A 144,179-nucleotide genomic window follows, 5' to 3' on the forward strand; every position below is an offset into this window, starting at 1 on the left:
TAGTTTCACTTTCAAAGTAATGAAGGTTTTACGCTTGCTAGGAGAAACTGAAAGTAATGATATGTTCTCTAATTCTGCTGCAGAATTTTTCTTAACTTCTTAAACTTTTTTCGTCAAACAATTATTCGAGAAAATAAATTGAATACGAAAAGTACTTAGATCTTTATAAGCCAAGTGGTTTAAGAAAAAAACTTATTAAAAGGAGAAAAATTGTACTTATGAAATTTTTCAAAGTTAAATTGATGGAATACCAGTTCAAATTCATTCCGCGCTTATGCTTTCTAAATAGTTTTTAAAGCTATTATGTTGAAGTTTGGTTTTGCATATTTTCTGTATTAAAAATCTTTATTATTTAAAAAAAACAATAAGAGTTTGCTCTCAAAACAATAGAGGATTGTGCTTCTAAATGTACTGATTTTTTAATTTTTAATTTTCACGCCAGAAGAGATAATTCAAAGAATTTCCTTTTAGGAAAATACATCTGTTCATATTTTTGTGTGTAAATATTATCACCCATTTTAATTTTTCTTAAATAAGGAAAAGAGCCCAACGTATCTAGTAATCCGAGTAATAAAGTTTAAAGTGACATTAATTTGTATTAATTGAGCTTATAAATCGGACCGATCCGAGGAGCTGTGTGCAACAAAAATAACTTTTGTTCAAAACAGCGAACTTTTACGTGTTAGAATTCAATCTTTAATCTGATTAATTTTGCTCTGGTGATATCTCATGTTGAGAAATCCAGCACAAAAAGGTATTTTCTCTGAATAAACATAACTTATTTTCTGATAGAATTGAATTTTTGATCCTCAAAATCTAGCGAGTGGCCACAATCTGGGAAATATGATCCCAAAAATTTGGTATGGAGGGCTGAAGTTTGGATCACCTAATGTCGATTTTAAATTTTGCGTCTTTCGCCATACCTTGGTTAATTTTCAAGGGAATGGAAACATTTTTGCACACAATTTCAAAATTGGTTTATTCAAATATAATTATTATATTAACAAAATCATTTATTAATAACTAATTAGCATTTTTTTAAAAATAATCTAAAAAAAACTGAATTGTATCTTTATAAATTTTTTACATCATTTTGAAAAAAGTAGCAAAAATGTGGACAAAATCGGTAAAATAGTTTCTGAGAAATTGAACTTTAAAAATTCATTTACTTAAAATTCAATTTCTCAGAAATGTTTTGGCCAATTTTGATCAAATTTTGTGTTTCGTCATATAAAATTACATTCCTTAAAATGAAGTAAAAAACTATATACTTTACAATTTAAAATTTTTTGTTTATTTTGCTTATTACAACACTGTATTAGTATAGCAATAAAATTTGAAAAATAATTATTTTCTATTTGTTGTGAATATCTGTGTCAGAACACAATAGTTTTAAATTGTATAGTATACAGGTGTAATGTGTATACCTTACAAATTAAATTTTTTCGACTATTATATAATAAAATAATAAAAAATGAATATTTACTAAAATTTAGTTTTTGCGCGGAATTGTCCTTACGATAAACGAATTTTTTACTGCAAAAACTTTTCAATTCGCTTAAAAAATTCTGAGATATGCCAAAAATATGCAAAAAATAAAAATTATATTAAGAGATCCAAACTTTGGATCTCCAAACCAAACTATGAGGACCATATTTCCAAGTTTACTGCTACCCTCTATATTTTGAGAGTCATAAATTCGAATCTATCGAAAAAAAAGTATGTTTATTCAGAGAAAGTAGGTTTTCGTGTCTGATTTTTACTTAAAATATCGCCAACACTAATTAGTTAGTATATTTAAGGTCATCCTTTCGAATTATTAAGATATAATCCTTAAACGGAAAGTTCCGATCATTAGATCAAAAGTTATTCAGGGTGGTCTATTTTTCTAGACACACTGCACCATTTAAAAATTGAAGTGTTGTTACTATGGAACTATAGCACTTGAAACCCTAATTTATGTATAATTCCTTACGTCCCATTACGTACGAATGATGAGAGAATTCCAGAAAAGGAAATGAGAGAAATGGATCAAAAGCTGTTTCTAACAACTCTGTTAAACTCTCTTCTCTTTAAAAGCCAATTTAAGCATTTACCCTAATTGGACACACATTCGATTTTGAATCTTTCACTACTTTTTTATTAAAAAAAATAATAAATAAATAAAAAATAAACATCACGTTGACAGAGTTTGTGTCTAATGGGTTGCATGAAATAATTTTTCTGCCTGCAGTACTGTGGAGATTTTCGAAATGGAAACTAACTCATGAACTATATAATGTGCCATAGTTAGGATTTCGGAAATAATTTTTTAAGCAGACTGGTTCAGTTTACCGTATATCACAATAGAAATCATCTCCTGCACAAGACTTTTTGTTTAATGAATCCGTAACTTTGATTACCAGAGGAGACTGTTGCACGTTATTTCTGTCGTAGTCACAAAGTCCTCTAAATTCTCATAACAAATCAATAACTCTGAGGGTACGGGAACGGAGAATTATCGTTCTCTGACTCAGGTCGAAATTACTATCGGCTGTTGCATGGTGTATGAATATGCCCTCCCAGTATAACGGGATGTGACGTATGTATGTTGTCTCCAGACCATCTACAGGGATGTATTTCAGATCTTCAAAAATAGCCCATTGCGCAGCTCTAGACCGACTTAAATAAAAGTACAGCACTGTACCATTATCACAGCACGATTTTTTTTTCAATTGTGTTTACATGAAATATTTCTCTAAGATTGATTTTAGTTTTTTTAAAAAAATAGCACATTAACCGGGCATAATATTTAATATATTGCATAAAATATTTCTCTACAGACAATATTGTGGAGATTTCTTGATTTTGACATTAAAATAACGTTGACAGAATAAGTTGACAGAGCATTCTGCTTAATGAGCTGCACAAAATATTTCTCTACGATTGATTTTGAAGAAAAATAACTAGTTAACCAGGCATAATATTTTATATCTTGGATAAAATATTTCTCTATGGACAATATTGTGGAGATTTCTTGATTTCGACATTAAAACAGCTGGAACGTTGACAGAAAATTCTGTTTATTAAACTGCATGAAATATTTCTCCACGATTGATTTTTTTTAAATCGCTCGTTAACCGGGCAAATTATTTAATATATTGCGCATTGGTTGATGCTTAACCAATGAAAAAAAAATTTTTTTAAATGGCTCAACCAGACGAACTTATTGAAAATTTCGAACTAATTTTTTAAATCGAGGAGAAAATTTTTCGAGAAAATTTCGAACTAAATAATTAAAAACACAGCAAAATTTCTCCTTTCGGATGCTGTCTAAGATTTAAAATGATAACGAACTCTTAATTATAATATTGAAGATTGATGTAAGATTTTTAAATGCAATTTTTTTAACAAAACAAATGCTTGCCTTACATAAATTATCATTAAAAAATCAGTGCCTGGAATGATCTAGGAAAAAAAGCATTTTTTTCTTTTAAAAAGTTTAAAAAAGTTGACAACTATTTAATAGTTCAAATATTCTCTAACGAGAAATAATTTTTAATAAAAAAGTGTATACACAGTATAATAGATAAAAATCAAATTGATAAGCTATTTTTTATGCATATTTTTTTATACTTTTTTTCCCTAATACTAAAGATTACTTAATGGCAAAAATATTTTTTTTCTTCATTCTAATTTCTGCGGGAATATAATGCGACTTTGATAATGACAGCTGGATTAGCTTATAAAAATTACATTGTTGCAGCTAATTAATTTTGTGGGGACGTATATAAAAATAGTTTAATAAAAATCTTGCGGGGATTTTTTGTGACCGCTGATTATATTGTTTGTTGTATTGCTATAAGATTATCCGTAGATATCTTTTTAATTAATCTTCTCATAGTCATTAAAAAGAATAGATTTTTTTTATAAATAAATATAAAGACTTTTTTCTTTTTAATACTTTTTTAATTAATATTTTTACAATACTTTCGTAGGAGTTGCAAATTTCCCAAACTTAATTAAATCCCACCCACGATTTAAAATATCCTTTATAATTAGTATCTTTAAGTCAATTTAAATTATTGAAAACATGGTATTAAAATAGCTTATATTACATTTTATAACATTATTGTAAATATATTCCCAAAAAGGTTGTGTACTTATAATCTCCACAATACAGTTCAAACAATTAAAATTTAAAACATTAGTCTTAGCTTCATTTTAATTTGATTTTCGCATTTTTTAATAAAAAAAGAATACGTTTCAAAATTTAATTATTTAAAAAAAATTGTGTATTTAATACAAAGCACTTTGTTTATTATAAAATCAACTGAAATAATTAAATGTATTTCAAAATGATAAAATGAACACAAATAAAATATCTGACCTACATCAAGACAGCTGCAAGGTTTTTCAGAATTGTAAAGAACAACAAGGATACGTTTAAAAGTTGTAAACTATTAGTTTTTATTCTTTTAACTTTGATAACTTAGTAATTCTCAGTTTAAAAATATACAAAGTGCATTTTCTTAGAAATGAATAAATTTTTTAAAAAAAGCCTGAATTGATTTCGTGACACAATCTTATAAAATTTAAACATTTCTCCACTCCTTTTTCCACTTCTTACTTTGGTGAATTAAAGACATAACGAAGATTTTGGAGAGTTTAAACAGAGTTATACATGCAATGTAAAGATAGTTTAAGGCTTAACTATTAGAAACTTCTTCAAAGTAACATTTATTTTGAGGAAATTACGAAATTTAATTACGCTCATGTAATTGTCTTTGTCTTACCGTGAACTCATCGCCTAGTTTTATTGTCCAATTTTCGATATCGAATATTCCAATGTACCCCATATTCTAATATCGACAGTTATTGGGAATTTTCTAAAGTTCCATGTCTGTTACTCGTCGGTTCTGACACTCAGTGTCCTAGTTGAGAACGAATTACTCATGAATATTTATTTAAATAACAAAAAAAGGATAGTTTGTGCTTCTCCGTGAGAAATAACTTAACACATGACGAAACGTGTTAAGTACATATATGGATTGCATAGTTAAAACGAAACAGAATTACACTTTGAAATCCAATTTCTTCCTAGCTAACTATTACAAATTCAATAATATCTGTATCAGTCAAATAATTATCAATTCAATAATTCAATAATTGGACATCTTTCTTAAATTAACTTTTTTGTAATGTAGAGAGTGAATGAAATTATGTTTTTAATCACTAAGCATAAATTGAAATCAATCATGCCTGAATTTTTAAGAACTTTTAATATTGATCTTTACAATAATTTTTTAATGCTTAGTCCCTTTATACCTAGCAATATTTTCGTCATTTTGATTTTCTACGTCCTTTCATTGTATTTTATTATAATTTTCTATTATTGGCTACATAGTATGTAATTTAGGAATAAATTTTTTTATCATCAATTTAAAAAAAAAATAAATTACATTCGGTTTAGGAAAGTTGCTTAATTAATTCATGAGTTTGCGTAAAGTGAAAGCCTCAATATTATGGAATTATATGATTGAAAGTAACCACTTCATAAGAAATTCATTTAGATTATTTTCCTAGATTGAGGTGAGTTTTTGGAAGTTTTTTGTTTTTTTATTCGAGAGATGTTTGCTGCCAGTCTTTCTCACAGGAGCTTTAAAGTTTGTGAAAATAATACTCAACGTGGCTGCATATAGCTACGCGACACCAAATTAAAAATCTATTAATAAATCGCTTCGAAATTCCAATCAAAAGAGCTGAACTTGGTACAACTCGCAGAATATAAATTGACTGTTGGCTCTGAAAAACTTGTTACAAGCATACAATGAATTATCACGAAAATTACTACATGCTAAGTTATCTGGCAACTGTAAAAAACATCAATATATGCGTTAGAAGCTTTGCAATATTCAAAACTACTTTCGTGTTGATGGTGGCTAAGTGAAAAGTAAATAATTAATTACAGGGAAAATAACTATGTAGGTAGTTATATCGTGACTGCAGAAAACATCAGCCTATACTTTAGCAGCTTTGCAATACTCAAGACAACTTTTGTGTTGACGGTGGCTAAGAAGTAAACACGAAATTATTACGAAAATAAATATATAGGAAGTTATTTCGAGACATTAGAAAGCATCAGCCTATACTTTATCAGCTTTGCAATATTAAAAGCTACTTTTGCGTAGCTAAGCTGTAAAAATGATAAATCACAGGTAAGGAAATAGGAGCATAGGTGGAACCATTTCAGTTTTCGTAAAACCAGTTACACGCTAATACAAAGTAAACATGCAAACTAGTTTTGAGTGTATTTTCCTTTTTTACTGGAATAAATATTCACAATATTATTTTATTGACTTAGAACTAGTCACCTCAAGCGCATGAGATTTTAAAATAGAAAAAATACTTTTCCCATATGCTCAAACTGCAACATTCCAGCATCTCCGGAGCACAACCTTTATTGCTTCAACAATGCTGCAGATGATCTATTCTTATTAACATCAATGGTTACTTCAACGTTAGTGGAACAATTGCACAGTTTCAAGGATCTGGTTTAAGGCCCATCTAAGCTATAGATCCCTATAGCTTAGAAAGAAGGTTCACGGTGGTGGTAAGTGTGACTTATCACGGGGGTGGTAAGTCACACCACCACCGTAATTGCTGACTTTAAGGTATAACTAGTGCAAAGACATCATTTTCGAGAAAGTTTTCAAAATTGAATTTACTATAAATTTCGAATTCATGCAGACGTAGCTTTCTAAAAACACTTTACCTTTGTTTGTACTCCAATTATTTTAAAAAATATAGCAGTTTTTGTGCAAGATGATAATAGTGGATAGATTAGTTATTTTAAGTCTTTAAATGCATTTATCTCAAAAATCAGGTTTTTTCACATTTTACACCACCCAAAACACGATATCTCATATTGTTTTTAAAATAACTGCCTACAATTTTTCATGAGTGTTTATCTATATAGTACACATATTTACTACAAACTAAAAGAGAAAGTAGAATTTCATTTTCATGCATGTTTTATGTAAAAAATTGCCTTATATTTACCTTAAAATGGTAATTTAAAAAAATAAAAATTAAAAAAAAAATTTCTAGTTTATAACTTTTTGCATTTAATATAACATATAAACTAATTTTTTAAATTTTATATTAATATTTAAAAAAAAACTAGTCAAAACTAGTCTTGTTACCTTAAATCAAGCGCCAAATAATTGTTAACCAACTCCATTCTTATCTTAATATAACTATAATATCTATATAAACAGGTATATTCAAATTATCAAATTGCATAAAGCTTTTATAACTTATAAATTCTCATTTAAACTTAAAAGTTAAATCCCAAATACAAATTTATTTTGTCAGTTATTTGTGTTTAATAACATATTTTAACCAAAAATAGTTTAGATTTGATATTTTAAGGTATGATTGTCTTTCCTAAGCAGAAATGTTATTCCTAAACCATTTACTATTTTCTTATATTTTAAAGTCAAATAAAATATATCATACTTCGTGTATTGTTTTTGTTTTTTCTATCATATTACATTGCGAAGAGAAATATATCTTTTCTTACAAATATTGATTTTAAATAGCGATTGCAAATATATTTTTACGTATTGTTTTCCATGAAAAAAATTCAATTTTTATAAATGCATTTTTCATTTAATAAAGCTCCTTTAAAACTATGTAATAATGTATCCAGGTTTAAACAATGTTTAATCGTTTTTTTTTTTAAATATATTTGTCAAATGTTTAACATTTTTTTTCAAGTCACGTCAGTTTTTTATTAATTGAAGAACCCATATAATAAGTTTTAAGCATATCATATATTTTAAACTTAAGTTGAGCTACATGAAGTTGAGAAAAATCAGACTAAACATAAAAATGGAGTAAATCAATTTTGAGAAATTTAATTCAAATTAAACATTGGACAAATTTTCCTAATTAAAAATTAGTTTCAAAAGTTTTGTATAAAATGTTGTAAAATTTAAAAGTATCATGTATTACTTATACTATAAGTAGCGATGACTTTTTTTTTCCTTTCTAGCATTTACAACTTATAATTACAGATCAAAATTAATATTTACATTTAGAATAAATAATTCACTATTTTTGACATCAATGTTAATAATCCAAAAGTTATTTGTCAACGCAACTATAATTTTTAAATTAATTAAATATTATTTGACTCGCTGTAAACACAAAGAGATTTAGTTCTGCTAACAAGAAACCAAACCAATTTTCTCCCTTTCCTATAAGCACAAAAAATTTGACAGAAAATTATGTTAATATATACAGTTTCAATTTCATTAATATATATTTGTTTAACTTTTTTGTCTAGATAGGAAATCAGAAAAAAAATTTGTTTTATCTTCCTCTAACATATGTTAAGGCAACGGAAGTCCTTTCTATATAGAGTGATTCATTTACTGCTTTTTCATATTTTAAAATTTTAAAAAACTTAGAAATGTATTCTTAAATATAATTAAATAAGTGTATACAAGCAATACAGATAAAACATGAATTGTAATGATAAAATTGAAATAAAATCTTCCATTCGCTATTATCCACACTGTTAAAAATTCTGGATTAAATTACGGTATGGTGTACCGGCACATTGGAGGCATCATCTGAAAAATCCATTTTACCGTAAAATCTATTTTTACCGAAAAATATCATACAGTATTTTTTACAGTAATATTTTTTATAGTGGTTTAATGATTGCATGAAAGTTATTTCTGCAAAAATTAAGGTATATCAGATTTTTTTCTCAATATTGTCCGGTACGTACCAGCACTCTGAGTGTCGTTACTTTTTACAGTAATGTTACAGTGCCATGTAACATGTATAATATCTTTGTATGGAATTACAATTATTGTATTTGAAGAAGACTTATAATAATTTATACTTATGATACCTTAGTATTATTATAATTTGAAGTGAAGTAGTATAAGAAAATCAAATAAATTAATTTTGAAACTCGATTTATATTAAAAGTAAGCTATAAAATTCTTTTAAATATATTTCTTTGCTGATATTGTTGCCTTTTTAAGGCACTTATTGCTGTCTAAATTATTTTTCTAAGAACACTTAATAATTTACAATGTTGCCACCATAATATTTCATGGTAGCGTTTACTAAAAGTGTAAGTTTAACATCCAAAGTTATTTTGCTTAAAAGTCAAGTAAAAGTTAAAAGGCAACGCATTAATGAAAGTGGAATTTAACAAGCTCTAAGGCTACCAATTTAAACTCTTTTGCACTTTATACTTTCTTTTAGGATAAGATGTAACTTTCTAAATAAATTTCCTTCATTTAAAGTCTTTGTTAAAAGCTTAAAGTAAGCAACAAGTTTCCATGGCGCAAAAGTTTGAAAACGGAGTTATTTGACAAGGATTAAAATGAGTGGAGAAAGAAAGCAAAAGTCTCCTCAGTTTTAAATGAAGTTAAAATGAAGAGTAAAGCACGAGAGATTATTAAGACATAACTTCAAAGTGTATGCAAGAAAATACAAAGGTAGGATTATTGTATTCCAAATATTTTCGGATAATTGAATTTATATCAAGATTTGTATACTTTATGCAGTTTAGCATTATACGACAAACAGTTTAATTAACAAATGATTTTTCTGAAGTAAAATTTAGGCAATAAAGAAGTAAATGATGGCATATCAACTTTCTAAAATTAGAAAAATGCATTTTTAATTTAATAATTTAGTTTAAATTTAAACTAATTTGCATTAGAAATAATTAAACATGCTTAAAACATTTTAATATAAACATTTTGAGTGCTGTTATTGTTGATTCCAATGACACTAAGGCAATCCAAGCTCGTCAATCATAAGCCTTTTCGCAAATTAAGTCAGAAAGGGGCAACAGTTAAAGTACGTCTTAGCTCAGAACCTCACGGATAAATTGCAGCACCACTCATTCATGAGGTCACTTCCACAATTTTGACATAGCTCTGAAGGGGAAGGAAATTTCCCCTGATCCCAATACTCATGGTACTGTTCAGTGACCCACCACAAGAATTTCGATTCCACAGATTATGCGAGCACATATATCATATGTACTCAGTGGGTCTCAATAGAGTCGTGCATCGAACAACGAGCCTCCGGATCGTAGTCCGAATCCCTAACAGCGGGGCTACCAAGGAGCTCTTTATGAAAACTAAATATTACAAACTAATGAAACAAACTAAATAGCATATTGTACTGACAGGAGATTACGGCAAGCGATCATGATGAGCAAAGCGTTTTTCTGAATAACTATTTGCCGTGGAAGTAGATGCACCTTTTATATGTTATTTTCTGACATTCTAATTGCAGGCAAAAGTATATTTAGGTACTTTTTATTATAAAAAACATGCTAATAGTTACTAAAAAATTTGAAGGAAAGAAAATCATCTTAGTTCAAAATTTATCCATAACTGATTTTTTAAACTTAGGAAAATTTAATGATGAATAACTGTTTCTCTTAGATCTAAATAACCTGAAATAAGTTAAAATTTGAAAATTTATTGTTTTGAAGTTTGTCGTGTTATGAAAATGTTACTTTTAACGCAGAAAAAACACCCGTATTTCACTTTGTATTTCAAAACCATCAATTATCCAAATGCTTAATATAATATTTACAACTTAATTTTAACTTAAATTAAAACAAAATAAATAAAAGAGTATGAAAAATACGCTTGATAAAATTTCTGTGTCAAAGAGTTAAAAAAAAGTTCGAGTATTAGTTTTATCCATTTAAATGAAATTGCGCAGAATAATTTTTGTTTTTGGTGCAATGATTTAAATGATCAAAAACTCAATTTAATTTTTAAAAAATTCTTTATAAATCATATTTCTTTCCTTAAAGAAAAAGGAACTTGTTTACTTTATTACTAATTCTAAAAGACGCCAATAGATCTATAAAAAGAAAAAGGATAGGAATCTAATCTTGCTTTGATTCTTACAAAAACTTAAAAAACAACTCTCAGAGAAATTCTCTAAGAATTGTTTTCTTCAAACGACATTCGAAAAACTATTCGACGTCATTTTCACCCTCGACTGAATTTCTCACTTCAACAAAAACATTTTGTTGACTCTCTACAAAAACCACTCAAATTTCTTTGGTTTGAGAAAAGCCATGTTTTCATTCATCTTATAACTCTGCTAGTGATTGGTTTATACTGATCGGCCTTCTTGTTTGTTTCGACAATAGACTTTCAGAATTGATAGATATTTCTTCACAATTCCCAATCTCAGTTTCCGATAGATTTTAATAAGAGCTCTCTACTCCTCTTCAAAGAGAAAGAAAAACATTTGTTCCATAACTAGTTCACACTGTTTATCCGAAAAATAAATTAAATTGAGGATTTAACATAATTTTTAGTACTTAGTTTTAAATACGCGAAGAAGAAAAAGGTATAATCGAATCTATAAGAATATGCAAAAATGCACAGTGTTTCTGCTCTATAACAACACCAAAATTCTAGGTAATTCTAAGCGAAGTGCTTTGTCAATGATTTTGGTAATAAAATATGGTTTTGTAATATGTGATAAAATTTGATAATTTTATCATGTTATCTTACAGCATGGCATAGAAACCATTTATTCGATTAAATTTATTTTTCAGGTCTGTAATTTTTATTAAATAAGTGGTAATAAGAAATATAATTTTAAAAACCAGAAGTTCCGGTTACTCTTTACCATATGAATAGAAAAGTTGCGAAATAAATGGTATAAATACCATATATTTTGCTTATATTTTCCAGAATTATGCTTTTTACAGAACGGTAATTTTAACAGATTTTTTTTCGACTTGTACGTACATAAGTAAGTTGTATTTTTTTGCATGTATTGTCTGTTGTATTGTCTGCATGATTTTCAATCCCAGATTTTAATAAATACGAACTATTCTCTTTAAATGGAAAAAGGAAGAAACGTGAGGAAGAAACGCAAAGTGAGTTTCAATTTTTGGACCATTATTAAAATTCTTATATTATTTTTCTATATATTTTAATTCTCTTACTCTTTTGGAAATGGGTATTTTCAGAGAATGCTTTTTCCTGATCGTAAGAATAATATTCCTACAAGAGGAAAAACTGAGCTACTAATACGGGGTACAACGAGCAGAATAGAATATTAAAATTTGAATGAAATATTTTGTTAAAGAATCTAAGATTCTTTTAATTTTTTTTCTAACATGAAAGAAAAATGTTAGTTATAAAAAGCAAATTTATTTAATAATGTCTAATTCAATAAATTAATTTCTCTGAAAATGAAAATAATTTATAAATAGTGAAAAAATTCTATATGCTTTATTTGGAAACACTTCTCAGAGTTTCAAATTTACTGCTTAATTTCTCACAGTTCTCTATTTAATAAACTACGTTAAAAATAAAATTTTAGTTCTCATATTTCTTTTAAACTTCAAATAAATATAATTAAAATAGGATTTAAAATTTTGATCATAAATTTTTCAAAAGCTATTCTATCAATTACAAAGCAAACAATATAAATATTTAGTGTGTTAATATTTATATTATACCTTTTGGTTAAATTTGCATACATTTAAACCTTATGATAATAATTTATTTGAGGTTTTTTTACATAATTCAATACATCATCATAACATTTTCTTCACTAACTTTGAAATCTAAATTTCATATTCAAAAGAAAAACTTTTCTTTAAAATTGGACTTGTAGCATAACTATTCTCTAAAGTGAAATTCTCAAGGAAATTTTATTTCTTGGCAGAGTTTACTGATATACATTACGTACTATTTTGCTGATATTGGTTTTCAATGACGAATAACCCCAAATCCCTATTTGATATTTATATCAATAAAACCTGTGACAGGTTGAGATAAATTTTGAACATAAATATATATCGGAAGTTTTGTGATACACTATATCTACTAGATAATTATCGATTTTAACCCACTGTAATACATTTTCATTTGGTATTCTACGAAGATAACGTATAACGTGCATTGTTATACGGCTACTTCTGTTGCAGAAATGAAAATAAATGATTTTGTAGTTCAAAAGTTTACCTAAATTTCTTACAACTATAAGTGTGTGAGCGTGGATGCTTTTACAACTTTCAAAACGTTCATTTATCTTATTTCAAATAAATTTCAAATACTGGGCCGATGACATATTTCGGATCGTGGAAGACTTATGACGAACGCATAATGTTCATCCTTCTTTATCTCGCTTATGCTGAATCTGAAGAAGAAAAATAAGTAATATCTCCTATGCCGCTGGCAGAAATGTTTATTGAAATGTTTCGCTATCGTTAACAAAACGTTAAAACAATCTTGTGATTATAGTATATAAAAATTGAATTCATAATAATATTTAGCTAAGGATATTTTACTATGACTTTTTTTTATCAATGTCCCTGCTGATAAATGGGCAAACTAGCTAACAGTGCAATGGATATGGGATAAAAGCTAACACCCATTCCCATTTTACCTTCAATCAAACACAGAAGACAGGCAAACACGTAAATTAAAAACCATTTACCTTCTCAGCAATTAGTTTCAGATAAATGAACATTATATGCAATATGTATATATAAATATATATATATATATATATATATATATATATATATATATATATATATATATATATATATATATATATATATATATATATATATATATATATATATATATATATATATATATATATATATATATATATATATATATCTTACTTAATGTGCTCTATTTCACCTCACACTGTTGGATAAAATCGCATGAGCTGATGAGGAGATTATACATTTTTTACCTGCATTTTTATCTATATTTCTTTTTTTTTTAATGTTATTTTATTTTATTTTAATATTTTTTTCTTCTTTTCTTTTCAATATTCTGTAATTTTTTTCATATTTTCTCTAAATTTTAAGCTTATTTTATGAGTTCTATATACTTGCAGCTTATGTACAGTAAATAAAACTCATTAACTCTTTTTATCCTTTTTATATTTATTTATTGCCTAATATATGTATATATGAGGCTTTCCACGGGCCTTGTAAACTTAAAAAAAGGGTAACGAACATAAAACAAATGTCCATAATTTAATTTCTGTGTAATCACCATTAAAAATTGTTTTACAAAGAAAGTATATATGCATGAACATTCCAGATTCTAAACCACTTAACGACAAAATGTTATATTAAAATAAGAAATATCTTATAGCATTAACCTTAATTTACTACCAATGCTGAAATTTTTCAAGGACTGTGGGTAATATGTATGTGTGCGTATGTAAATTAGTACAAATTATCTGCCATTTATAAATTAACAACAGAAAAGCAGGAACTGTGGCTTGTAATTGTAAGTGTTTTATTTCCTTTATTTCTCAATTTTAAGTATTGTGATTCCACTTTGTATATTAAGAAATTCTGACCCCAATGGGCATAGATATTGGTCTGATCTCTCTTTAGAGGGGATATTGTGTAATGTTAAATGAATAATTTATTAAATCTAATCCATAAACGCTGCTTATTTCTTACACACAATGAGTTAAAACTGTTCCCACAAAAAATTAGGATATTGATTTAATTATCTAAGTGAATGTGATGATGCTATGTTCAGTGCCAAGAGAAATTGATCAGTCTCTCGTTACTAAGATCTATTAATATTTAAATATACTTTCAAGAATATATTGTTGGTTATCTTTGTATTATATCAAAACTACTTTAATCTATATGAGTTACTTTTTTCACATATTTATACAGTATTTTTCTATTTACGATCTAAATTTTAAAAATTTATATAATTGGTTCTGGATTCTGATTGGTATATATATCTTTTTCTATCTTTTACTGTATCTTCAGAAACTAACTTATTGTATTTCTTTATTCTTTTTGTGAATAATTACCAGTAATACCCTAATATATTTTTGTTCTTTGGTTATATTTGGGAGGAGAATTTGAAATTACTCAGTTATATATAAATAGACATTGTTATAACGATTGAAGTTATTAAATTTTCAATTTTCGTATATAATATTAAGTCTTTGCAAAAGTACCTAATATTATTTATTTGACTAATTAAAGCTCCACAGCGCTAAACTTATGTAATCTACGTGTTAGTTTAAATATATAAATAAAAAAATATTTATTAAATTAACAATGGAATAAACATTCAATTGATTTTACTGAAGCAACGCTGAAATTTTATTTTTTATGTATGCCGACTTTATTTTAATTGTAAATTTTTTAATTAGTTGAAATGGAAATTGCTATTTATTTTCCTTAGCATGGTGCAATTCTCTTTTTAATTTACGTAAATTGTTTTATTTCTGACAATATTTATTGCTTTAGAAATGGTAATGATTTTTTATACGTATTTGAGAAAGTTTATCCCTGTTTACACGTTTAAAAATTTGTGTAGTGTATTTATATATTACTTAAATTAAATCAAGAGCAATGTTATTAAAAATACAAGTTATTTCTCATTTTTCACTGGTTGCGCTCTTCTTACCTTGAAAATAAAAATTTAAACTTTTTTAACGTTATGGGGCATTGGAGGAACGCGCAGTTATTTATGGTTTGCACATTAATTGCTTCGATTATAATTTTTAATTATAGACAGAAAACACACATTCAAAGCACAATTTGGTGTATGATAATGTTGGGTTTTATACTGTAATGAATGAATATTGCTTTTATTACTACACTTAATAACTGGTTAGAGAAGGTTAAGTTAAGAAATTTTTCATTCATTTTATAAAATTATTAGTAATTAATTACTATGCTTCAATAAATTTAAACTATTTCACAATATATACTTAACTATTAACTAAAAAATATTAGCTCAATGATCTATGAAAATAAGAAATTAAAAGCAATTATATAGATTTGTGTTAATATCTTTAAATACAAAAACTTTAAATAATCTTAGAAATTTGCTGAAAATCAATTTTTTTGTAATTAGTAAAATAAAATCAACATAATATAACAATAGATGCAAAATGGACCTAAGAACGTTTTGTATTAAAAATCATTTGAAAGCCAGTTAATTTATGATTTACAATGGTTATCCTTTCATGTATACTAATTTCTAGTGATGCCTGATAATTTTTTACCAAAAAATAAACAACTCTTATCAAAGGAATGTGACTTGTAGATCTAGTTTATTATTTTTTCGAATTTTTGATAAGGTTATAAACAAAGCATCATTTATGTATTATTAAATGTTCGTAGTTAAATAATTCTGATAATTCTTTTTTTAGATTTTCAAGCCTTAAAAATTTTCAATTTCTTAGTGTAGAGGAATTTAGGACAAAGAACATGAAATTCATATCTTTAGTTTTTCTCATCAAGAAGAAGCAAAAATATTTGGATAAGAGATTAGCTTTCTACGAAATGACAGAAAATAGAATAGTTAAAAACAGAACAAACAATTCCTAATAGTCTGAGAACTGAAATGAGAATATGATACAAGATCCTTTACATCAGCTAATGAATCTATGAAATAAGAAACTGGTTGTTGCGTTACCATCCAACTTCGAAATGAACATTTATAAACAAGGATGAAAATATATTTTTCTGAATTCCTATTAGCTGTCCTATTAGCTGTTCCTATTGGCTGTAAACAATAATTATTTAAATTTTTCTGTAATTATGCAAAGTGATTTGAATTTGTGTGTTTTTATGAAGAAAATATATTGCTTCCTCTTCTACACTATAAATTTCCTATGTTAGTCTTTAGTATCAATGAGTTTTTTAATGCATTGTAATTTATTAAGATGAGCGCAACAGGAGAAAACCATGAACAAAAAGTTTAGAATGGCATAATTTTATTATTAAATTTTTAAGAAAAAACTCGGAGAGATTAAAAGGGAAAAAACAATGTTGTTTTCATGATCAAAAAATATTACCAATTACGTCTTGACCAATAAAATAAAGGTATGCTCCTAAAATTATTGTTATTCTCTACCATTGCTCCACTTTGTTTCTTCAGCTGCTCATAAGTTTGATTTAAACTCGGGAGAACTTATAATAACTCATACTTCAACAATCAGTAAAAATATAACTCAAATGACTTTTTCGTGTATGCAAAACAGCAAGTACAATCTTCAGAAATTTGTATACGTTTCAATGATATAGGGTGAATCCATATTCAAGAATGTTACGATTACAAGGGAGGGTTGGTCTTTATTTTACTTGTCAAAAATGACTACGGAAAATTACTTTTGAATATTTTTTGTCTTTATCATAGTACTTGTTTCAAATGTTAATAATAGCATTAATCATAAGTATGTTTCTTTGTTTGGTAAACGTTTGACAAATTTTGAATAATATAATCTGTGCAACTCACAAAGTCCTTTTAATATTATGTTGTTTATGTATAGTGGGCAAAATAAAAAAAAAGGACACCCTGATAACTTTTGATTGAATGATCCTATTTTCATGTTCTAGGACTCTCAATATTAAAGATTCGAAGGGGTGACCTCACATATGCTAATTTACTTGTCCAGACGATATTTCAAGTTCCAAAGTCAAACACAAAAATGTACTTTCTTTGAAAAAACATACCTTTTTTCGATGGATTCGGGTTTCTGACCCCCAAAACGTAGGGAGCAGCGCAATCTGAGAAATATGGTCCCAATAGTTTGGTCAGGAGAGTGGTCTTTTTACATTAATTTTACATTTTGCGCATTTCACTAAATCTCGAGAAGTGCTTAAGCGAATTAAAAGAAATTTGCATACAATTAAAAAATTCGCTTTTCCGAAACTAATTCTAAGAAAAATATATATTTTGGTAAATATTTATTTTTCATTTGAATAATAGTCGAAAGACTTCTGAATTTAAAGATATGCAATAAATTACGTAATTTTAAAGAATTATGTACGATGTTATTTCAGATGTATTTCAGATGTATGTTATCTCAGATGGCAAAATGAGGTCTACTATTTCCAGGGAAACTGAATTTCAAAAATGTGACTTTTTTAAAATTCAATTTCTCCGGAACTATTTGACCGATTTCGCTTGAATTTCATATTTGGCAATTTAAAATTCCATTCCTTAAAATGATGCAAAAAATCGTGTAGCTAAAAATTCCAACTTTTCTTCGAATATTATTAAAAAAAAAGTAATAATTATTTATTAAAAATTATGTTTTGCACGGAATTATCTGTGGAAAGCGAATTTTACAATGATATGCAAAAACAGTTTCAATTCACTTTAAAAGTTCGCAAGGTATGGCGCACTACACAAAAAGCAAAATTAACATTAAGGGGTCCAAACTTTGAACCACACTCTTGACCAAACCATAGGGACTATGCCTTTTAAATTGCTGCAATATTTTGAGAATCAAAAATCCAAATCAGTCATAAGAAAAGGTATACTTAGTTAGAGAAAGGGCATTTGTCTTTCTGATTTCGTAACTTAAAAAATTGCCTGCACTAATATATTAGCATATTTGAAATCACCCTTTTGAGCCTTAAAATTAAGATTAAGTTAATGAGAAGATACTATCATTCGAAGAAACGTTATTCAAGATGGTCCACTTATTTTTGTGTTCACGGTACAGTGCGCCAAAAAAAAATGAACCACCCTAAATTATTTTTGATCTAATGATCAGATCTTCATTTTCTAAGACTCATTCTTAAACTCAATTATGTAAATTAATTAGTGCAGATGGTATTCTAAGCTAGAAAATCAGACACAAAAGCGTACTTTATCAGAATAAGCATATTTGTTTTGTTCAACGGATTCAGATTTCAGAGCCCCGAAATATAAAACGTATCTACATTTGACCTTTTAATTTGCAAACACATTATATAGTGTTTATTTAAATCAACTTTCCTAAAATATATTTCAGAAACTGTGAAAATATCATTATCATTTATCAAGAAAAAAAACACATTTACAAATAAGAAAGAAAACTCGCTAATCGATACCTTACATGAGTCATGAAATATAATCTTTTTTCATCACCCCTTTTCAATCTCGAACAAAATTTAATCGATATCGAAAAATAGTTTTGAATGGGAAATATAGTTTGTAATAAATAATTGATTTTCTACGTATGCATATGTAAACGGAGTTAACGTTATGATAAAGCAATTATTATTATTTTAAAAATAATAATACAATTACTTAAATACATTTATTGCATTAATAACGAAAAATACATAAAAAGGAATTATGAATATCAATTATACATTGAAATCATATGTTTTGCGTTTAAATATTTATAAAAATTGCTTTTAATATTTGTAAAATATTTTTTATCAGAAAAGAGTAACTATACAGAAACTGAGTATCTTAAAAATAAAAGAACCAAACAAATCGGAATTGGACCTATTAATTTCCAAACACATTATGTTTGTCTGTTGTTGTTTTTTTTAAATCAGCGTTTCCTAAAATATATTTTTGAAAATTTGGAAATATCATTATTATTAATCAATAAAGAAAATTTATTTTTAATGTTTTAATAAAAAAGAAAACCTTTAAACTTGATATTTTTTTGATCTTCTCTATATAATTTTGAACAAAACAAATTCATACATACCGAACAATAGCCTTAAATTAGCAAGAGTTTAACGAACAATAGTTTAAATGTTTATTCTGCAACTAATACATTTATTCCTACATATAAATGTGCATGTAAAGTTAGCCTTATGATAATAAATGTATTATTATTATTTAATAAAAATGCTTTTGATAATGATGAAAAAAAATGCAATAAGTTTAATACATACATTGTGAAAAATAGGAATTATGAAAAAATAATCATTTATTTAAATTTCATAGTTTGCGTTTAAATATTTTCGAATTTTCAAAGTATATTTTGTACCAAAATACAAAAGAATAAACTTTATAAAAAGTGGAGCAACCTAAAAAATACGAAAAAAAAGATCAAATCTACATTTGAACTTGAAATTTTCAAACATACTATAATGCATTGTATACATAATGTACTATAATATACTACTGCATAATGTACTATAGTGCATTTATTCATATCAACATTTTATAAAATATATTTAAGGTAATTTGGAGATATCATTAACATTAATCGAAAAAAATTGTATTTTTACAACATCAATAAAAAGGAACCCTTTCGAATCGATACTCTATAAATGTTGAAATTGAAGTTATGGAATATGATCTCTTTTTGAGCTTTTCTATCCAGTTTCGAAGAAAATAATTTTATCAATATCGAACAATAGTTTTAAATGAGAAATGTACTTTGTAACAAATAAATAAGTTCCCATTCTCAAAATAGATTCTTTCTCGATTATCTTAAATCGTTAACTTGAGCCTAACGAATTTATTTTTCTCTTCTTGAGATGGATATTCTTTCTTTTTTCCTATTCCATGTCCTAGAATCCTAAATCTTAATGACTTGATCGGGTAGCATTGCCTGAAGAATGAGAAATGACCTTCCAAGTTCCGAATCAAATCCACAGATTATCTCAGATGTTTCAAGAAAATATTTCATAGTTAATGACTATCTGAAATGAGACTAACATTGTTATTTTTTTTTATAAGTCTTAATCTATATTTAGTGAATGCTTAACTGTTAACCGGAGAATTACTTTGGTTGTGCGAGTCTTACTAGTGCTTAGGCATTAAGGGAATAAGAAATTTTATAAAGAATTCTAAATAATAATACAGTTTAGATATAAATGTTGATGTATTGTAGTAGTTACATGAAGGTCTTATCTGAGTTTTTGGATTGTCTTTATTTTATTTTTTTTCGTTCTTAATTTGTTTCTTTGAGTCTTTTTGTACTTAAGCATTAAGTGAATACGATAGTTTATAAAGCACAACAAGCAAATATGTAAAAGAATAATATAATAATAATTATGTACAGTAATAGTAATAGAAAGGCTTTATATGAATAGTAAACCAACTCTTCAGTTATTCATTTTGAGATTCGGAGCCTTTAATTCGTATTAATGTTTTATTTTTTGTACTTTGTCTAACTACTGATGTTTTCTGCTTTACCTTAAAAATAAAGGAGAGACATAATAGTTTCAAAAGATAGAATTTACTTGAATAAACAAATAAGTGGGTCCAGTTTTATATATTCAGGAGTTAATTAGAAAAATATTTACTAAAACCAGTGAATAAAAATATTTAAATAACTTTTAATTTTTCTGGAATATTTATTTATCTTCGACATGTGTCTCTGATAAGAATAAATTTAATCCCAAATCTTAAAAGAAAGAAAATTTTTAATTAGTCCGTCCAGGAGGGATGTTTAAATAACGATTTTATTTTCAAAGTTTTAAAATTTGACTTTATAATAAACTACAGATAATACTGCTTCTTTTCCTTTTTAGTGAATACTTTTTGAAAAAAAATAAAGGCAGCCTATGGTCATTAAACGTTCTATAATTACTAATTATATTTTCAGTCGTTATGTCAGATAAGTTTAAGCATCATCTTTGATAACATTTAAGAAATACTAGGTCATGAAATAAGTATTTTAAAGTCATCTGGTATCATTTATTTATTTTGTTCATAAACTCTAGTCTTAAACGAATAAAGAAAAACTATTATTTCAAACTATAGGTAATTGAAAAAAAGTGAAATATCTGGCAAAATATATATTTCTTGTCGCTATTAGCAGCAAAATGATATTGAATGCAACTGAACTTTATTTTTCAAAAAACTTCATAGGCTTCAAAAACTTGCAGATGGAAATAAAAGTCGACATGTTTCAAGCTCTGGAAAATACTTAACGATTCTCAAGATTTGCCAGACCTTAATGAGAAAAAGGAAATGTGATTTGAAATCTAAAACTTAAAGTTTTTCTTTTCATTTTTGTTTCATTCGCGGCTACTGCAGTTTTTCGAAAATTGTACCTCACCATTATTTCCCATCTTTCGTTGATGGCAACTAAGTGTTTTATATTTTAAATCAGTCTCGTTTCTTTTTATCCACGTTTGACAAATCTTGAAAATGAACGCCTATATTTGTACGCTTAAAACATGTCGACTTTCATTTGACTAATTTTAAAGCCAATAATATTTTTTAAGTTATCTATCTTACCTCTTCAGTTTCTTGAAACTATTTTTTCAACATTTAAGATTTAATTTACTGAGCGTGAATTATAAAAACGTGTTCTCTATCAGGAAATACAACAAATAAAAATTAATTAAATAATTTAATTTATTTAAGTTTGATTTAATGTGCCTGCATATGACTTTCAGTTTTATACATGTTTTCATAGTGTTGAGTATAGCGATTTAGTGATTAATAACTTTGACATAGCTATTTATTGATACGAAGAACAGACAATGATATACATATATGTAACATCATTAACATATTAATAATATTATTATACCATGTCTTTTTAAAAATTTATTTTAAATTAAATGTTTAGCATATCTTAGTTTCCCTTCAAATTTTCCCTTTCAAGTAACTTTGCATCCACGATGAGAACCATTAAAAATTATTAATTTCTCCTGTATATCACTCGTTTTAACGTAATTAGGGAGTATCTTGAAACATCTTCCCTTGATAATTTCTACTATAAAAAGTGAACTGCTTTTTAATCCCTGCTATGCATTATGTAGCCTGCGTTTTCTCTCTGGGTCACGAAATATTGTTATTGTCAGATTGTAAAAATATAATTTTAAGTAAAGTATAGGGTATAGTTAAGTAAAGTTAAGCAAGTTTAAGTAAAGTTAAGTAAGTAAAGTGTAGGGTGTTCTTAATTAACATCCCCAATTCCAGTGACATATTTCACCAGTTTAATTTAGATAACAAATCATACATTAAATAAAAGATAAACAAACGCAAACCTATTTTTCTCTTACAATTTCTTATAAATGTGCCCCATATTAGTTAAACAGTACGCATCTAGCTTAAAAGTTAATTTTTTTATAGTTAAAATTAAGTTATGCGACAAGTATTAATCTGTTATTCACGCAAAATTGCAACTATTGATCGTATGGAATTTTATGTTCTGTAAATTGCCAAGAGTGAATCTGTAATTTCAGTTTAACGCTCATTTCATTTGAAACTCAATTATGTCCCTTTGTAGCGACTAAAACATCCGTCAATATTAATCGTCACTTCGAACTTAGTAACCAAAAGTATAAGACGAATTGAATATTAAGTAAAATGAAACCATGAAACTAATTGTTTTTTTTACGTTTGCAAGAGAAAGTAAGCTATTAAAACTTCAATATGAGGGATAATTTGCTATAAATAAACTAAATTAAACTGTTAATCTACCTCAATGAGAATTTAACATTCTTTTCCGAGCACTCTGCACTATAAACTAAAATGCAACAAAATAAGCATTTCTTTTGAAAATGAAAAAGGTAAAAAATTATAAGAAAAAGAGCTAGAAAGTTACAAAAAAGTACACTCAAAATTCAATTCAAACCAAATGATGGAAATAAACAGTTTAAAAGCTCATTCAAAAGGTAAATCAAGGTGACAAAATGACAAAAGTCACGCATTCTATCATCTAAAAAACTCCTAAGCTTGGCGAATTTTAGGTTAGAAGAGTAAGTGGGAGGGAAAGGAAGTGGAATACCAATTTTTCTCAGCAGGTGACGCCCGTAAAAAAAAACTGAATAAAAATTCGATCACGCTATCAAGTCTATCGTATTTGACAAAATATCTCAATTTCTAGTGTTGCCAACAGCGGGTAAAAGTAAGAGGTGAATTTAAGCAGATATTTAAAATGTTATAAAAATATAAAGTAGTGAAACTCCTCACAAGATGTTTCAAATATGTTTAAATTATTTTGCAGTTTATTTTATCTTAACTGTAAATAAGATAACTTCGTGTCCATTTTTAACGATTTTTTATCTTTCAGTCTTTATCTCACGAAATTTTTTACACGTGTTACAAAATATTTCCTTAATTTTGAATATATATATATATATATTTGGATTCCTTCTTAGAAATTGAATTGGGTATACTATAACCTACGCCACAGGTCGTGTTATTCCTACTAAATTTTAACTAGTAAACAGAATTTTCTGCTAGCCTGATTTCTAGCAACAAGTAAACATTAAACGAAGTGTGTTGTTATAAGTCGCTACTCGTCAGATTGGAAATGTATTAGTCTAGTTCCTTTTGAAATAATTTATTTTGTTGTTTTATCTAAGTTTATGAATTTAGTAAACATATTTAAAACTCAGCTTATCAATTAAGCTAAAAGGTAAGTATTATTCCTAGTAAAATTTTCGGCGTGGAAGTAGTTGTGTTTTTTTCATATTATACCCAATTAAATAAAAGTTAAGGTCACCAGTTTTATTTTAAAGAGCCGCCTAAGGCGGCCAGCTGTCCGCCACGCTATTAATTTTTTATGGTATCAATTTCTATTTCTATAAAAAATTTTATGGTATCAATTTCTATTTCTATATCGCTACAAAAATTATCGTCTTCGCTTAAAAAAAATAGAGCGTGGAAAGAAGAAGAAAAACTTATTATTACAATTATGAACAGCGACAAATATATCAAAGTGAAGCGTTCTATTTACGTATCGAATATGTTGCCACATTTTTAATACAAAAGTTAAACTTTTCTCCACTTTGATAAATGTAAACTAATGCGAACCTTACAATTAAATTATTAATTCCTTCGTATATTATTGGTTTAAGTTGTCGAAAATTAAAATTTCAATTGAAAGGTTCGCATTAGCATGCATTTATAAGAGTGGAGAAAAGTATATGCATTTTTTAATAGTTTTTTGAATATGGCTCTTTGAAGACGAAAAAGCATAGATTTTCTTACAAAATGATTGATAACTAAAAAACTAATCCAAATTTTTGAAAAAGAAAAAAAAATACTTCTTCATTATGTCAAACACAATTATGTGCGAGGCTTCTGGGGCGATATATTGCGATTACAGACAGACAAACAAACAGACACACACACACACAGCCGCCTTTATTATTATGTATAGATGAAAATGAATCAAAAATTTAAAAACCTTCAGTAAATAAAATTTAAAAACCCTTGATAAAATCGACACTGAAAACATCAGAGCCCATTTGATTTTTGAAAGAAACATTGAGGAAATGAAAGGTAATTGTTAGAAAAACCAAGATTCAGCAAGATGAGGCACGACTGCATGTTACCCGTACTGTTATTATTTCTCTTGATATGAAATTTGTGAAACAGTCAACATGACTACAAACACACCCTCCCCAAATCTTTTAACAACTGAAAATGTGTAGTCATTACCTCCACTCACCAATTAATGTTATCAATAAACTGTATAATAGTTCTGAAGCTGTACTGACTGAAATTCCGGTAAAGGCCATACAATTTCCGTTTGACTCCTTGTATAAGCAGATTAAAACTATGATTCTTGCCTGAGGTGGTGACTTTTAATACTGAACTTTTGGTACTAAAAATTTAATCACTTGATATTTTCCCCACTATAATGCCCAATAAGTACGACTTTGATATTTGCATTCCTTTCAGTCGTATCAATTTCAATCACCAACAATGTATAAAAGGACGTCTTTACGGAGCATCCAAGGCAAAAAAATATTATGATACATTTTACTAAAGCAGAAGGGATGAAAGCAAATCAACAACATATGAGTATGTACAGATTATTTGGTATGTCAAAATATACTATGAAATTTAGAATAAACAAGGATTAAAGATCTCAAATGCTTCTTTTTGATAAAGAGCATAAAATTGGTTATTTTATTGAAGTTCCATCTAGCTCCGCCTGATTGAAGGAATTCATGGTGCCTTCAATCAAGAAAGTTGTTCTAGAAACTTTTCTTGATTTGAAATCAGGGTGACAATTATTGAACTACAATAAAAAATTTATGATAACTTATAAACTATTAGCGAGAATCGGATAAAAATTACCGGTTAAATGCAATTCATTTTGCTATCATTTTCTTGTTATTATGTAGAAGCATGATTATTTTTTTTATTTTATTTTTAATAATAAACAATGACAAAATACAGCATTTCTGAGTGCATCATTTACTTTATCAGGTACCCAGGGGCCACTGGAGTAAAAATAACTTGGCTATTATGATCATTTGATATTAAACCTTGTTGTGTTATAGGACAATCTATAGGATAAATTTCACGCAAATAACATAAAGTTCAAAATTGTCTCTCAAGAGAACTGAAGAATCTTAGAAACTTTAGATAATAAGCATTGATGATAAGCAAATAGAACATGTTGTAAGCTGAAATCGAATATTTGCAGTTTATGTTAAAATTTGAATTAATTTTTCAATTTTAAAATAAAATGCAATATTTTATAACAAAATATTCATTGTAGACCCAGCATATTTAATTAAATTTGCATACTTTTTTCTAATTAAGCAAATATAAAATTTAACCAAAATACTTTTCTCTAGAAAAGGGAGAAAATGAGCGAATGCTTTATAAAATTCTGAAATTGATTTATTAAATAAATCTTCCAGTATAAAAACGTCATAGAAAAATCCTATGATTGTTAAAAAGCACTTTTTAAAAATGTATATTCATATACTATCTTAGTAAATTGTTACCTTTTACTAATCTAATTAAAATAATTGGTAAAAAAATTTATTCAAACATTTGCTATACATTACAGTGTTTGATAAATTAAGAAGAATCGGATTAAAGTTGATATTTTTGACTTTTCTTGTGCCCTTATGTCAAAAGTAACATAATTATTCAAAATCCAATCAATTGAATAATTTCTGTATTTATCTTCTTTGTTTATTATAATAGTTATGAATATAAATTTATTTTTATTCTGAGAAAGAAAAACATTTTTCCCAAATGAGTAAACTTTAATTAGAGAAATTTGATTTTACGGTTGAGTAAAAACCAATTATGTCTCTTTAATTGCACAGTGTCACGTGTTACAATTTCATAAAACAAGTTTCAAAATAAAAATAAATTTGTTTTTTTTTTATCATTGTAAATTTTTAATCAGAATTTTTTTCATATTTTATAGCTTCTTTCCTCGAAGACTTGGTTAATAATTAAATCAGACCATGACCTATTAAAAAATTGCTTAATAAAGCTACTAAACTTTCTTGTTATTAATGAAATAAGGCTTATTTGTTGTTGAAACTTTTTTCAAATAAAGCAGTACAGAATAAGTAATTTTTCATACACTAAGCATTTTTATATTATTCTTTATCTGTGTTATTTAATTCAAGCTCAAAATATAAGACTTTTAGAAATCTTAAAACAAATGTATTAGAAAAATAAACTGATTAGTGGCCTCAAATTGATATTTAAGCCACGACGAATCGAAAACTCAATTGAAAAAGGTGGGATGCGAAACATGAAAAGCAGTTTGATTGCCCGATGAAATTGTAAGGTGTTTCGCCTTTTCGCCATTTTACTTTATTAATACTAATCAGGAAAAGTGAAAGGTGTTTTGATTTATTTACACGCTTTTAATTGAATAATAAAGCTCCACTTTGAGGTAAAGCGTATTTGAGGTTAATCTCTCAAATCTTCAAGATTGAGTTCTGGAACATGAAGATCAGATCATTATATCAAAAGTTATTCAAGGTGATCCGATTTTAATTTTGCGTACTGTATATTTTCTCAATTAATATTCTTTTTTAACGAATAGCTCTTATTTTATTTCATTTAGTATATATTTCCCAAATTAATCAAGAATTATTGACGTCAATAGTAGTTTGCTGACTTTTTACGCTCTTTTAGATGAATTAATGCTACTTTTCCTTGAAGTTTGTCTTTTAGTACTTAGCTTATTATTTTGCTTCAGTTAACAAAGATTACCAAAATTAATATTCATTAGCATCAATTTATATATTTGCGTTTTTTAGTTTTCTTTGTTTATCCTCAGTGAATTACTACGATTTCTCCATTAATTTTAAGCATACCTATAAGCAAAATAAGCACGTAGTTTCAGATAATCTAAGAAATACTAATTTTGTTAATATATCAATTTAAAAAAATGGCTTCCGCTAAACAAATAACAAAATTCCATTTTTTCTATGTCTCTCAATTAAAAATTTAATTAAAAGTCAAAAATTTTGGCTTCGTACTTTGTTTACAATTGCACTCATTTAGCTTCCTTTTGAATATCACAATTTTTGAGCCTACGATGTACCCCGCAATTCGGTATTCCTTGTTCGACCACAAACACGCAAATTCTTTATTTTGCTTTATATAATCTTCCATTTATAAGAAATTACATGTACCTGGTTACAGACAGCCCCCATATAATTTAAAGATCAATTCATTATAAGCATTTTATTTGTCAATGCTAATGCTTTGGACATTTCTGTGAGAGACGTTTCGATTTCTCCAACGATTCTACCTTTTAATTACACCGTTTGTAATTTAATTTTAAAAATACAATACTGCGCTTTAAAACTTATTTTTTTAAAAGTCTGAAATAAATAGTAGAAAATTCTTTCAATTCGAGCATTATAAAAAACTATAAACGTTTTAATCGTTTTATGCAATGAAAAATGAAATATCAATTATCATTAGTGTATATCTTCGATATTACTCAATATTATATAAGTTGCATAATACACTTATATTAAAGCTGATGTTCAATATGATCACTTATTAACAGGCACGATACATATTTTCTTAATTGATGTTGTCATGGAATAGTTATTTCCGAACTCGGAGTTCTATTTCGGAAATATAATTCTTCATTTCCATTAATTATTACCCCCTTTGCATAAAGTAGTTGATGGGATCGCATATCAACTAATCTATCAATGTACTAATATATATATATATATATATATATATATATATATATATATATATATATATATATATATATATATATATATATATATATATATATATATATATATATATATATATATATATATATATATATATATATATATATATATATATATATTCTCGTTTGCGACACTATAAACATGGGCTTTTCTCAATCTTTTGACAACACTATGGTTATTAATTATTCGTTAAGTATTTACTTAGAATAATTATGTATTTTTATAGAAATTAAAAAATAGTCTAAAATAATTTTATTTAGCTTTTATTTAATCTTTCTAAAATGGTTTAAGGAATATTCAACATAAACGGTGCTATGGTGCCCCATATACTGTCATACCAATTATTGGTGTCGGAGGCTGACGAATATCATATATATTATACGATACTCGAGTTATGGTTCGAGAGGTGACTGAGGAAGTATAGCAGCGAATAATGAAGCAGTAGGATATACATATATTCTTATATTATCTAATGGAAATAATTTTAACACTTCTGCTACCTAATATACTAAAATGTCCCGAACTTACATCTACTGTGGTTTGTGTGGTTTAATGGCTGCCGGACGGAATTTTAAATATTTTTAAAATTCAATACACAGAGGACTTTGACAATATCGCCGGTATCTTTTGAAATTCATACGTTGTACAAGATAATTTTGAAAGGCTACTTTGCTGGTCGTTAATATTCCTGAGTGAGCATGTGATTAATATACATTAAATTATATTTTTTATGTATCAGACATAAAATAATATGAATTAAATTATCCATACAAATAAAGTAGAATGCTTATAGGCATGAACAGATGTGTATGTACTTTATACATATCCACAATTCTATGCCTTCAGAGACACCAAAGAATATAACTTGTCTACTAACTCCTCTCCATCGCTGGTTTGAGCTCTACATCTCAATGTAAGAATTTTACTTATATATATATATATATATTTTTAATTTATTCCAAAACTGCTCATGCTCCCCAAACAATAGACAGATACAAGTGGGCAAAGTACAAATGTAAATTAAAAGGAAACAGAAGAAAACAAAAGATTTAGTTGTAAATAAAATAACGTAAAATAGTTATGTTTTCAGTTAATTTATCTAACAAAGACACAACAGAAAAACTGAAAAAACCAAGAAATAACTGTGTCTCAATTCTTTTTTTTAAGGTTCTTCTTGGACTTGAATATAAATTGAAATATGAAGTAATGTGTTCTACGTCCTGACCTCAGGAAGAAAACTTACAATTCCCTAAAGTATTTCCATACAAGTAGCTCTTAAAATTTTCCTGTCCTTTAAGAATCGGAGTTACTTTAAAGTCAGTAAAAAATTCCCGACACTTTAACCGCTGAAAAATAACTAGAAAAAATCTTTTAACCCACAAATCTTTTGGTGAATCAAAGAATTCAGTATTCCAGTCTAAAACAGTTATTTTTTCACTTGCTCCATGTTTCCAATGTGACAACGAGACAGACATCCTAAGATCAATATCAAGGAAAGTCGCATCTTTGGCCAAACTGTTAGCTCCATCACTGCCCAGATCACCTTGATTTGATATACATTTTATAATATGAGTGATTTGTTAGTTTCCAACTCTAACCAATCAGAAATTAACTTTTTCGCTCATTCTTATAAATTATTTATCTTAGGTTCCCTATGTTAGGTTATCACAGGAAAAATCAACGTTAATTTCACAACTTATGGGAATGACATCAAACGAACTCGTATTTTAGATGGTATTAGAAAAGCACGTGTTTCTTATACTGTTACTTACGCTTGCAAAGCATGTTTCGATAAATTTAATTAGTGGGAACTAAATAAGAGCTTATGAAATAAAATTGATGTTATCTATTTAAGCATGGAAAAATTTTGGTAAATTCTGAATATCACATTTTAAGTGATACTATATATATAGATCTTTCTTTTAGTGAGTTGAAATTATAACTCAGATTATGGTAAATCTACACTTTCAGAAATAAAGTTATCATATTTGATGATTTTGTAATCCTTGAGCTGTATTTCTTTTAATTTTGAGAATCATTTCATCACGAAATCAAGTCATTTGTGACGAAGCGCGAGCTCTCAAATGTATGACAAAAATGTTTCCTTGATTACTGAACTTCATCGTTATGAAATGTTGGAGATTATTAACTAGAACGACGGAACTGAAATGTGGAATAAGCGATCTGAAATAAAGTGGCAATAAAGCCTTCAGGTAGTATGGTGGACAAGATGTTGTGCTCGTACCGGGAAGATCCCGGGTTCAAATCCAACTTCGGTAATGAGTGTGAAATTTCTCTGCTCTATCAGTCTTTCTTGTCTTGGTTGGGTGATACTTATCTACCGATATGGTACCCATGCTAAAGTGATTTTTAGAAAAGTTCGAAATATTAGGCGCTGCGAGTTTTTTTTTTCGGAAATAATGGAATAAAACGAGAGCATACACCAGGAAGCTGTTTAGTCAAAAACAAAGAAATTTTCGTGAAACTGCACCGGTTTCGTGAAACTGCAACAGTATGAAGCTGCACCAGAATATTCAACAAATAACAAAAATAACGGTTGTATAATATTAAGTGTCATTCCTATATATATTATGCACCTTAGACTATCGTAATTATAACAATACTAAGAGTTTTTAAAAATCATGTTTAACAAAGCATGACGTCAATTATAGTTTGCTGATTTTTTTTCTCAATTCGAAATAAGTATTCATATTATTTTGTTCGTTAAAAGTGTTTTAAAAAATGTTAGTGTCTTTATAAATTTTTTACTAGAAATACAAGTTGCTTATTTTTGTTATAGGTAAATAAAGAAATAATGACTTTGATAATGATTCTGGTAAAATTAACAATAAAATATAATTCTATCCTATTTGATAAAATTTTGAAATTGTGGTGTAAGTTTATGGTAATTTTATGATGAAACTTTAGAGCGTGGCATAAAAAACATTTATTCTGTTAAATTTACTTTTCGGTTTTGTATTTTTTCACTAAACGTGTGGTAACAAGAAGCATAATTTTAAAAACTAGATTATAACAAACTCGAAAACCTGACTATAGCAGATAGCCCGCTACCATAATAACAGAAAAATTACAGTAGTTAAAATATCACATATTATGGATTTTATTACCAGAATTAAATGTATTTTTTGCACTTATGAAGAATTATGTTTTCATTACCAAACAGTATGCTAATTTTGCCAGAAATTTTTTTGCCGTGTATATTAAAAATTTATAACAATTTAACAATTCATTTTTGATTAGTTAGGAATTTTTCAATTAATTAGGAATTTGGTTTCTTATAATGAAAGTATTGCATGAAGATAATTTTGGAAACCAGAATTTCCACAAAACCTTTACCACATAAACGGTAAAACTACCAAATAAATGCTTTAAATATCGTATATATTAGTTTTATTAAATAATTTTTTTACCAGAAATATCATTCTGATACAGTTGGTCACTTTTATCAGATTTTATTCCTGCGTGAACCCTCATTTATATCCTTTTTTTTTAATTTTAATTTTCTACCTCTTTATTAGCTATCCATTCTGGAACAGGGACAGTTTACAGCATTGTTCCCGCTAGCGCTTCCGCAATCCAGCGGTCTATAACGGCCTATTCTCTTGTTTGACATTTTCTTAAGTAAAACAAATCTTGATTCTCAATTTCTTTCTGCTTAGGAGACAAATTTTTTTAAGAAAAGAAAATTATATTTAGGACCAACTACAGCAAAAGGGAAATTCTGCAACGGAAAGAGCGAGTCGTTAAAAGCCGCTGGATTGTAAATTAGCTTCCCGATCTCATTTCCATCCTATTTTTGTTTTCGAATTTTCATTGATTATTCATTCCCATGACTATTCAAAAAGCATTTCAATTCAACAGTCAAAGATTTACATCAACGCTTAACTTTAGTACATTGGGATAAACTGATAAATTATGCCCTCAATATTATGCTATTAAAAATGTACAATTTTATTTTGCATCAAATCATATTTTTTCTTTATATGAATGCAAAAGAGTTAACTCTAGTTGCAGGTATTTAAGTTAAAAATAAAATATAGAAAAAATCTAAAAATTGTGAATTCGTCTAATGATATGTTCTTTTATTTTACAATTCCAAATTTGTTTCAAATTTAATACAAAAGAAATAGGAATGAACGAAAACAATCAATTTCAAGCCATTATCATTTATTAAATTATGATTATTTTAACCCCGGTTTTATTTTGAAAAAGAATGAAATTTGGTTCAATCCATTCCAAACTGATTTTATTATTAAAAATTTATGGATGGTTAAAATTTAACTATTGTTATATTTAAGATAACAGCTTTTATTTAGATAAAAATGATCTATTTTTTTCACTTTGCATCGTAATAAAGCAAAATCATGAAATCATGAAAAATTTAAATAAATGCAACAAAAAAAAATCCAGTTTGATGCATCTCATTTTAATTTAAAATACAAAAAAAAAATCAACTTCGGAAAATAAGCCCAATTTCTTCATATAACATTGAAATTTATTACATTTCCAAATCTGGTGCAATTCTAATGCAAATAAATTGTGGCAGAGCGAAAACAATCAATTTAAATTTACCCTTCATTCTAAAAAATTTTCTTGATCAAATTGAAATTTTCTTTTAAACAAACCTTCTTTTTATCTTAGCAAAAATGAAGTTTTATTTCAAGATTTTACACTGTTTAACTTTTATTAAATTGAAAGGAACCTCTCATTAATAGAATTGAGTAAAACTATCATTAACAATAAATTAACTAAAAAATATGACCAAAGTACAAAAATACGTCATTTTGCATCAGATAAAATAAACTTTAAGTTGTATTATATAAATGCCAAGTTAAAACACATCAATTCAAAATTACGCACTAAATAATTATGCTCAATATGAATGTAAAAATATATGCTTTATTGTCAGACATCACAATTAAAAAATACACACATAAAAAAAACTCGAAATCGTGCAGTTGTCCAAATCTAATTTTACATTTAATGAATTTCTAAATTTGGCGCAATTTCAATGCAAATGTATTAAGACTATCCCATGCAATTCATCATTCATCCAAGTATAATTCCTTCTTAATCTAATCAAATTTTTCTTTTAAACAAACCTTCCTTCTATGTTTATAAAAACATTTACATTAAAATCTTATTGTATATTATACAAAGTATTATTATTTATATACAGTTAAACTAACTATTATTGAGTAGTAATTAACTGAAAAATATAACGAAATATAAACGTAAATTTAGGCAACGATATGTTGCATCAGATGTAAAGTTATGCGGTAAATAATATTTCTTATGGATACGAAAATACCAAATGCAGTTTCAGATTTCATATTTAAAAGACACACAAAAAAAAAGTTAAAGCAGTGCATTTGTCAAAAATTAGGTTTACATTTATTACATTTTCAAATATGGTGTAATTCTAATTCCAATAAACTGTGGGAGAGTGAAAGCGATCAATTTCAATCCACCATCCATCCAATTATAATTCTTTTTCGATCCAATTAAGATTTTCTTTCAAACACAATAAAACTTCTTCTATCCATGCATAAATAATTCTATCATTTGATTAAAAAAGTTTCGATGAGATAAAGCAAATTTAAAATGATTCATTTTGCTTTATTATTCGTTTATGCTAATGCGTTTATTTTCCCTCTATCCGCCTTCACTTATGTCAACGTACTAATTATTAAAAAAGAAGAAAAAAATTTTATTTTTCATTAGTTTTCTTTTCCTTTTAAATCTGAAATCTGCGTTTTTAAACATTTATTTTTTAACATTTAATGAGATATATTATCGTATTCCATCTTTTTTTTCCATTTATGAAAGCAAAATCACTGACAAAAAGAATTACTTTTTTGTAATTTTAAAACACGTTTTTTTCCTTGTTTGTGCTTTCTTTAATTCAACAATTAAAAAAAACTGAAAATAATTGGTACATGAGTTTGCGAGATTAAAAAACCGGTGTTAAAAGAGTTTTTTTTATTTTTTATAAATCTTTTTTATAAACTAATTGACAATGGCATTAGTTAATAGTCTTTACCTAAGAAATAAATAATAAATATGTTCTCAACAATATAATATTATTTGTTTTCCAAAAGAAATTATTATTCGTTGTTTTTGCTTTTAATAAACATACAGCTACTTGCAGAAAATAATCTTTACAATTTGTTTAATTAGCATTTATGACGTTCTTGATTACTAGTACTCAATGATCAAGAGAGTCTCAATGATCAAGTAAGTACTAATGCTAAATGATTTTAAAAAAATATTATTAATAAATGATTACTTAATGAATACTTAATGAAAAATAATCAAGGAACTGTCGCGTAATTTCTTAAATATTCGGTAATTGCTATTATTGCCTACATATTGTTTTTTAGGATTGAATCATTATGTAGATTATTTTAACAGAATTTAATTTGATAAAGCTTCAGTTTAATAACTAAACATAAAAAACGATTTAATATTAACCTGAAAATATAATAAAATAGCTCACCAAACAAATTCTGGTAAAATTATCGTACTGTACATCAATGACATTTCTGGTTTAAAAAGGAAAGAAAGAAAACCATAATTGAGGTTAACAAAACCCATAGAGTGCCATAAAGCATAAAAACCCATAAAGCATTAAATTCCCATAGAAGCAGAAACATGGTAAATTTCACCATATTAGCAAAAACAAGCCTGAAAAGTATATTTAACCGTAAATTCAATATGTGCCATGCTCTACGTTGTCAAAGTCACCAAATTTCGTCACATTTACCAAGTTTTATCACACATAATGAAACCATATTTTATAGTTAATTTTACCAAAATCATTACTAAAGTGCTGTGGTAAAAATTACCGATCTTTTTAATGCTCCCATAGAGCCTGAAATACGGTAAATTTTACGATATTCAGATAATTCTGACTATACTATTTTTTCTCAGTGTTTTATAAACAAGAAATAAGTTTAAATATCATTTACAAACCAACATAAAAAATATTTAAGAACAAATAAATGTATGAAGATGACTTAATGCCTTGTAAACAAATTTAATTATATCTTTTTCTAAAAATTTTAGCAAAAATTAATCCTAAGTAGCAATTTTGAAGAAAAAGAAGACAGAAAAGTAAAATTCTCGAAAAAATTTTACTTTACTTTTACAGCATTGATTAATCATTACAAAATCATTATACTTAGAGGTCTCAAAAGATGAAAGTGATTTGTAAATACAATCTCATTGTATTTTCAAATTGTGTAATTGTATTCGGCAAAAGTATGACTATTAAGAACAAAGAAAAAATGTCGTGTAAATGTTAAGACGCGAACTGTTCAAATAAAAGTTAGTGATTTAAAAATTTCACCAGTTTAAAGCTTCTGAATAAGAAATAAAAGTAAGATATAATCTTTATTTTATCACGACCAAGGAGGAAAATGCAAAACCGTTAAGGTAAATTTACGAAATCGTTACTTAGGTACGTTATACACTCAGTCTTTTATTCATTATTTAAATTCTGGATTTTTAGCTATTAAGAAATGCATACTTTGCTTACTTGATTAAAAATAGGTCTCCATCGTTTTCAAAAATACACAGGTGGAAAAGTATGTATGTTTCAAGCACTCAAAAATAAGTACCTATTCTCAAGATTTGCTAAACATAAATGAGAAGAAACAAAAAAGATTTGAAATATAAAACTTAAAGTTGGCAAAGAAAATGGAAAATAAAGGTGAGAAACAAAACTAGATTAGCTGAAAGCTTGGCCGAGAGGAGCGAATCAGGGTAAAAGGTATTTTCACGTATTATGGAGAACTAATATCATTAATAAGGAAATCAGCATTCATATGAATGAAACAAGATTCCAGGGCATCAAGATGAGCTGAGGAGGATTGAAACTGCTGTAATAAGAACACGATGCAGTCTAAAGATAAGCCGATACCGATTTAGTATTCTTTTCATATTGAGACACACTGAAGAACTTTAGCTTGCTTGTAAAAATCTCCTAAAATCCATACAACTATTAGAATATGCAACTGGCTATATTGCAAAATGTTTATTTTCATAAAATTTTCCTTTCAGGCTTTTTACATGTATATACTGCACTGTAAGAAGAGTTCAATGAAAATAAAATGAGAAAAACTTGAATCTCTGTTGAATTGTTTAAAATCGTGCTTAAAAACATATAACTGTGTTTCTTCATAATAGAGTTGATAAAAATACCAGCGTACTTCTCAGAAAATACCGAAATTATTTCAGATAATCCAATGATTGATTTGCAACCACCCATGTTGTGCGGTGGGACAAGTCTCCACTTACTACGAATTCGACCAAAGTTCATTTTCCTGCTCCCAAAACTAGATTTGCATTTTCTTCGATCAAATCTCAGTGATAAATATTTTACTTTAACGCCCATAGCGTTTTCAGAACCAGAAAAAGCTTCATCTGTAATAGTTGGAAAGTAGTTTGCATAATTTCAGATAAGTTTTTTCTGTAAAATTATTGACTTCTTGTGAATAATTCTCTGTATTTTAATAGAAATTTTTCGTTTATATGTTTTATAATTCATTAAGCAAACTATCTATTGAACGTTTCTAGTAATTTCTCATGTAAAAATTTAAAAATTCTATTTCTAAGATTGTATTAGGTTTTGTAATAATTCTTAGGTTACATTTAAAACTTAAAAAAAATATTAGATGAATAATCTCAAAAATCTTAAGCGACAAGACTTATTAAAAAACTTAATAATACATACTTATTAAAAAGATTATTATCTTACTTATTATCTTTACTTATTAAAAAACAACAACATTGGCTTCAAAAATTATGCAGATGGAAATAAAAATAGACACGTTTCAAGAGCTCAAAAATTTAATTGCGAAAATGCTAAAATTATTTTCTTCCTAGTCACATCAACTCATTTTGATACCTTGGAATCTTGCTTTATTTATATAAATGCTGATTCATTAGTTAACGACTCACCACCTCTCCATAACGAATGGAAATGCATTTTATCATGATTTACCCCTGTCGGCCAGCATGATTTTTCTTGGGCAGTTTCTTTTCATATTCGTTTCGTTTATTCTTGATACACTCTCGGTTACTCCAGTATTTCTAATTTTGTTTCTCACCTTACTTTTCCTTTTCTCGTTGTCAACTTTATGTTCTATATTTCAAATCACTTTTTTCCTTCCCATTCATGTTTAGCAGGAATGTGCACATATTTTCGAGAACATGAAATAAGTCGACTTTTATTTCCATCTCCATATTTTTGAAGTCAATGAATAATTTTTTTTAAAGAGTATTAAACTATATTATATCAAAAGAAAAAGTAAAAAGATATATTCCAAGTGCTATATTTCCAAGTGCCAAGTGCTAAAGTTATATTTCCAATATTTCATCAGAAACATGGTTTTGAGGAAACAGTATATTGTGAAAAATAAAGAAGCCTTCACTCTTAGGAAATTTAATGCCGTAATATAGAAATAAGATACACATAAAATCTTAATAATTAAAATAAAAATGCAAATATAAATATAAATGTGTGTTTGCAGAACAGTACTTCATCAGGAGACACACTGCCTACAAACACACAGGAGCCTTTCTGTTGTTACTGGATTTTTAATACCACCATCATATTTAGTGAAAATTTAATACCACGTTGAGCAAAGATGTGGGGCAATTTTTCTGCAATCATAATAAAGGGTCGAATAAGTGGTGGTCAGGTTTAGAGGGAGCTATGGTATCATTCAATAATGTTTAATAAATTAAATAATATAGTTGCAACATTATGCCACTTTCAGGTTGCATCAAATTTGAACCATATTATATTTCAACGATCTCTAAGATCTTATTAATAGTGTATTGTATGTTTCAACAATAAATATAAATTAGCTAGGTATATGTTAGTATTGAAATGTATCTTCATTCTATATCTTTAATATACCTAAAACATTCCTGCTTAAGGTTATTTAAAATTTAATTTCTACTTTATTTAATCAAATAAAATAATCTGAATCTCCGCAACCAAATTAAATTCTAAACAATGGTTTCGATTAATTAAGTGGCTAAAATAAAACAACAAATTACCACACTACATGTACTTAAAAATATACTTTTAGCAATTTCGAAATTATTTAAGTGCACATTTATTTGCATTTCGAAACAAAACTTTACATCTGCTTCATTGCACCTTTAATTACTCGAAAGCAAAATATTCAGATAACATTTCTGAAACAAATGGATCACTATTCTTATCCTCGCAAACAAAACAAAAAAGAACATCAATGGAGAAAAAGAAAGACGAGACAACTAAACAAAGAGTTAACAAATAAACTTTCCTCGAATCGAGTTAACCCTATACATTCATTTCTTTTCTAGCTATATACTAATTAGGGAAACCATCTTTAGGTTGCAGTCTAGTGTGCCACATGTTTTCCAATTGTCCCAAAGGAAGACAAGACAATATATTCTTCTGTGTATTCATTTATTCGACAAGTAAATTCCCCCCAATTAGTTATTTTTACTTGTATATAAAGAAGAACATTTTAACAAACTCCTGGTAGATATTAAAGAAAATTCAATTATATTTATTACCTTAAAATTCAATAACAGAATTTGCTTTTTTTCCCTTCAAATTAATTTTTAGTACTTATAAATCAATAAAAAAAATCTTAAAACTACTAATATACATAATTTTTTATTTAATTAATGTAAGTAATACCAAGAATGTTTGCCAGATACTCATGATTTAACTGTCTGTTATTAGAACATTATGATGTATGCATGGCTGACATCAGATGCTTAGCAAGTTTGCCCATTGTCTGATACAAATACATACAAATTTGATATATACAAATTTGATACCAGGTGAATATGATATACGTGTCTGTTATAATATATATAAAATGTAAATACCTGTTATTAAATATGACTGGTATAAATAGGAAGTACAAATGATATACGTATCCGATATTAGGATACACATACACGAATATATGCATTGCTTCTCAAAACTGTATTTAACTGTATTTATCTAAGAACTGCATTTAACAAATTACGTCTGGATATATTAAAAGGCGCAATTTATGAAACCATCAACTGGTAAAATTAATAGATTATTGTCCCTATATCGATACCAGATGAGAGGAAAAAGTGTACAAAAATGACATTGCTTGAACGAGATATTTAAATCATTATTTTATAGAAAAGAATACGTGAAAAAAACCATTGACTTTGGATTATATTTCTAAATCAATCTGTGATGATAAAGATCACGTAAAAACTAATTTTTACCGTTGACACAAGACTCTTAGATTACATTGCTACATTTCTGTTTTTTCATATATTATTTTGTCTTTATACTGTCAAATTTTTCAAAATACCCCAATACGCTACTTCACTTCAGCTTCATTTTAATCTTTAATGTAAATCATCATCATATTTACCATAACTACCCAGGATTGATCAATGCCTTCTCAAAAGAGCCTATTTCTTGCCCTAGTCTTGACTCTTCCGTGGCGTAATCACTCTAAATTCTGATTCAACTGAATCAAACTACCTAATTTTTGGCCTTCTTTTATTCCGACTACGGAAGAACTTCACAATAAAATTCTTCTTTTCCATATTATTCATATCCAACAACAAGTGAAACCATGTCCTACGTTTCGTTATTAAATGTCGTTAGTATACAGTGCAAAAAGTACAGGAATAAATACATATTACATTCTGAATAACCCTCGACCTCATAATTGGATTTTTATGACTGAAATTCTATCCTGAAAGTACAGATCCCTGTGTAAAAGCATTAAGAATTTAATTCAGAAGACAATTTTAGTTACGAAACCACGTTAAATACTTTTCTTTTTTCTTTTCTTCCAGACGTGGACACGTACCTAGGTTTGCAAAATCCTTAACTGTATAGTCCACGTTTGGACGACAGTCTAGCTCGCACAAAACTCGGCACATAAGTAAACCATCACAAAATTCATAACTGCACAATACAGATGATACAGATAACAATAAAGATGACAATAATTCGTATCACATTTAAATTTTTAAAAAAAATTGCAGCAAAGAGAACAATAAATGAAGCGAATTTTGTTATATACATAATAATTGAAAAAAAAGATGCAAAAAGAAAACAAATAAAAAAAAATGTAAACGAGGACGAAATGTATAATGAAGAATAAAATCAAAAACTGTTAAACACTATCAAGATTACATAAAAAGTCAGGTTTAATTAAAATTTTAATAAGGAGTCGTTTTCTGTTAGAAAATTCATTACGTTAATTAATTTAGAATACTGTGCAATCTTTGAAAAGCATACCATTTTATAACAAGTTTGGTCAAACGTATTTGTATTTCTAAATATAAACGATTTTTTTAGGTTGCCTCAAAATATGTAATTTTAAAATTTGAATTAAGTCATTTATCATTATTCAGTCATTATTCATGCTAATCATAATTCATTAAAATGAACTTTTCGATCTTATTTTTTTTCTTCATTTTATAATGTTTAAATTTATTCAGTTGATTTAGCTAAAAATTTATAAATCACAAATTAAAATTATGCAGTTAAAAAAATTAAAATAAGTTGACTAAGACCCAGTTGTAGTTTGATTATTATTTTTTTAATAAATTACTTATCATATTAATAAAATACTTATTATTATTATTATATTAATAAATAACTTATTTTTTTACTACCCCCGAAATCTCCCCCACAATAGTGATGCTTTTTAATTAAAAAATTGAAACAAATCCAATCTTTAAAATATATCCATAACTTGTTTTAACTAATTTTAAAGCATATTTACTACATATTATTGTCCTTTATTACCAAACCTGCAATTTTCTTAAATAAGCCTTGAGCAAACTAAACAGTTTCAAACAGCTTTCAAATCTGAAGGTAAGGGAATTTAAACAGGTTCGTTACCTGTTTAAGTTCCTTTTCTCATCAAAAAATATCAAATATATTGGAACAAACATAAATTAATTTCTACATATCTGCTTATTAATTCAAGAAAATGTATTCAACTGAAAAGACAAAATCAATATTTCTTTCTGTGAGAAACTTAGATTTTACTTCAGGCTAAATTTGAAATGTACGATTTTATTAAGTATTAACATATTTTCATTTATTATATTTTAAAAAATGCATTTTTGAATTGAATTTTGAATAGATATTTGCCTTTAAATATTTCATGTTTATTTAACATGTCCATGACTTTTATTAAATAAAAAATTAAAAATTTCGAAAGACTGGCATTTTTATTTATGCGATATGCATAATTTCTTTTGGAAAAAAAGCTGAACTATTGAAATAATTTAACTCAGACTAATTAAACAAGCTTCTAATCAAACAGTAAATAATTATTCAAAACATATTTACTCTCCGATACCTTTTTTTTTTAAAGAGATATTCGTCTTTTTATTAGAAATATCATCATTCAAGTATTGCATACTCCAATAAGTAAAATTCCGAATTGGAGATTGATCATTCTCTGGTTCAGGTCTAAATTACAATCTGTGGGTGAATTAAGTGATGTACGAATGGGTCCGCCCTATAAACGGGCTTTGATGTGTGTGTGTGTGCCTGAAGTCAAATTAATTGTTATAGATGTCGAGACTGAAAAATGAAAAACACTCCCTCCGCCTTAAATTCATATATATATATATATATATATATATATATATATATATATATATATATATATATATATATATATATATATATATATATATATATATATATATATTCATTTCCGCAGCGTTTCAGCGGCGTTAATTTTCTGTAGCTTTTCACTGCATATCTTCTACCTCATGTTAGATTAGAGCACGTCACGATAACCGGATTCTACCAACACTCTATCCATTCAAACATCCAATTCTTTGATGAATGTATTTACATTATGCTTACAGCTAGTGGAAAATATTTTCAGTGGAATGGGATTCGTTGGCTTACTGCAGTGTCAAAGTTTTTTTTTCTTTGCCTACTACTCATCTACAGTATGATTTTTATCAGAAATAAGGAATAATTGATCTTGATGTAATTGCTTAAAAATGTATCAATCTGTAGTTATATGTCCATATATTTTATTGGACGCATTTGACACAAACCAGACTAACGTTTCCACAACCCGGAATTGATAGAGAAAGTTTGGTATTTCTCCAATTCGTCGTGTAGAATTGATACGTGATTTAATATCCTCTTCTCCTAAGTCGTGCAGTATTTGGGAAGGATATATTAAACAAGAGTTTAATTTTTATGATTTCAAGGTACCTGAAAGCTTTCCTCGTCATTACGAAATTTCTAACAGTTTTTGTTTATTGGGACAATTTGTCTTGCTTTTAAAATCCTTCTTATAAAATCTAGGACTATGACAAAGGAATTAGACAAAGGAGGAGGATCGAGAATTTCCAAGTTTTCCGGGCGTTGTCTCCAGAGTGATTGCATTTAAACTGAACACTAAATATTGTTGGTAGACAGAAATTTGTTGATCAAAGATGAAATTTCAAGTTCCGGATTACATAGAAATCATAAATTGGAATTCTTGTGTAATATATCCTTCCCGAATGCTGCGAGACTTTATTGAAGATGATATTAAGTCTCACAAAAAGTTTAACACCATACGCTTTAGAGAAATATCAAAGTTTCTCTGTCACTTCCAGGCTGTGGAGAGGTGTGCCAAACTCATAATAGAGGCTTCGATTGAAATATGTAAACATGAAGCTGTAACCAATTATATTCTTGTAGCATTAAAATCTAAATAAGTTATGCCTCACTTCTCCAAAAACTTGATTTTAAAAGTGTACTATACACCGAAGAGCCATTACATTATGACCACCCTCCATCTATAACATTGGGCTTGCCCAGGTATTCATGGTTTCTCACCCAGGAACAATGTTCTCATGGGGCACATTAGGACCCATAATCCTCATAGAACAATCCCTGACGTCTGAAAGCTGCTTCAACATAGTTGCAGACCAGGTTCACCCATTCATGGCAACAGCTTTTCCTGCGAGGGATGGTGCTTACCAACAGGATAATGCACCATGCCATAAGGGTCGAATTGTCATGGTTTGGTTCGAGGAACATTCCATTGACTTTCAAGTCATGTCCTGGCCCCCAAATTTACCTGACCTTAATCCAATAGAGCATTTGTGGTCCTACTTGGAAAAACAAATTCGTGCTGCCGCGCTACCCTTTCACAATGTGAGAGAGTGGCAGGACCAGTTGGTGAGCGCTTGGTACCAGATACCTCAGACTACCTGTCAGCACCTTGTGCGATCAATGCCACGGAGGGTGCTAGCAGTTTTGAGGGCTAAAGGTGGTCCTACATGTTATTAGCAGGGTGGTCATAATGGCTCTTCGGTGTATAATTTTTAAAAAAGGAACTCCAATGCAATAAAATCAAATACCTGACTTCACTTGAAAAGTTTTGTAATAAGCTGCAAAAATAATTAAAAAAAAACACGAAGAAGAATTAAAAAGGTTGAAAAAGATGTGGCATGGCGAGTTTCTTCACGTGATGAGCTCTTCACGTGATGAGTTCCAGGGTTGTTCTAATTTAATTAGCAAAGACATACACATTCAAAATTACGAAAAAATTTTTAGCTTATGTCTTTTAAAAATATTGCTCAAATATTAGAAATTAAATTATTGATCTGAATTTAGTTTATTTAGGATATTGAAAGTATCAAAAAAGTATGAAAAATTAAATCGTCTTTATTTCAGAAGCTTTAGTCAACTTAAAGAGAATTTAAAAAGGCCTGAAGTTTTCAAGTCTTTAATAATTTGAACTACCTTGCTCGAAGGGAAGATGTTAACCGATTTTAAAACTTTTTATGCCTTCTTTAATTTTATTACAATTGGCAACTTTTCCGGACTAAGGAGTTCCAGATTTCAAAATTTTATTTATTTATACCAACTCTAGTAAATTTGTATAGACACTATGATGCATACTTGTATGACTAAAATGAGTTATTATAAATTGTCAACTAACATTGTTTTTAATCCTACAAGCATCCTCCATGATGACTAGCATACCGAACTTAAACTATTTTTGATTCATTAAATAAGAATTTAAATTATGAATTCATTAAATAAATATAAATTATAAATTCATTAAATAAATATAAATCATAAATTATAAATTCATTAAATAAATATGTTATAGAGAAAAATAGATATTAGATAAAAACTTAGACGAATTTTAGGATAAAAAAATAATTAGCTAATATTCAAAATATTTCGCTAGATACTAATAACTAACGAGGCACGTAAATCTGCTGATAAGTTTTACTTTAAAATTGCTGTAAATTTTGAATCATTATTTTTCTATTGTCTTCGCCTTTGTTTAAGGCGCATGTTGTTAATTATAAAAATATGCTCAATGGTTTTTCACGTTCCATGTTCTATGGTTCGAATTGTGTTTTTTTTATCAATTAACATCCAATTTCTTATTAAGAACTCATTATTTACGTTAAGTTCCCTTATTAGGAATATCTTAAAATAAAGATAGGAAAACTAACATGAAGTAAATTGGAATAAAAAGCTTATTATTAAATAATGAAAATAGCTGCTATCCAATAAATTTTCTTTCCAAAACCTTTAATAATTGCAGTAGCCAATTACGAATCTTCAATGCAGGTATTGCTTAACTATAACACGATAATTAATTTTAAATGTTTTGAAAAACAGAATTGGAAAACAGAATTGAAAAACAGAATTACTAGGAATTACATAATAAGATTACATAATAGTCGTAGATACCATGGTAATTACATCTAATAAGCGCTAATTTCAATCGGATATTGCTGTTAAACATCGATATTAGGATCCATTAAATATAGCTAATTTTTTAACAAACTAGTAAATTGTTTGTAAGCCTTTAAATATAATTTTGATCCTTTATATAATATCCCAATTTTACCTTACTGCTTAGCAATTATGTGATTAAAATTAATTTAATTACTAACTAAAACTAATTTAATTATACTAATTAGGTAGTTATATAATTAAAACTATTAACGCATAATAAGATTAATCTCATTTGGTATAATTAAAAAATATTTAAAGTTTGAAATTTAATTAAATGAATATTTTAAATCGTTTTATTATCTTAGTAGAATAAGCTTTAAAAGTGTGATTAAATGCGTGTCATTAATCTAATTATCAAAAAAGTTAATTTATTTTAAATTTAATGAAAAGTTTAATTTTAGATGCAATTTGCTGAGTAACCATCTGTTAATATAAAATAGTAAAACATTTACAAATTGCTATATTTACTTAGTTTGAAACTAATATAAAAATAAATTATGGCGGTCATTTTTTTTAATCGTTCACTATTCTCTAGTTTATGATACGACCTTTTAAAATTAATAAAAATTCCAAATAAAATAAAAATTACAACTTTAATTGCTTACTTATCCGACTTGAAACCAGATTAGAGGGTAATATATCTCAAATTTATTAGACTTTTAGCCTTATTATTAAGCTGTAGAGCATTGATCCATTAAATAGTTAAAATTGATATAATTTTCTCAAAATTATATTATTTCGATTATGTATATTTAACCTCACTTTTGATTAGAGTGAGGTCGGACTTATCGGACTTAATATTTCAGAATTTATTGTAATTAGAATTCATAATTATTGTTTTTTTTTCTTAGCCAATGAGAACGCGCGTCTTTCCTTACAAAAATCCACATTTTTTTATTTGTACCTGAGTTTTCTATACTTGTTTACCTTTTGTGAATAATTAGAATTAATTTCCGGCATTTTTCCTCCCTCAATGCTCGTTTTATCAGTTACTGAAGTCATACAATGAGACCGCGCGTCTTTCAGTTTGTCTTGCAAATCATTTTATTTCTCGTAGCTGCCGAGTTGAGTGCGTAATTTTTTGTTCCCGATTAAAGCGATTTCTACTTCTTTACAATGTTCATAATAGTTTAATTGCAGCAAAAAAATTTTGTACTGCTTTGCTATCTAACAGAAATCCTTATTTTTGTTCCCGATTAAAGCGATTTCTAATTGTTCACAATGCTCATGATAGTTTAATTGCAACAAAAAATTTTGAGCTGCTTTGCTATCTAACAGAAATCCTTATTTTTGTTCCCCAATAAAGCGATTTCAACTTGTTTACAATGTTTTTAGTAGTTTCACTGCAGCAAATAATATATGAACTGCTTTGCTATCTAACAGAAATCCTCATTTTTGTTCCCGATTAAAGTGATTTCTACTTGTTTGCAATATTTATGATAGTTTCTCTGCAAAAAATATATCAATGGGTTTGTCATCCAACAAAAATAATTGAACTGTATACAAAAACTGACGACGTTACTTAACTGGGCATGAAAATCAAAGACCTTGCTATGTTACTCATTTGTGATCAACGCCAGCAAACATGCGGTCAAACCACGTCATGAACTACAAGTTCAAATATTAAACAGTTTTTGTCAGGAATCCCCAAAAAAGAAATTAAAATCTCCCCGAAAGGAATAAATATTACTTTGAGGAATAAATATTTATTTTTATTTAATACAAGCCGCTTAAAGCGGCCAGCTGTCCGCCACGCTAAGGGCTTTCACAAATAAAGTTTTTTAAAACATAGCAGGAAATCTGAAGATTAGTGGACAATTAAAGTGTTCCTGTCTTGCAATTTTGTCTTCATATCCAGTTCTGCTGCAGATGTGTTATAGCTCTTGAGGATGCTTGAAGATGTAACTTTGCTATGGTAAGCTAAGGCCTGTAGTAACCTAACCTATAATATAACTATCAGGTGGAGACAGGTTTTTTTTAAAAAAAAAGACCTCAGAAATTCTAAAAGCATACAAAAGTTGCTTTTGAAATCATCATTGACCAATAGCTGAAAATTAAAACGCAGTTAATAACATATTTAAGAAACAGCAATAAAATATAACTTGTGTCAGTCAGCATACAGATAGTATATAATTCTTCCTATTCTTGTAAAACTTCTTTATAAACAATATTTTTAGTTTTTCCATTTGGTGCCAATAAATATATGTTCTTTTCATCAACACTTGAGCAGCAGACATAAAGCTGTCAATGTGAAAAGCAAGGCTTCTGCAAGTCAAGACCAACGACTTTTAAAGATTGTCCCTGAGATTTATTTATACTCATCGCAAGTCGAACAGGAAACTGAAGTCGTTTAAACTTAAACGGATTGTCTGAAGATATGATGGGGATGCGAGGAATAAACACACTATTTCCTATTGAATGTCATGTTATAATCATAGCTTCAATAACATTAGGCATCAATTTTTTCACAATCAATCTTGTTCCATTACGCAATGCTGGTGGATCCAAATTTCTTAAAAGCATAATTGGTGCTCCAATTTTCAATTCTAATTTATGTGCAGGCACTCCAGGTGGTTCCAATGAGTTCAAAAATTCTGTCGGATAGTTGACAACTTGATGTATTTCCATGCCAGTGTTGATAGACTTGTAAATTTCCAGAGCACCAGGTAATTTCTTTAAAAATTTGTTATTTATCACGTTAGCAATATCATTTGTTGGAGAAAGGATAGCTCTTTCACATAGCCATTGAGGGTTGCAGTAATTTTCATGAATATTAGGAAAAACAATTTCTTTGAGTTCATCGGTTGTGGCAACACGATTTCCAATATTTTCCGCATCTATAAGCCCTTTTTCATCGCCACTAATATCACCATTTCTAAGTCTTGGAAGATTGTTCGCAAATTCCTGTGCAAAGACTTGTCCTGTTAAATGAACTCGCATATTTGTTTTCAGCCGCAGTCTTTGAACATTTGTCCAAATGTAAGATGACTTTATACATGCATGTATTTCATCTGCCTTTTTCCCACGTTGTATTACAGGAAGTGTTTGTCGAAAATCACCAGATAAAACTAAAGTTACACCTCCCATACACTTGTTGTTTTTAAAAGGTCTTGCAAAATGATATCCGGGGCTTCTAAAGCTGCGTTAAGTGACATAGTGCACTCATCCCAAACTATTAGTTTACATCTTCAAAGAACATCAGCTTTGTGTGAGCTTCTGGAAATATTGCAGGTAGGATGCTCGACGGTTGATAAATTTAAAGGTAATTTAAACACTGAGCTGTTCGTCCACCAGACAAAAGAGTTGCAGCAATACCAGAGGATGCAACAGCAAGTGCAATCTTATTTCTTTGTCTCACTTTTGCTAACATCAGATTTATGAGATAAGTTTTTCCTGTTCCACCAGGTGCATCCACAAAAAATATTCCACCGACGTCATTAAACACAGCAACTAAGATAGATTTTTTTCAAAGCTTCCTTCTGGTCTTGAACCAGATTTGGCTCATTCGATTCAATGTATGATGCCATTTCATCTGTATTGTAATTTGTTGCCCTCAAAATTTTTCTGTTTAAGTCAATGGTATCTGTTTGTTGTGGCAAAGGAAGTCCATATGTTTTTAAACCAGAACCACCCAATTCTTTGACCTTATTTTCAAGAAGAATTAATGCCTGGTTGAAGATGGCATCATCATAATTTAAATCCATGTCAGTATTTCTAACCCTGGCTTGGTGCAAAACATCTTCAGCCATATTTTCTCTTTGTAAATTCCACAATTCCAGAGGGTTTGCAATAGAACATGTTTGCAACATAATTGCAAATAAATTACGCAGCATTTCTGGTGATCGAACAACAGCATATTCTTCTAACGTGCTTTTCCAATGCGAGTCATTTTCAAGAAGACCTCTTACCTGACAAGCCTGCTTAAATGTTTCGCATTTTATTTCTCCAAAAGTCTTTAAGTCTTTGAAAGATGTAGGTCCGTGCACCTCATGAAGCAGCAATTGAAGATGAAAACATTCGGAATTGTTAGGATGAATAGTGTAGACGCGACCAAGTGCATCACTTGATTTAATTCCTGGATCTTCAGATACTATCTGACCAGATTTCCGCCGAACCCACTTTTTTCTGCTTGTAGACCATGTATAGTACTTCGGCATCTGATTATACAACAAAGTGCGAGCAAAATCATCGTTTTGACATAAGCTAAAAAAAGAAGAAAATGTTGTAGCTGGTGGAACTGAGCTCTTTCCCGTGCATTTTCTGATGTAAAGTAAACTCGCTGGCCATTCTCTAAGTGTACACTTAAATGAACAACTGTTGGATGCCTTTCATGTATAGGGGAACCCAAAATACACCACACTGCCTCATTGCTACTGGTGTATCGTCCTATTTCATAATGCTGTACTTCATCATGCACACTTTCGCCGTTGGCAATGTTAAACACAGCCATATCAGATCCTTTGTTTACATATTTGCAAACATATTTTATAGATTTTATCGAATTACAAAAGTCCAAATTAATATGGGCATTAAAAGTTTTTGACAACAATGGACAAAAAGGAACTACCCATCTATTATCAATAACAATATCAGAACTCCGTACTTTTTTAACTGTCGTATAACCACCATCCTCAGGACTCTGTCGACGATACAGGAGATATCCATCTTCCCATGTTTGTGTTTCTTTCAAAAAATTTCGAGGGTACCTCTTTGTACATTTTCCATCTTTCATGCAAGGAGACTGTTGATTCAGGATCCCACAAGGGCCATGCATCATTTGTGTCTTAATAACATCATGCAAAACTGGATCAATTTCTGGATCTGGTATTTCTGCACTTATTACATTATCTATGCTATGAACATGGATTTTTTCATGCAGCCAAATTAAGATATGAGCATGTAGGAGACCACGCTTTTTCCACTCTATTGTGTACATAAAACATTAAACAGAGCCAAATACTTTTCCTTTGTTGATGAGAATCATAAGAGCTTTTAGTTTAAGATGGAAAACTCTTGCTAGCAAATCATGTCGATCGTGACTTCTCTGCCTAGACATTAATTCATTGGTAACCTCCTGCCACTGTGGATTACAGGTGAATGTAATAAAAAAATCAGGCTTCCCGTAATTTCTAACATATGTCATCCCATCTTGAGTTCGTTCATGCATGTAGCGTGGACCACCAGTAAATGTAGAAGGTAAAATTACCATTTTACCAATATCATGAACACTCCCGTCTCTGTTTAGGGCATCCTTGAGATGAACATACTCTTCAACACGTAGTTTCTTCTGGTTCAAGCGTACAAACCTCAGTCGCTCAGATTCAATTTTTGCTAACATGTCCACAATAAATTGATTAAAAAGTCCCTTGCATCTTAAAATAATATTGAAATTTGCTGCTCGAAGCATAATTCGATAGGCATAAAAATCCATGGCTGAAAGTTTCTTATAAGTCGGGAAGACAGTAGTTGGGTTTACTTGCCTTAGTTCAAAATGGTATCCGTCTTCACCTTGCCAGAACATCAAAGGATACTGCTATGCATCATATGCTCGGTGTGTTTCTGCAATTTTTTTAATTTCATTACTTTTTAATTCCAATACTATATCTCTGCTACTGTATACATCACCTGCAAGAATAACTGCCATCCGATGTATTTGGAGCATTAAATCGTCTCTCGTGCTGACCGACAGGCAGAAGGCAACGAATACTTTAGAACAACAATTGGGTATAATATGAAAAAAACACAACTACTTCGATTTAGTAGGAACAACATATGACGCAATGCTAAACGAATGGAATTTAGTTGTTGTTTATTTAGTTATTGTTATTAGAAGTTGTTGTTATTTGCTTTAGTTGTTGTTGTTTATTTAGTTGTATTTAGTTTCAATAACTTTTCTTTATAATGCAATAAAATCTGGCGAGCAGCTATTTAAACGATCGAACACTTCGTTTGTTTATTTGTGGCTTGAAGTTAGGCTCGCAGAAAATGCCGTTCATGGGTTAAATTTAGTAGGAACAACACAACCTGTGACGTAGGCTATATTATACCCAATTACTATGAAAGCAAATCAAGAAATTTCAATATTAAAATCTAATTGGTTACCTGCAAACTGAAACTTTCTGAAAATAACTAATTGCATTTAATAAAAACTGTCAAAATAAAGAATAAAAAAACCAAAGAGATCCAAGTTAAGTGTGATCGTTCCTTCAAAAACAATTAAATTCCTATTTTATATATTATATAGCTACAACGCTTAAGAAAAAAAAACTAAAATGCTAAATACATGAAAAGAACACGAAAACGAATTAATTTTTTATGGTATCAATTTCTATTTCTATATAATTTTTTTATGGTATCAATTTCTATTTCTATATAATTTTTAATGGTATCAATTTCTATTTCTATATCGCTACAAAAATTATCGTCTTCGCTTAAGAAAAAAAATAGAGCGTGGAAAGAAGAAGAAAAACTTATTATAAAAATTATGAACAGCGACAAATATATCAAAGTGAAGCGTTCTATTTACGTATCGAATATGTTGCCACATTTTTAACACAAAAGTTAAACTTTTCTCCACTTTGATAAATGTAAACTAATGCGAACCTTACAATTAAATTATTTATTTCTTCGTATATTATTGGTTTAAGTTGTCGAAAATTAATATTTCAATTTTAAGGTTCGCATTAGCATACATTTATAAGAGTGGAGAAAAGTATATGCATTTTTTAATCGTTTTTTGAACATGGCTCTTTGAAGACGAAAAAGCATAGATTTTCTTACAAAATGACTGATAACTAAAAAACTAATCCAAATTTTTGAAAAAGAAAAAAAATACTTCCTCATTATGTCAAAACACAATTATGTGCCGAGTTTCGTGCCTGGGCGAGGCTTCTGGGGCGATATATTGTGATTACAGACACACACACAGCCGCGTTTATTATTATGTATAGATTATAAATATAAATAAATATTACTTTATACATTCATGTTTGCATTAAAACAGTTATATAGACTAAGTCATAATAATTTATGTACTAATTACTAGAGAAGTAAGTAGTATGCTGAATTAAATTTTTTACAAAAAAAAGCGTTTTTTGGCAGCATATTAAGAAAATTTATTTGAGGTCATTCCATGACCCTTGCGTCTTAACGATTGTTCAGGAGGTGCACTTCCTCCCGGCTTAACAACGCTATAAATGTTTAAATTTATATGGTATGAATATAGATTTACGTATAATATAAAATAGGTTGAAAATTACAAGACTGAACAAAGTTGAAAAGCTTTGTTATTGATTTTTTTATATTGATTTCATAAATTTGCTATTTTTAAAATCTTTGTAAAAAGAATTTTCCATTCAAATAAACAATGAAAAATTATAAATTTGACACTATTAAAAGGTAAAGATTTTAAAATATTTTTACGAACTATTGTTACAATTGAAATAGCAAGGAAATACATTGTATTTTGATGTATCTAAATAAATGTAATAAGAAACTGTAATTTATAACTAAAAGAATAGGTAATAAATAAATAAAACCTCTGGGATTAGAAAATCTTCCAACTAAGGAATTTCTGATTGTATTTCACTGGTTGTTCATCAAATATCAGTTTTATAAAAGTTGAGTAATTTCATTTTTAAATCTTTGTTTTTCCCATCATTCCATTTTCTTTTTTCATTTTCTGTGATATTTAAGGAGAAAGAGTGAAACGATAAAGTTAATAAATTGTTTCGGAACACTATTTTCAATAAAGAATTTCTTTTCAGAAAAAAGTGTGTATTAAAAATCGAAAATAAAAGAAATTTTATTTAAGAGAAAAGGAAGAGTACTTTTACTTGCATGCTTAGTAATTATTCATTGCATTTTTGAAACACTGTTTTTCAAATTTGAATAAGCCTTTGCAGATTTTTTAAATAACTGAATCTTAAGAACAATAATGATATGAGAAGTTAAGTGACATTTAGGAATGTATACATAGTAAATATCTTTCACAAAATATTTGAGAGTGCACGACATTTCGGCTGTTTTATTCTGGCCATGAAAAGCCTTTACTTCGTTAAGGCTGTGGTAAATATGCTTACCACCAAATTCATTAATTTTTAAATGTCGGTAATCTCTCAAAAATAAAATTCTTACTTTCGGAAATTCAGAAATTCTTGACCAACATTACATTAATTTTGAGAATCATTTGGTCACGATATCAAGTGATTTGTGACGAAATATGAACTCTCAAATATATGACGAAAATGTTTCCTCAACTCGAAACCTCTCTGCAGTGCATCGTGGGTAGTTATTGTTAGAATGTAGAATGACGAAACTAGAATTAAGACTAGACGATCAAAAATGAGGTGATGAAACAAACTAGCCGTCTGTATAGTGGTCGAGGTGCTGGCCTCGAACGAAGTAGATTCTGGGTTAAAATCCTTCTTTGTCCAGGGGTGTAACTTATCTCTTTGTTCTATTTGTCTTTCTTGTGTTGTTTCGGCAACATTAATTAACTTATATGATTCCCGTGATAATGTAATTATTTGAAGAGTTAGAAATATTAGTCGCTACGAATTTTTTAATTTTCTTTTGAAAAAAACAGAATAATGAAATATTTCTTTAATTTTGGAAAAAAATCACTTACTCGAAGTGATGACAGTTATTTCTTCCCTTTGACGAATGTTTTGCTCGGAGCATATACCAGGCAACAAATACGTCAAAAAAGAAGAAAGTTTCAAGAAATTTTAGTACTAGTTCTTTGGCGTGTAGGAAGCGATTCACCCCCCTCCCCTCCAGCTTCCCATAACAAAATAGTTTTAAAAATAAAATTAAATTTTGGTAGTAAGCTTAAAAGAATTTCTTTCTGCAAATCCCAAAAATATTTTAGTATAACATTGCTGGCAAAAAAGAACCCATTGAAAAGTTGAAAAAAAATAATAAATGAACTTGACAAAATTTCACAATAACCTCAGCAAATTCTAGATAAAATATTTGCTTTGAAATGAGATAAGGTTTTTGTGAATACTTAGAGATTCGAAAAGAGTTTGCAATAGCATTTCTGTAAGTTCAATTTAAAACTATGGTCTCAAAAAGCAATATGCGACATTTTATGAAAGCCTTAAACAATGGTATCAAATTCATGAATTTTCAAGCAGAAAAAAGTTCTTATGACCTAACTTATGACGTGTGTTATGATGTTTATATATATTTTACAAAGTTCATAAAAACATTTACTTTGATCATTAACTTACAATGAGATAGAATAGGTAAATACAAGAAAAGTGACATAATAAAAATGTTGGGACAAATTAAACACAATTGTTTTTTGTTTAATTTCCAAATGTTGCAAAATATCTGCAGTTAACAAAATAGCCATAAATGGTTTTTAACATTTAGTTTAAAGTATTTGATCATTGTCTATAAATGTTTGTAAGTGTTGGAAAGATTTATTTCCATTTCAATTCAAAAGGCTCAAGCGTTCAAAAACATGTGCCCATTTCACCACAAGTGCCAGTACATGAATGAGAATAAACAAAATTGATTTGAATAATGAAATGAACAGTTGCCAACGTAAAATGGAAAAATAAGGGTGAGAAATAAAACTATAAAAACCACAGTAGTCGAGGGAGAAAAATAAAAATCAGAACAGCAGCAAAAAAACAACAATGGCCGAGAGAACTGAGATTTTGTTCCTATTTATTTATTTTTATGACGAATAAAGTTTTCAATCAGATACTATCTTACCGCTTCAGTTTCTTGTGATTATTTATTAATTATCATTATTATTAGCTCAATTTCAAATTTTCCTCAAAATACATAATTTTATCTTTTTGTATCAGTACTACACTATAAATTTTTTTTAATAGTGTGCTAAAATATTTTACAAAAAAATAAACGAATTCTTAAATTCTCTATTTAAAAAACTAAAACTCTTTCCTGATGTTTGTCAAGTATAAACCATCTATAGATCTTTTTCTTATTAAATATCAATATTTCCCTACGATAACAGATTTAGGGATTATTTCCTGTAGGAAAAATGATGGCACTATGAGTCTTTATGTTTAAAAGGATTATATTACAAGTTTGAAGTCCCTTATTTCCTTCTTTAGAGCTTACATTTCCGAATAAGGGCTCTGTTTTTGACTCGAAATCCTTTTGAGGTAAAGAAAAGTCTGCTTGTAAAATGGAAGAAGAAAAAGGGATTAAAACATATAGATTTATACCTGGTATGAGGAAAATATTTTAAATATTTTGACATTTAAAAGTATTATTCTTAAAAATTTTTTAAAAAAATATTTTTAAGATCAATTTAAAATATTTCAGAAATCAATCAATAAATTTTGTGATATTTACTTACATAGCCCGTGACATTAAATAGAAAATATTTTAATTGTTTCAGTCAAATTGTACTAACATAAATTTTCTGTTTGTGCAAAAAGCGAAATTAAGAAACTTGGCGGTTAATAGAATAATAAATATTTCTTCAAAAACGTGCTTCATGTTGTCCAATATATAAAACTATTTTTTCTTAACGCTTGAGTTTAAAAATTATATTTAATTAAATTTGCAATATGTGACTCAATTATTTAATGTCAAATATAGTAAAACTAAATTAAAGAAATATTTCGCATTCTATTTTTTAACAGAAAAAAATACTTAGTGCCTAAAATATCTAACCTTTCTAATAACCATTTTATCATAGGCACCATATAAGGGGATCAATGCCACCCTAACAACACAAGAAGAACAGAAACCTAAATAATACCTATGACTTGAACGAGATTTGATCTCGGGATCTTTCTGGCTGGAGGCAAACTCCTTGACCGTCATTCAAACCCAGGCTGCTTAATTTGTCATTTCATTTTTAATCGTCTAGTTTTCATTCTAGTTAACAATCTCCCGCAATGCACTAAGATGAAGTTTCGATATTTGAGAGTTCACGTTCCTGATACAAATCACCTGATTTTGTGATGGAATTGCTCTCAAAATTAACGAAATATAGCTCAGGGATCGCCGAATTGTCAAACTAGAGAGTTTTATTTTAATCTCTCTGTCAATCATGAGAAAAGTCCCGATTCTAACAGATAGTAACGTTAATGAGAATATATATAGCAATTGACAAACAGTAGTTTATTTTATAAAGTAAAATATTTCTTTAAGTTTTTTTTATATATATATATCAGGTACGTTACAACTTTAAATATTATGGATTAATAATAAGCTATTCGGTGTAGTCATCAAATATGCTAAGGTCTATTTGCTTACTTTTGTGTCCTATCTTAATATATTTTTCTTACTTTAAAGAAAAATTGGTCCGTTACAATGTTAAAATGTTACAAAATCCGTTACAATGTTTGTTTGTTAACAAACATTTCAGTTTTGGAACCGTCGAAGTAAAATCGGTTAAAGTAATCGATATTTGAAGATTTGAGTAAATGAAATCATATTTAGGTGCAGCACAGATAATGAAAATAGTAAGGCTAGCTGCATTATAGCTCTACATTTGGATATAAAGCCACATCGTGTATTTGTATTTCAGTTTTTTTGTCAGTTTTTGTGTCAGTGCAGTAATCCAATGGACGCCTCTAAATTATATAACAATTTTTTTTTCAGAATTATTTCATTTAATAATGTACATATAAAGCAGAATAAAAGATTTTGCACTAGGGTTTTTTTTTTTAAATTTTTAATTTATACTTTACGCCTAGGCTCCCATATCAGGACTGACGAACAAGAAGGTTGTTATCAACTATTTGTAAAAAATTTTTGAATCAGTTTTCATCAGACATGGAAGATAACTATCTTCTAAAGATTTTCTACGATTGTATTAAAAAAAAATTTTAAAGAATGTGTTCAAAAATAGAAGAGAGAAAAAAAGTCACATTTTTTTTCTCATTATACCTATTTTCATTATAAAATTTTAAAACTTAATAAATATTGTTCCTTCTCATAAAAATTATTACAAGATAATCATAATTTATATTTATACTGATACATTTATATAAAAATTTAAACTAATCAATGAAGTGGGAGCACATAAAATAAAAAAGTAGATGTTCCCATTTCGGGAGTTTTGGTAACTAATGGGTTAATAGTACAAAAAATTAGTATCGATACAAAATCGATTGTAGTATTGGACATTTGAATAGTTGAGAGTGTACTTAGATACAATGGCAGATTAACAAGATTCATAAAATTCAAATTTTCTAAGTATCAACATCCGACATAAATATAAAACTTGATACACTAACACATTTGCTTTGCAATTTTTTCGTTCGTTTTTTATATCAGTTCTTAAACTGAAAAAATTTATGCATCAATCTTTGTACTAATCAAATGGGGGTGACTTACTTATCTGTGAGGAAATTTCCAGCAACACAAAGTATTTTTGTTAACATATGCGATTTCAACAGCACAATTTACAGTCAGTCAATGCCTGCAACTTCTTTAAAGCAAGGACCCTGCATAGAAAAAATATTGTATACTTTCATGTAGAAAATCATAATCGAAATTGATTGCAATTAGTAATCAGTGTGTGATGCAATCAGTATGCGAGTCGCGATGGCTCAATGGTTAAGGCACTACTGGGCTATCATTGTGAAGAGCTGAGGTTCGATCCCCAGTGGCGGCTTGAAGCCCACTCAACTTCAGATGGATGGGTAACAGCTTGTCTGGGAAATAAAGGTGGAACTATGTGCATTGATGACTACATTGCTACGACAATGCTGTTGGTCGATAAATTGGGACGCCTTATCCTTCATGATCCTCCTGGCCCACTACGGACTGTGGTTTCTTTTCTTTTTTTTTGCAATTAGTATGTAGAAGAGTTACTAGATTACCACCGCCATAACGCAGTCCAACTGAGCATTCACAGTATTGTCATGCCAAGCTCCCAGACGCTGCTAGATTAATGACAAATATCTAGTACAGCTTTTGGTGATTCTTCTAATCCACACCAAACATTATGATTAGCTATTTAAAGACACTAATTTCATTTTATTTTAAGAAAATAGAACAGTTGCTGGCTGCTTTGCTTTATTTCGAAACACTTCATCATTGTTTCGATCTCCTTATGTTGAATAACTTATCATTGTTTGTAAAGATTTGAAGATTAAGGGCCAAAAAGGGTCTATGCCCATTTTTATCAAACATGAGGATAGGATCGACAGCCATCTTGTGCATTTTGAGGATAACTAAGTTATGACAAATAAATAACATGGTAAATCGGTTCTCCACGACAATTATTACACAGTGAAAAAGTACCACGCTGGGGAAATAAGGTTCGTCTTCACGCATAAAGGAGAATAACGGAGAGAATAATGCAGAAGACGACGAGTAAACTAGAGAAATGTATTGACTGGAATGAAAATTTGAAAAAGAAATGGTTCTGGTCCAACCCCATTTTGAAACTTTATTTTTATCAATATCAAAAATTTTAAATTTTGATTTGAAATTCTTAAGGGATAAAAATAATTGCTAGTACTCGTTTATATATTTATATTCTCACAATTTCAATCAAATTCTTTCTACAGAAAATTCTCTAAACCATGAGATTCGCTTTTTGCACCGTTTTATGAATATAAACTTCTTTTCTCCTTGATCTTCATTTATACAATGTCATGTTCCTGACATATCATTGCGAAAAATAAAAAGATTAGTAAAAATCTGATATTATTACTTACTAATAAAGGTCAAACAAACGAAAATTTTGTTTAACGTTTAAATCATGGTCTTAAATAGACAAGTTTAGTTGCTATCCTCAATACCCTTATGGAAAAATTTGTTTAATGTTGTACTATAATATCAGCACCTTTGATATACATCCTCACAAAAATAGGCTCATTGTTGAACAGTGATCCAGGTTCATTTGGTATACACTTTCAAAAAAATTGGTTCATCGTTGATGCAAGATTTATATATTCAATATATTCATTTTCAGAAAAATTGGGTCAACGTTGATCCAAGATTTAGGTACCTTTAATATACACATTAAGAAAAATTGTTCATCGTCGTCGATCAGTAACTTCGACCATAATACAGTGCATATTTGGTAAAATCTCAATTAGGTAATCTAAACCTAATTTCTATAAAAGTGTAATCAAATTATCATGTAATCAAGCCTATAAAGTAGGGGAGAGTGGGGTCAATTGTAACAGGGTACGATTGTAACAGAGCAAATATTTCGAGTGTCGGGTTCTAGATTTGGTTCCTAGGTGGCGCACAAGGTGTATTTAATAAATCTACATGTACATCCCTGCTGGCAACCATTTTTATGTACTTTTGAAAGAGCTACATCACAAAAGATATTTTCACGCTACGCAAGTACTTTTTTTGGTATTAGAATATTATATTGTAACAAAGTGATTTTGTTTAAACACATAAAAATTAGTAACCGAATATGTAAGTGGACACTTTAATTAACATTTCAATAAAAAAAAAGATTAGTTTTGCTAATTAACTAGCATTGTTTTTAACAAATGAAGCTGAAATGGCGTCTTGGGGACAATTGTAACAATAAGTAAAGGGACGATTGTAACAGCTGAAAATAAATAATCTTGTGTTTACAAACCTTTACTTAACTCTATAAGAACCACCAATAGTTTCCTATATCATTTATATTATGTTGCATGTGCATTATTTTATTTGTCACCTTTCACAGCATAAATTAAAATTTTTAACCCCTTAAAGTTAAAAGTTTAACCCTTTAGGTCTCTGCTCATTATTATTTTTACTCCTAAAATATCACTACTATTTTGATCAATAAAAAAATATATCACAACTATGATACTATGTATAATTAACTATGTTTTAGTTGAATTTATGAACTGTTACAATTGACCCCGTAAGGGGGGACAATTGTAACAAGTGCACGACTGTCAAAAATTGTTAATAACTAATATAATAATATTTAAAATCAGGTATTTAAATTTTTTTCTAGTAGAGGATAGTCTACTTTACTCGTCTGTCAATTAATACTAATAATATATTGGATTTTTTGTTAGTTAAAAATAGTTAAGTAAAAAATGTTACAATTGACCCCACTCTCCCCTACAATATTTTACTTCAATTAGCTTCAAAATTTTCTATAATGTACTATAATTTTGTTTTGTAGACTACGTATTGTCTTCAAATTACTAAGTAACTACAGAAAAATTTAATATTTCTATGAATAAAATTCTGGGAATTTATTTGTTCATAAAAATATATAATTTTTCATACTTATATCTCTAATACTGTTATGTTCGAATATATAACAATTTTCAACTTCTCCTTAGTTTCTTATTATATATTTTTTTCTCAAATAATATAAAAGGTGTAAAAAGTTTAAACTTTGATTGAATTTCCATGCTATAACATATAAGTATTATTAAACACACGAAGCAAGAAATATTGGCCTTGCTTTTATTAAAACTTTATACCACGCAATATTTTATGATAAAACATTTTCTAAAGTTACGCTCCAGACTTTTTTCATTACTCTGGTTTGTAGTTTCTAGGACAGACAAATTTAACTTTTTGGATCACACGTTCTAAATTGATTTTTGCTTTATTTGAATCGCGAAGAAAAGAAATTTTATATATATTTCAAAAGACTTCTCAAGAAAGAAATAATCCAAGACATTTTCGAGGAAAAGTGTAAGAAATTTGATTTTTAGACCTAACGATTTTTTAAGTGCAAATTTATTTTGTGTAAAATATTTACAAGTAATTAGTAAGTAAAATGAAAATCTTCATTAAAAGGAATTAATAATTCTCAATTTTTGCTGACGTGAATCCATTTTTATATAAAATCATCGAAAATGGTTTAGGGGTATTATAATGAAAAGCCTGAGTTAATTAAAGGAATAAATAGTTTAATTTCATTATCCATTGAAGTCCATTGAACTCAAAGATTATGTACTTTATCACCACTTTTAGGCTGCAAATTCATTTTATTTGAACCAGCCATACAACTTGAGCAATTTATTTGAACAACTGGGAAAATGCTTAAACCAACATCCCATAATTCGATGAATTTGCTTGAACAAATTTATCGAATTACGAAACGGACGAAACGATCGAATACGAGCTTAAACGAATGGCTGAAACTGGAAGCGACGAAGCATTTAAATCTTGCTTATGAACCAAATCTAGACGTTATGAAGTTCACAGTGAGTTTTGTGGAGTGAAGTTACACGGTATTAAATAATGTTTTTTTTTATATTTTCTATAGAGGTACCTATTTTTTTGCTAAACTTTTATCAATATTTTACGTCTGAGAAATCCTACCCTGAGAAAAAAAATATGATCAAAACTACCAGAATATGGCAAACTTTACCGTTATTGTAAAACAATTCGTTATAAACAATAATAATGAAAACGTAATTATAAACAATTTATTGTTTAACGTTATTGTAAAATAATTATTGTTCAATGTTATTATAAAAAAAAATTATTGTTTAACGTTATTAAAAAAAATTTATTGTTTAACGTTATTGTAAAAAATTTATTGTTTAACGTTATTATAAACAATTTATTGTTTAACATTATTATAAACAATTTGTTATTGCACTTCCAACTCGAACTTGAAAAAACTGGAAAAAGTACATCTAAGTGATGTGCATTTCGCATCATTACTGGATTACGACCTAGTTAACCTTAAAACGTTGTCCTTCATGAGGCTGATCTACAATTTTTGCACATTAGAAGATAAGCCAACCTGATCAAATATTATAACGAAATCTCCAGCTTTGGCAAATGCAATCAAACTTCTAAATTCCTAAGCTATCGGAAGCTTAATCAACGACTAAAGAAAAATAGCCCATTTATTCAAGTTTGGCACAACACCTGATTGAGGAACAATGTAGAACCGTATTCATTTCGCAGCTTTTCACAACCGTATTAACTTCACCTGTGGAAGACCTTTCCAGAGTTTACTTCTGCTACATTTTTTCTATACCTATTAATAAGATGAATTTCGTTCTTGATCACCTCAGATAAATGGCCTTAGAAGCGCTAAAAATATGATTCTTCAGTGTGACATTCAGATTTACACTGACGGCAGCAAAATCGACGATCTAACAGGCAGTAGAATCTACGTTGAGACACCACGAAACAGATTTTCTATTAGTCAACATAATCCGGACAGTTTCGATGTGAACAGCTAGCGATAGACACAGGACTTGAAGTTGTCCTGAATGAAAATAACTATACCAACGTTTGGATACTTACTCACAGCTGAAGCTCGATTTAACACCAGAGCAACTGGACCCACATAGGACACAAAACAAGTATTTCTTTTATGAACAAATTAAAGCTCATATCCTATCAACATAACATATATTTTCATTGGGTCCCCTCACATGTTAACATCTATGGGAATGAAATGACTGACAGCCTTGTAAGGAAGACTTAAGTCATTCCTTCCCCTTTCCCACAAAGCTGACACACTTAGAGGTACTCTCCCAAATAAAAGCACAAAAATTGGAAAGCCTGGTTGTCACCTCCACATAATCACTGGCATAAGGGTAGGAAACAGGGTCTATCTCTAACACTTCCTTGCGACCGGAAGTCAAACACCAGTCTCTCACGTCGCGCCATTGGTCACATTAAGTGCCTACTATATTCTGATGGCAGAAAGACCTACCCACCTTTCCCTAAAATCCACCATTTCAGAGCTTCATCTGAACGCATCTTAGAATACTCCAAACTTTTATGGAAAGACATCCATACTTCCCCCTTACTGGTTATTGATTTCATGTATGTCAATAGACTCACAGGTTTTGTCCGACGGAGTCAGACCAATCCTGTGAGTCCATTGACTGTCGGGCGGAGTCAGTCCAAACTGGAGATTAGTAACAGCAACAACAAACTCTACTGTGCTCCTGGCTGTGGGAAGGTCAAAACCCTCGAAAATTTTTACCGAAGCATTTTGGTAATGATTTTGATAAAATTAACACTGAAATATGGTTTTATAATAAGTGATAAAATTTGGTAATTGTGGTAATTTTATCGTGATACTTTAGAGCCTGGCATAAGAACCATTTGCCTGGTTAAATTTACCTTCCACCTTTTTGAATTTTTTAGTACATGTGTGGTAATAAGAAACTATAAATTTAAAAAGCATAATTTCCGGTAAAACTTTACCATAAAGTTTTAATTATGTCAGTAGTAAGTTTTATAACTGAGCCAATTTGTTCTGAACATTAACTTCAATATTTTGAGTTGCATTCCCTAAAAGAAATAGATAGTGGTGATAAAAGAATTTACTTTTATATAAAACTTGTCGATACAAACTAGAACAATGACATTAAGTAATTATAAAAAGTAAATTCACAACATATTCTTAAATTTAGAATTATACTATTTTTGCATAAGAGTTATTTTAGAAAAATTTATTTGAAGAAAACTTTCTTTAAACATTCATCATTAATTCAAATCATTGTGCGTAATTAAATGCAGCTTTTTTTAAGTTAATGCGCAAAGGATAATTAATAAAAATGAAATAATGCTGATGAATTGCGTCTTATTTAAAAAATTCAGTGATAATTTCTGAAATCTTATTGCCATACACTTAATTGAAAATAAATTTAAATTTTGGAAAGGTAAATTTCAAATATTTTCTTTTAATAATCCAGCTAACAGTAAATCAAATCACTGCAATTTTGTAATTATAAAAAATAGCTTAAAAATAGTTATAGTGCTAATAACTAAACTTTATCGCAAACAATGTTTTATCGCTAATAGTTTAAACAACTATAATTAAAACCATCTCATTCATTAAATTTGTAACATCGAAATAATCGAAATAAAACTGCACAAATGTTCTTTGAATTACGTTTTGGAACTAAGCATTTTATCTCGTTCATCTAAATATTGTAAATGCAAACCTGATAAAAGTAACTTATACAATGGAAATTCGAGCTTGTAGAAAAATATCGGAAAAAGATTACAATCTTGAATATGTAACGAAAAGCTTCGGCAGAAAATTCAAATTCAGGATTTTCTCTGAAATTCAATCTTCAGAGATTTGAAACTAAGATTTTGAAAAAGGATTTTTTGAAAAACATATTATATAATAAACTTCCTTTTCTAATGTCTGTGTACAATACACAAAAAAACGAATGCCGTAATAACTTTTGTTCTAATGATTACTTTTTCACGTACTAAGCTGTAAGCTTGATTATTCAAATGTATTTACTTATTTTAAATCTTAAATAAGCAAATTAATTCGTTTAAAGGCGATATTTTAAATTACAAAATCAGACGCAAAAACTACTTCCTCTAGAAAACATACGTTTTTTAAGAAGGATTCGGATCGCAAAATAGAGTACAGCTACACTGTAAAAAGTTCAGACCAAAATACGGTGCAAAGCATCGGCACTTTGGGTGCATCATCCGTAAAATTCTTTTAATAACCAAATCCGTTTTACCTTAAACTATTATATCGTAATTTTTACAGTAATATATATTTAAATAAAGTGATTCAGCTGTAATTAATACTGTAAAAATTACGGTTTATCAGATATTTTGTTCCATAACATGTTCCTGTAAAAAATGGATTTTACTGTAAAAAATGCCGGAATTTTATAACTTATTTTGATTCGGAATTTTTACAGTTTCTATCGGGAAAAAATCCTAATTGCAATGGCATTGACCTCGTCATCTGGAAGGATTGGAAATTGCTTAATTGACTAGTTTAACCTAAATTAATAAAACAGATGTTTAGGAAAATAAAATTATTTTATTGCACTTTCAATTGACAATTTTAAATATAAGTATTAAACTTATTCAGATTAAATCACATGAGTTGAAATTTCTGTTCCTCAAAAAAAAAAAATACTTGTTTTTTTTTCATTTTTTAAATCTTAAACAAATAAAACAACTCATGTCATTCAGAAGATCCCGGAGATTTAAGACCTTGTCAGTTCAATATCAAAAGTGCCTTGAGGTACAAGAACTTATCGGGTACTTTTGTTATTGTTTATAAAAGACTTCCCGTTTTGATCTCAATTGTTGACAGTCAAATCCTTGAAACAGAAACTCAGCTGATTTCTTTGGAATATATTTTCATAATTCATGAAAGCCATTAATTCGTCAGAATAAAAGGGAAATAACTTTCACATTTTTCCCTTCGGCAAATGAGATTTCCTTCAGAAATATTACATTTCAAAAGAAAGGAATGTTTAAGAAAAAGAATCATTCCTGGGAATGATCAGTCTGTTGATTCTTAATTATAGCATTTTGACATGCTTTCCGATTCTAAGTTTCAAATTTTTGATAAATATATTTATTTAAAACTTTTTATTTAAATTGATTTAATATTAAACTAAAACTAATTATAAATCTAATTAGAACGAGTTTGGAATAACGAAAGTCTTTGGTATTATGAGAGAAGGTTCAAACCCTTAAAATGTATTACCAGTTTTTTAAGAAACTATTGAACTAAGGATATCAGAAGCATTTCAACATTGCTCTCTTGATGCAAGCAGCGTTACAACATAAATATAGATGACTATAGAAAGATGCATAAGGTGTTTTAACATTGTTGTGAGGATAAATGCGAGTTACTGTTGTAACAATATATGAGGTTTTTTCCATATTTTTGAGAGTGTATGTACTGTCTTACAACATCTAGTTAAATTAAGGATGCATGCAATAGCTTAAACATTGTTGGGAGATGTTCGAGATTACAATAAAGAGAGGTGTTCTTGCATTGTTAAGAAGAGGAATACAATAATGGGGCTTTTATAAATGAAATGTTTCAACATTTTTATGAAGCTATATACCGTCTCAAAACAATTGAGAGGCAAGAGTGTGGTAAAACCATGTAGAAAGGTGATAACGGGTATCTTGATAGTTTCAAAATTAACTCTGTTTTTAGCAGACAAAATCTGAATTACACTTTACTAGTCAAGACAAAGGATCAATGAGATTGGCGTTTTGATAGCGATTAATTCTCGGCTCTTCTGTAGCGTAGTTTGCTTGCTAGTTCAGCTCTCTAACATCATAAATATAGGTAACTGTAGAAAGATGCATAGGGTGTTTTAACATTGTTGTGAGGATAAATGCGAGTTACTGTTGTAACAATATATGAGGTTTTTTCCATATTTTTGAGAGTGTATGTACTGTCTTACAACATCTAGTTAAATTAAGGATGCATGCTATAGTTTAAACATTGTTGGGAGATGCTCGAGATTACAATAAAGAGGGGTGTTCTTGCATTGTTAAGAAGAGGAATACAATAATGGGGCTTTTATAAATGAAATGTTTCAACATTTTTATGAAGCTATATACCGTCTTAAAACAATTGAGAGGCAAGAGTGTGGTAAAACCATGTAGAGGGGTGATAACGGGTATCTTGATAGTTTCAAAATTAACTCTGTTTTTAGAAGACAAGATCTGAATTACACTTTACTAGTCAAGACAAAGGATCAATGAGATTGGCGTCTTGATAGCGATTAATTTTCGGCTCTTGTGTAGCGTAGTTTGCTTGCTAGTTCAGCTCTCTAACATCATAAATATAGGTAACTATAGAAAGATGCATAGGGTGTTTTAACATTGTTGTGAGGATAAATGCGAGTTACTGTTGTAACAATATATGAGGTTTTTTCCATATTTTTGAGAGTGTATGTACTGTCTTACAGCATCTAGTTAAATTAAGGATGCATGCAATAGCTTAAACATTGTTGGGAGATGTTCGAGATTACAATAAAGAGAGGTGTTCTTGCATTGTTAAGAAGATGAATACAATAATGGGGCTTTTATAAATTAAATGTTTCAACATTTTTATGAAGCTATATACCGTCTTAAAACAATTGAGAGGCAAGAGTGTGGTAAAACCATGTAGAGGGGTGATAACGGGTATCTTGATAGTTTCAAAATTAACTCTGTTTTTAGAAAACAAACTCTGAATTACGCTTTACTAGTCAAGACAAAGGATCAACGAGATTTGCGTCTTGATGGCGATTAATTCTCGGCGTTTGTGTAGATGAGTTTGCTTGCTAGGTCAACTCTCTAATGATCTCTTGTCTTTAAACTCGCCTCATTTATTAGTCATTATGGTTACAAAAATTATTTTTAGTCTGACTTATTAAAATTTTACTAAGCATCTATTCCTAACAAACAATAAGAATTTAGTCCCATGTCTAGTAAAAAGATATTTACAACCATATCTGCAAAAAGGTCTTACCGGCTTCAGGACAAAATTTATTACATATCTTCTTCCTTAAAGCTCGGAAGTCATTATTTTTATATTTCGTGGAATTTTCGTAGAATTCATTGTAATTCTAATATTTCCCATAGAATAAGATGAGTACCTGATCATATCCTACTAGTGGGGTAAGACCAAGTGATTTAACTTTTTCTAAAAAACAAAATCCCTTTTAAAAAAATGTTACTGATCTATGATTTCTGAGGAATGATATGATGCGCACAGCTAAACAATGAATATCTTGATTAAATCTGACAATTTCTAGGTCGAATAATTTAGCTCCAATTATCTTAGCAACCTGGTCTTACTTCACTTTCTGTTATAAACTATTGTTATAAAGACGTTATTTAAATGTTATTTTTTTACATTGCTGTTATAAAGATGTATGACGCGTTTCAACATAGTTATGAGGATGCATACGAGATTGTTGTTATAAGGTTAGAGGTGTTTCAAATACGTTAGGATGTATGACGTGTTTCAAAATTCTTGTAAGAATATATATGATCTTACTGCTCTAAGAATGAAGGTGTTCGAATGTTGTTATGATGTATGCGGTGTTATAGTGTTACAATATCAATACATATTGCTGTTATAATGGTTTATGACGTATTTCAAAATTTTTCGAAGAATTTAAGAGTAGTTAAGACTTAAAATAATCAATGGTGTTTAATGAGATGAGGATGTATGAAACGTTAATTTTTTGGGTGGGGCGATGGGGGTATTACACTTTATTCCTAGAACTATGAAATTTTCCTTTTTTTCCAACGAAATGAAATATTTTAAGTGTTTAATAAGTTCTTTGCTTATAAAGCTTAAAAATGTGCATAATCATACCCTTAAACGAAATTGTGCCTCCCTGAAATCTCCCAGCAATAAAAAATATTCGGTATAAAATTAGGTTCTTTAAATGTAGTTAAAGGAACTCAATTTCATCAATAGCACCATTTTTTTTAATTAAAAACATATAATCTTTTCTTTTTTTTTCAATCATATTCCATTCATACGATTTCGATATTAGGCTTTTTTTTTAAAAAAAATTTTTGTTAATAAATAAATAAACATACAACATAGAAGTTTTTTTTCCCTTGGGGATATCTACGTATCGTGTTCTGTCACGCCAGCTACAATCGCCACGGAACCAAGTGGATTTAAAACTTGCAATTGCCCAAAAGAAATATGTAGACGTTTGCCTAGGGGTAGCTACGAGTCATACCCTTCAAGTTGGTCTCCTTCGAATTTTTTCCCCTTTCTTTCAGTTTCTCGTGGACCACAGCCTGGAAGTTGTCGAGACTTGGCGATTATTCTGCCGCTGATCACACAACGAATTTTTTCCTATTTCGTTCGTTAGAAAAATCCTCACTGGAGGAACTGAGTTGATATAAACTTGTAATAAGTAAAGTAACATATGTGTTGCATTTTACTTCAACATTTTTTTTTCCTTTTTTTTAGCATTAATATCATAGCTTGAGAGAGCAAATATTTTTTATAACTATTTCCAGTTCTGAAAACAGAAATTTAATGTGGATGTTAAAAAAATACGTAAATAAATACGTAAAATATATTTTACAAGGATAAGAATTCAGGATCTTCATTTGTAAAAAAATTTAAAAAACAATACGTTAAAAAAAACATTTAAGGAAGTTTTTCTACAGTGACGGTACAAACAGCAATAATATAAAAATTGTATGAAAAAGAAATTCAATCACTGAATGGTTTGGTATTAAAACAATTGATATTTAGGTGCAAAAGGTGTTTGCATTTAGCAGTTCGAGAGGTTTAAACAGTCTATCAGTTCAAGAAGAGGACAACTTTAAGTGACACTTCAGTGAGGGTGAAAAAATTTACTTTAAATTTAAAAGCTGAAAACAAAAATTAAAGATAATACCTTGCCTTCATCTCCTTTCCGCAAACTTCCAACTAACGATAGCCAAAATCACTAACACTCATTTAAACTGCTCGCGTCACAGATTAGACTTCCAAATTCCGAACGTTAGTTTGGTTCTTCATCTCCAAAAATTCCAAAATTCCTCCTCTCCAAAAATTGAGAACAACCAACGATATTTAAAGACTTAATGAAATAAATGAATGTTTTAGATTTAAAATTCACTAAAATTAGACTTGTTTCCTAGAAATAGTAGTTTTATAGTGTAAGTTCCTTAAAACCTTCTTTCTCTAAAGTTTACTCTTTGGAGATTCATCATCATCATCATTTTTTCCCATTAAAGTATGACAATAACAGAGATTGAATGCTATTCATATGATTTTCATGCGCAGTTGTTATTGTATTATTATAATGTATTTCAACGTATTATTATTTTCAATTTGTTTCGAACTAAAATCCTTTTAACAGAACAGCTACGTTAGTAGATTTGAATGCAAAATCCCCTGTCTAGTAAACATTTCCTACACTAAAAACATAAAAAAGTTTAATTTATCTGCGTATAAAGTACTTTCCGTGAGTCTGGCAGAAGAATATCATAAAGGATGAACCAGCTCCAAAATATGTTCATTCCAAAATGAAATACTGACAACGTTTCATCCATGTTTTTGAAAATATTTTCGATATATATTCGGAAATCAAATAAGATTACTTCTGATTCGCAGAAATATGTGTGTATTATATTTCGCATCTAAAACTATTTCTTTTCACGATTTATAATCCAAAGCCTCAAAACTTCATCGAATTCAAAACTACTTTATCATACTTTTCCAAAGAAAAAAGTCAAATGTCTATGAATCAATAAAATATATGTAGATTTTTGAACATTTGAAGAGGAATTGAAATAATAAATAAAAACGGAAAGATACCTTGTCAACAAACGAACGATGCCATCTATGACATATTCAAGAATTCTCTTTTTTTTATTTATCCCTGCATCAGATGTTGAGTCTTTCATGTTTTCCCCAACACAGTAGATTTATTTCACATGGTAAAATTTTGTTATTCTACCTATTTATTATATGAATTTAAGTCTAGACATTAAACTTTTGTTTAGCTTTGATATGTAAAAAAGTACATGTTTATATATCAAAAACGTGAGAGGTTCGACTCCATTTCAATGTACGCATTTTTCTATAATTTATTTAAAATAATTAAATTTTTAAGCAGACGTTTACGAAGAAAAAAACTATGGTAAAATTACCGCACTGTATAGCAATGTCATTTCTGATAATAAAAACCAAAATATACGCTATTTAAATCATTCATTTGGTATTTTCCGTTCACATGGTAGAGGTTTTCGAACGGTTTAGAAGGTTTCGAAGTAAAAGGCTTCGAAGTTCTTTTACAAACTGCAAAACAGTAAAATATAAAGAAAAAATTTGACTTGGTCGTTTTGGACTTATTTTCTCGATTCTATTTTTGATAATGGTATCTGTCAATAATCTTAATTTGGTATGATATGTCAAATGTTGTGTCGGTTATTTGGACTACTCTTTAAAGGCATACAAAGGCAAAAGCCTCGAGTAACAAGTGCTGCCTATTATTTTTAAACTTAAAACTAAACAGCGGATATATATTTTCTTCAAATTTTGTGTAATTAGGAACTCAAACTAGAAAAAATTCTATTCCCATTTTAAGAATTATTTAAGACATTTCTAGTATTACAAAAAATATTACAGGAATGATTTTAGAATTTTAAAATTTGCCATATACGCTATTTCGAAAACGTTTTTTTTTTGCAACTTAAAAAATATTATTGATATTAAGAATTTATTCTGACATCTATAAACCAAAAAGGAAATGACCAATCAAAAGAGTGTAAGAATTACTCATTTTTGTTGTCTATTTCTTATTTGATTATTTTATTCGCTTATTTATTATATTTACTAAATTACTTAACTTGTTTTTCTATATATAGGTCTATTTATTTATATATTCATATATTTATTTACACATTTAGTTCACACTATTCCTAATTTCACGGTATTAAATTCTTAGGGTATGATTGGTAAAATTTAAAAACACGCAACTCAGTGGAATAATTATATATTTTCCGTCTTTCAAGAAAAACTGAACGATCTTTTTACATAAAAATGACAAAACCAAATGTATGTAAAATGGAGTGCACAAGCATTTGATATGCAAGATGTGTACATTAAAGTAGCAAAGACTTAAAGCATAAAACCGCGCGTATTCACTTAAAGTTTTAATTTCAAATTTTGCTAATTTCCGATTCCGTTATGAGCTGTTATGTAAATTCAAAAGGAAACATTAATATTTATAAAGATGAGATCATTTTAATATTAATAAATTTTAAAAAAAATATTGTACTGGATACTTGTAAAAGAAAAAAAAAGTTTCCTTAAAAATCGCCCTTCTTAACTTAATCCCAAGGTATTCTATTGAACAGTATATAAGAAGAAAAGAAACTTTCCTTAAACAAAGTTGAACATCTTCAAAAATACTAAAACAAGTGAAGAAGGAAGCAATTTGTTTTTATGTGTTTGTTACTAGTTTCTTTTTTAATTTCGAAATCATTATTTGGATTTGAACTGCTCATACGATTTACCTTGACATATGCTCTTGAATTAAGATGTCAGAAAAAAAGCTATTAACAACTGATGCAATATTTTTTTCACTCAAACTAGAAACAAGCTTTTTTGTTAAAGTTTTTTTTTTTAAATCTCAGTTGAATTTGTTGTTAATCCCTTCTGAAGTTTTTTCCTTTCTTAAAATGTGTTTTATTTGCTTTTATAACGTGTTTGGACTTTTCAATCGATGTACAAAGGTTTTTTAGACAATTAATTATTTTTAATTAAAAAATTTTAAAAGTATAAGTAGTTACGTTTTGTAAATAAATATTTTTAAAACTAGGAGTCTCCACTTTTGGTTCCACTCACCAATTCTCATGATTGTTTCGTATTCTTTATCGATCTTTGTAAAATTGTAAATAAGTTTTAGTAAATTAAGTACAATTATTAATCAAAAAGAATTTGTTAATAAATGATATAGCTAATTTATTATTAATCGCATATTACTTATAATTTTCATTCCAATTCTAAAGACAAGTTAATCAGCATTTAGACTTTACAAGGAATGGTTATGTAACCATATTTTTCCAACATTCATTCTTCATTCATTCGTTCATTCTTTTACTTTTAGTTAAACTCCTTAACAATCGTTTAATTTTCAAGAAAACGGTCATAAAAGTGCCTATTTTTTTATCCCTGAAAATTATATAAAAATGTGTGTATGAACAATATATGTGTTCATTTTTAATTTGTAATTTGTTTTTAGCTTGAAATTTTATAAAATTAAAGTTTTAGGAAAAGCCAACATTCAGAGTTACTATGACTTAATGTTGGATTTCCAGCAAACAAGGAAAATTTTAAAAAATATGTGTTTTAAACATCAAAAAAGAATTTTATCAAACTTACGTATAATATAAATAAAGATTAGTAATTTTTTCTTGTGTTATAAATTTCAAAGCATGAGATACAGAGGCCAACGTCACGATCTGGACAGTAGTACCGAGTTTTCTTCCTACATCTAGTTTAACTATCTACAATTACCTTAAAAATATCCTGGTACTGCCATCTGGTGTGTTAAATGAGAAAAATTGTTTTTCCGGGTAAAAGAAATGAATTAGTTTTATCCTTATTGACGCGTTACTACTGAGCACTCCAGCACGGAAATATCACGGGAGCAAGAAATAGAGGGCAAAACCTCACCCCATTATTTTCACGGGAGGGAGAAGAAGGGGGTTAAAATGCAGTTTTTTAAAATAATTTTTCTTTTGTTCGAATTTATGATGCAAGTAAAAAAAAAAAAAATCGAGAAACATTCGTGAATACACTGCTCACTATTCTCACAAATAGAGTTCTAAATCTTAATACTGTCATTACTTTCTTTGGTACAATTTCTTCGTTTCGCTAAAAAAGCCCATCACATTGACACTCTTAACAAATTTAAGTTAGCAGGCAATGATAACTTTAAAAACCGCCTTTTTTATTGAAAAATATCAATTGTTGTAAACCTTAATGATTGTATGACAATAAATTCTTTTTTTTTTTCACCTATCAGCTTGGACAAAAGAGTGAACTTTTATAAAAAATAATAACGATAAATATGAGTAAGTTTCCTTAGTTTCTCTTACTTAAAAAAATGTAAGGTAACAAAATATAAGAAAAAGAAAATAAACCACGAAAAAAGCATTTAAAATTGCTGCTTTATTATTTATCAATAAAGCCATTGAACAAATTATTATACATGTTTTATTCAAAATATTATCATAATTTGCCAGGAATATTTTGATAAAAAATTCTCCCTCAGCCTCGCGGGTATCGTACTTAAACATCAATTGTTAATTCTAAAATATGTGTTTCAGTAAACATGAACTTGCATTATTTAATATTAACAAGTTAAAAGTTTCGTTTTTGAAATTTAAAGTATAAAATGAATTTATTTTTCTAAACATCTGCTTTGTCAATTTAGGTGAAATTAGTCAATTTACCAGCTCTAAATCATTCCTGATGACGATGTCAATATAATTACAATTATTAATATTTTTCTGCCGATTTACACTTTAAAAAATTCAGGATCAAAGTACAGTAAAAAGTAACAGTACCCTAAGTACCGGTACTTTTTATCGTAAAATCCACTTTTATCGGAATATGTTACGAAACAAAAAATCTGATATACCGTTATTTTTCAAGCTTTAGTTACCTTAAAACCACGATTCACTGTAACGAAATATATATTAATGAAAAGATTACGTACTGTCATTTTCGCAGTGTAATATTAGACTGTAAAATGGTGCACCCGAATTGCCGGTACTTTATACCATAGTTTGATCCGGGATTTTCTACAGTGTGGTGATTACGATAGTAATACTAATACTTTCTTGTTTTGAATCTGACAGAAGAAAAAAAGACATTTTTCTTAGTGAATTGAAAAAAAACTTATTTCACAATTTTTTTTCATTACACTACTTGAATTTTTGTGATATTTTTATCAAATATCCTTTATTTATTTAACTTCATGTTTGTTAATTTTTTTACGTCGGAAATCTGCCAAAACGGTGTTCAGAAATTAATTAGACCTATATCACATAAATATTCGTTTAAACAATTCTAACTTTTTCATCTATCACATACCTCTAGCTAAATTAAAAAGTAGTTTAATTGACTCTGCACTACAACAGTGATTCTCTAGTTCATCTACAAAATGATCAATTCATGTGTGCCTTGTGCAAGTCAACAACTTTGTACAAAGTAAACTTTTTCCCGTTAGTAGTATTAAAAAACTCGATTCGATTTTCGTAAAACTCTATTGAGAATTTCTAAGAACTCTTTCCAACAAAACCTTTTTACAGCTGCGCTGTTGAAAAAGCAATTTCCGAAAAGCGTACCTTGTCATTTTTACCCTTGACTGAATCTCTATCTTCAACATTTATTTTTTTTTTGAGATCTTCGAAATCACTTGTACTTCTTCGATCAGAAAATGGCAGTCATTTTGTATAATCTATCGTTTTTAAATATTCAAGCAAAAGAGAAACATATTTATAAGCTCATTTCAAAATTAATAAAAATTTAAGATTATTATATCTGTGTATAAATATTGGCATCCTGCATTCATGTTAAAAATATTAAAAGGAGTGCCTTTAATGTATTTTTAATAATAATATCTTGATAATCTTATTATTTTTTTTTTAAAAAAATAGCCATAAAAGTGTCTCTTTTCTTATCCAAGAAAATTATAGAAAAGAAGAAGCGTGTACGATATTTGTATTCATATTTGATTTTTGGAATTTTTGTCATCTGATCTAAAACTCCATTTGTAACTAGCATGACCCCATAATGTTTACAATATTAAAAAATATTTTATCACATAACACAAACCATGTTATTCACAAAGAGCATAAATAACTGAGGAGCTAAGAGTATGAAATACATATTACAAAAGCATATATTTGGATAGTGCTGACATCTAGTTAAAAATAAACTAAACATCTCCAATTACATTAAAAATAGTATGGTGCAGCTATTTACTAAGTAAAATAAGGAATAAGAAAAATTCCGAGTTCAAGAGATTAAACCTATATTTAAACCTTTTTTGAGCATTACTTTTGAACACTCTCGCCCGGAAACATCACGGACACAAGAAATAAGAGGCGAATGCTCACCCCGTGATTTTGACGGAAACAAGGGGGGAAAGGATAATAATAATGCAACTACTCTGGTAATACTCTGGTTACTGGACGCTACTCTGGTATCAAATATATAGTGTAAATCTGCAGCACTATCTTCATAATTCCAAATTTGTGTGCAAACTGAACACAATCAAACAGTGATTATAGTTGGAAAATCCAGCTTAATCTAATTTACTTTTAGTTCCTTGCAGTGTTTTTTCAACTCAGCTTCAGAAATTTTATTAGAAACTACTTAGAAATGTTTTAAAAGAGAGTCTTAGCTATCCCCCCTTTGTTTAAATCTGATAGTTGCCTTCCGAACAGCATAGTGTCCGCTAGTAGGAAACGATTATAATTTATGATAATAATATAACAAGTGTAATCTAGTGAGTAGAAGTAAAAATTAAATTCCGATACAAGAAATGAGTGTTTAAAAATCAATAGTGCATTCAAAATTAGAACTAAATAGTAAAAACTCTCAATGAAAATACAGTAATAAAAAAAAGTACCTCTCTTAAATTGCGTGAATTCAATTATATGTCATAAGCTATTTGAAAAATATGGTTCTTTTCGAAACAACTAACATAATTTGGTAAGCTTCTTGTATTGATCCTTGTGGACAAATCACAAAAGAACGTCACCCTTTCCAAAGAGATGGAATTTCCAATTAGCCTACAGCATATTAATAATCAAGTTTCTAATTAACAAAGTTACCATTTTTTCTATTCCATAATTTTTCCTTTTGCATTTCCTTAAGAGAACTTTATTTTAGAAATTGCAATGCATTGTGTGTCATTTCATAACAACGTAGTAGTGAGGGTAGTCATGGGTCATGTGGGTTCAGGCTACGTCTACCACAGCTTCGGCCAAGATTCGATTCCTCTAGCTAAAAACTGGATACCTGATCGAACTACACTTTCTCCGATAGTGGTTTACGATCTCGGATACCACTTTGCTTTAATATCTCCAGCTCTTTCGAAGCCAGATAAAACTTATTGTCTAAGAACTTAGATAAAATTCATAGAGATTTTCTATATTGATTTAAAATTACTGAGTCACACTACTTACTTAACAACATTAAAATTACACAGAAATCAACCTTTAATGCTGATGATTATCAATATTAATCGAGTAAATATTCCATTAAATGAAAATAAAATTGATAAAATAATTATGTTTTCTCCCCATACATTCTTTTTTTCAAAAAATATTAGGATAATTAAATACTAATTAAATTATTAAAACGTCAACCTAAAAACATTTAATTGTATAAATCAATAAAGTGTGTTTTGTTCATAAAAGAACTCAGAAAGGAAAATTCCAAATTAAATATTCCAAAAATGTTTTTTTATTTTATTATTTTTAGTTTAATTAGGAAGAGATGAAGCTGTTTTTTTCTATATTTTGTGATTTTTCAAACAAGTAAAAATACTACTTTTTTTAAATTCTTCAAAACTATTTCAGACTACGTTCCTTATACAAACCTTACTTATCTAAGATTAAAGATCTAAAAACAGCTAAGAAATGATAAAAAGTCCACTTGGTATCTTAGAAATTGTTAAAAGAAAAGGAATTTCGTGGAATGAATTTTATCCGTACTTACTTGGAATTAATTAAATTTTAGCTACAATAGCAATGAAAAAAGTATAGCAATGGAAAAAGTAATTTTAAACTTTGCACTAAGACTTTTTTCATAATAAAAAAGATACATAAATTTGAGTATTGTGAAAAAAAATTTGTTCTACATGCAAGAAAAATAATGCGAAAAATTATGCAGCTCACTGGCATTCTATCCGATTTGGTCTCTAATACTCCTACTTTGAAACAGATTTAAATCAAAATTGATATGTTCATAGATTGAAATGCAAAATGCACAATACAAAAACTAAAATAAAAAGCATAAAACTTATCAGAGTCGAAATATATGAAAAAGTGATTACAAAATTTAACATAAATTGGGTAACTAGAAGCCATGGTTCACTCTTAGACATATACCAACCTTAAATTGTGATTTCACACTGACAATAAAGCACTTGAGTTCCTAAGACAATTTGTACTACTCGTCCCACACTACGGTTCTAAGTCCTTGGATGGTTGTCAAGTAGGTCAGTTTATTGCCTTTCTCAGAATGCCTCAAAAATATTTTTTTCATGGTGGTTGCCTGGAGATCTAGCTGGATGTATTCTCACCACCCAGAAAATTTCTGATTAGATGAACTCTATGTAGCTGTCATTCATCATGTCTATGATTGCTGTCATTCATCAAAATTGAAAATCCAGGACAAATGTACACCTGGAAAGGAGAACATAGAGTTCTAAAACTTCCCCACAATCTATCAAACCAATTCACATCTTTCAAAGATAAAGAGGGATCTGTGATTAAGATGTATATACATGTATATTCTGTATATACGAGGCCATTATGTGATCATTCAACATGATGACCTCACCTTCATTGCCTCTTGAACAATATCTCTGATGTTTAGTAAATGAGAGACTATGTATTAAAGTAGATCAAAGGCTCTGTATATGGGTCATTCTCACAAAAACAGTCATTTTCATGTCCCCAGTATATTTTGTGTTTGTTTTACAACTTATGAAAAGAAAAATTTCAGGGAAAGTGTCCTTCAGAATGCAGGCTAACAAAAGAATAAAAATAAAATTATCAATTTTTATTTTTTATTTATTTTAGGTAATTAAAATATACCAATACATCATTCCCTCACTTGTCCCCACTGTTGATTAAAAAAAAGAGAAAATTGTTTCTGAAATAAAAATAAAAAAATTTACAAATTCGTGTTTTTTATTTCAGAATATTGAAATATAGAATTCAGAAAATCAATTTTAAATTTAATTTCAGATAAAAATATTAACACAGCACTATTTTAAACTTTGTCCCCAGTGTTTCACGTCATTCCCTCACAACAATGTTCTTATCACCTGCAATCTTCTTAGAATAAAAATATTTTAATAAAAACTTTAGCAGTTAACAACTGGCATCATAGAACAAAATTGCAGTATGTTTCCATCTTCAACTTAAAGAAGCTTTGCTGAGGAATAAATTTGAATGAATCAAACCAGGTAAAATTTTTTACATTTGTCATTCCCTCACGTCGTTTTTTAGAGTAAAATAAAATTCAACTTCATCGAGAAAGTGGATAATTATATGTTGCTTTCTTGTATGAATGTAATTGTATGTGATTGATTTCAGAAATTAATTAGGCCTAACTGTTATTTTTAAATTTTATTAAATTTGTCATTCCCTCACTAGTGTATAAAGTGAGGGAATCATGCTGAAGTGAGGGAATGACGCTGAAGTGAGGGAATGATTCAAGATGAGTATATTATTAAATTTTTTTTTTGTTCAATCGTACCAGCCAATTTTATTTCCCGAACCTGTAAAAAATATTAAAAATTTAAAACTAAATTATAATAAATATTAGATGTACTTAGTATGTTATCATTTTCAAACTTGAGGTAGCTGTAACTTAGAGGAAAACATGTATTAAAATAAAATATCATTTCCTCACTTTTTAAACAGTGAAATTAATTAATTTATTTAAATATTAAGTATAATTAATTAATTTATTTAAATATTAAGTATAATTTATAGGATATACACTTTTTTTATAATGCCATTACATATTTCTATTAATATTAAAAGTTTCAGAGCTTTTTATTCACTTTTCTTTTTTGGGATTTTATGAACTGAAAAATGACAGTTTTCGTGAAAATGACCCATATATGAAAGTAGATCACACGCTCTGTATATATGAAAGCAGATCACAAGCTATAAAAGTAGATCAAAGGCTCTCTCTCTCTCTCTCTCTATATATATATATATATATACATATATATTATATATATATATATATATATATATATATATATATATATATATATATATATATATATATATATATATATGAAAGTAGATAAAAGTGTTTGTATATATGAAAGCAGACAAAAGTCTCTGTTATGACCATTTAAACAAGGGATCAGCTATCTGTACTTTCCGAGAATTCGAAGGATATGGCAATTATCGGATATCGAAGGGACGCTTGGATTACCTTCCTATAAGACTGGTGCGACAGTCAAACGGGCATGAACGCTGGCACTGAAACGAACTTTCAAATAAAACTATTAACAATGTCGGCATTCTTATTATGAAACCGCAATATGGAGTGCAAGAAACTATCACCTTTAACTCTTAAAAGTACTTTCTACAGTAACAGTACAATTCCCACATGGCAAAATAATCAGTTTTTAAGGCTAAGGATCAGGGTAAGAGACCTTTTTCTTTATTTGAAGAGTCTGATACAAAATAACAGCATAAAGTACACTACGGAATATATAGCGTGCATTATAACTTTACAGCTAAAATAATTCTAAAAAAATTACTTTTATCTCAAACATTTTATACATTGTAATCTTCTTTGTATTCTATGCTGCTCAAAAAGTTATTTTTTGTAGCTACTAAAATCAACCTATTGGAGAGTGTTTGAAAACGAAAAAAAATTTCTGTTTTAAAAGTATTCGTTTATTAAATTTCATTTTAAATTTAAATTCTAAACCAAGGATTACTATATTTTTTATGAATTTATGGAAAGTCTTTACATTCTATTATAGTGAAGTATTCATGAATTTCTATTTAAAATTCATAACATGGTATGAGATCTTCACATTGAATATTTAATAAATATTTATGATTATATTTAGCTAAGCACTTTCTTTAAAATAAGATTACTATGATTTTTTAAAAATATTTTTAGTTTCAATTTTTAAAATCTTGTTTACAATCTTAACAAATTTATTGAAGAAAGATTTCTAAAGGCATTAGGGTATTCAATAAACATATAAAATTACTTTAATATATTATATTTACACGAATTTCCTTTTTTTAATTTTGACATTAAGAATTTTCTGGGAGTTTTAAATATTTTATGATCTTCCTTGTTCAAAGGGAATTAATATTTTGAGTAATTCCTTTCGTCTAAATATTTAAATTTACAAAATCTTTCAAAATGCTTTATTTCTATTTTATTTATTTCTTTGCAACCAAGATTGGACAGCCAACCCATTTCTGATTTTACAGCTATCAATATTCGACTCCGTAGCCATGTAATTTCGAATCTAATCCGAAAAACAAGTGACTTCTGGATCAAGCATTAGGGCAAAGAACCCTTCGTGGCTGACTATTTGAGGAAACTAACCAGCATTTGCGTTGCGTGGAAGGGAAAATCGCGAAAACCTAATACGTTTATCCCGTCGGCAATGAGATTTCATGTCAGTACTGGTAAGGCAAAAATGTAAAAATAATACTCGTTTTTATATTTTTTTTAAATATTTTTTTTATTTAATCTATAAATCGCAATTCGAAAAAAAACCCTGCTTGCATGTATAGAATTATATCAGTAAAGCCCTTTTGTTTTATTCAGTACAAATTTATTTCGCATCCTATTGGCTTAGAAAATAAAATTCACTTCGGTTTTTTTTATGTAGATCAGAATGAATTTCAATTTAAAATTCCGTATTAGAAAAAGTTGAAAACAATTTAGATCAAATGGCAAGAAAAAGAAATATGCACTTTCAACCGGTATATCGGCGTTACAATGTATCCGAGTCACGCATTCAATCATCATAAAAAAACTTCTGACTCTGGCAAAATCTAGCAGTAAAAATAGAATACAAATTCTTGAAGGTCGGTGATTCCAGTAAATACGTTTAAAAGTGAAAATAGAATTCACACTATCAAGACCTACTACATTTGATAAAAAAAACTGGCAATGTTGTGACCTTCCTATCCATAAAAAATGAGGTTTAATCATAAGAAAAAAATTCCGAGAATATTATTTACCCCTTGTCTACTGATTTTCTTTTACTTAAGTAAATTTTATAAAAGTCTTTTGGTTTTTAGTTTACATATTCTATTGTTATTTCAACTCTAAATTCAATTATTATTTTTAAGTTAAAAAGTCTAACTTAAAATACATTAGTGAAACACAAAATTTTCGATTTAATCAATCTAAAGAAAAAAAATGTACATTTAACACCCATGATGCACACGTATTATACATTTCCTAGAAAATTTTTGATTTAATATTTTTTTAAGTTTAAAATTCTTGTGAATAGGTGCGCTTATTGCTGAAATAAATCATAAATGGGTAAGAAATCCTTAGTGGTAGCTTCGTTAAAAGATGTCCTCTTCAATTCTACAATAAAAAATTGTACGAAGGAAGACACCTCGTATTACAGTAAGAATAGGATTTAAATCTGACATAAAAAAATATTCTATTAGGCGAAAAATTGAGGGCGCAAAATAAGACAAGACAATCTTCACTTTTCACAGACAGTACATAAACTGGTTTGCATAAATTCACTAAAATGTCTCTTTGAATCTTTATTCACCCACCTCTTCATTTTTGATGACTCATCCACTTAGACTAAAGAAATTCATTACGCTTTAAAAAATTTGTAATGCAATTTGAAACTTCGAAGTATTCAAAATAAAGAATATATTTATAGTATATTTTATGGATAATAGCATATTATGTGCATAAAGTGCCGTTTTATTTTTTTGAAGTAGTACCATGCATTATTATTTGATATATTATTTACCGTATTATTTTATGAAGAATGCCGTAAACGCATTCTTCATCTTTCACTTTCAGAAGAGATAACTGAAAAAGGTCATGACTAAATTCGAAGATATTCGGACTTAAACACGTGAAGAGGCTGCGGTTGTTGGATTCACAATAGCATGTTTTTAACATTTGATTATGAAAATTAAATACAAATTATTTTTCCCATATCGATGCAGTTTCATTCACACTCCTCAATCATAATGAACTCTATACTGATTTAAACTAGAGTCCCTATATTTACCATAAGATCGAGCACAAAGGCAACAGCTTTATAATTCCCCGAAATTTTGCTTGTGAAAGAGAATGACAGTCTAATCTGTTACCACACTTGGAAAAAGTTCTCTCAAACTTCCCTTTCTTACTTTGTGTTGCAAGCTTTTCGATTACAGTTTAATTTTTTATTGTTATATTAATTCTGTTGTTTAGATCTTGCATTTATGAGCGATCTTGTAATTTATTGCTCTTTGTATGAGGAAAAACTGGTATAATTAATTAAAATTTGAAAAAGAATTGACATTATCCGTCGAAGAAGCTTCTTTGTTGCTATAACAGCACTATTTATGTACGTTAGGTTTCTTTTATTTTCAGCCAAGAGATACAAAATTCCGTTGATGTTGCTCAAGATATTTCATCAGCAGGTTCAAAAGTTTTAGATATTGTCCCAAAATGCGTTCTACTTGCGTAGCTTCTTTACACATCAACAGGTGGAGCTACTGTGGTATAATAAGGTCGAGTATACCGAGCAGTGACACCCAACCTTATAGAAACATCAATGCTGGGTATACGGGGTAGCTGCTCTTACATTTAAAAAATAGTGTAGGGTTTGGCGGGCAGTGGCACATAACCTAAACAAACACCAATGTATGATTTCGCATATGTATACCTGACATAGTGGCACTTACATGAAAAAACTTAAGTTTAGGGTCTACCAAAAAATCGCACTCATAGAAAAAAACTTTTAAACAAAAAATTTTTTAAAAAACTCAACAATTAACAACAACAATTATGTCCATTACAAAGGCAGATTGTATATTGGGATATTGCCAATATACATTGCAAGAAAACTTCTTAGCAACAAAGTCAATGTTTTATCAAACAATTAACGATTTATTTGGCATACAATTGTATGAATAACTTCATAAAACAGACAAGTAGAGCTATCATAATTATTAAAACTCCTTAACTTGACAAAATAATGTTATTTAGCAGTATTTTTCCAATAATAGGTACTCTGCAAAATAAATATTATTCTGACGTGCTAAACAAATGAATACTTATCTATGATTTTAAAATTCTGCCAGATAAAAATTCTTAATTGATGACTCTATGTTAAATAAACGAGAAAAAAAAATTTTAAGAAAATTTTGGCTTTTAACGAATCAGAGAATATTACTCGTATGTCACAAATCTAGCTACGCCAGACATATGAGCACTAGTCTAAACAAAGTTAATTTTAAATATAATTCCTCTGCATAAAAAGTAAAAACTCCTTTGTTAATTTATCTTAAAATAATTATTTAAATTTAAATAAATTGTTTAGAAGTAAAAGCATAATTGAGTAAACATTTCAAGTAACTTTTTGTAATATTTAGTTTATATATATATATATATATTTGGCCGGAGAGGAAATTACGCAACAGTTAATGACCTCCTGAGAAGACGTAAACTTGACGAACACTCAAACGAAAGGTTCGTAAAAAGAATATAAATTCGTTACGTCTTTATTTTATTACTAATAAAGATACGTCAGAAGAATATGAAAAGCCTTTGAACATTTAAACAAACAATTTAATTAATAAATTAAAAGTAGTTTCACATTAAAGAATGCTTTTAAACAGATTTGTTGAAGAGAGCGGAAAACTAAGTATTCGAGCAAATTTCTCATCTTTTACTTCATTAAATACCAATTAGTACATGCTGAGCCAAATAATTAAGCAGTAAACAATTAATTGAACGAAATTTTCATTCTGAATGCTTGAGAGGATAAATTTACTTTTGCTTATGATATTGCATACTTCCTATGCATACTTATCGTATTTCCTTTTCATTTAATTTTTCTCAAACTAATCTTAAACTTTGAAAATTATTCTTAAATTGCTTTAACTTCAGTAGAAAATTAAACAAATTAATTCCGCTCCAGGAAGGGGACTTAAAAAAATAAACATTTATTTTGAATCATTCTTAAACGATTAATTTTACTCATTTGCAATAATCTAATTATAATCGTAGTTATACGCACGAATTTACCTCTCTTAAAAGTGTTTTTAAAATGTAATATTTTGAATGTAATAGTGATTTTAAATTAACTATTTTAGTGCAACAATATATAATTAATTATATTAACTATATAATCAATAATTAATTATATAATCTAAAGTTTAACACTTTTCAGCTTCAATTTAAAAGACGCGAATTAAGAATTTATGCGATGAAGTTCAAATAGCGTGGATATTGAGAGATATAAAAGTTGAAAAACTTTCATGTCATTTTGCAAAATTAAATAATTTGTTAACACGTTTTATGAGTCACAAAATTAAAGTAATTATTTTTTCTTACAAACCTTTTATTTCATACTACACATTATGCGAGAAAGTTTCGTCCTAGCTCTTTTGAATAAATAGAAATTGATAACGGTCGAAAGTCATCATAAATATGTTTTAAAGTGTTACGCAGTCGACCACAAGTAGCAATTGAAGAAAACAAATACACTGAGAGAAAGTACGGTAAAAACTTCCAGAATATGGTAAAATTTACCGTTTTTTGGCTCTATAGAAACACTTAAAAGCTTGGTAGTTTTTACCGAAACAATCTGGCAATGATTTTGGCATAATTAACAATAAATATGATTTTATAATCTGCGACAAAATTAGGTAAATGTGGTAAAAATTTTTAGTTTTTTCATGATACTTTAGAGCATCCCATAAAAACTACTAACTCTGTTAAATTTACTTTCCAGTTTTGTATTTTTATTAAATGAGTGGTAAAAAAACGGAATTTCCTGTGAACCGTAAACATATGAAAACATTACCAACTGAATGGTTTAAATAACATATTTTTTGGTTTTCATTACCAGAATTAAGATTGTTTTTAACAAGAAATGACATTGCTATGCAGTACGGAAGTTTTACCGGAATGTTTTTTCCTCTGTAGTACGCCTTTTTCGTACGGATTTTTTTTTCTCTATAGGCTCAAACTTTGGAGGGAAAAAAAGTTCAAGTTTTTCCTATGTATATTGAACTTTATATATAAGAAAAACATTCTTGAACAGCTGATTCCAACCTCGTTCAGAATGAAGCATGTTAGGCACTGTACACGAAAAAATATTTTTTCCTGAGCTTTCGGGGGAATTTTTGTCCCCCGAATAAATGTTAGGCTGCGAAACCGGTAAATGCATATAAATAATTATAAAGATGCTTCTTTATTGAAATAATGCAATTCAATTAAAATAGCAGATTTAGTTGACAATATATAGTTTTTCTTTTAAAACTATTACATTATTTTACGTCTTAAAAGCTTTAATACATAACCATTACTTATTTTCCACAAAATAATGCATCTCAAAAAATAAATTCAATATAAGATTTTTTATAGTACTTATAAGTTGTGTTAATTTGTCCCATAAAACAAAAACAATAATCCATTAAAAATTACTAATTACTCGATTAAAAGGGGAAAAATATCCTCAAGCAATACGCTTAAAAAACTTGAAGCTAATGTTAAGAAATCTTCTGGGAAAAATCAGAACTTTGGCGATGGTTTGTCTTTTGATTTTTTGCTGAAAAGGGACAAAAAACGAAGCTTTGTTTGACGCTTATTTGACAAAAAGTTTCGATAAAAATAATTGCACTTCTCCTAAGTACAAATAGTTGATGCAATGAATAATTGTTTTTGTCCCTTCTTAATTGCTAAACTTCAAAAAAGTTAATTGAGAATCACTTGAAGAAAGCAATTGATAAGCAGTGAATTCAAAAGAAAAGTCATTATTTTTTAATCATTGATTTCTTTTCTATGTTTGTATTTTCATTTTTATTTTTTCATTACTTTTTTCATATGAAAGAACGGATTTGAGAATATGTGTTTTCCAGCATTATCAATTGCTCAATGTGTTTAAAAGTGCTGAATTACAAAAAAAATTATAAAACTGTAACAAAAAATTTAATATTTATTTTCTAAGAGGTTCGCAAGGTATTTTGTAGTTCAAACCACTGAAAGTTGCAGCAGAAATATATATAAAACTTTTTCCAGATATGTCATATTTTTACTCTATGGCTGAAAATTGCTTTAACATATTAACAATTTTTTTTATTTTAAATTACTTGTGTCAGCACTATGTGCAACATACGCTCTACTCTAGTATACACAGTAAAAGTCCGTTGCAACAAAATTCACAATTGCAGACGGAATCGTCGATATAAAAAATAATTATAACGTTTCAATCGAGAAACTGCAATAAAAAGTAATAAGAAACTGCAATAAGAAACTGCAATGAAATGAATGAATATACAAAATTTCAATTATCTTGAGTTAAACTACTTATATTGACTATTTTCTTTTCTGAAAAATGTAAACTTTAGTAAGAGATTTTGCAAGTTGCAAAAAAACTTAAATAGAAGGCAATAGTTTTGAAGACCTGGATAACATTCAACATTTATTTCAAAGATAAGTTGTTAAAAATGGATCAAAGAGCAAAAATTGTATACCGCAATTTTAATGACTAGATGAATTAAAATTATTTTCAATTCACAGTTGGTTTAATTGCAGAAGAATATGAGGTAAAAAAGGCTGGGTCATAGAATGTTAGCTTATCTCTGATGTATTAGCAATATAATGCATAAGCATTGTTTTTAAAATATTATTTAATTATTTACATTTGCTTAATACAAGGGTAAATTAGATTGAATACTGAAAATTTTATTTCAATTTTATCAAAAATTTATTTTAGTATTTAAAATTGCTTTAAATTTCGGAGCATCAAAAGTGTAAGTTTTTTTTTAAAAAAATGACTCGCATACACTGCAAAAATTTCCAGATCAAATTATAACGGCACTTAATATGCTGGGTTTTTTACCGTAAATTTCTTTGTTTTTTTACTGAACGTGTTACAGAATAAAAAAAATGATGTACCATAATATTTATAGTAATAATTATAGTAAAATCACTAAATCACTCCGATTAAATAAATATTTCTATAAAAATTACGGTATATTTTACTGTAAAATAAACATTACGAATGATGCAACCAAAGTACCGGTACTTTATACTGGAGCTTGATTCGGAATTTTTTTAAGTGTAGCTTTTTAACGGCAGCATGTTACAGAGATTGAGAAGAAAAAAAAGAAACTTAGCACATATATATAAAAGGCAGATACACCGGAATTTGAATTTACGAATTTCATATAATCGAGATTCTAGTGTACAGTCAATTCTATAGCTTGATATATTTTGTATGGCCAACATAACGATAAAAATTTATGAACGTTCTTTAGTATAGTCGGTGACAATGAAATTTAAAAACATGAATATAAACAAGTATTTTACATTAACTCGATTCTTAAACGTGTTATTAAATAGCAATGGCGTTTTGAACCAACTAAAATGTCGAGAGCATAATTTTTGAAGAATGCTATCGTCATTTAAATGCAATAGATTAGAAAGCGAGCAGTTTATGAATTTAATTGCAGTTTAGAAACTGAGCATTATCTATAAAACATTGAACTTTATAATATCATAGTTTCCAATGAATGTCTATTTGTATTTCAAACCATCAAAATCAGATTGCTATTTTCCAGACAATTTCTAAATTCAATTGTAATTCAGTAAGTCACGACTCTGCAAATATTTAAATTTATGCACATTATTATGAAATACAATCATTTAATTCAAAATCATTTGGAGTAATATTCTCCTACTTAAACGAGTGAAAATTATCTATTTTTGGTATATCATATTTATCTGAAATTAAAAGTGAAATTCAAGGGTAATAAATTTAAATAATATAAACTACAGGGTTAAGTCCCTTTCCCGCTGAGGTCGCCATCTACAAAACTACATTTACAATTCATTTAAAATTGCTTGTTGATTCGGGTTCGCCTCAGTCGCTCATTTGGTACATATTATGCAACCTTCGATTTCTAAAAATTCATTTTATTTATATACACTCTTATAACGTTTTGATTTATTGACATTCCCGTACTACTTGAAAATTAAATTTGAAATAAATATTTCATATAATTTTACTAGACACACAATAAGAAATTTCATTACTCAATAATTTTAAATCCCTTATTCTCGATTTTAAAAATCAAGAAAATGGAAAATAAGAAAGAAAGTAACAAAGTTTTTATTGAATCAATGATCTGTGCAATTATAGCTAAACAAAGTTGCTAAAATGCAGAATTCACGAAGTAAATCTGAATTGCTTTCTTCATAAATCCAAATTTGTAGGAAACCTCAGTAAAGTCATAAAAGGAACATTATTGTAAAAAATTAGATTTATGTAACATACATGAAGCGAATTTTCATGATATAAGATTCTTATATACATAAAAACACTATATTAATTAAAGTTAAGTTGAAATTTTATACTATACTAAAAAAAATTAATAAATCCCTATGCAGTTAATCCTATGCTAGTGACAGAAAAATCTTTACTGTTTGTTCTTTGCGGTGTTCTCTAATTTTTATTAGAAATTAGTTTAAAAACTTTTTTAAAAAAGAAGAGTCTCAGCAATTTTTCTCAATTTGTCTGTTTGCATTTTAACAAGAAACAAAAAACTAAGAGGAAAAACAATCTGTAGCACCCGCTACCTTGTTGAAAATCTTTCTACGACACAGAAGATACATAAAATGAAACAGCAAACGTGTGTAACTTAAAAAGAATGAACAAAATTAATTTTTCATGGTTTTTTTGTGATTCGTTCTAGATAGCAACCTTACGTTTCTAGTAGCATTTTCACTGCGTGAGAAGTTTACATATTACTATTACACTCAGTTTCATTTGGTTTTTGTTATCTACTTAATTACAGAAATTTTTTTCCCTATAATATCAGTTTTTAAAAATTTCTCAGTTGTGATTTATTCAAACATTTTTATCTATGATTACATTATTTGTTCAATGTTGTGCATAATTAACATCCTTAATGAAAATTTTTCAAATCAATATAAATTAATTTAAGTGAGAAAAAAGAACCTTATGATGAATTGCTAACAAAGAAGGAAAAATTTAAAGCAGCAAATACTGTTTCGCTTCTACAGGGAAGGAACATGGAGATTTAACATACGATTTCTGGTGAAGAAACTGGTGAAACGATTATTGGAAATTTGAAGATTTTTCTGGAAATCAAACTAATTATGCCTTTAATCCATATTTAATCATCAGCGATTCACCAAATTTAGAAACAAAATAATTTTTCCTTGCTTACATATTAATTCGCAACCATTCACCTAGAAAAAAAGTATGGTCGAAACTACTAGAATATGGTTCAATTTGAAATGTTTCTAGCTGTATGGGAGCACCAAAAAAGCATGATAATTTAAACCGACGTGCTTTGGTTTTAATTTTGGTAAGATTATCAGTAAAATATTGCTAATTATATATATATATATATATATATATATATATATATATATATATATATATATATATATATATATATATATATATATATATATATATATATATATATATATATATATATATATATATATATATATATATATATATATATATATATATATATATATATATATATATATATATATATATATATATATATATATATATATATATATATATATATATATATATATATATATATATTATGCATGTATGTATATTTAGGCTGGAATTTTTTTCTTCGTGTAATGTGTATAGTTTTTTTTTAATTCAAGATGTGGTTACTAATTTCTAGGACTTGAACTAGTAACACATTAAACTACTATGCGAATTACAGAACTATTTAAAATATTTTGAAGTATACACTTTTAAAAGGCTCATTAATTTTATGTTTTCAATAACTTCGATATTTTTAAACTTTGCTCCTTTCACAAATTTTCTGAAAAAGTCTCTTACAGACTTTTCATTTTTAATTTCAGGAACAAAAAACTGCTAGAGATTTGTTAGAAAATAAATGAAGTATTCCTCTCCACACCCTCTAAAACAAAAAGCTACTAACTACACGCATTCCATTTTAAAATTATTTCCACAAGCATACAAATAATAATAAAATCTTCTTAAAAAGCTTTTCAGAGCATTTTGCAACAAAAAAGGGCTGTATTTATTTCTCTCAATTTTTATTAAAAATCACAATTTAACTCATCGCAGAATTCAGTATTCTTTTTCGAAAATGAGAAATTAGAAAATAAAAATAAAGTCTCTGTAATTCCAAATTGAAATTCTTATTATTTTTTTCGAAATTTTACTACAAAAACATCGGTTAAACGTTTACTTCTCCTCATAAAAAATTATTTATACGCAAGAAACTTAAAATTCTATGAAAGTGTAAAAAAAATACTAAGTAAATAAAAATAAATTTTAAACAAAGTGCTTTTCACTTCACTAATTTAAAAATTTCAATATTTTTTTTTAAAAAAAAGAACATTATTTAAGGATTTTTAAGTGCACATTTTTAAACACTCAACCAAAGCTTTTATAATAATAAAAAGTTTTCAAAAAACGATATTCGCTTTATTGAGAAAAACAAATTCCACTTTTAATAATGAACAAAAGATTGACCATAACTATTTTTTTCAAAAAATGCGCTTGCAATTAATAAAAATTTTTGTTTCATTGCGTTAATATTAAAAGAATATATACAAATAACATCGAATTTCTTAAAGCTTAATGTAACTATGAAAGTGCATTTCATTATATCATAAGAAAATCAAATTTTAAATTTCAAATTGTTCCCTATGTTATTTTTTATAATAATTTAATAAATATAACTTATGTAAACATGTAACAAACATTGAACTTTTGGTAAAGTTGTGCGAAATATAAATAATAAAAACTAATATTTACATGATACAATATATCGAATATATATATACATGAGCAATAACGAATTAAATAGTGATGTGCTTTATCAATAAATAAATATTTTTATTTCCTTCCCTCAATATTAAGAAACATATAACATAACATTCATTAAACCTTAATGTAGCTATGAAAAGACATTTCCTTTTTTTTAACAAAATTGAATTTTAAATTTTAGTGTGTCCTTTGATTTCATTTTACAATTTTCTAAATATAAAACAAACCTTGAACTTATAGTGTACGTGCGTGTAAAATATCTTTATAAATAAAAATGATTTAATATTTACAAGATACAATTATATTCACATTTGAAGTAAAATTGAAATAACGAATTAAATACTAAAATGCGTTTTCAATAAATAAGTATTTTAGTTTCCTTGCTTTAATATTAAGAAATATAGATAAATAAAATCGCATTGATCAAAACTTATTATAACTGATATTTCCTTATTCCTTAAAAAATTCAATTTTCAATTTCAAGTTGTTCTTTCACTTCATTTTATAATTTAATAAACATATAACAAATCTTGAACTTTTGGTGCTCTTACATGTGACTTATCTGTTTGTTAAATAATGATGATTTAATATTTAGAAGAAACATTATATTCTCATTTGAAATAATTAAGAAATAACGAATTCTGTTCTGTATGAATCTTACTCCGAACAATGAGGACAAATTATTCGAAAGGTATAAGGTTTTCACCTTGCCTAGTCATTCGCAGTTGAGTGTCGATATCTTCGGAGCTTTCGAAACAACCATCCATCAAAATTTGAGAACATGTCGGAATATAAATGAGACGGCCTAAATACAGACCTGTGTTAAGAGAACGGATTCATGCTTGACATAAGCTTTCGCAAACAGCTTTGAACTGTTATAATATTTATCTTCATTAAAAGCTCTATTAGAATTTAAAGTAGAATAATTTTTTATCCATAAAATAATAAATGTTAACCAAAACTGATAAATATATAGATGGATCAATACGTAATTTATAAATGGAAATGTGCATAATTATACATGCGATGCCTCAGTATTTGTGAGCCAAACTTAAAATGGAACTAGGGCATATAATAAGGATTGAGAATTGCATAGCAGTCCATAACTGGGAATTATAATCAAACACCGCTAAGGAAACTTCATTTTTATGGACTGGCTGTCCATGCCCATTTATACTGAAACCATTAGTTATCAAAATTATTCAAACTTTTATGGTACTTTTATGCTTTATAATAATTATTCAAATAGATGCAGAAATAGCTATTTTATTGATATTCAAGGATTTGGCATCCAGAATGCCGATTCCACCAAATTGTTTAGCAATTGGTATTTCTATGAAACAGATAATTTTGATCCTGTTCGTATGCAGTTTTCGAAAACTATGTTTATAAAACTCGAGATCAAAGTAAAAGTAAGAAGATTTATAAATAATATTCTAATGTGCACAGATGATCAGTGCATAATGAGGAGGTGCCTCAAATGGTTCACGAGGACATTTCCAGTCATGGTGATACCTCCATGGTGATCGTATGCAATTCTAAATGTAACCAAAATCCATTTCACGTTTGGCACATGATTGCAGGGATATCTTGTATATATTTTTAATAATGGCGTATAGCAAAATATATTCATAATTTTTAGGCATTCATCTCTTCCTTAGCTTTTTAATCTTTGTTTGAAAGTGCAGTTCAATACTATTAAAGCAAACTGCGATTGCAAACTTTAGTTACTTCATCACTGGCATTCGGAAATCCCCTTATACTGGTTAGTGACACAAGCTCAATTTTAAAATAACATTTAAAAAAATTAACAAAAAATACCAGTACATATAAATGCGATTTAAAAACAAAATCTACTCAACGGGGTGACTTTACTTTGTGAAGAAATGATGCACACAGATTTACCCATTCTCAAGTTTAAATAAATATTGCATTCAGGTATCATTTATAATAGCATAAGAAGGAAAATATTCAAATAATATCTCAGTATTCATTTTTTCGAAGAAAAAGTGATTTAACTGGACTATTTTTGTTAACATATGATCGACTAGTGATGCTAACACAATAATCAAAATAGATGGGGACAAAATTCAAATGCAGTAACGATGAAGAAAATTCAATTTCAGTTATTTAAATCAAATAAACATATATTCCATGACCTATTTACACTCGTAGTTTAAGAAAGTAGCTCTTAGAAACACAACAATTTCATATTATATTCACCAATTCAAAATTGTCTATCTTCTTGTAGAAATTGTGATTTCAAAAAACAAATCAAAAACAAACTATCAAATTATTCAAATGAAATTGGCTGTTTGCATAAGATACGATAAACTAATAAAAAAGAAAAAATACAACAAAATATACAACATTCACAGATTTTAATATTATATATATATATATATATATATATATATATATAGGGACTTTTCGATATAAATACTAACAGGCTAACAAATAAAAACTTAACAATACAAGACTTAACAATTGTTAAAGATATGGTCTAATCCATACATTTCTGAATAATAGCATTAACTCAATTGTAATAATACTATTAAAACAAAATTAGCAAGAAAAATATTTATTTGATGAGATAGACTAGCAAAAACAAATACTTAATTAATAATTTATTTAAACTCATAGTCCAACCAAACTCATAAAGAGAATTTTGAACTATAAAATAAAGAAGAACAACAGAAACATTATAAAATGAACATAACAAAGTGTATATCAAAATTCTTCAGTGACACAAAAAATAACCCTGGAAACAATTTAGATTGAATGCCAAAAAAGAATGAAATACAATTTTCAAGCTGGTAAATTTAAGTGACAATATTACTAAAGTCACGCATTCAATCACCATAAAAAAAACTCATGACGTCAGTGAATCTCTGTTTAAAAATCAAGTGGACGGTGAAAGCAGAAAACAAATCTCTCATGGCAAATGATTCCGAAAAAAAGGTTCAAGTCAGTAAAATTCAATCACGCTATCTAAGCCGATCATGTTTGGAAAATCCAACAAACTTTTGTCTCAGTTGCAGCTAAAATAAATAGGAAAAAAAAAAAAGAAAATTTCAAAGAATTCGCTGTTTGAAAGAAATGACCTGATATTTATTTAGGGCTGCTCTGCGTCTGTAGTATCGATTGTGGAAACATTATTTTATTCTACTCTTAAAAATATTACTAGGTTTAAAAATGATTTTTTTCGGATCGAAATAACAACATTTTTATGTAAAAGTTGTAAAGAATCTGTATGATGTTTTCATTGATAGAAGTATTCCTAATTTTGTATCATCGGTGTTATGTAGCTAATCATATTCAGATTTATAACTATCATCGTTCAATTCCTCAGTCTTGTATTTTTTAACTCTACTCAAAAGACAAGAGAGCTCTTTTTTCTTTTGAGTAGGTTAAAAATGTCATGGCTGAAGAATTAAACGGTGATCAGATATTGAGAAAATCTTGCCTGCCCGGCTGATGGAAGTAACTCGCATTTGCGTTGTATGGAAAGGAAAACTACGAAAATCTCCCATAGTTAGACTGGCCGTAAGTGAATTCTGATCTGTGATCAGTCAACTACTAGGGATATTTTACTTCAGCACTGTGGTTGCGAGGACCAGAAGCAGCATCCACGTTGGGAAGCCTAATTGAGAGGCAAATGTTTTATCCCTTATGACATACCGGTCTTAGAAGTATTACTCGTGTTTTTTTTAAACCAATTAAAAAATTTGTGTTAAGAATGTTGTTTATAGCCACTCTTGATAAACGAGGTGTTCCTTAAGAACTGTTCTTAAACCTATAATCTCTAAATCTTTGGCAAAAATAAAGTAAAAAATATACTTTCATTAGAAGTGGCAAATTAATACCACAGCAAGAGAAGAAAATACTATCGAAATCCAACGATAGAGAAAGGAAATAATGATATCCTCAAAATATGTATAACTGCTTGATTAAACAGCGAAAAGTTTACAGTTCATTCATAGAAACAACTCCATTTCTCATCCAGTAATCAAACAATTTTGTAATTTTTTTTCCATCCTTCCAAACTTATTTTCATTTTTTTTATAATGCCTATCACTTTTTGGTGACTTTTAAGATCACTATCGAGTTGAAAACTATGAATATTAGGTGTCGAAAATATTTATGTAAAATAAAAACAAAGATGCTCTAGTGCTTTTGTTCTTGTAACATTCTTAAGAACAAAGTTATTAGTCTGAGAATTGCATTCATCTTCTGCCTGCTCTACTAACTCCATCCATTTTTCATGGAAGTTGAAAAAACTACTACAGAAGCTGCATGTTTCAAGTATATGTCCCTATGAAAAAAAGTGGTGAATTTTTTAAAATGTAGGTCTATTTTAGAGAAAAAATTATAATTGGGTTCATGCAAAAATAAATAAGACAGAGTATGTAAATTTCAATGTATTAAAATCACTATTTTTGTATTAAATATCAACATTTTATTTAAAAATTTAATATTTGTATCAAACAGCTTGAAATGTCTACTCAATTTCATATCATCCCCACACTACGTAAATTTGTTGTTAATTTCATTAAGTAGCTACTCTTGAAGAAACACTGCCATTCGAAGCTGGGTCACCACTTTAGCTAAGGAAGCAAAAGCCCATCTCAACAGAATATATGAGTACTTCTCAAGCATTCAATAATTATTTTTTTATGTGAATGACGATTTGAAACGAGAAATTCAGTGCCACGTAAGCATGTTTTTTTCTGTTCGGTCTAACGTTCTGAAATTTTAACAGTGGAGGAAAAAAAACGTCACCCACTATCTTAAAAATTATTCTTGAGAAAAGTTTTAAAATGGCATTGTCTCATGGTTCAGAACTCGCCTTTCATATAAATCGAACTACAAAGATTAATCTGTTTTTTTTTTTTTTTATATATTTTAATGATAACATCAGTGATGTTTGCTAGCTTATAGTTCCATTAATAAAAATGAGACTTTTGCAACTTGTTTAATTTCCAAATTACTTTTTATTCGTTATGTCAGATAAACTCAATAATTAACGTGAACGTGGTGTCTTAAACGATCTACGTCATACAATCAGTATTTCTGAAGATCTATGAAACAACGTGTTCATTTTATTTATATTTATGCTTTAAAAAGTGACTCAATAAAACAAAATAATTTGAAATTAAATATTTTTGAAAAAAGTAAAAAGTTATGCACTGAAAACTAAAAATAATGGATAAATAGTACTATTTAGTTTCGAAGAAGTGTATCATGCTATTATTGACGCCAGTGATGCTCGAATAATTGCGGTAATAAGTACTACTTAAAATTTAACACTAGATTGCCTAAGGAAGTCATCTTGACTGCTTTTAATTTCAATTAGAAAAGCAATGATGTATACAATGAGACAATTTCTTAGAATTTTGTACAACATATAATTTTTTTACTGTTAATAATTACTAATAACTTGTTATATAACTGTAAATAATATAAAAAATTTAAAAAAATTTATTTTAATCAAATCTCTTTGCACATTATTCTTTTATAATCCAGTCATTTTGACTGCTGTTGGGCAATATTGATATATACTAAGTTTCAGTGTTTCTAGTGTTAAAAAAAATAATAAGGTAAGCACTAAAAAGCAAAATTAATGGAGAAATAGTACAAGTAATTAAGAAGAAACGTAAAAATCTAAATACCATACTTGACACCAAAGCTGCTTAATTAATTTTAGTGATAAGTTGTATATGAAGTAAAAGAAATTATCTATGTACTAACAAGTAAAGTGTATGGAGAAATTGTTCTAGTTCGTTCTGGGAAGACGTAAAAAATCCTCATGCTATAATTGAGGCCAGTGATGCTTTAATAGTTCTGTAATAGTTACTAGTCTAAATTTTAAAAAAATTATAAACTATTCACTAAAACGCGAAATCAAATAAAAAATTGTTCTACTTCGTTTAAGAGAAACATAAAAAATCACCATTCTGCTGTTAACACGAATGCTTAACTAGTTTCGGTAGCAGATACTACTAATATTACGCTAACTGGAGGATTTTTAATAGATCCAAGCATACTAATATAGGGGCAGTGCATTATTATATTAGTTTATATTAGTACCTGTTCAATGCTGCAGAGGTTTAATATATTGTGGAAAGAGGTTTCTTACGGTCCCTCGTAAAGGGATACGTAACCTGAGAAAATCGCTTGATTGCTTTGAGTTAAGGGGTTGGCATCAAGCAACAGAAATCTTGCCAAATGAATACAGTTAATCTTTATTTTGATGGGATGGACTACTGAAAACGTGTTTTGCTTAATATAACTATTTAAAGCCTTCGGGAAGGACAAAATATGATATGAAAAGAAAATTGAGCTTTTGTGTCGGTATATGAGTTTGTTTTTGTAAATAATTTCTTAGTAATGTTCATTAAAGTTTTATTGTTTTATTGTATATATATATATATATATATATATATATATATATATATATATATATATATATATATATATATATATATATATATATATATATATATACATATATATATATATATGGGTGATTCTCACGAAGCATGACAATTCGGACCAAAAAATTTCTTCAAATTTAAAGTCTTCAGAAAAATCTAAAATGTTTTTTGTATACTTCTTTAGCTCCATTTATTAATGTCTTATAGACAGCAGTGTAGTTTATTGATATTTGCTCAAGAAAAAAAATAAAATAGAAATTCACCAAATCTTGAATCTCAGGAAAATGGCATATTACCTTAGAAGCTTAAAAAACAGTCATTTTAAGTTAATAGTAAGTAACTCAACTTAAGCCTTTATGTTAGATGAACCATAAATAGCTTAAATTAATTCTTTTTATCCACTGTGGAAAGAAACAAAAAAATTTCGTTGCGGATATGTGCAGAATAAAATTGTGTATAATAATCAATCATTAAATAAATAAATAACTTTGATCACATCCAAGCATATTACAATCATACATAAACTTGGTATTAGGTTAATATTTGCTTCCCCCCTTTAACAGTATTAGCAGTTAAAAAGAATTTCTGGTAACATTTCAATGTGATGGCATTCTTAAGCCAGGAAAATGACAGCCAGGATAATGACAAATTCGCCATATTATAGCATATAACTTTACTTTAATTAAATATTTGGGGCGAAGACGTTTATATTCTGCAGAAAACAACAGAATTTCTTAAAATAACTCAGATAAATCTATGCAGTTTTTGTTATTAATGATTTCAAGAAGCCAGGAAAATGACAGCATAAAAACCTACTCACCTTGAAAAATTTTTTGAAATAGATTTTGAGCCAGAAAATTGGTTCTTTATTCATGAAATAAGACATGTTCAGATAGGAGGGTATCTAATGAATCTATTAAGATAAGATATTGATTCCTGGAGCTATCTATTTTGGTTATAAATCACTAAATAAAAGTAGCCAGGAAAATGACAGATTTTCATGGAACAAACAAATTATTGACTGAAAAAATTATATTAAACGAAATTTTAATAAACAATACCCTCTGCGTATATTCTAGAGTTGCTTACGTAGGATAAGATAAAAAGAATTTGATTTTGAAAAATGTATGGGAAGTTTTGAAGCTAGTTATTATGGGAAATACTGCTGGGGACATGCCAGGAAAATGACATTTTGATATTCAATTAATTTTTTTAAGAATACAAAACAGTCAGTGCTAGTGCAAAGTCATTTTAAAATGCTAACAGCAATGCTATTTACCAATTTTTTTTAAAAAAATGTTCTTTTAGTACTATAGTATTAGATCTTGGAGCAAGGGACAGTGAATGTCATGTTTCGTGAGAATCATCCATATATATATATATATATATATATATATATATATATATATATATATATATATATATGGAGCACATTAGGACCCATAATCCTCATAGAACAATCCCTGACGTCTGTAAGCCACCTTGAAAATAGTTGCAGACCAGGTTCACTCATTCATGGCAACAGTTTTTCCTGCGGGGGATGGTGTCTATCAACAGGATAATGCACCATGTCATAAGGGTCGAATCATCGAGGAACATTCCAGTGACTTTCAAGTCATGTCTTGGCCCCCAAATTCACCTGACCTTAATTCAATAGAGCATTTGTGATCCTACTTGGAAATCCAATTTCGTGCTGCCACGCTACCCCCTCGCAATGTCAGAGAATAGCAGGACCAGTTGGTGAGCACTTGGTACCAGATACCTCAGACTACCTATCAACACCTTGTGGAATCAATGCCACGGAGGGTGCTAGCAGTTTTGAGGGATAAAGGTGGTCCTACATGTTATTAGCAGGGTGGTCATAATGTAATGGCTCTTCGGTGCGTGTATATATATATATATATATATATATATATATATATATATATATATATATATATATATATATATATATATATATATATATATATATATATATATATATATATATATATATATATATATATATATATATATATATATATATATATATATATATATATATATATATATATATTGTCTTAACCACCCTCTAGTGTAATTTATGAAAAGAGGAAATTTGGAGGGAAATGCAAGCTTGCTTGAGACGTATTTTTTTCTCTTAATCTAAAAGTTTATTATCTTATGTCGAATAACATATTTAAATATGAGCATATCTACATAGAAGCTCTCAAGGACAAAACAAAATAGTTTTTTTTTCCAAATGATTGTGAAGATTCTGTTTATTCTTTCAAAATAAAGCTCTTAAATTGAAAAAAATATATTTTCACATTTTGACTGTTCCCAATATTTACGGAAAATCATTTCTAATCGAATGCTTTATAGAATGAAGAAAACTACTGCTTGAAAAGTAGCATTTGATTTCTAAAAGGCGAATTCTGAAGCGAATTTTCAGTGAAACATTTTAAATATGATTTCGATGTTTGCGTATAACTTATCGAAACAAATCAAAACCCAGGACGTAATATTCCCCTTTACATTTTCAACACAAAAGACGCCTTATTTTTTGTATTTAAATAAAAATCGATATCATACTTTAATGAAATAAGTCAATATGCACATTTGACCTTTAAGCACTCTATTCTGTTTTTACCCTAGATACATAGTAAAAATGATTGTAAAATTGTTTTAAGTTACGATCAAAAATCATTTTACTATTTTAAAACAAATTTGAGTTGTTTGCAATTTTCTGTAAAAAAAAAAGATTTCATTTAAATTCAGTAATCTCAATCACTTTATAAAAATAGTTTATTTTTTCATGTAACAGCAAATCTTTTTTTTTATTTCTCTATTCTGCTAATAAATTGATAATGCCATTTTACATAATATGCTTTAAATGCATATTTGATTTATAGTTTTTCTAATATAACGTCTTTTAATAAATATTAGAGCAGTGAAAATGTTACAAAAATACTTTTATAAGTTCAAATTAAAATAATCTATTCAATTACATTACCAAAACATTAAGTAATTACATATATTCTAATTATTATTACATTAGTGTTTTCCCTAAAAATAAAATGAAATAATAAATGAGATCTGGTTATTTTTCTCCTTTTTTAATTTTTCATGCTTTTCTCTTTATGGCAGATAAGAAATTTTTTATGCCACCAATAAAAAGCATTTCAACAATCTGCTTATTGTAACTACAAAACTCCACTAACATTTATTAAATTTATGACATCATGAATAAAAATTAATCATAATAAACGGCATCATATAAGTTACACGACTTGCTAAACTGCTTGAAAATTCATAACGTTCTTAATCTTACACAGAGAAAAAAATTCTGTTAATATTACGTACTGTATAGTAATGAAATTTTAAAAAATGAAAAAAACTCAGAAAATTGCAATATTTGAACTATTCATTTGGTAATTTTTCAGTTCAGATGGTAACTGTCTACCAGAAATAAAATTATAGTTCTTATTATCCCACATCGAAACTGAAAAATGAATTTTACTGAAGAAATGGTTCTATGCCATGCTCCGAGATATCATGATAAAAGTACGATGTATTATTACAAATTATAAAAGCATATTTTAGTGTTAATTTTACAAAACTCGTTACGAAAGCGCTTCGGTGAAGCTTTTTGGTATTCCCATTGAGTGAGAAACGCGGTAAATTTTACCATATTCTGGTAGTTTTGACTATGCTTTTTTTCTCAGTGTATTTTTGGTCAGGATGTGCTATTGTCGAGGTAACAGGTTTCAACGTATAAGAAGGTAGAAGAACGTATAGAAAGTTAATTGAACATAAACAACAATCAATACTTAAAATATAGATATAAAAAATGAATCTCTTTCGATTAACATTTTAATGTTTGCGTGTTATTAAATTTATATATCATCTTGGATTGTAAAATTGCAACTGAAAATTGATAACTAAATGACTTCATAGCTAAAATTTATTATAAGTTGATAATTATTGCATCGACATGATAAAGAAACAAAATTATTCATTTATAGAATAGAATATATTCATTTCAAACTAAACTTTTTATAACAGCTGATTTCGAAGAAAGCAAATAAAATACAGTTAAATATTTTTTAAACAATTAAGCTAAGAATGTAATTTCATCTTAATTTGAATCTTTAATTTAATCTTTAAATCTTTAATCTTATAATTCAAATCTTTAATAGCCTTTCAAGATTTTTTTGAACAATAGAACAGCGGACAATTGATAGAATTTTGAAACAGATGTAATTAAAGAAACTCAAGGCAATTTGCTTCAAACGGATTTCTTTTATATGTAAATCATTAAAGAGATTTCTTTCTTTGGTTGAAACGAAGAGACTTGCAGTTATTCTTGCATAAATTTTTCTATCTTTAGAAACTTCTGCATGTATATACCTACTTTTGAATTGTTTGATAAAATGGAAGGAACTCATTTTTTCACTATTTATAATGTGTTTTTCATATACCAAGAGAGTTAATTTTCTTACAAATTACCATCAATTTTGCAACACCTCAATTATTAACCAAAATTAGCTTTCTCTTTCATTCCTTATTCCCTTCTAATTTACACTTTCAGGTTTTTTATTTTCATTAGTCTTACTTTTTCTTTCAATTTCTTTTTAAAATACGTTTTCTTCTTAACACTTTTAATACTAGTATATTAAAATATTAAAATAAACCTTCCTTTTCAGGTATAGTTATTAATGCAAGCATTAATAGCTACTTAGTATAATTCTTGAAGCTTATTTAAAGCTTTGAATTATTTGATATACATGAAAATTAACACAGATTGGTTTCAATAGGCATAATTTTGTTTGAGATACAATTATAAATATACGAGTACATTACTTTGAATTGTCTCCTTATAAGGAATTTTACTTTCCTTATTTTTTCTGGTCTCTTAAGAGACGTACAATAAATATTTTTTTAAGAAACATTTTAATATTGAACAGGTTTTTTCCCTGATTAATCAACCAAAAATAAAAAATAAAAAAAAAGTTGTATTATTTCAGAATATTAGATAGATACTTTTATCGATTCTTGAAATTTAATTAAAAATATTACTTACTTGAAAATTAATATTTGAGAATTAACAGAGGTAAGTTTTAATAGACATATATTTGTTTGAGATACAATTATAAATATACGAGTTCAATACTTTGAAATATTTCTTTTTAAAGAATTTTGAAATTCTTATTTTTCTGAGCTCTCTTAAACTGACAGTAAATATTATTAACAACGAACACATTTAAAACAAAAACATTTTAATATAGAACATGCTTTTTTCCTGATTTATCCACCATAGGTAAAGAAAACTGGATTGTTTAAAACTGAACTGAAAACTGCAAAACTGTTTGTGTTATGAATGTTGAAATATTGCATCTTAGATTTAAACTATTATCTATTTTCGAAGCGTACTTAAAACTTTGAAATATTTGATATACGTGCGAATTAACTGAGGTAGGTTTTAATAGGCATATTTTTGTTTCAGATACAATTATAAATATATTTATACTGTATACGATCAATTATACTGTGTACAATTACCAGTACTTTATACTGTATACGAGTACATTTTTGAAAGGTTTATTTTAAAGAATTTCAAAATTCTAATGCTCTATGTATCTTAAAATAACTGATAATAAATATTATAAAAGTCTTTTAATATGTAACAGGCTTTTCACCTGACTCTAAAAAATGAACCTGGATTTATAGTATTATTTTAGAATTTTAGATTAAAACTGTTAAACTAAAGCAATATTTCAACAAAATAAATACCAGACAATCGATAAATTCTTTTATACAGATGTAATTAAAAAAAACTCTAGGCAATTTTATCAAAAGAACTTCTTTATAATTCATTAAAAGGGTTTCTTTTTCTGTTTGAAGTCAAAAGAATTGCAGTTGTTCATGCATAAATTTTTCTATCTTTAGCAACTTCTGTATGTATCTTTTTCTTTGATAAAATGGAATGAACACATAATTGCACTATTTAAAGTGTGTTTCTCTTATCACCAAGACAGTTAATTTTCTTACATACCACCATCACTTTTATCAACGCTTCAATTATTCTCCAAAATTAGCTCTCTCTCTTATTCTTTTTTTCTTTGCTAAATTACACTTTCAAGCTTTTGCTTTGCATTCACATTTCCTTTTTTTTCGCTCAAATTCTCTTTGAGATATGTTTTTTTTAACATTTTCATCTTAGTTATTATCTGGCGATCTGAAAAAAATGGCAAGGAATGCCTTGGTAAAAAATTTGTACTGAGTAACTTATAATGAAAATCAAGTTTTTTTTTATATTTCAGTAACTAGTGAAAGCATTAGTAACTACTTTGTAGTCTTAAAGCTTAATTAAAACTTTGAAATATTTGATATACTTGAAAATGAATAGATATATGCTCTAATGAGCGTACTTTTCTTTGAGACACAATATATAGTGTTACATTTATTTGTGATATGTCTTAATGCTTTTAAAATACTTATTTTTCCCTTGGCATAAACGAAATGACAATATAATATTTTTTTGAAAAAAACTTATGGCAAGGGCCTATGTATCATATTCTTAAAAGCGCAAAATATTAAGGATATAAATTATTATTTTTTTTAGAAATGTTCTATTTTTATGTTAAATTTTGTATTTTGTAAGTAGTATTTGAAGCACTTTTTGCATTTATTTTTATTTAATTATTATTAGAAAAATATGACAAGGTAATTTCTTACAGTGAACTTGACTATGTGATCAAATAAAAAAAATAATTCGATTTATTAAATTTAGACGTTTGGCATGATTGGGGCGAAATCGAGACCAAAAGGGAAGCGGAAAAAGAGATGGCTGGCTAATACCACCAAAGATCTAACCTGATCAAATCAAAGATCCAGCTCGAAAATCAAAATTAGGAAATTATGGCACAAATTTAAATGGTAGACTCATGCTTACAGCGGACTGTATTGCTGTAAAGTAAGTAAATTTCTTCTGAAAATTTTATGGATTTCTCGTTATTAGTTTTTTCTAGTCCACTTATAATGGCTGAAATTATTTGTATGCATATTTTATTACTTTCGAAGCTATTTGATGTATAAAAATTAAATAGATATCGCTGTTTTAGATATATTTTGACATACATTTAAAAAAAATGTGGATTCAAAGTTAGAAGTATGAAGTTATGTTTTAATTTTTAAAGGCATAATTAAAGTAGTAAAGTAAATGTATATTACAGATAGAATTAAAATACATTTTCAGGAATATTTTTAAAAAAATTATGTAAATAGAAGTATATATTTGATTATGCACAAGACAAATGAACGAAAATTTAAGAAAAAATTTACCAGAGTTTAAGGAATCCGATTAGCTTCGACAACTTTTTTTTAAAAAGTATTAATATAAAATTTTGAAAAATATCGATCATTTGTTTTACTATGCTTAAAAACTCATTAAACTAGCAAGCAAATCATTACTATTTAAATTTTAAATGACCATTTTTAGATAAAAATAAAGCATATTTTTGCATATGCGCTAATCACCTAAAACAAAATATCCTTTGAGGATTTTATTCAGATAGCTATCAACTATGTTTTATACTATTATCTTAAAAGCAAGTGCATATACTACTGAGTTAAGGATCAATATAGTTAAAAAAGCAAATTTTAAAAAATTTCCTTTTTTTTCTTTTCATAAATACATGTATGAAAAATTTAAATTCTGTTTGCTCTCTTAGCCTGTAGTTCAAAACATGTGTGCGATAATCATAAGCACTCAGAAAAAATTGTAGAGAATTATTTTTAAAAACAACATGAGATATCATGTTGAAGGTGGCTTAAAATGTGAAAAAAAAATCTGATTTTGAGATAAACGCATTTAAAGTCTTAAAATCAAGAGTCTATCCACTATTATCACCTTGCTCAAAAACTATTATAACTTTTAAAATAATTGGAGTACAAACAAAAAGTATTTTTAGAAAACTGAGAGTACAGGAATCATAAATTAATAATAAACTCAATTTCGAAAATTTTGATCAACATCATGTTTTTGCACTAGTCAAATATCTTAAGTACCATATAAAATATTCTAATATCTTTAAATTCATATGTTTTTATTTCCCAGATAAAAAATATTATTAACACGCAAAATTATAATACATAGTTTAATTTTTTTCCTCTATCCTTACTTATTTTCTAAACTCCGGTTTTTTTCCCTATCTTTAGAAGTTATTGCAAAAAAAAGAAGAGAAAAATCAGATTGCATCAGCTGGAAATGACATAAAACCTATTATCTATTTCAGGAACTACCATTTTATATTCTGAAAAAAAGTTCCTAACATTCACACCTCTCTCTCACAAAGGGAACTGCATGACAATAGACATTGTATTCTTATCACATATCCTATCATCTGCTTATTGTAAATTTAAATTGCATAGTAAATATACGCTTGTAAATCTTTTTTAAGGATATACTTACGCTCAAAGTGGACATTTTCATAGCTGTTCTTATTTTCCATTGATTTGAATACGGCTCCAAAAGTTCTATTGAAATATTATTTATAGATATTTGAATAAAGAATTGAGAAAAAGAAGATAAACGCGTTGATTTTTAGTCATATTAAATGGGCTATTTAAAATACCTCGAGCAAAAGCACCCATGATTTAAGAGTATTTTAATAAAGTCATCAATTTCAGAAAGAGTTTTTGAAAACTGAACTTCAGTCTAGAAATGATAATTTAAAAGTTGGATATAAATAAAAACGTTCTTTTAGTGAAGATTTTTATTTATATTACTTTATTTTATTCCGAAGCATTGTAGAGTCACTCTATAACTAATTATAGATTGCAGATTAACAATATCATCTGTTCCTATTTTCCATTGATTTGAATACGGCTCCAAAAGCTCTATTGAAATATTATTTATAGATATTTGAATAAGAAATTGAGAAAAAGAAGATAAATGCGTTGATTTTAATCATATTAAATGGACTATTTAAAATACCTGGAGAAAAGGCACCCATGATTTAAGAGTATTTTAATAAAGTCATCAATTTCAGAAAGAGTTTTTGAAAACTGAACTTTAGTCAAGAAATGATAATTTAAAAGTCGAATATAAATAAAAACGTTCTTTTAGTGAAGATTTTGATTTATATTACTTTAATTTAATCTGAAGCATTGTAGAGTCACTCTACAATATCATGAACAATATCATGATGGAAATAATGAGAGAAAAAAAAACATTCTAAATAGTTCTCATTTTAAATTCAATGGGCCTCTAAAGTAAAAATTTTGCATTATTGAAAACATAACCACGTTTTTGTCAACGAATCTTTCGCTTGCTCCATAGCACTTTTTAAACTATAGATAAAAATGAAAGATGATATCTTGGTATATCTATTAAAATCGTTGAAACTACGATAGTTATGTATCAAATGTATCATCTTGCCACTCAGAAATGGGAACGTTATTAAATCGATATAGAGATATGTCTAAGATGACGTCACTTCATTTACCTGTCCACTGGAAATCCGTCAATGATCAATGAGTTACAGATAACAACCAATAGGAATGCTTTTCTATAGGAATGGGAATACAAATCACCCAATATGAATGATGCAAACGACAATTAATTGATTCATTCCACTTGAGTAATATAGTTAGCTTTTGACTTGGACATCTCTGTAAATCTCTGTATAGCATAAAAACGGATAAAACATAGTTTTCCATTTTTGTTTATGTATTTTTATTAGCCGTAAAGTTATATGGTAGGATCCAGTAACCCAGTTTTCCCACATTAATTTCTATGTATTTTTGATTGTCACCAGGATAATATTAAGAAAATCTTTAATGATAAAGTTATCCTTTACTTATAAAATATTTTTGTATCTCTAATTTAAAGTTTTCAACTATAGTGTTTATTTTTCTTATTCTAGTCTGTTATTATTAGGTTTTTAATTTTAATTGTTTATTAAATAAATAGTTTAATAATAATAATAAATAAATAGTTAAGAATTCTTTATTTATTTCGTTATTATAACGTAATTCTCTATGTTATATTATTACACTACATTTTAAGATAAACTAATTTAAATTGATGACTAAATTTTGTTAACTGTTTTACAACTATTATTTTTCCGTATTATTGTAAATTAAATTAAAGAGATAAGAAATTCGTTAAATGTTTAAGTTAAATAAAGAGTTAATGTAGAGTTAAATAAAGAGTTAAATAAGGAGTTATATATAGTTAATACAACCAAAATATACCGATATTTATGCTTAATAATTTTTCCGTTCACATGGTAGCGAAATTCTGGTTTTCAAGATTATAGTTTTTATTACCAAAAATTTAGAAAAAAAACAAAACTTAATTGTAAATTTTACCGAATAAATGATCAGGATAAAATTACCCAAATTTTATCAAATTTACCAAATTTTATCACATATCGTAAGACCATACTTCATAATTTATTTTACCAAAATCATTACCAAAGCTATTCGGTAAAATTTACCGTTCCCAAAGAGTCAGAAGTACGGTAAATTTAACAATATTCTGGTAGTTTTGACCAAACCTTTTTCTTAGTTTACGCATTATTGGTTAATTTTTTTAATTCTATTTATTTTTATTTTATTCATTTGTTATATTTTTTTATTTACTTTTTTCCTTTTTATGTGCTTTAAATTGAATAAAATAAAATAAAAAAATTTTAAATAATGGCGGAGTTCTTAATTTTTTGACCAATTTTTTCATGCGCCTGGCTGAACGAAAAGTACCCTTTATTGCTTTTTATATGTGACTTCAACTGAGAATAGTATTGCTTCTACACATAGTTTCCCCTTTACTTTTCGTAGTGCTATTTTATTAAAATGCATTCACTCATTATTTTTTTCTCATACTTCAATAAGGAATATTTTAATCAAGGGCAAATAATATTTGCTCTATGTGTTTATTTCTTCTCAAATTTCTATTGGTGTTATTTTAATGATATGCGAATAATCAGCTTAAGGCATGATAAATATTTTTGATCAATAATAACTGGCTTTAAATTAAATGAATTAGTCCCCCAATACTCAAAGGAACTTTGTCTTAGATGAAGCAGATAGCTTAAATGTTCATAACAAGGAAAACGTAATTAATCTGAATCCATCGTTGTAATTTTGAATCTGAGCATCTAATTCCGATAGTACTCATTCCAGGCAACAGTTATTTAGTACAAAGCTTAATAATGAAGCTACACTCTACGAAGCTAAAACTGAACAACCGTTAAGGAAATTAATTACGCCTCTCTGCTCTATATAAATTATAATATCAATTATGCATTAAATTTATTCAGAACATATCGGTAGTTAGTATATCAACTTAATGCTCATCGCTATAACTAAGTACAGTGTTCATTTGGAGTTTAGTCACCAAATTCAAAAGAGCAATATAAATTTAAGTTATTGGTCATAAAATTATTTGATATCGTTTTATGTATTTGTATCTCGCTGTACTGGTGTTTCTCTATGTTTCTAGCACTATACTTATGCGTAAAACGTTTGGTTTAATGTTGAAAAATAATAAAACTTAAAATAAAGAAATAATTACATTTTTTGGTCAAAATGAAAACACAACAGGATAAACTTGTTTTGTTTCATTATTTAAAAAACACATGCAAACATTGGGAATTTTTGGGGAGTTTTCTTGAGACGAAAAACAATCGACTTTTTTATTTCATTTCTTTAAAAAAACAATAAAGACAATGGACTTTTTGGTTTTCCATAAAATGGAGCACCCAAAACAACGGATTTTTTAGGGTTCTCTTTTTAAACGAAAAGTGTATGGCATGCAATACAGGAAGACGAGAGATGAAATATTTTCGGTGATGACAGATAACTAATAAGATTCTCCTTTTGTTTTTCGTTTTAGGCCTAATCAAAATAAACAATATTATCTTGTTTTAGACAATTTTAAAAACCTAGATTTTTACTTTGTTTCAATATATTTCTTATTATTTGTTTTTGTATCTGTCTGAGTTTATTTAAGTGAGAAAGGGGTTAAAATTTCGATTGGTGAAAAACTCCCTAAGTAGCCGAAAATAGGTTAAATTTTGATTGAAAATAAATTGTTCATGGCTATTACATAGCACAAAATTTTGCTTGCTTCCGTCAAAAATTGTTTGAAATCCTTTTTGTCACACAGTGCAGTGCTCCAGTTAGAATTTGTGCACACTATAGCTAGTCGAAAGGGAGTCAGAATATTGGAATCATAATAAATTTGCTGCGATCATATTAAATCTATTTAATATAAACGATCAGAATATTTATTGGAGAAAAAATCTATTTGACCATAAATTCTACTAGTAACTGTCAAGCATCGATTATAACTTTAAATGACACTTAGTTCCCCTAATTTCACTGAGAAAAATGTATGGTCAAATCTATCAGAATATGGTAAAATTTTCCGAGTTTCTGGCTCAATGGGAACACCAAAAAGCACGGTAAATTTTTCCGAAGTGCCTTTGTAATGACTCTTTGGGAAAATTAACAAAAAAATATGGTTTTATAAATATGTTGTTAGGTTGTAAATGAGGTAATGTTTGGTAATTTTACCGAAACTTTTAGTAATTTTAACATGAAGTGTAGGTGATTTTAACAGTAATAGCGAAATTTGAGATAACTCAAAACGATCAGGTTGATAATCTCTATTTTGTTTCGCACAAACTTGTTAACTTTTTTTTTGGTCAGTTCGCTGTAATCGTTTCTGTGTTAATTATACGCTGAAATCTACCGAATTTTACAATCTAAAAAATACTTGTTTTTAAATAAATATACAAATATCTGTATAAGGCTGAACTAAATAAATAGTTTGATTGTCGTTCATCATGCTATCCATCATCGTAAAATGGAAGCATGAAGGTAGCAGGCTCGAATCAACCACAATCCTGGATGCAACTAACAATTTTTTATTTATTTATTTAAAGTTATTTATTTATTGTTAAATGAACTTGAAAACTCCTTGAAAGGATTATTTTTAAGCCCTTGATAAATCGAAAAGCAGATAGCTCAATATAAAGAAGAACACTATAGAAATTCATCCAGGGATACGACGGGGATTAAACCCATTATCTCCACACTTCAACAGATGCACCTTTGTAATGTCCTTTCCTAAATTGGACTATCTGTTATTCAACAAAGATTTATCGTCATTGACTTATGTAAATCGTACTTTGTAATAATTACACAAGCCTGTATATGTGTGTGTGACTATAAGTATATAAATACTTATAGTCACACAATGCTAATATAATGCTTCTTTTCATTATTATTATTCATTTTACAAAGGCCAGGCAGTCTTGGTCAAGAAGTCTCTTCACCAAGCGATATTCATTTTGAGGGAAGCGGATTCGAATCCCACTGTGGCGTTGCGGTCTGATTTGCAAAGTCCGAATCTACGAATCCCTGACGTTGGATCACGTCGCTTGCAGCCGATAATTGTTGTATGACGTAGACCTCACACCTGAATGGAGATTTCCTCGGAGTATATGGGTGAAGTACGAAATCGGCGAAACGCGCACAGGATGCATTTTGATATATCTTGGCAGCCTCTCCACAGCTCGCTCTCTCTCCGTCGGTTCGTGAGTAATTAGCTAGCAGTTAGGCACGTTCTTGCAACTCATTTGCAGCTTTTTCTATGCTGCTTGAATGTTAAAGTTGTTATATTTTATTTATGTTAAAATGTTTAGTTAAATTTACCAAGTTCTTAAGTGTTAATAAAGATAGTTGTTTATTTAAACTTAAAATGTTATTCATAAAGTAACACGACATAAACCTACAATTCTTTCTCATGAACATTTTCACGTTGAAAGTTATACTAAAATTGAAGTCAAATTTCTTTTCAGAGTTCAAGTGGTATTCTACCAAATATACCAACCTCCACACCACCATTATCCTGAATGTTTAACTATAAATAAACTAATTTGGTAGAGATACATGGACAGGCCTTCTGCTTAATGCAGAGAATGACTTGTCTTCTTCTAAATTGAAGAATAGATAGCACAAAAATTAGAGAGACAGCACAAAGATATTAAACTCGCTATATCTACTCATCAGAGTGTTTGGTGGAAGGACCCTTAATCAACGGCGTTCCAAATAAGGTACGGTTGTTTAACTTACAATAAACTCTATGTGCCTTCTTCGTATCATATATATATATATATATATATATATATATATATATATATATATATATATATATATATATATATATATTTCGTCTGTTCGTGTGTATGTCACTGAACTCCTCCTAAACGGATGGACCGATTTAAATGAAATTTTCTGTGTACCTTCAGAAGGATTCGAGAATGGTTTGTATCTAATTTTTTTTCATTTCTTGGACAAATTTAACGTATATTTTAAATATATCTTTATTTAATCGTATTCGGATCCAAACTAGACATAGAAACATAATAAATCAAAAATAATATTCACGCACGTTGCAACAAGTCATATTAAACTCTAATACTTATCCATGCCCTTAAAAGAAGAGCATCAAATATATTTGCAAGTATGTGAATAAAGGCAATGATATAGCAGTATTTCGCGTTGAAAATACCAATGTGACTGCTCTTCCAGTAAATAACAACGACGAAATAACGCTGTACCAAATAGGCCGGTACATCAGCTCCAATGAAGCTGTTTGGCGTATCTTTGGTTTCCCAATTAATGAACGGGATCCAACGGTTAACCGTCCATCTTAAGAACGGTCAGAGCGTATATTTCACGAACGAGACAGCGATTGACCGAGCTATAAATCCACCAATAACTACACTCGCCAAATTTTTTGAATTGGGTAATCGTACGGATGCTTTTGGCGTCATTGCACGGACATTACTCTACTCAGAAGTACCACCCTATTTCACATGGGTTCAAAAAAATGGACACCCCACAAGCAAAGCACACCGGTTGATGCATGTCCCGGTTTATTCAAATCAAACGCCTTGGGGAGAATATTTACAGTCAATCCAAGGCAGACTGAGTGCTTTTATTTTCGACTGTTGTTGGTTAATTACACCGGCTCATTGTCATTTCAAGATATATGTAAAGTCGATGGAAATCAGCATCCAACGTATAAAGATGCATGCTTTGCACTCGGCTTGCTGGAAGACGACAACCAGTGGGAATGTATGCTTGCTGAAGCAGCATTGAACTGTACTGCAAAGCAAAATCGTCTACTATTTGCTATAGTATTAGCTACATGTTTCCCGGCCCGTATAGAAACGTTATGAGAATATCACAAAGATTCGATGACTGATGATATACGGTATCAATATCGCACACGTTGCAACGATCTAGCGATAGTATTCAGCGATGCTATGTACAATGAAGCACTGATTGTTATTGAGGATCTTTGCATTATTATTGCCAAATTGCCACTCAGTCATTTCGGTATGCTTTCGCCAAATCGAAGTGCATCTGATTTATTAAACACTGACATGAATCGTGAACTTCAATACAATACGATAAAAATGGCAGCGATTGTTACTCGCAATGTTCCACTAATGAATGAGAAACAAAGGAGCATTTATGACCGCATTAGGATCGCAGTTTCAGCAGGACAGTGTGGATTTTTTTCCTGATGCACCAGGTGGAACTGGCAAAAACTTCGCTAATTCTCGGTGAAATACGATCAAATAATGACATCGCGTTGGCCGTTGCATCATCTGGCATTGCGGCAATTTTATTGGAAGGAGGCAGAACAGCTCATTCAGTATTTAAGCTGCCACTAAATATTCAAAGCAACCCAGATGCAGTGTGCAACATAAAAAATATTTCTTCTATGGCCACAGTGTTAAAACACAGTAAAATTATCATCTGGGGTGATTGCACTATGGAACACAAAAATCGCTTGAGGCATTGAACAGGACATTGAAAGATATAAAAAAATAATGACAAATTATTTGGCGGCACTCTGTTACTCCTTTCAGGTGATTTCAGACAAACACTTCACGTCATTCCGCGTTTAATGTACGCTGATGAGATCAATGCTTTCTTGAGATCATCTCCACTTTGGCGTAATGTTGAAAAAGTTCTACTAAAAGTAAATATGCGTGTCCAAATGCTTCAAGATCCATCTGCTGAAACATTCTCAAAACAATTGTTAGATATCGGTGATGGAAAGGTTACTAAGGATGAGACTGGATGCTTAAATTACCGGACGATTTCTGCACAATCATTGATTCACAAGATGCTCTCATTAGCCTAATATTTCCCGATGTACACACGCAATGCATTCATCATGAGTGGCTGGCAGAAAGGGTAATTTTAGCAGCAAAAAATGTGGACGTCAACGAATTGAATCTGTAGATGCAACAGTTATTGCCAGGTAACTTGGTGACATGCAAATCCGTTGATGCAGTTTGCGATCCCATTGAAGCTGCAAATTTTCCAACAGAGTTTTTAAACTCATTGGATTTACCTGGCATATCACCGCATAATTTAGTACTCAAAGTTGGATCTCCGGTTATTTTGCTTCGTAATTTGAACCCACCTTGGCTGTGCAACGGCACGCGATTAGTCATTAAAAATTAATGAACAACGTCATCGAAGTCATTATTTTAAATGACAAATTCCGGGATGAAAGTATATTACTTCCACGAATCCCTATTATGTGCCAATCCCTATTATGCCTATTATGCCCCCACAGATGTGCCAATTCAATTTAAACGCATTCAGTTCCACATTAGATTGGCATTCGCAATGATAAGGCCAAACAATGTCTGTTTGCGTCTTAGATTTGAACACACCATGTTTTTCGCACAGATACGTGGCATGCTCTCGAGTGGACAAACCATCCAGTTTATTTGTGTTAGCTAAAGATGGAATGACAAAAAATATTGTACACTCCATTGCACTAAGAGATTAATATTGTTGACTAATATTTTCAGAATTCGTTGTATATATAATTTATAAGAAAAAGTTGCAATAAATTAAAAAAAAAATTATTTGGTGTGTTGTTACTTTCACATTCCGTCATCGTTCACAGCGCTCCATGCCTCTTCCACTCATATACCACATACGCACACATTTACAATAAATAAGATGTATATATATATATACAGAGAGAGAGAGAGAGAGAGAGAGAAAGAAAAAGTAATATTTTGGCGAACATCGTAAACTTTAATGGTTGCGCTCGAGCTTTGACAAAAAAAAACAAGAATGAACAATTTTGTCTTCTTTTTTTGGAATTTTCCTAGGTCAAGAATTTTTATGGTGATTGAATGAGTATTTTTTGTTAGTTTGTCACCTCAATTTACCATCTGAAAATGTTTTCTCGCTCGCTTTATCGTAGGATGATCTAAATTGATTTTCAAGTGATTTCTTTTCGTAATCGAAATATTTTAATGCATCTTTATTATTTCCGTTGGAAAATAGAAACCTACAATCAACAATTCTTTAATTTCATTTTTTATAAATTTTTATTTTTAAGGAGTGTTTTAAAAGAAATCTAATGAAATTTATTTTTTCTTATTAATCAAGTGAATGATAAAAAAAAACTAAATGTCTTCATAATAGTATAATTTATTTATTTATTATGAAAATTTTTCATTTAATGACAAATTGTTTACAAATATTTCAAGCATTTTTACTAGTTGAGCTTCGTAATATGTTTAATTTTTTTTACGTTTAAAATAATAAAAGTGTCTTTGTATTTAAAACAAAATTTATTATTTACAAAATATACACTTAGCTGATTAAAATCCTCCCCTTAATATCGTGTCGAACCTCCTCTAATTCTACGAAGTACAGCAAATCATGGGCTCAAATAGTTGGAAATCTCTAACAGATATATTCAGTCAAGCAGTCCAAATAGTCCATAATTGCGAAAGTGTTGTGAGTGTAAGATTTTGTGCATGAACTGAACTCTAGATTATATATCATTAATGTTTAATAGGATTCATGTCGGGCAATCTAGATGGCCAAATAAATTGCTGAAATTTTCCAGAATGCTCTTTCAACCAATCGCGAACAATTAAGGTCCGCTAATATGATATATTTTCATCCATGAACATGTCTTCACTGTTTGGGTACATAACTGGTTGCAAGAGGTCTTTAAGTAGCAAAACACAACCATTTACAGCCAACCATCAATGCAAGCGGACCATAGGATCTAGTCCAAGTCATGAAAAGCAGTCCATACCATTTAGGAGCCAGCATCAGATTCCTCAGAGCCTTTGTTGAAAACTTGGGTCCATAGTTTCATGGGGTCTGCTACGCATTCGAACTCTCCCATCAGCTCTGACCAGCTGAAATCCTGCCTCATCTGACGAAGTTACAGTTTTCTAGTTGTTTTGGGTCCAATCATTAAAGTCACGAGCCCAGGAGAGGCGTAGGACCAGATACCATTTTATTATAGAAGCACTCGAGTCGATCTTCTGCAACTATATACAATTAAAGCCATATTTCGCCGCACTGTCCCAACAAACACCTTCAGTTCCCACCCAACATTAATGCTTGTGATTATTTCATGCAATGTTACTTATCTGTTAACACACATGTTGGCGGCCTCAGTCAGTAAGTGCAAATCAACGGCCTCTAAATTGTCCATGGTGGGTGATTATGCCAAATATTTTCGGTACACTCTTGACACTTCGAGTCTAAAAATGCTGAATTCTCTCACAATTTCTAAAAGAGTCTCATGCGTCTTGCTCCGACTACCATTTCACGTTCAATTAATTCTCCAACATTGTGGTCATATTTATATCAAATGCTTTCTCAGATTGAACACAAATATACAATGCACACATGCACACGTGTATATATATATATATATATATATATATATATATATATATATATATATATATATATATATATATATATATATATATATATATATATATATATATATATATAATAATAAAATAAATAATAAATAATAAAATAATAAATAAATAATAAATAATAAAATAATATAAAATAGAAAACTATTAATGGGAAAAAGCAAAAGTCTTCCTCCGGACGTATCTTTTGCTATAATTTAATGGGATATTTCTGAATAAAGAATAATTTTCCTAAGATAAAAATTATTCTTAATAATGAGTCGATATCGCTAAAAAAATCAGTTGAAAAAGAGTATGAAATAAAAGAAAGCAGAAACCAAACTTACCGGCGTGTAGCAAAATAAAATGTGATTAAAATTAAAATACTAATTTAACAGTTAACAAATTTCGCGAAGAAGAAAAACCTTTAAAGTTGTGCTTATAGCTTGAATAGTACAAAATAAAATTAAAAAATATATTTGGTCGAAAAAAATTTAAGCAAGTAAGGTTTCAGTGTTGCCATCTATGAGAAAAACTAGTAAAAAAATTTTACGTAGAAAAATTATTAAACAAAACCCATAATAATAATAAGAAAAAAAATTTCATTACAATAACATACATTTAATTTTAAAAAAAGACATTCAAAGTAGGTAATCGTGGTAATATAGATAACAGACTTAAATAAGAAATAAATCATTCATTGGAATCCCATGTTTCATAGGGTGATTTATTTTAAAGTCACAGCCTGCACTTATGGATAGAAAGCCGTTTATAGACTTTATCCTTCATTCATGCATCCTCACATAATTTTAAAGTCAACACGTATTACCTGCATTCATCGGGGGTGGCTGTTCATAAACCAGAGGTCATTCCATTCTTACAAATATATATATATATATATATATATATATATATATATATATATATATATATATATATGCGGGGGGACGGCATGAGTGGTCGTCTTTGAAAATGAGAGACACTGTACTTTAACAAAACATATATTAAACGCTAAATTTACATAAAGATGGACGATAAACAAACACAGAAATAACACAAAAGAACACAAAATAAATGAGTTCGTCTTCGTGAAGTTAAAAGAAAATTATCATTGCTAATCCTCTCTGGAATCCCTAAGCGTCTCCTTTTTGGTTAGTTCCATTACGCGCTCCCGTGTCTCTCGTGTCTTAGGGAAATTCGCACGGGGTCTAACTTGCAGCTTACATAATCTGGCATAATCTGGTTGGATTTCTAGCTAGATCAGCTTACAGCACAGGAACTGGTACTATAGATCGGAACTGGCACTACAGATAGGAACTGGCACTACAGAACGTCAACATGTTTATTGCAATTTCGGTTTCATTGCCTTCGAACGAAATATTTAGAATATTGGAAAGAGTTATAAGTTGGTTAAGAGTGAATTCTTTTTCAATATTTTTTAATTTATTTTGAAATGCTTCGCTGTCTTAAGTAAAATTGAAACCCATGAAATTTCTTAATCGTTTTCTGTTTGAACGATCGCCTTCTACATCGAAAATAAATTTATGTAGAAGTCTTATTTTGTCTTTCTTAAAATTTTTCAATGCTTTGCTTACTTGCTTAATATCGTTAAGAATCATTTTTGATTAATGAATAAAAGTCTAATAATAAATGTAGATGTCACAAATGTACAATACGTACCCCAATTGTAGTTGCAGAAATGAAATAAAAAAAAGAAACGAAAGTCTCATCACAACGCCATTCCGTTACTTACTTTCACAAGAATGAAACCATTCGGCATCCAATTTTTTCGCCAATAATTTTTTTTTTTTTACTAGCAATTTTTTCTCAATCTAATTTCACATAATTCAGTCTAATGTCACATAATTTTATAAGAATTAATTTTTATTTTTTTAAAGCGTTCAAGCGTTTTTTGCCATGATTTTTGAAGACCCAACCACTTTCCGTTAGGTGAATTTAAAAATTCAGTGAATGGTTACTAACTAGGTAAAACTGCTGTCATGTATAGGCAGGAAGAGTATCAATTGGTGAAATGGATCTTAGATCGTAAGAAGCTGAATCGACTTGGTTTGTGCGAAAGAAAATTGAAAGAAAGGAAAAAATTGGAAAAATTGCTTTAAAAATGCATAGAGTGTTTTGTCCAGATGTATGATGTGTCTTAAGTTATATCTTAAGTTACGAAATGAGACAAAAAACATACTATCAATGTGTAATCATACACTTTTTTCTTATTTGGATTTCTAGCCCTCAAAATAGGGGAGTTGAGAAGCCACCACTGGGAGAATATTGTCCCAATTGTTTAGGCATGAAAGTACACATCTCTTTACTAAGTTTATACCCCTTGTGTTAGATTCCCTTTTTTTCCTTTCTTGCTTATTTCGGCTATTATATTTATGTCGGGAATACTCTTGAAGCGAATTAAATAATTTTCTTTGTTTGCACTTAATTTTAAAATGCATTCATTCAAAGGAACCTAGTAGTATGTGTACCTCAAGAGTGACTTGTTTTAAAATTTTGGACTATACATGTGTAACGAAGCGGAACAAACTAGTCTAGTAGAAACTGATTAGTCTGGTAAGGGCCTTTTAATAGCATGCTTTTTAAAATTCACAAATTAAAAAGAAGCAACGGATATAAAGCTCTTAAAAACTATGTAAACGGTTTCAGAAACGAGTTCAGTGTTAGTTGATATACAAAACAGAAACCGCAATGTTCAGTTCAACACTTAACAAATATGGTGACCAACGATATCAAACGGTTGTGACTGATTTTGTTTCTACATCACCGATTGATATTAAAGTAATCGAGAATTAGTACTGGCATGTCATTCACGAAGATTTTATATTTATTTAATAAACGCCGTTGAATATCCGGTTCAATTATAATTCTACGATAATTGAGTAATAATTAAAGTTCAATTCTTTGGCCTTGTAATTTTATATCCATTCCAGAAAACAAGGGATTGCATCAAACATTGGGACAAACTAGCGTTAGGGAAAGACTTTTGTTCTAACAGCAATTTGCTTTACATGGAGCGGAAAACCAGTTAAAACTTCCACAGTTAGCCAAAAGAAAAGAGGACTAACATTTGATCAGTATATTACTAGAGATAATGTCAGCACTGTGGTCAATGCGAGCGGGAAGCAGAATACTCATCAACTAGCCAAAGCTAGGATCCAAACCAGGATCACATCATCGAGAGGCAACGTGGCTCTCACAACACTGATAAAAGTTATTGTTTGTAGTATGTCTTATAGTCTTGTTTATAGTGTGAAAAATTATAGTATGTTTTTACCATTATTTTATATTATTTGTGTCTTTTTGCCATTATTTGGCATTATTTGTATGTTTTTGCCATTGTTTTTTGCCATTATTTGAATTTTTTCACATTGTTTCTCAAAATTCTTAAAAATAAATGTATTTTGTTAACCAGTATTTTTAAGCTTCCATTCACCGAAAATCTTAGGGAGCAGATTGTCTAATGTCCCCCCGATTGACACTTGATAACCAATCGGGCAGATTTCTTAGCCACTGTTTCAGAGGCACCATATTAGGAGGGCCAATGCTGCTCCCACAATACGGATAAACAGTACAAAGAATGAAAGAACATCCATGACTTGTCCAGGACTCAAACCACTACACTGTCTGATAGGCAGGCACACATCTTGCAGATGTTATAACCACGATTTAAAAAAAAAATAACGAAATAAATCTTATTTTAAGTTAAAACTAAAAAAATATTATATTTCATTTTAAAATTTATTTCTAACAACGTTATTATGTTTGTTTCCCTTCCAGTATTGTCAACATAAAAAACCCTGTAACTGTTTACTGTTCTGATGCAACTATTTTGAATTTATTGTATTTAAATGAAGGGACTTTTTCTAAAATTATCCCAATGTATCCATCCTCCATTCTAAATCCCCATTTCTCACCCTCAATTTTTTCATTTTCATATAACTTACAGAAAAATCCTTCCAATTTACATTATCATTTAAAAAATGTTCGAAGTTAAATTAAATACTACAGGAAACTCACCTTTATACTACGTTGCAAGTTTAGAAAAGACCGTTGCGGAATAGCATTTAAGAAATCATCTCGGGACAGCATATAGTTCCATTTTATTTTGTTATCAAATTTTACAACTATGCTTTCAAAACAGTATAAAAGTTTTTAAGAGATAAACACGTCAGACAGAAATTTAATTTGTGCTATCTTGTGTGATATATTTGATGGAAATATATATAAAAAAGGTTATAATTTCCTAGTCTTACTCTAATCCTAAAATTGGCGAAATATTTCGATAAATAAGAAGATAAATAAATTCTTGAAAAGGAAATAACTATATGATGTTGCAAAAGCATTGGATTTGATTAGACCACTAAATATGGCGCGTCTTATGTTGACATGCGCTTAATAAATTAAACGTGAGATAAACAAATTTTTACTTTTGTTTCACTGCAAAAGAAAATCGTCTGCAAAAAACGATATTTATTATCCTCTCGTCAGTTTCTTTAAATGCGAACAGAATGGCGTATATCTGTTACTGTTTTTAGACATCATTTTTCATAATTCCTATTATTTGTTAGTTGATTATTCACTAAATTTTGTTTTACTCATTCCACACTATTTAAGGAATCCAGCAAAAAACGGCTCTGCAGCTTTCAAGAGTTGGCGATGTTGATATTCGTTAGCTCTGGAAACTTAACCATTTGGCGTGTACTGAGATACAAACTGGCTCTTTCCATAGGCATAATGTTTTTTTCTTAACTTGCAACAGAGTATAATTAAATTCTATTCTGAAAGGTGCTATATTTACATGATAAGATCAGTAAGAAGTGTTTTTTACTTCAATGCCTACCTAGGTTGACATCGCCAATTCAAGCGTATTAGGACAGTGTTGTTGGCCACTTTTTCAGAGGCGCTATATTAGGTGGGCCAACATCGCTCCCACAGTAAGGACAGATAGTAAAGAGAATGAAAAAACATCCAAAGATTTTCCGGGATTCAAACCCAGAGCCTTTCTGAAGCAAGACCAGTAAGAACTGTACATGCATTATAAAGCCTATACTAAATCGTAGCAAATAGTAATAAACTTAATAATCATGCATTATAAATAACTTATCAATTGTCAACTAACTAGCTTTTAATGTAAATAACAAACAAAATAAGAAACCAACAAACTATTTTTTAATATACTAATTTACTTAACTTATTAAGATAATTTTTTACTCAAATAAAGCTGCTATGACTTATCTTTTCAAAGCTACAAATAAATACATCCATGTGTGCGGTTTATACGAAACTTACGAGTAGAATGTAAATTTGTATACTGAATTATAATTTTTGCATTTCCCATACTAAATTAATATGAAACACGCATACTTCGCAACAGTATCTAAACAAACAGAGCACGCAATTCCATAATTCCTGTCAAATTTTATAAATTTCATTCTCATCCGGAAGGATAACTCAATTAGTTTAAGCGAATGCAAGTTTTGAAATTTAAATAATACTCAACTGTTGTTATCTAAATTTCAAATATTATTTACTATATCCAATGGTTATTCATAAACGCAAAATGCGTATTTACTTTACAATTCAGATATTAGTTTTAATACAACTTCCCTCTAAAATTAGTCATAATCATTAGAATCGTAAATTGTTATGTTTAAACTAACATTGCTGCTATTGTTAGGCAATAAATATGGTTATATATTGCGTTAATCATTTAGGTTTTAGGGTTTCAGATAACTAATGCATAGGTTGTACAATACTATGTTATTAGCAATTAAAGATTGTGTAGGAATAATGTATATAATATTTATAAAACTCATTTGCTCTTATTATACTAGCTAAAAGATATCTATATATTTATTATACAAAGCACGAATAAATGAAATAGGAAATTAAACCGCAATCTGCTGAAAATGTTCCTAATTATTAAGGTATTTAATCGTTTATTGACTAATTCGACAAAATTAAACTCATTTTCTTTTCTTTTCCTTTTTTTTGAAAATAGTTTTTTTTTAATTTTAATTTTTAGTTTTGGTAAGCAGGAGCTCTAAAATTACAAATCTAAGGTATAAAGTAAAGTTTGACGCATAAAATAAAATTTGAAGTATAAAGTAAAGTATAAAAGTAAAACAAAACGTGAAAATAAATAAATAACTATTTGTACAAACCAGAAAAAAAATAAATATTTTTTCAATTTAAAGAGCAAAATAATATATTAAATCCATCCTAAGATACATTTGTCCAATCCAAAGAAAGATACATTTGTCCAATCCCAAAAAAGATACATTTGTCCAATCCAAAGAAACATACATTTGTTCAATACAAAGAAGAAGAAAAAAATATATATTCGTTCAATCCAAAAAAAGGAAGATATATTTATTCAATTCAACCCAAAAAACCTTTTCCTTTGTCACTTTATTCCAGTGGTGGAGAAAATTTATTGTTCTTGGCAAGAACAATAACAAAAGTAGTTCAAAATCCATTTCTTATTATAATCTCTTTTAAGAATGTAAGTATTCAGAAGCTTCATAAAAAGAATTACCTAAAACCCTGTCATTTTTTAAATGAAAGCAATTTTGAAATATTAAAATAATTATTTAAAAATAGAACATGACCACTATAATGAATGACTAGCTAAGGCTTAACTTGGGATGAATTTGGCCGGCTAAACTGTTACCGTTTAAGTCGTCCCGTATCGGCAATCCAGTAACGATAGTAACCTACACTACCGGTCAAGAGTTTGCGAAAATTTTGAAATCTACGAAAAAATGGTCTAAATTCAAATGTTTATAGAACTGCGAAAAATCAGTCAAATTGCATGCAAATTTGATATGTTCTAAAGTGAATCCTCTACATTTAGTTACATATGATCAAATTGCAATACTTTATTTTTTGCGATCTGAATCCAGTTTTTCATCATGGGTTGTTTCTATGGTGAAAAAAGTTGCTAAGTTTGAACACTTGCCAAACATGCAAAAAAAAAATTTTGTACTTTCTGTTAATGGACAATAGTTATTTGAACCGTTCTGTGTAAGCCCTCAAAATTTCAAATCGTTTCGATTTGTTTTGACAAAGTTATAGAATTTTGAAAAACATGTGTACTTTTCTCAATTTTTGAGCATCCCACATATGCAGTCTTTTAGTCTATACTTCTTCTACCAAAGAGCTTTTTAATTTTAATGTTTTCGATATTTTCAAGTAATTAATATTGATTATAAAACAAATACTCTTATTCATTATTGTAACTATTATTGTTTATATTTATTGTTTATATTTATTGCTTATATGTATTAGTTTTGTTGTGATATTTTTACTTTACATTAAATTAAAATAAAAAGTTATAACAATAATTACATAAATAATTCTAAAAAAATAATATCAATAGTATAAAAAATTTGCATTTTTACTAAACTATTTTATTTACAACAGGTCAAATATTTAACATATTCTTATTCGTATTTTGTAATTAAATAAATTAACATTTAAATCTTAGATTCCTCGAACCATCCACCTTTTGCTTTTATTATAGCCTTACATATGCGTGGCATTCGATCGAACAAACCATTAATCACTTCAAGTGATATAGAGTTCCATTCCTGTTGTAAAATGTCCCATAACTGATTTCGATTCGAAATATCAGAGTATCGTTTGCAAGAACAAACAAATTTTCAATGAAATGTGACATTTATGAGATATTGTTTTAATTATATTCATAATAAATGCTTTGTAATTGCAATAATGAATAAGAATATTTGTTTTATAATCAATATTAATTAGTTGAAAATATAGAAAACATTAAAATTAAAAAGTTCTTTGGTAGAAGATGTATAGACCAAAAGACTGCATATGTGGAATGCTCAAAAATCGAGAAAAGTACACATGTTTTTCAAAAATCTATAACTTCGTCAAAACAAATCGAAACGATTTGAAATTTTGAGGGCTTACACAGAACGGTTCAAATAACTATTTTCCATTAACAGAAAGTACAAAAAAATTTTTTTGCAAGTTTGGCAGGTGTTCAAAGTTAACAACTTTTTTCACCATAGAAACAACCCATGATGAAAAGCTGGATTCAGTTCGCAAAAAATAAAGTATTGCAATTTGATCATATGTAACTAAATGTAGAGGATTCACTTTAGAACATATCAAATTTGCATGCAATTTGACTGATTTTTCGCAGTTCTATAAACATTTGAATTTAGACCATTTTTTCGTAGATTTCAAAATTTTCGCAAACTTTTGACCGGTAGTGTATATAGATCAGTTTTACAGACAATACGAAGTAATAAAGGAGAAGTAAGTTTAATTGTAAACACTGATATACAGATGCTTATAGTACAATAAAAGTTTTGAATTCATATTTAAAATGTGCCGACCATGTGGCCGAGTGGTTAGCGTGCATGACTGCGGAGCTGATGGTTGCGGGTTCGAATCCCTCTCAGGCCCTGGATGTTTCTTTCTCTCTCCCTGTGTTCGATGTCCTTTCTTCTGTGTGAATGTGACCCTCTATAAATGGGTTTGTGGTTGTGTGACGTGGGCGACGCTGCACCGCCATGGGTGCTCCCTGGGTAACGAGAAGAGAGTAGCAGTTCTGGCATTTCTGAGACCAATGGGGAAAGAGGAATGGCGGGCCCGCCATATATATATGTATATACATATACACTTTTAAAATGTAAAAACAGTAAATTTGATAAAAACAATATAAAAATTTTAAGAATAATCAATATTGTAATAAACAATATTGTAGTACTATTAATAGAAAAGCATATTTGAAAATTAGTTATATTTAACATATTTTAGCCTTATTTTGAAATACTTTTTATGGACAAAGATAGTTTGTTTTTTGATCCGTAATATAATTATTCTTATCTAATTGAATAAGAAAACAATTGTTTTTAAAATTGGAGTTTTAATAAGAATATGGAAAAATACCTAAAAGGTCTACCACAGTGAAGGCAATGAGACAAAATTTGTCTATGCAAGCCATGTGTAAAGTAAAGATAGTCGTTCAGTCGTGAAATAACAGAAACTAAAAGCTTAATATTATGAATTTTGTGTAATCACAAGTATAGCAGAATTTAGCAAATTTTATTAAATATATTTCAAATAATGAATTTTAAACAATGTGTTTCAAACAATGCATTTTAAATAATGTACTTTAATATACTTTAAATAATATACTTTAAACAATGTATTTTAAACAATCTATTTTAAACAATGTATTTTAAACAATGTATTTTAAACAATGTATTTTAAACAATGTATTTTAAATAATGTATCTTAAATAATGTATTCTAAATAATGTATTCTAAATAATGTATTTTAAATCATTTATTTTAAATAATGTATTTTAAATAATATATATTCTTCGCTTGGTAATAATTTTGGTTTCAGTAACAACATAAAACATTACTAAAAAAATCTGTGCTATTTTTAAAACTTTGGAGACAAAAGGATATTTTAAACACACTCGGCAAACGTTACTTGATTTTAAAAAGTTGATTTAATAACCTAATTTAATTGGGAAAAAAATGTCTCTTATAAAAAAAATCTAGTTCATTTTGCTTTCTTACTGCATAAACATTTTAATAACATTTATGCGAAAAAAGGAATCTAACGGAACTGGAAGAAGCAATTTAGCGAGAGCTCTGTTTAGTTTCAACTGCAAGATAGAACTCTAGCTCTTGTTGGCCTCTTATTAAATCCAGTATTTATTTACAGCATAAAAAGTATTTCTCTCGCATTGCTGCATTTATTTCTGACAAATTTAAAAATAATATTAAACTTTTCTGTGCTTATAAAAAAGTAATGCAATTTTCTAAAACGAAATTTAAAAAATACGTAATTCGAGAGAACTAGATTTTTTTTTAATTTTCAGTTTTTTAAAGTTATTTTAAGAATAAACAGCTGTTTTACGGAGTATTTTTGATGTCAATTTGCTTCAGGCCTTGAGAAAAAATTTATAGTCAAAATTACCAGAATATGGTTATATTTACCTTGTTTTTGGATCGATGTAAACAACAAAAAACTCTTCAATTCTTACTGAAGCACTTCAGTAATTATTTCGATAAAATTAACAATGGTTTTATGATCTGTGATAAAATTTGGTAAATGTTGCAAAATTTAAAAAGTTTATCAACATACCGTTCAAGCATGTCATTAAAATCATTTATTCTGTTAAATTTACTTTTCAGTTTTGTATATTTATTTTGAATAATTATCATACAAATACCATATAATGGGAAGAATTACTAAATGAATAGTTTAAATACGGTAAATTTTAGTTTTATTACCAAATTTGGTGTTTTTTATTGAAAAAGTGATTACCATACCGTACTTTACTTTTATCAAACTTTTCTCCGTGTTATATTTCCATTTTATCGTTACTTAAAATCTACCCCCACAAAATTTCAAAATAATGAAATAATCTGCATGTGACAATCATGCAGATTATACGTACTAGATTTACAAAAGTGGAGCTTAGGTATTGTAGAGTGGCTAAACGGCAAAAGGTAAGTATGACCTATAAGGGAAAAAAAACAGGAGACAATTGTTAAATAAATGACATACTTATTTCATCATCCCTTGAAATCAGCTTTTTCTCTAATTGTAACAAAAAGAACCAATGAATATGTGGAAAACGGCTAGCTAGAGTTATAAAACTGTCTAGATGTTGTACAATAGTTATGCAGAAGAAGCTAAGAGCACTTATTGAAAACTTGGTGTAAAACTACGAAGTTCAAGATAAGATGTAAATTATAAAGTAGTAAACATCATCAATAAATTACAAATATACAAAAAAACTTCATAGATATAAATATTAAGAAAAAACACAAAAAAGTAATATTTCGGAGAGAAATTGCTACTCAGTAACATGATAAAATGACATTCGAAAGGGGAAAAAAATGCCACCGACATTTTCATGTTCGACGTAAAAACATTTTGCCAGCTATGAACATAAAAAATGAAAGCATGATGTAATAACTATTTTTTTTCTTTCGGATTTGATTTTTTTTTTCACATTGCAGTATAGGAAATCGCATACAAACGCATTTTAGTGCTTTCTAACTGAAAATGCTCTACATGTTCGCAAATCTCTTTTTTCTTAATCCATATACCCTTTTTCTCGATACTGGGAATCCAGAAAAATTTTTGAACTGTTTGACTTCCTTATAAGCAAAATAGACAACTGGTTAGCATTAGCATAAAATTAATACAAGTTAGAAGGATATTTTTATGTTAATTATTTGTTTATCCCATATGTAACGGTAATTACCAGTGTTATCACATCTTAATACTTATCATCCCATTTTTGCTTATGATCCTTTCTTAATATTATTTTCTGCCATTATTAATTTCTGCTGTTCTTTTAGCTTGCAATATAAAGCAACATTAAAGTCTTATTGTTTCTTTATTATTCAGAAATTTAAAATAGTCTTTTTTTTCAATATTACATATCAAAGAAATTTATTTACTGTTTTACATTTATTAAACGATACGAAAATTATATTTACTTTTAATAAATTAGATTGATTTTTGAATTAAGTTCTATGTAAAATTGCGTTTAGTCAACGTTTACAGTTAAAATAATGAAAAGAAAATTACGATTTAATATTTCGAATGCAACATTAAGAGCAAGTTTTTGCACTTTTGCTAAATCATCTCTAGATTACTGTAATCACTCATTTAATATTTTCACAAATAATTTAATACTATTTTTGTAAGAAACTAAATCTGTGTTAGTAAAATAAGAAGTTTTCGGTCCTTCTAATTAAGTAATTTTTATTTTTACTATTTATTTATTTACTTGTAAAAATAAATTTATTGTCAAGAATAAACATATTGTGAATTAATCGTGAAGGGTACACGAAGCATACAGGGGACAGAACCACTTTTCAATAATAAAAATACTCCCACACAAAAGAAAAATTAAATAGCCAACTGAATTACTCTCAAAAACACATAAAAGCTTTCCTTACAATAAAAGACAAAATACACAAAAATAATACTTATACTTCAGAAATGTATGTCTTTTTCTTACAATTTAATTCAAAAGAGAATGTTACAATTGTTTATACTAAATTAACATAATATATCTCCTCAATTGAATAATCGCTTTTTAGAGCCTTACTAAGTAAAAAATAATTTAAGTAGTTAATAAAGAACAAACATTTTATCGTGAAATAAATTAGAATAATATATAATCAGTCGCGAGCTTATGCCATATTTATTATACATTCATCATAATGAGAAAGCGCAGTTATTTATCTTAAATGACAGATAGTCATTTATCATAAATTGTACATATCAAACATTTCACATATACTCGGTTGACATAAACGTTTTAGGTCATCTCTCTAACATACTGTACATTATACTGATATTGCAATTAAATCTTAATAGAATGGAACTTACCTCTAATAATTTAATATTAGAGCAGTTGGTATTTTTAATTTTCTCCTTGTTAAATAATAAACTTTGTGCCTTAATACTTCGTTAAATCTCTCAAAATAAATAACTTCCTCGTTTAATCTAATAATAGAATTCCCTTATGTGTTATTTATAAAATTATTCAATAACATTAAATTTGCTGTAGAAAAACTGGCTTAATAATTAATCCTATTAAGTAGATAAACATAACAACATCAATTTAAGTTGAATATTTAAAAAAAAAAGCTAGAGAGGAATTTTGCAGAAATTAAAGTATTTCAGTTTAACTAATTCAATGCGTAGACTTAGACAAATTCTGATAAAATTATTGTTCCGTATAGTCATGACATTTCTGATTTTAAAAAAAAACACAGTAATTCTAGTTTATAAAACAAAAAAATATGGTATTTAACCCATTTATTTGGTAATTTTTTGCTTATATATTTCGTTATATTGTATCGATTTACCGGAAATTCTGGATTTTTTTAAATTATAATTCTTATTGCCATACATTTGGTAAAAATTACAAAACTGAAAAGTACATTTAGCCTAATGGTTTTCATGCCATTCTCTAAGGTATGATGTCGAATTCACAAGGTATCACTTCAATTTTAAAACATTTACCAAATTTTTATCACGTAATATAAAACCATTCTTTACTGTTAATTTTATAAAAATCATTACCAAAGACCTTAGGTAAAAAATTATCTAGATTTTATGTATTCCCATAGAGCCAAAGATTCCCACAGCATTATAATCATAAATTTAATAGTCTGGTATATTCCCAATACTCGTATATTCACATATTCACAATATAATTAATTTCATATTCTGGTAGTTTTGACCATATTTTTTCTCTGTGAAGTTTAAATACTATGGTAAGAATTCCTGTTATCAGAAAATTTATTATTCGTTGGCATGAATCGAATTTTAATTCTCATATCTAAGAACAAATCTTATAAACATTAATTATACAATCATACATGAAATTTCTCTGATTGGCTTAATATTTTCCTTCGAAAGTAAATGTTTTCTTGATAAAGAACAATTCCATATTTAATTGTAAGCAGTACGATTTCTTTGAAAACAACCTTACCATTTTTCGGAGGATTTGAGTTTTGGACCCTCAAAATATATGGGTTAGGAAATTATTATTCAGAAAATATGATCTCATTAGCTAAGATAAAAGAGGAGTTGAACGTTTGGTCACTTTAATTTTAACTTCACTTTTCGCATACTTCTCCATATCTCCTAAAATCAAAAGGTTGTTGCACAGAGTTATAAGACATGCTTATTCAAAGATAATTCCATTTGAAAATGTATTTTTATAGTAGTATATTATTTTTATTATTATTTTTTAATTCAATTTACAATAGTCTATAAAAATTGAAAAGTGAAAAAAAATTTACTTTTACACAACTAATGCTACGGTGAAGTATGCAAAAAGTCAAATAAAAAAAAGACCCCTTACTTTGTTTCACTCCTGCCTAATGGGACCATATTACAAGTGTGTACCAAATTTTGTGGACTTAGAACCTAAATCGTTGAGGAAACATTTTAAGCTAATTGAAAAACTTTGTAAAAATAATTAAACTTATTTTTTCAAAGACAATTTCAAGCAAAAAATAATTTTGAATAACTACTTACTATTTTATTCAAAACGGATATAAAAATATTAAAAAAATTAATAGAAGGATATGTTTGATTGTTTATATAGCTTCAGAATAAATAATTTTACATGACGAAATAAAAAAATTTCCACAAAATCAATCAAGTAGTTATTGAAAACTAAAAACTTGAAAATATGACTTTTTAAATTTTATAGCTCATAACCTAATACATGAAAATTAATTCATTGAAAAAATGTTAATATGATATGCTTAGATATTTGCAAATTGGATTACTTTATTGTATAAAGCTACAATACCGACGAAAAGAAAGAAAAAATCGTTATTTAAATGTTGCAACTAACTATTTAATTATTTGAAGAGTTTGAAATTTAAAATTTTTTAATACATTTCGCATAAAAACTATCATGAAAATTCAGAAATATTTTCGTGCACTATAGCATAAGAATTGTATCTCTTACAAATACGAAAATTGAAATTTCTTGAATGTTGAGTCATTTGTTGAAATCTTCGTTTCTAATAGCAACCCCACTTTTACTTTAAATCTCTAGTATTTCTTAGTAAGGAAAAAAGCTGAAATTATTTTTTTTTCATAGTCTGAGTAAGGGATTGGCCTAAGATGATTGAAATTTGGAAGTTCTTGTTTATCTCAACATCAGATAAAAAGGGATTGATACGTCTTTAGTTTCTACTTCCTACGTTATTTGGTGCTTTAATTTATATCTTTGCTGGTTCTTTTGCGATTCTCCCTAGAAGCACACTGTTTCACTCTAAGCTGGAACATAGTCTGTGTTTTCTTTTCTTTCTGTCATTCTTTTGGCAAAAAGTTAAATTCAAAGATATAATTTACATTCAAGTAATATAATAATTTCATGCTTCACGATTAAGGTTTATTTAAGATTCTTTTATAATAAAAGTAAATTTATTACAAAGTTTAATGTAAATTCACTATAATTTTCTATTGCATGATTAAAAAACGTCATAGTGTGGTGTCAAGTAGAAAAAATATTATTCCATTTCTTAATTTTAATATATTTTTTGCGTAAAATAATCTATACTACGCTGTAAAGAATTTTTTTTTTAGTTCTCCATCATTTTTGGTATTTAGGCAAACTAAATACAATTTTAAGTACAGACTTGTAGGCATCGTACAAAACAAAAATATATATAGTTGATTCAATAACAATCGTTTGAAAGAATTAGTACAAATATATTACTAAAAATATCCTTGTTTTTTAAAATCAAATGTGTTTTAATGAAGCCATAAAATAACTGTAATACGCATGAAAACATGTTGTTTGTAAACAAACAAACAAAAATTAATAAATAGCTAAATAAAAGTATAAAAGCAAAAAAGTAAATTAATACGGAAACTACATACATCGTAAAACAATTTCAGATTACCCTAACGCCAAAAATGACGGCAATCATACAGTAAATTTTTTAAAATATTTGCAAAAGGCTTTCATTTGAAATTTCCTTTCTCGTTCGCTAAAACAAATTTATAAATTGCTCAGAAAGGAACATTTTAAAAGGAGCTATTTATAAATCAAATGGCTCAAGTAGTTTTGTTTCATTTATGTTTATTAATTTACACTAATTGCATAGTATAAATTACTTCATACTTTTAAAATTGGATTACTTTATTGTATAGAGCAACAAGCAAAAAAATAGAGAGAAAAATATTATTAATGCAGACGTTACTTGAAACTATTCGCTTATTTAAAAAAAGAGTTTGAAATTTAAAACTTTTCAATGAATATTATAAACCATTTCGGATAAAAACTATCCTTAAAATGCAAAAATAGATTCGGCATTATTTCATACGAATTGCATCTTTTAAAGATACGAAGAAAAAAAAATTTGTTTTCTTGACAGTTTTGCCATTCGTTGAAATCCTCGTTTCTATAACAACCCTACTTTTATTTGAAATCTCTAGAATTTCTTTGTACGAAGAATAGCTATAATTACATTTATTTCATAGTTTGAGTAAGGGATTGGCCCAAGATGATTGAAATTTGGAAATTCTTGTTTATCTCAACATCAGATAAAAGGGATTGATATGTCCTTATTTTCTATTTCCTGTGTTATTTGGTGCTTTTATTTATATCGTTGCTCGTTCTTTTGCGATTCTCCCAAGAAGTACTCTATTTCATTCTAAGTTGGAACATAGTTTGCGTTTTCCTTTCTTTCTGTCCTCTTGACAAGAAAGTTAAATTCAAAGATAAAATTTACTTTCAAGTAATTAAAAAAACTGTTTTTCCCGCATCATTCCAATTGAGGTTTAGTTAGATACTTTTATAATAAAAAATAAATCTAGTTAATCGTATTTTAGTGTACAGTATATTATTTCACTGTATTTTTCGATTGCATCATTTGAAAAATACCAAGATGGTGTCAAACAAAGCAACCTGATTTCATTTTCTTATCACAAACTTTTTTTTTAAGTAAAACGATCTATATTTTATTTTATAACCACCGTTTAACAGTTGACCTAATTTTTAGTTTACGACTACCAATGTTCAACGTAACATGGGAAGTAAACCACGAAAACGTCCCACAGTTAGCATGACGGCAAGGGAAGTCTAACCCATGATCAATCTACTGCTGAGCGTATTTTACGTTTGCACTGTGTTTGGTGCGAGCTGGGTGCGGAATTTGTATCAACCATCCGTCGATGGGATTCGAACCCGGGTCACTTCATTGGGAGTCAAGTCCTCTATCCCTTGAGAAACCGAGGCTCAAAATAATCAATATTATGTATAAAGCTTATACGTGAAATTTCTTTTTCTCGCTCGATAAAACAAATTTATAGGTTGAGCAGAAAGAAAAAAATAAAAGAGTTGTTTATAAATCAACAAATTTTTAAAGTATTTTCTTTTTAATAATGCTAAATACTTTGAGCTGGTTGTACAATTATTTGGAATTTGTTTTAGTTTTAATGTGTCTTAATAATTTACGAAGTTGAATTTGATTAACAATTTGGAATTTTTTTTTAGCTCTTAAGAATTTCAGCAGGATAAAACTAAAATAGGCTGTTCTAATTATTAGAAAAATAAAAATAGAGGTTACTGAAATAGTTTTCATTTTTTTCAAAATGCAGAAATCATACTTAAAAATGTATGGCAAGTAAAGTGTAAATGACAAAAATACGCACAATACTTGTGAGAATTGCAAAGATTTGCATTTAAAAAAGCATCTTCATTATTTTTTTTCCAATTATAAAAAACCTGTCGAAAATATGTTATGCTGAAAAATAAAATATGTAGAATTGTTTAATTTTGTTTTAAGCTAAAGGTAGTAATTATATGGGTTGTCGAACGAAGTGAGAAGCAGCCGAAGCCTCGAAATCTACATTATGTAAAATATATTATTAAGAGATTTCATATATCATATAAAATATATCAAATCTCTTTTCAAGTGTCGGCAAAAGCGTAAAGAAAAGTAGAAACGTAGTCCTTCTTCAAATCTAGTTGGTAGTAAAATATTTACATGCGTCTGTAGCAATAAAGAGCTGCGAGACGCTTTTACAAATGAGATTTGTGCAACTAGCGCATATGCGTATACAATGCGAATGCTCGCCTTAGAGCATTTTAAAGGAAGAATTATACTACACAGTACTACTTTTTTTTTAAGTTTTACAACTTTATGCGAAACTCAAGGACTTGAAGCTATTGCGTGTCTGAATACTTAAATTTAGAAATATGAACATAGGGAAAATAATATTTAGATGTTATCAATTGTCCCTGAGATATTTGAATTGTTAACATTGAATTCAACTTGAAGTTTTATTTCAACTAACAAATACTACTCCTTACTATAACCTTTTTTATAACTAAACACAGTTTTCATACTATTTTCTTTGGTTCATATCTATTTTACAACTTTGTGATAAAATAAAGGACTTTTATCTGTTGTGCTTTTAAACACTGAAATTTGAGTTGAGTAATTAAGAAAAATCTGTAAACTCTTTGCAATTTCACATTAATATTGAAGTTTACATATTTGAAATTTTGTACAAATAACTCAAACATATATTTAGAATTTTGTTCAGAGAAACTAAATATATGTTTAGATTTTTGTACAGATAAAATTTTTATGATCTATTTATTCTAAAAAAGTATGCAAAGTTAGCTGGCAGATCTAATAAAGGAGCGAAGCGAAGGGAACTGCTACATCAGCTTTGGGGGTTGGCAAGCGTCAGCGAGCAGGAGTGGAACCTCCTACTATTATAGAAAATTCTTTTACTATTATTTACTGTTTATTTCACACTTGATACGGTCCTCAGACAGTAATATAGTTAAAAATTACCACCGGTAAAAATTCACATTATTGTTATATTGAATAGGTTGTTGTTGTAGTTCATTTACGTCGCACTAGAGGTGCACAATGGGCTATTGGCGACGGTCAGGGAAGCATCTCTGAGGATGATCCGAAGACATGCCATCACACTTTTGATCCTCTGCAGAGGAAATGGCACCTCCGCTTCGGTAGCCCGACGACCTGCACGCGAAGTCGGGCACTTTACGGTAGAACAGTTTAACCAGGACCCATACCGCACACCCTCGGTCCCTACGCAGACTGGTCCGAGTGGTCACCCACCCGCACACTGACCACAGCCGGTGATGCATGACTTCGGTGATCTGCTGGGAGCCGTGTCTTGACGATCAGTCCACTGCTGGACGTTATATTGAATAATGCAATATAGTATATGTATTATTTATCAATCGCATTAATTTATCTTAATTATATATAATTTATTCAATCTTCATTTTATAATAATGACTGGCTATCTTAAATTTAAAATTACTATTCCGTAATTTCAACATTTATTTATGACAAATTTAAAAAAACGTAAAAGAACCTATTAATTTACACTTAATATACATTTTACATAGTTTCCTCCTCGAAAAAAATAAAATATTGTAAAATGAATAATGGTTTTTATAAATTATAATTTTCTATTCCGATAAAAGAAAATCAAATTAAAAATATATTTAAAAAATATATTTAAAAAGTTCATTAATCAATAATTCTTTGGTGAATGTCTTAACATATTTGCTTCTGTGCAAGCCAATTATGTTTAAGTATTTTCCTCAGGAAAAAAAAACTTATTTTATTCATTACTTAATAACTGGTAACAGGTAAATTAATGTTCGGAATTTGATGCAATATTGGCCAGTTCCCAAATGACGAAATTATAGTAAATTTTTTTGATCACAGCCACGCTTTATAACGAGGTTTATAAGGAAAAATATGTAGTGTGATTAATCTCTTGAGCTTTGAAATTAATGAGAACTTGCAAAAACTTCCTTTTGGATAATCAATTTAAGTAAAACAGTTAGCGTTTTTGCGTAGTTTATATCTGCATTAGCAATTTATTTAATGTATGGTAAATAGCAATTAGAAAGATTGATATTTAGCTAAACTTCATAACAAACTGGAATATATTTTTTTATTATTATTATGCATTCAGAAAAATTGGGCTTAAATAAAAATGAATATTTAGTTTTCATAAAATTATAAAAGCACAACTTTAAATTAGTATAATTATTTCATTTAAAATACATTTTCTTTCAAATATTATATTAAAGAAAAATTTTGTAGCATAATGCAATTACATATTATTTTATGCATAATATTTAAAAGATAGTAAATATTTTTGAAACATGAATAGAACATTTTTGTTTCGGTAGTTAAATATTTAATATTCTTAGTTTACCAATATTTTGGATTTACTATATATTATTTAAATCACTTGCATTACTATGGAAAACTAAATACAGATTTTTCTAAGCATTAAAGCCAAGCAAACGACGTTTACAGTTTTTAAAATAAAACTTTGATGTTTGATTTTTGAGTAAAGCTTCAAAATGGCAGATGAGTAAAGCTTCAGATGAGTAAAGCTTCAAAATTTCCAACTGTATTTCAGAGTTTAAACAATGAATATAGCAAAATTTTGCTCCCAAATGACGTACAGTAAGATACTTTAAATGCCATTTGAGATAATTTATGAATTAATTACAATTCCGATACTATAATTTTTATTTGGTTGTCAAAAAAATCGCACGTCATAGACAAACATTATTTTATTTCTAAATTTCTAAAGAATTACTCTAGTTACAGTAAGTATGTAAAGCAGTAGCTTTCGGGTTATTGTCTTACAAAGTTAAAATTTTAACATTATTGTGGTTTAACATTCATTTTAAGTTTTTTAAGTTACAGTTTTTTTAATAATTTGTTTTTTAATTTTTTTGCATTATCTTTTCACTACGATTTTACAATTACAATTAATGACAAATGTGCCCTCTCATTGTTGTCATCTATAATTCTAATTTAGTATTCTATTTTAATTTCCAGTTTTTAATTGAAGCATCAAATTACGTTTAGGGATTTAATTTTGATTTTTAGTACTCTACACAGAGAAAACAGAATCTGGGAAAATTACCTTTACAGTATTCAAATCATTCATTTGGTAAATTTTTCGTTTATATGGCAACGTTTACCGGAACTTCTGACTTTTAAATTTATAGTTCTTGTTGCCACACATTTATTAAAAAATACAAAACTGAAAAGCAAATTTAATCGAATAAATGGGTTTTATGCCATGCTCAAAAATATGATATTACCAAATTTTACTCTATTTAGCAAATTTTATCACATATTATGAAGCAATATTTTATTATTGTTTTCGTACAAACCAAAGCACTTCGGTAAAAATTACTAAGTTTTTTGGTGTTCCCATAGAGTCCGAAACACGGTAAATTTTACCTTATTCTGGTAGTTTTGACTATCCTTTTTTTTCTAAGTGTATTAATGTATCTTTGGAGGGGGGGTGAACGCACATACGAGTTTTTGAAAGCAACAATCGTTCCCAACAATTTGCTGTTGACGGCCGCAACATCAACATAATTAGATAGTTTTACTCCCTTACCCCTGATTTCAACCATTACTTGTTGTTTAAAGGGTTTATTTTGATACCAGGTTGCTGTTATTTATAAATGTATATACAATCACCTATTTATTTTAATATAAATATAAATGTGCTGCTAATGATCAATAATTAACTGTAAAGCTGAAAACCATGAGAGAGAAGCAACCAGAATAGAGCAGAATCAATAAGGGACAAGGAACATTGAGTACCTTCGAATAGGTCACTAGTCACCGGGTGAAGCCTAGTTGAAAAAGATAACAATAACGGGAATTTATGAAAATTACGGGAATCTATCTAAACAAAATTTGCTAATTGAAAATTTTATCACGTCTTTCATTTTCCTGTATTAAATTTGTGATTTTGATAGCACTATAAAAACTAAAGATATTTAAAATGTAAAACTTAAGTAAAATACTCAATCATAAAAGAGATTGTAAGGAAAATAAAATCCATAAAGTTATATTATCAAATAATTAGAATTTTATACTTCAATAATATGGAAAGTACTCATTTTTAATTAACGTATAGCTCAAAGGAAGCTCAAAGTATGCATATTATATTCATCTAGTTTTTTGTGGTTTTTAATTAAAGAGAAGAAAATTAACCTATTAATAACAGTTTTAGTATTCAATAATAAAAAAATTAAGGCTCTAGAGAAATGAAATGCATAGAATAATTCATGAAAATTTTCTACTCCTAGTAAAAAGCAGTTTTTTTAACCAAATTTTTCAAATTATTTAAAAATGTTTTTGTGAATACATTTGAATTGAAATGCAAAGTAGTTTATGAACAGCTTCGAATTTTTTACCCATCTCTTTATTATTAAGTATATTTTTTAAAACAAATCGATAGGAAATATTTTTAAAAAATAAGCTTTTAATCATAAAGTTAAAACCTTTACTTTCGACTTCAAAAACAACATTAATAAGAGCATTACATATATTTTTCTTATATTTCTAAGAGGGTGCTCTAAAAGTACGTCAATAAATTTACAAAAATACAGTTTCAATATTGCTTGTTGATAACAGCATTGGATATTAAGGAAATGAAAACGAAAAAGAAAATAAAAAATATATACTTTTCTTCATCCCTAAGGAGTAATTTTGTTTTTTTTATATTACGTCATTTCCTTCGCAATTCTCTTCAACTCCTATCATGGTGCAGATGGCATATGTGTTTTGCAGATATTGCTAGACATAAAGCACCCCGTAACCATGATTGAATTTTTATGAACCCTCACACGAATATTTTTAGAAACACCTGCTGAAAAACACCATTTGTGAAATGGTTATATATAGCATTAATGCGAAGTATTATGCTCCACATAATATCATTTTTTGAAATTACATTATAAAAAAAATATACTGTTAAATTACATTTTAAATATAATTATAGGGTTAAATGTGTTCCTTGTTTTGTTAATAAATAACTCAACATATGCATTTTGCCTTATTTATGAGAGGTATTTGCATTTGAACTATTATAAGTTTTTTTGAAAAAAATATTTTGTACAACAATTTGTTTTAATTGAGGAAACCTATATAAATTGTACCACTCCCAAATCGCACCATTTCCATTTTTGTACAAAGTGGGAAATAAAGAACAATTTAGCTGATAAATTAAGGAATTTCTTTCATTTGGAGATACATGCAAAAGAATCAAGTTGATGTGTACTTACGTTTTTATTTAAGTTAATCGACCTTACAACTTTTCAGTGTAGTTTTTGGCCATTCTGCATAAAGGTATAACAATGCTAAAGTAATGTACAGATTATTAATTACATCATATAATTAAATAATAAATTTTGTTATGTTCTTTTCGTTTCCTTGATTGCTAACTATTGTTTGAGGCTTGTAATAACACTTTGCACAAAATGTTTTGTAGTTGCCTACATCATACCTCATGTACAGTCCTAAATCTTACCGGTATGACTTAGGAGCAGCATATTAATTTCAACAACTGAACAAGTCGTTTCTCTAACCTATTAAACTGAACTACACTGTACACTGGAACTTTTGCACTAACTTTAACCATTTTCTTTATTTTGTGAATTAGGGTTAGATTAAGACTGTAACAATTGAAATATGTTTAATATGATTTAATTATTCTGGGGTGTCAATTTTTGATAAAACTGGGGGACTTTTTGGAAGTAGAAAGTATAAATCTCCAACTAATTGGAAATAACTTTTTGGAATTGAATCAATTGGAAGGAAACGAAGCTATTTCAGTTAATTCAACAAGATTTAATATCCTTAGGATGAAACTTAATTATTTTATTCTCAGAAACAACTAAATGAAAAATTTAAGTTAGTATTTTATGTGATAGTCAAACAATATTTTAATAATAACTAGTTAGTAATGTGGTTTGATTGATCTGTCTTACCCCGCAAACTGTAAGAATCCCGGATCAAATTACGGTATAAATTACTGTCACTTTAGGTGCATCACCCGTAAAATCCATTTTTACCTTACAATATTATTCAGTAATTTCTACAATAATATTTATTTAATTATAATGATTCAGTGATTTTACGGTAATTATTACTGTAAAAATTATGGTATATCAGATTGGTTGTTCCGCAACATATTCCGGTAAAATGGATTTTACCCGAATTTTTTTTTAGTGTACCCTCTACGTTGAAAGCGTTCATAAAACCGATTTCTCCCTCTCTAAAACCTAAGAAAAAGAAAGTTAGTTAAAGATTCCAACGAAAAAAAGAAATCTTAATAAGCAGCACTTGTAAGAACCACTTTCTAGCTCCAGTTGGCCTTGCCAAAAAGATTCTTTTAGTTGAAACTGGAGCTGGAAAGTGGTTCTTACAAGTGTGGTTCTTACTAGAAAGAGAGGCAGACCCCGTATTAAATACGGTGATATGATCTCAGATCTCGGGGTTTCAATCATAACAAACGCCTTTTAACATAAAATATATTTAATAACAAGAAGGATGATGATAATGGTACAGTGGCATGGAGGAAACTGATTAGAAACTAATGATTTTACATTACTGCGCTGAGCGCCATCTATTGAGTATTAGAAATAATAATTAATATGGAGAAATATTATTAACAAACTTCCCCCCGATGAACTCTTAGTTCATAACAATTTAGTCATTTCATATATTAATCAAAGTTATTTTTCTCAAATATAAGGTACCAATATTTAAAATATAATATAATCTTACCTTTTTACAATATGAGCCCTTCTTAATTATATAAATATTATAATGCAATAATATTAATTGAATTCTTAAAATAATATGTTTCATGAGCATTAGTTCAAACCTTTAACAAATAAATGAAATTACCTTAACCTTATAAATGAAATTATTGAAATTTAAGTAAATATCAATTGATGAAATTAAATTATCATATCATGAATAATAAATCAAGCAATTTTTACAACACAAATTCTTTCACATGCAAAATATTTCAATTTTAAACAAACATGCATTTAAACAAGAAAATATATATGTATGCATATTTTCTTTAAATCAAAAAAGTTCAAATAATATCTTAAGATAAACTTAATTTGTAAGTTAAATGATTATCTTAAGTAATATTGTAAAATAAAATGTTCAAATAATAATAAATGTGAATTTAAAGTTCAAATAGAATGTTCATATTAATTTAATTGTTCACTTCTAAATTATATAATAAATTTATAGGACGTTTTATTATTGACGTATCTGTTTTCAAAGCACATGCTCTTATTTTGTTATCACGTCCTTGAAATGTTTCCACAATTTTTCCAAGTTTCCACATACTCCTTGGAAGTTTGTCATCATGAATCAAAACAATATCATTTACCTTAAAATTTTGATTACCTTTATCCAAATTTACATAATTGACAGCTCTTAAATTTAAAAGATAATCCCTTTTCCATTTCTTCCAAAATTGATTTATAAGTCTTTCTCGATATTTAAATTTTTTAATTATCATTTTTTTGTCAATCATGCAGTCAATACCGGATAACTTGACTGACGGTAAACTTATTAATCGTCTTCCAAGTAGCATGTGGGATGGCGTTAGAGGAAAAGTATCTGGAGAGTCTGCAGTCACGTAAGTAATAGGCCTCGAGTTAATTACAGCTTCTATTTCACACAGAACTGTTTCGAGTTCTTCACTAGTCAAAGATGTTTTCCTCAGTAATTTCCGAAGAATGATTTTCATTGAACGAACCATTCGCTCGTAGAATCCAACACACCAGGGTGCTCTCTCAACGATGAATTTCCACCTTATTCCTTTTGAGGAATAAAACTCACTCACTTCAGAACTGCTCAAAATAGTCCACATTTTTTTCAATTCTTCCGATTCGAGATTGCCACTTTATTATTTCTTTCAAAAATCTTGCGATTCGAGATTGCCACTTTATTATTTTTTCAGAATATTCTTCAATTCCAGTAATTTCATTTTCTATTTCCTCACTTTCAATTAGTGGTTCAATTCGATTATTTATTGCTTTTCAACTTTTATTTTTATCAATTAACTGTTCCTTATAATCTATTAATTCTTCGATCTTTTCTTTAGTTTCAACATTATCATCATTCATCAAATTTTCAATCTTTGTTATTAATCGAGTTGTTAAAGAGCGAATTGTTTTTCTTTTATTTTTCAAATCATCGTATGAATCCATTATTTAAATCAAGTGCACTCACCTTTAATCAAATTCTTAGCTCCAGGTTGGTGCGCCAATCTTAAATACGTGATATGATCTCAGATCTCGGGGTTTCAATCATAACAAACGCCTTTTAACATAAAATATATTTAATAACAAGAAGGATGATGATAATGGTACAGTGGCATGGAGGAAACTGATTAGAAACTAATGATTTTACATTACTGCGCTGAGCGCCATCTATTGAGTATTAGAAATAATAATTAATATGGAGAAATATTATTAACACCCCGACTGAGATGGGCGGATTGCCTCCAAAGAGACTTTACCACAATCAAGGTCAGAGACTGGAAAGCCGTGGCATGCAGAAGAAAGGACTGGTGCAGTCTTCTTGAGAAAGCCAGGGTCCACCGAAGACTGTCGAGCTACTGATGATGATGATGTAAGAACCACACTTGAACTTCGTAACACTTAACAATGTTCCAATAAAAATTCACGATTTATAATACAGTTAATATGCTTGTATTAGTTAAAAAATTTAATATTATATTTATTATTCAGTTAAACAACTGTTTTAGGTTACTCATCGTTTATTTTATTACTTTTAAAAGAATACCCAATATTTTCGAAGTTGGTATGATTTAGGGAGCAGGTGCTACGAATTATGCAACCGGATGTCGATATCATAACACTTGTAAACTTCACAAAAATTTTTAAGATTTACTCCACAAATATTGCCAAAATTAATAGAATTGTGCAGCTGAGTAACAGTATGTTATAACTCAAATGTTTCAAATACAACAGTTAGTGATTTTTGTCGAATAAAAATTTCAATTTAAAAAGTGGTAGTTTTGACAACTTTCCCTTACATTTATTAATATTTCATATAAATTTGTATTCATGTATTAAAAGTAACATTTCATTAGTCTAAATAATGCTCATGGAAAACATACGCATGACACTGTTTTATAAAATAAGTTCATATTTCAAATTTGCAAATCTTTTTTTTTAATTATTTCAAAGAACAATTTCTTTAAAAATGATATTATTAACGATATTTATATTATTTATCTTTTATTCAATTGTATTTTTATCAGTTTATAAAAATCAGAAAATAATCTTTCATAATGTATATTTTAATAAAAATATTGCATTTTTGTAACGCATGTGAAGTCAGAAAACGGTGCCCTCGGAGAATAAGAAATGTAAAGAGGATGAGTATCTGGTGTAGATCGCGATCCAATCTGCAACGACTTAAGCAAGCAGTTTCCAGGGTTGGCGACCATTAACGAGCACAGGTTATACTTTACAATCTATTTATAATTTTACGGATAAAATAGAAAATTTTTTTAAATCTAAATTATATTGTAATTTTGGATAAAATCCAAAATAATTTGGAATGAGAATTTAAAAACTTCTAATAAATCTGTTCTTTGCAGTTTTATTAATATATCTTCTTAACAGTATAGAAATGTTTTTAATGATATAGTATATATTTGTCAAATCAAGTAAAATCAAGTAAAGTGTCTAAATCAAGTAATAAATGAATTATAATTCTCTAGGTGAACTAGTTAACTAGTAACTATTATAACTAAAATATTATATATTAATATATAATCTGTACCTTTAACATATATTTGTATAATAAATATTTTAAGAGCATTTTCTATAAAAGATGACAGAATAATAGTTAAAACATCAGTAAACACTTCAGATTAAATTGTTTGCGAAATCCATCATCCAAAGAATGAAGTACATATGGAGTTCAATTAAAAATCAATAATTTATTCCAATATTAATCTTAAACTATATTTCCTTAAATAAATGAA

General features: G+C 28.2%; 1 long non-coding RNA gene across 1 annotated transcript; it reads left to right on the forward strand.

Moving 5' to 3' along the window:
- Positions 1-28,992: 28,992 nt before the first annotated feature.
- Positions 28,993-107,286, forward strand: LOC139426971 (uncharacterized). The gene is made up of 3 exons (XR_011638120.2): positions 28,993-29,615; positions 104,726-104,908; positions 106,153-107,286. It is a non-coding gene; the product is annotated as an uncharacterized LOC139426971 (long non-coding RNA).
- Positions 107,287-144,179: the final 36,893 nt, after the last annotated feature.

Source organism: Parasteatoda tepidariorum, chromosome 3 (assembly GCF_982258835.1).
Source record: "Parasteatoda tepidariorum strain Cologne lab strain chromosome 3, Ptep-v5.0, whole genome shotgun sequence".
In the NCBI taxonomy this organism is placed as follows: domain Eukaryota; kingdom Metazoa; phylum Arthropoda; class Arachnida; order Araneae; family Theridiidae; genus Parasteatoda; species Parasteatoda tepidariorum.